The following is a 143,134-nucleotide window of genomic DNA, read 5'->3' as shown; positions in this document are numbered from 1 at the left end:
CAAAGTCACATATCCAGCCCTGGTCTGCATTGTGTTTCATCTTGTCCACAAGTGGGAATTCCCAGAGCTGCAGAGTGGACCACACCTCGAAGGGCAGTTCCTAGCATCTCCCAGAGGCCAGGAGACACCCTCTGAGAGATGGTGCGGTGGTGGTGCTCCCTGGATAGCGACCGGTGGTGCTCCCTTGACAGCAACCTAAGAGCATTGAAGGCTATAGTACTGCAGCTTTATTGACCAGACTAATCAGCAAGAACACATCAGTGGAACCTGTCCAGCCCCAGTGGGGTCCAGCTGCCTAGAGCCGGGTGTGGGGACCTCATCGTTCCCCCTTGAGTGCCCCGAGAACCTAGCCTTATCCCTGCTCCAGGCCCTCGCTCAAGTGAAGGACTGCAGGGGTGAGTTCCCACAGCACCAGGACATGAACGTTCTACCTCACCATTACCCATCCTTCCTAACTTCAAGCAAATGCTAAAACAGTGACACGCAAGTCACACACACACACACACACACACACACACACTCACACACTCACAGCATCATCTTGTCACCCAGGAAATCCCAGAAGCACTACACCTCTAGACAACACCAACCCACACCACACACTCTCCTTTCCCTCCAAACTAACAGGCAGTTGAGAGCTCACCAGCTTCTCAAGGGTGACTGGCCACTATCTGCAGTGTGCTTCAGGGACGGTACTCTGTGGTGGAGCCATCTGCAGCTTTCTTGGTACCCAAGGCTAGAGCTGGGATGGCTCTGGTCTCAAATGGCCAAGACAGGACTGTTGGGCCAAGTCCATGGTCTCTATAAACACCTCTCCTGGTTCTGTTCCCAGCCTCTGGACATTCAGCCCCCAAGTCAGACCCCTATAGCGGGAGGTTGGGGGGCGGCACACTGCCCAGCTATTCCTCCTTCCTCTTCACGTCCTTATCTCTGTCCTTTGAAGGGTCCTCACACCCCACCCAACATTCCCCCATAATTCTTCCTACTTCTATCAAGAAACAAAGGTCTCGGGGCTGGTGAGATGGCTCAGTGGGTAAGAGCACCCGACTGCTCTTCCGAAGGTCCAGAGTTCAAATCCCAGCAACCACATGGTGGCTCACAACCATCCGTAACAAGATCTGACTCCCTCTTCTGGTGTGTCTGAAGACAGCTACAGTGTACTTACATATAATAATAAATAAATCTTTAAAAAAAAAAAAAAAGAAAAGAAACAAAGGTCTCTGGCTTACCAATGCCTACAACCAGATGACTGGAAGAACAGTTGTCTCCCAGGTATTCTAGATATTCTAGTTATTTCCAAAATGTCTCAAATTCCTCATGGAGTTTGAAAGGCTAGGCTCTTTCTCATTTTCATCTTCCTGACTCAGTGGACATCTATTAAAGCCAAGGACAGGTCAAAGGCTCCTGACCTGTCCCTTCTGATGAGAACAGGACCAGCTACTTCACACTGGAGTCAGAGTCCTGGAGTGACTACAGCAGAGGCTGACAGAAGGGACAAAAAGCCACATTCTCTTACCAGCAACTGAATCCAAAGTGACTAGGTCCCTAGAGATGGCCTCAGCAACAAGAACTGTCAGGGTATCAGGTGAGGAGGTTTATGTATAAAGAAAGAGGCTGCAGCTGGGTAGAGCGGTGCATAGTTGTAATTTCAGCACTGGTGAAGCTAAGGCAGGAGGATTTCTGTGAGTTTGAGGCCAGCCTGAGCTACATAGTAAGTCTTTTTTTTTTTTTTTTCAGGAAAAAGAAAAGGAGAGGCAAGAGCTGGGAACGAAGGGCCGCTCTGGCTTCCTCTGTGTGTGCTCCTTCCTGTGCAGAAACAACAGAAGTGCCCCCTCACCCCCTGCCATTGTCTGTACCAAGGTTTTAAGGCTCCTCTATGTCCCCTGGGCTGACCGCCCTGCTGTGTGGCATTCTCTGCCTCCCAGCCATGCTGCTGCTCTGTCCCTTTCCTGTGATGAGACTGTCTCTGACCTTTTGCTCTCAAGACCAACACTTGGGGACTGCACAGTGGAGCATATACCCCACATGTGAGCTGCAGCTTCTTATCCATCGTGGGACAGGATGGCCCGTCGGTCAGAGGGCTGCAGGGGGAGCAGCCACCCTAACGGGTCTTCTCAGTTGGCACAGTCAGTAAGCAAAGTGTGCTGAGGTCAGGAGTATGAAGCTCTGCTCTCTCACAGATTACAAGCCCTGGGTGTCCTGCATCTGAGTCTACAGAAGAAAACCTGAAGCCATCTCCTCTACTCGCTCCCTCCGTCTAATGCGAACCGTCAGTGCTGTCCACCCTGCCTCCCAAGGCATGCCAGGCCTGAGCAGAGCTTGGCCTTCCTCTGCTCGGGCCTAGTCCATCTGTTTCCCAGCAACAGCAACCTGGTGCTTCTCCTTTCTTCCAGTGTTGCTCCCCATAGGTGTGACCCCTCTGACCTACCGTGACCCCTCTCACCTAGGGCCTTTGCATTTGTCTGTGGATTCCCTGCCTGGGCAGCTGTTTCCTCGGAGACAGTCACTTACTGCTATCTTGGAGATGATTCAAGAGTATCCCCAAGGGCAAATATCCTGGGAGGGTCCCCTGTGTGACAGAGTAGGAGGTGGTGGAACCTGCGTATGGTACAGGAAGGTGACTGGGTCTTAGAGGCTATTGCTCTCAGAGGGGTTCGTGTTTCTCTCTCATTCTGAAGGCAGCAAGCTGTCAGAAGGTGAGGCAACCCCAGGCGTGCACTTGGCCCTTCCACGTGCAGTCTCCCCTTCTCCACCACTGCTCCGCAATGTCACAGCCACAGAGTTCCCCACAAGAGGCTGAACAGTGGAGGCCCGCTGATCCTGGGTGGTCGGTCCCTGAAACTGTGAGTTAAATAAATCGTTTTCAATCGGTGTGGTGGGTAAGCCTGAAATCCTAGCTCTTGGGAGGCAAGGCCAAAAGGATCAAGAGTTCAAGGTCATCTGTGGGTCTGTGAGAGTCTGTGGATAGATAGATAGACCTCATTTTTTCCTTAAAGTGCCCTCTCGAGTGTCTGGCCATAGACTAATCTACCAACATGTTCCATTGACATCTTAGTCAAATGCCCATCTCTCAGACCTGAGCCACGCCATCTAGAGGCTGTCACTGTCTGTGGCCCTGGTTTCCCGTTGCTCTCTCTGTCTTACTGTGCTCTGTGCCAGTTTGTGGAAGTGCCAGAAGGCAAGATTTTGACTTGTTCACAATGAATGTCTAGCATCTAGGCCCCAGGACATTTTAAATACTCAATAAATGCTTGTTGAGTAAATAAAGCACTGTGGTTACAGCCAGCGCTTCAATAACAGTGCATTAACCTAAACAAACATAGAATTTAATGGATGTGATTTTTAGTCAGTTCTAAAAACTTAATCTGACCTTTCATAATACTCCTAAAAAAATCCCCCCACAAAATCCTGTGGGTAGAAAGAATGACCTGTGCAATCATGGAGGTCCCTGGCAGGGTTCTGCAAATGCCTTCTTGGGTCTGAGTGTCTCAGACAAGAGAACTCAGGTACAGGAAAGAGAGGGGGATACCTCTCCCCCTCTCCTTCCCCCTCCCCCTCTCCCCTCTCCCCTCTCCCCCCTCTCCTCCCCTCTCCTCCCTCTCCACTCTCCCCTCTCCCTCTCTCCCCCTCCCCTCCCTCTCTCCCTCTCCCTGTCCTTGTCCTTCTCCTTCCCCTCTCTCCTTCCCCTCTCTCCTCCCCTTCCCTCTCCCTCTTCCTCTCTCCCCTCCCTCTTCCCCTCCCCCTCCCCCTCTCTCTCTTCTCCCCCTCTCCCTCTCCCTCTATCCCTCTCCATCCATCTCCCCCTCCCCTCCCTCTCTCCCTCTCCCTGTCCTTGTCCTTCTCCTTCCCCTCTCTCCTTCCCCTCTCTCCTCCCCTTCCCTCTCCCTCTTCCTCTCTCCCCTCCCTCTTCCCCTCCCCCTCCCTCTCTCTCTCTTCTCCCCCTCTCCCTCCCCCTCTATCCCTCTCCATCCATCTCCCCCTCCCTTCTCCTTCTCCCCCCTCCCTCTTCCCACTCTGACTCTTTCCTCAGTTTAGCCAGACTGACTGACCAGCAAGCCCCACAAATCCCCCTGTCTCCACCTCTCCAGCCCTGAGATTACAGGGACCCTCATGCTTGAGAGACAAGCAATTTACCAATTGAGCTGTCCTGCCTAGAATGCACATCTGGAGACACACTCCAGTCTTTGTGTACTAAAACAATAACCCAATGCAGTATTCAAGCAGGAAGGAAGAAATCTATAATTCCGACCTGCTTCCCAAACCTGCTTCCTCATACCTGCCAGCCATGCCTGTAGACATCCTTGTCCTCCTAGCTGTAAACACTTGCAACCTGGCCATTGCTGGGGCTAGAACTGTGCATAGCACCACACTGCCTGGCTGACCCCAATATACCCAACATACCACAGCCTGCAGTAGTCAGCCATAAGAACTGCAAAATTCAGCGACACCAAGAATTCTGTGACTAGCACTGAGCATGTATTTTAAATTTTTATTAGGTCAAAGTACTTGTCATTAAGCACCCAGTGCAAAGCTAACTGCGGCAGGCGTTGCTGCTGGGAGCTGATACACTGATTGCAGGTAGAGTCTGACCAATATTTCTTTGCATAATATTGGAAAATATTTTGTCTTCACTATTATGTGAGATATTTACAATGTCTCCTGCTGTTATAACGATGGCTTATTTACCTGAATAATCTTGCCTATCACACGAGACAAAGATTATAAATTCAGTATAATAAAAGCCATACTGATTTTTAAAGTAAGTCAATGGGGTGGTGTCCACGTTTGTCTCGTGGGTACACTTATTGGATGTTAATTATACCTTATTTGAATTTTTTTTAAATCATTTTATTTTATTTTTTTAGATTTATTTATTATTTATTATATGTAAGTACACTGTAGCTGTCCTCAGACACTCCAGAAGAGGGAGTCAGATCTCATTACGGATGGTTGTGAGCCACCATGTGGTTGCTGGGATTTGAACTCCTGACCTTCGGAAGAGCAGTTGGGTGCTCTTACCCACTGAGCCATCTCACCAGCCCCCTTATTTGAATTTTAAAGAGGAAGTGTTTGGAAGGAGGAAAGGGGCAGAGGAAGGGAAGAGTCTCTAAGGGCAGCCAGGCTCTCAGAGCAGGGGACCCTGCCCACAGTGGAGGGAAGCAGGGGCTGTCGGAAAACAAAGGACACAGGGAAACCACCCCACCTTTCACAGAACCCTGACTTCAAGTAGGACACCATGTCTATTTCTTATCCCAGTGGGTTTTGTAATTTTGTTTTCCCTTTTTTTTTTTCCCTATTCCAAACAAAACCAAGAGCTGCCAAGTAGGTTCTACCACCAAAGAAACACATCGGTTCTACGGTTGAGCAAGAACTAGACCAGCGGTATGGCACAGTCATTTGCCAGCTTGTCATCCCTCAGACATTAGCAGTCCTGATACCTGTGGCAGGCAGGACAGCCTTGAAGGAACCTGAGAGCAGGCAATGACAGGTGAACCATAGCCTGATGGCGCCCTCTGGTGGTGAGGTGGCAGGACTGCGTGTAATTTCAAAGATTCCAATCTGGTTCTCTAGCTAGCACACATATAACATTCAGATTTGCTTTTAAACCAATTTGTTGGGTCCCGCCCCCAGTTTCTAATCTGGGCAGTCTGAGGTAGGCCTGAGAGAATTTCTAAAATAAATTCCTAGGAACAAAAAGAAAAAAGTTCCTAGGAGACTCTGTTGCTGCCATTACTAAAATGACTCTTGGAATCAGTCATCAAATTCAGTGATGTAGACAGGCACTGATGTCTATCCTGGCACCAAACTGCATGTTGGAAAAATCAATGAGCAATCACTTGCTTCACCTCAACAGCGACTTGGAGGCTTCTGGCCTGCTGTGTCTGAGTGTGTCACCCAAACTTTATGTTTTAGGAAGTGGGACCTTTGGTAGCATTCAGGCTATGAGAACTCTACTCGCATGAATAGAATGATACCGTTCTAAAGGGGCTTCCACAGAAAGTTTGGGCTTCCTTTGAGGATACAGATTTCTTCTCTTCTAAAGGATATGATGATCAAAGCACCACCTCAGAGATGGTCTCTGTCGTGGTGATAAACAGAGACAGGACTTCGTCATTATAATAAACCTACCATAGTCGACCGGAGACTTCTGACTTTCAAAATTGTGTAAATTTTGTTCTTCATGAATTATATGGACTCGGGTGTTTTGTTATAGCAAAGGCACAGTCTGCTCCCTGACAGGAAGTTGGGCTTTGGACATCTTTGTCAAGCTGTCCTATCCATGGGACCTAGCTCTTCACTCAGGGCAAGTTCCGCTCATGCATGTGAGCTTCGTCTACAGACACCTCACCATAACCCAGGGGCTCATAACCCTCACAGAACCCTGGGAAACGTGTCAACAGACAGATGCTGACACTGGGTAGCCTGGAAACCCACAGCCTCTCCTTCAAGCAAGGTCCCACAGCTATGGGGCCTCCTGAGACACTATGGAGCCTAGAAACATTTTTTAAATTTATTTGTTTATTTTATGTATATGAGCACACTGTAGCTGTACAGATGGTTGTGAGCCTTCATGTGGTTGTTGGGAATTGAATTTAGGATCTCTGCTAGCTCTGGTCAACCCTGCTCGCTCCGGCCCAAAGATTTATTTATTATTATAAATAAGTACACTGTAGCTATCTTAAGACGCAACAGAAGAGGGTGTCAGATCTCATTACGGGTGGTTGTGAGCCACCATATGGTTGCTGGTATTTGAACTCAGGACCTTCGGAAGAGCAGTCAGTGCTCTTACTCGCTGAGCCATCTCGCCAGCCTACTAGAAACTTTGTGTGTGTGTGTGTGTGTGTGTGTGTGTGTGTGTGTGTGTGTGTGTGTGTGTATTGCACTAGAAACTTTTAACATCTAGATTCTAGTAACATTCATAACTGGGACAATTGATCACAGGTCCCCTGCAAGATCTGAGTCTACAATGCCGTTGACTAGCGTGGTTATGAACAGCCTTGCACTCCCCAGCAATGTACCAGAGTCACCCAGCACCCATGACTTGGAGGCAGATTAGCTCCCAGAAGTCTGTGTCCTGATTCTAGAATCTATGAATATACCCCTTTCCATACAAATCACTCCCTGAGATTTCTGCAGTGTCTAATGTGGTTTGCTCTTCTGCCTCTACTGGGTGTGGACCCTGTTTTACCATTGAGGATCAGGGTGTGAGCCTTTTGACCTCTGACATCACCAGCAAACCTCCAACTACATCCCTAGGGACATGTGGGAAATGTCTTTGAATATTATCAGTGCCAGTTAAATAAACAACTAGAAAAAACTAACTTGACCCTGTGTAGTCAGACTTTTTCAAAAATTTGATGCTGATGAAAGGGAAGGGAGGTTGGTGTTACTGCCTCAGCAGGAGGTAAGGACTCTCTCGGAAGGGTGGCTGTCTTTGTGGAGAAAATCACTTGGAAAATGTGAGATTTGAGAACATAGGTGGCATGTGAATGAGAAATAAGGACATGACTGCTCAGAGATGTGGCTGAAGGGAGATTTATCGTAGATGTGAGGGACTGCACAGCTAGACATCTGGAATGTTCCAGACAGAACAGGGCCAGCACACTGAACCGGGCTATGAGGCAGGTTGGGGGAAGCAAGAGAGAAAGAGAACAGAAAGGGAGCAAAGAGAGACAGGGAAACCAAGAGAACCAAGAGGATGTACAGCCAAGATGGCTGGGTTCTGTCAGAATCAGAGAGCCTGGGGGAAGGGAGGGGAGGGGAGGGGAGGGCAGGGGAGGGGAGGGGAGGGGATATGCCAGCCATGATGATTCTAACAGGTTCTTGTGCTGCCGAGAGCCTGGTGGGCAGTGTCCACGTTGATATGTTTATAGTCACCTCAGTTAGTCATTTGTCCTGGGTTTTTTTGATACCTAAAAGCAGATACCAATGGGTTGTCATGGAAGGGGGCAGTCATCCAACAAAGCTGCCTAAGCTTTCACCTTACTCCAAAGAGATTGGGGTTGAGGACAGGGGAAATTGGGGAGCCAGGGAGGGAAAGACAAGATGTCCAAGGCCAAGAGTCACCCAAGGCAGCCAAGGAAGAAGTGTGAGGTTAATATAGGACACATCTGGCAGTCAACCTGGAGAGCTGAGTTTGCTGGGATGTAAATACCATCACCTGCCTGGGTGGATAAAGGGCAGGCCTGAGTCTCACTCCCTGACCTTGATTAAAGAGTGGTCCACACCCAGAAGCTATGTGAAGGGCAAACCCTGTCAGACGTCAGTAATGATGGGCAGGACTTGGAACCCCTCTGGGCTGGAATGGGAAACCAGGCGGAGTTCATTAAGTCCAAGGGTAGAGACCCACCCAAACCAACACCCACCCACTGAGCTCCTGTTTGCTTGTATTCAAATAGGGAAAGGTCTAATTACTTGAGCCAGTAATTAGTACCTACATCTAAAAGTGACTATTTTATCAGATTCTTTTTGTCTTTTTGAGACAGGGTCTTGTTTAGCCTAAGGTATCAGTTACTTTTCTCGTGGTTGTGACTAAATCCCTTACCACAAGCAGCTTAAAGGAGGAGGGTCTCATTTGACCCACAGTTTGAAGGGGATCAGGGGAGGCATAGCAGCTGGAACAGATATCTGGTCATATTGCAGCCACAATAAGGAAGTGGAGATGGGTGAACATTGGTGCTCAGCTCAAAGTCTCCCCAGGTCTAGAACCCCAGGTCACCCACATTAGCACAGTCTAGATGATCCCTCAAAGAAATGCTAGGTGATTCTAGATCTGGTCAAATTAACAACATTTAACTATCACTGACCAGTTTCAAAAATGGAGACCATGACATCTGATTCTCCTGCCTCTACCTCCTGAGCGCTGACTACAGACATATGCTGCCACACTCAGCTCAATATATGTGTGTGTGTGTGTGTGTGTGTGTGTGTGTGTGTTTTGCATGTGTATACATGTACATATACAGCACCAGTGAGATGGCTAGGACATAAACCAAACCACACTACAGTTCAATTGCCCAGACTAACATGGTGAAGTGGGAAAACCAAGTCCTGTGTGTTGTCCTCTGACCACCACCCCCATCCATTTTCTCTCGCTCTTACACACACATTAATTAGCTAATTAAAATTAATTAATTTTAATTAAAATTTAAATGTATGCAAACAATTATTAGCCAGCCTTCTATTCACCTGACCCCTACACTGTGGACGCATGTTGAAGTCCTCACCCTTTACTCTTAAACATTTCCCTCTGTGGGACCCTTGACTCTCAAATGCCAGAGTCAGCCATCACTGATCTGGGAGCCAGAAGTGACATGTCCTGCATCACTAGCCAGGGTGACAGGCACAGAAAGTAGGAATGGCACGGGAAGCCACTGTGAAGCTACACGCTCTGTTGGCCCCTCCACTAGCGTTGAGCCTGCCATGTCCACCTGGGCTGCCATCTTCCTAACTCCCCAGGTGGCTCTTAGGTCAGCATCCCAGAGTCCCACAGAGAAGGTCGGCCATTCTCAGGGAATCTCAGTTCTCAAAGGGGCTGTTCAAGCTTGTTCTCTTAAACCGTTGCCTCCAGAAGGTCTAAGCACCTTCCCCAGGCCCTGCGGCTGTCACATTTGCTCCTCAAAGCTGCTCTCCCCGAACACTTACTAATACCAAATCCCCTAGAACAGGGTGTCCTCCCCACTGTGCTAAGGTAAGCAGGGCTGCCCTAAACAACCTGAGGTATTTTCCTCGAAAAGAAATAAAATACAAACTCAGTTTCTAACAGAATACCCTGACATATCCGTAATCTTCGATTTAATTTTCAGGCAGAGATAGTGAACATCTTTGTGTACATTAAATCATAATGCATGTTTATTAAATTATCTGCTGGCTTATATCAAACACTGGCTGTAGAGTCATATATCTGAGACTTCATCTAGCACAAACATTATTTTATTATATGTCAAAAATAAGATTAAAGGCTGGAGAGAGGTCTCAGCAATTAAGTGGTGCACAGACACAACATGCAGGCAAAACACCCGTACACATAAATTATCTTAAAATTTTAATTTTAAATGATTTGCTCATCTCTGTAGCTGCAGTGGCTAGGAAAGTGCCTGTCATGTAGTAGGTATTTGCGGTTGTTAAAGGGGAAAATGTACGCTGGAGAGGCGGCTCAGTGGCACAGGCTGCTCTTGCAGAGGCCCTAAGCTCAGTTCCCAGCATCCACAGGAGGTAGTTCACGATCACCTGTAGCTCTAGCTCCAGGAGATCAAAGATCCTCTACTGAAATCGGTGTGCACCTATAGACAGACACACATGCACATACGACATGCACACCCATACACACATATACACACACACACAAAGATAATAATTTCACAAAACTTAAATGTAATAAAATATCTTCTGTGCTATACCCAACAGCTTCCTTGCAGAAATGAGGAAGAGATATAATGCAGCCATTTTGTATCACCTTTGAATATCTAATACATGAATTTTGTCTTACCTTAAATTGATTTAATGTTCCCTTTAAAACAAGGCGGAAGAGTCCTGCAGCATAAAATTTCTTTCCCTGGGATGACAGCATGTCATATTTGCACTAGTAAGTGCTGATCTTGCCACATCCCATTTCCTTGACTGACTCCTACAAACTCCTTCCTTGCATAATCAAAAATAACACCTCACCTTCTTCTATCATGGAATTATTATAAAGATTAAATGGGATCACAGATGATGACAATTTACAACCTCTTATATAATACCATGCAAAACTACGTCCCCCTAAAGATTACATGTATGAATATGTTTTAGTTCGTCTTCTGTTGCTAAGTAGAGAATTAGTCCAGAATGGATGTCTCAACCAATGTAGTGATGCACAGATGTAATCCCAGCACTCGGGAAGCTGAGGCTGGAAGATCACCTCAAATTAAAGGCTAGCCTGGGCTACAGAGTGAGTGAGACCATGCCTCAAAAAAAAAAAAAAAAAAAGCCAAAGCAAAATAACAATAAAAACAAGAATTTCTAGCTCAGTGTTTCATTTGCCACTGCACTCAGGTAGTCAGCGCCTAATGGATATGTTTAGCCTCGCTTAGTATTTTTTCAACACTTATACAGATCAGTAGCTTCAATACTGGTTCTGTATTTTAATTTAATTATAAATCTTTAAGAAAAATATTGTTGTACCAGCATCTCTTCATCCAGATTCCAGTTTCACTGAACTGAAGTGGAAGCCAGGTGCTTTCTTAAAACAACAACACCACCCACCCAGCGTTAAGAACTTTGGGCCATTGCTTCTCAAGCTTGTAGTCCATATTTGAATCTCCTGGAGGTCTTCTGAGAAGGAAAGCAGGTCTGGGCAGAGAGTCTTCCCTGTCTGCATTTCTGGTTCCTGGGATCATTTGCCAGCAGAAGCAGCAACAGCAGCTTATTGAAAAGATACAAACTGGTCCCCATCTCAGACATATTTGATCAGAATCTGTACTTCCATGGACTCCTCGGTTGAATCCAATGCACATCAACAATAATTATGTGATGAATATCCTATTAAATACAATAAATTGGGTTGAAGAGATGGCTCAACAGTTAAGAGCACTGGCTGTTCGTCCAGAGATCCTGAGTTCAATTCCCAGCAACCTCATGGTGGCTCACAACCATCTGTAATGGGATCCAATGCCCTCTTCTGGTGTGTCTAAAGACAGCGACAGGGTACTCAGATACGTAAAATAAATCTTTAAAAATAATACAATAAACTGCAAGCAAGCTTCTTCTCAGGTTTAGCTACCATTATATTCCTGTAATCACTCTGATTTAACACCCTGAGTCAGATTTGTCAATATTTTATTCAAGAAACTTTCCCCAACCTTCAGCGAGATTGATCCATGCACTTGTCTTATGCTCACTTGTTGGGTGTCAGGGGATGACGCCTGGTTATTTCTCCATTCCTGAGCCAGTGTGTGTTTTCACTGTAAAATAAGTCACAAGATTTCATGGTTTGTTAGTCTTTAGTGAGTACTTTCCCTCATTATAGATACCGCTTCCCTATGTATTCCAAAGCCGAGTCACCAAGACATTTAAGCTGCTGGAAATAGTCTGTAACCAACCATTTCGCATAGTTTTAACTATTGTAGCTTTACGAGGGAGTTTAATGCTTTGGGCCAAGAGGTTTCGGTGACTCCACGGAGCACGCTGGAGCTTTTCTTTCTAATGTTCATGTTTCCCCCCAAGGGCACCCGGTAAATGTCAGGAGACAATGATGTCAGTTTGGAAAGGCTTCAGTGTATGCCACTCAGAGGACTGGCAGCTGCTTGCTGTGCAGGTATGCAGGCCTCTAATCTGTCAGACCTGAAACGCATTTACCTTCATAAATGCTTTTACCACATGGTGAGCAGTCCTGAAAAGGAGCCTGGGATTCTGGGATCAGCCCAGCCAAGAACACTCTGTCCCATCTTCTGTCTTAATAACGAACCGCTGACTGCCTGCTAAAAGATGCACAATTTATTTTAAATATATGAATAGGATGATTGTTTAAAAAGAGTTCCAGCTGGTTAAATTTAGGTTTTTGCAATAAAACTCTCCTCCGGCACATTCTCTGGCTTTAGGCCCTGGAGGGCTGCAGGTCCCGTCTGCTGAATCAGAGGCTGTGGTCTCCAGCATTCAGGTTTCCGGTGGTGGTTTTGACAGTCTAAGTTGGGGCGTCAGTAACAGTATTGGCCTCGAGAGGGCTTCCTGCATTACTGGAGCAGTCCACTTCTACACTTCTCTTGCCAGTTAAGGAAAGTTTTATTCAGTAAAATACTTTGAGCGAACCACTGGACAGAAAAGCAGGTGGCCTCTGTCCTTTACCACTGCCACACAGGACGTCTCCCTAACTTCTTTGAACGTGTTTATCAGTTCTTGAATGCCACCTGGCAGAACCTCAAGATGTCACAGCCAGCAGGTGTCAAAATAGGACCCTCCTGGACCACCTTCAACAGTTCTCAGATTCAGTTAACAAGCCTGGCCTGAAGGCGACCCGGCTCTTGCTTTTGTCTCTGTGTTCCCTTTGAAGTCTTGGACCCTTCCCCCCATCAACTTGTCTTCTGCCAGGAATCAACCAGGTCTTGGTAACCCAAAGAAGATGCTCAGAGGTGGTCTGCAGATGGTCCAGGGCATGTTGGAAAGATGTAAGAAGAAGGTAGGTCTGAACCATTCAAAAGCCAGGTGGATGGAATGGGGCAGGAGGGTGTTGGTGGAGTGAGGAGAGAAGCATGAACTCAAAGAATACCACGGAGTTGTGCCTCGCCTGCAGCTTGTGTTGGGGAAGAAGGTGTGACTGGTTAGTCGTCTTTATGAAGTTTAGAACTTTAATGGAGAGAAGGAATCAGAACAGAAATTTACGGGCTGGAGAGATGGCTCAGCAGTTAAGAGCACTGACTACTCTTCTAGAGGTCCTAAATCCAATTCCCAGTAGCCACATGGTGGCTCACAACCATCTGTAATGGGATCTGATGCTCTCTTCTGCTGTCCCAAAGGTACCAGGTCCTTTTTTTTTTTTTTTTTTTTTTCGTGACAGGGTTTCTCTGTGTAGCCCTGGCTGTCCTGGAACTCACTCTGTAGACCAGGCTGGCCTCGAACTCAGAAATCTGCCTGCCTCTGCCTCCCAAGTGCTGGGATTAAAGACATGTGTCACCACTGCTAGGTACCAGTCATTCTTGTGGTTTACATACATACATATATACATACATACATACATACATACATACATGTAAAAATATCACTCATACACATAAAATAAAAACTAATAAATCTAAGAGAATCTTTAAAAGGCGTGCCTGGAGTCGAAGGCTCGTCAGGGACCATGGAGGGAGGTGAGGCTGAAGAATGAACGGGCTGCAGGTGAAGGCCGAGCGCCTTCTCTGCAGAACTGAGGAGAGTGGGATTAATAAAGCAGGCTCTGGGGAGAGACGTGATTTAAGAGGCTTATTAGATAACAGTGTGCAGGATATCTGGAGCCGCATAAAGTCTCCTTGAGTTGATGTGAGGTTTTGTCCCAGTGAAACCATTATAAGTTGAAAAATCTGTTAGAGGCATTTAATGTACCTAACGTATGGAATATCCTATTCTCTAGTGGTGCTCAAAATGCTTCTATCAGTCCACAAATAGGCAAAATCACTGAATACAAAATCCACCTAGTAACAAAGTGTTGCCTATCTCGTGTAACTTACTGCACTGAAAGTGAAAACAGAATGCACACCTTACACAGCCTTATAGAACAAATGATAAGGTGGGTTTATGCAGACAGGGGCACAACAGTGTGAATACCTATCTGTACCTCTCACTGTGGCCATCCAGCGGAACTTAAGAAGAGCTCATGAGTTCCACTGTGTCCTACAGGGTGACAAAGGCAACAGTCTCCAAAGACAGGAATAGTTGCTACCACTCTCACAGGCTCGCCTGCTGGCTGGGGCTCCGTTTTAGTTCTTCAGCAAGTGTCTCTCATTCAGAGACCAGTGACTACTGAGGCGGGGTTGGGAGGAGGGGGTATTCTCCTCATAGAGAATAGGAGAGCTGAGGTGCAGAGGTAGCAGCACATACATACGTGGAGTGATAAACAAGCATGTGGGACACTGTTGTTTCTGCCTTAATTCTATGGGGGCGAATCATATGGCCTGGGATCCACAGAGCAGCTACACTCACCTACTCCAGGGAAGGGCACTTCTGCCACGCAGGTCCTGACTATAAGGTTAGAAGCCATCATTCGATTACCACAAAACCTAACAACTTCAGTCTATAGTTTGAAAGTGGCAAAGTAGTGTGATATGCTTCTATTCTATTAGCCAGGACTGTGTGACACACGGAGTTTTTAGCTAGCTGGCCATGTTAGTAAGAATCAAAATACAGGGCCAGCAACACGGGTCAGTGGGTAAAGGCACTTGCCATCAAGCTCTCTGAGTTCAGCACCTCAGATTCCCATAATGGAAGCAGAAAACACACTTCCTCTCATAAGTTGTCCTCTGGCCCCCACAAGCACGCCATGACATATATGCATGTGCATTACATGAGAGAGAGAGAAAGAGAGAACATGCATGTGCAAAAACACTTAATATAACTAAAAGTATGTTTAATCAGAATACAAAGAGAATTCTGTGGCCTTTCCATTATTTCACAATCTTGCATCTGGGTTCTATTAGTGGAGCAGACACTATTTTGAAATGATAATGGTCTTCAGATATCCAGTTCACTGTCAGAGCTGTGGACCTGGACAGCTCTCCATAGGTCAGCAGTCTCCAGCCACAAACAAGACCCTGCGAGCAGCTGAACAGAGAGGAAGACTATTTGGACGTTCAGAGGCTGACGGGAAGGGACGTGGGTCAAGGTGAAGAACGGGGTAGGGCCGCATAATACTCTAACCCTTTCCCTTTGTATCCTGTCTCTCTATTCTTTGTGTTTCAGAGTCCCAGGACAGCCTGATACATAGAATTCAGATCCTGGGACCCAAGCAGTGCTGAGGGTCCACGATGGGCTCTGGAGTTCCTTCTGACTCATTCAGCAAAGAAGCCAGACTTCTTGATCTACTGCTTGCCAAATTGAGGCTTCTTTCAATATGGAGAAAGGAAAATTCCCCCCAAAGATTTCAAGAACTCTTTTAAAAAGGGAATGACTATCTAATGGCCATAGACCGAGTAGTGCCCATGACAAATGGGCAGAACACTGTCCTAGATAGCTTTACTGTCAACTTGACCCAGCCTAGAGTCACCTGAGAAAGAAATCTCAGTAGAGATTACCCAAATCAGACTGGCCTTTCCACATTCTATGGGGGATTGTCTTGATTGTTAACTGATATAGGAGGGCCTAGCCCACTGTGGGTGGCACCATTCCCTGGACAGGGGTTCTGGTATGCACAAGAAGGCTAACTAAGCATGAGCCCAGGAGAAAGCCAGAAGGATCATTATCCATGGTTTCTGCTTTAAGTTCCTGCTTGAGCTCATTCATGTCCTGACTTCCTTCAATGATGACATTTCTAAAGACTGTGGGACTTTAAAAGTTGTAATGTGCCAGGCGTGGTGTCGCACGCCTTTAATACCAGCATTCGGGAGGCAGAGGCAGGCAGATTTCTGAGTTTGAGGCCAGCCTGGTCTACAAAGTGAGTTCCAGGACAGCCAGGGCTATACAGAGAAACCCTGTCTTGAAAAAAAACAAAAAACAAACAAGCAAACAAGAAAGTTGTATTATGTTTTATATTATGATATTTACATGAGCCCTTAGGGACAGTGAATTGAAAGATTATAGTTTTGTATGGTGTTTTCTGTTTGGTTGGTTGGTTGGTTGGTTGGTTTTTGTTTGGTTTGGGTTGGGTTTGGGGCTTTTTTGTTTTTGTTTGTTTGTATATTTTTTGCTAATCTTTGAGAATTTCATTCAGTATATTTTATCCTAATCTTGCCCCTCCTTCAATTCCTCTGAGATTCTCCCTGCCTCCCTACATACCCAATTTCATGTCCTCCATTGAAAAATAAATAAATAAATAAAACAGGAAAATGAAAAAATAGCCACTAAAAACCATGGAGTGTGATTTGTATTAGCCATCTGCTCCTGAGCGTGGGCCTGTACTGGGGGGTGGTTGATATACCCAGTATCACTCCACTGAAGAACATTGATTTTCTTCTTCCAGAAGGTGTCACTTGTGAATAGCTTCTTGGCTAAGAACAATAAATAGATCAATGTCCCTGACCTGACTTCCCTCAATGATGGACTGAAAGCTACAAGTTGAAATAAAACCTTTCCTCTCTTACACTATTTATACTCCAAGTGTTAGATCACAGCAACGGAGATGAAACCAGGACAATCACTGAAATAAGTGCAGTAGAGGAGACAACAATTCACAGGCTCACTTGGCTCCATGGTGCTTGTAGGGAGACGAAGACCCAAAGTGATGTAGCAACAGGAACATCTGCAAGACCATGACAATCCTATCCATGCCTTTCCCTGGAATGGCCAAAATTGCTAACATTTTTTGGGTTTGTTTGGGGGTTGTCTGTCTGTTTGTCTGTTTGTCTGTTTGGGGATTTTTGATATAGGGTTTCTCCAGAGGATGAATGACTTCATGGATAGACCATCTTAATACATGCACCATTTCTTAAATGAATGTAACCTGTTCCCTGTGGGCTGAGAATGATGACAATCACTCAAGTCAAATAGCTTTCAAGTCAGTCATAGCAGGAAATCTGTATCCAAAAATCATGCCTACAATTCATTCCTTGGTGCAGCAGAACTGTCAGCTCTTAGCTTATATACTATGGAAGTAAAATCCTTTGGTGATGTGAGGGACATTCAAGTACAGCCTTATTACAATGAACTCCAATGTCCAAAAACTATTCTTATTTTGTGTTTGTACTACAGTAAGAGCCAAGATTTTAAGCTCGACTAAAAACAAACAAACAAACAAACAGATAGGGTTTCTCTGTGTAGCCCTGCCTGTTCTGGAACTCACTCTATAGACCAGGCTAGCCTCAAACTCAGAGATCCGCCTGCCTCTGCCTCCTAAGTGCTGGAATTAAAGATGTGCACCACCACTGGCATCAAGGTGTTAAAGTGTTTAATCCAAAATGTCGTGCAAATTCTCTCCTGTCTTTTATATTACATTATAAATAAGATGTATTTATCCAGCAATTACCACATGCCAAGTACTACTCCAAAACTTAATCATCTCACTTACTCCTGGCAGAACTCACATTAGGTGGTTCCTCGGAAGGTTTGGCTTTGTTCTTTGGCAGGGTCCTGCTTGTTACGTGTGTTTTGTGGGGGGTTGGGTGGTGGGTTTTGATTGTTTTGAGGCAGAATTTCACCCTGCAACCCAAGCTGGCCCTGAACTTGCAGTAGGTCTCCCATCCCTGTTTTCCAGTGCTGGTATGATAGGCATGACCTACCATGCCTAGCTGTGAAGTTTTACTATCCTTAACACCATCTTCCAGGGACAGGACCGAGATCACACGCATGCAAGAATTAGAACTCAAATCAGGTTATCTTGGTTGGGATTCCAAACTTTGGTCCTTTTTCAAGACTTTCTCTAGGGACTCAGGACAAATACTTGGGGAGTCTTAAACAAGAGAAAGTGGGGCTGTTTTTCAGGTGTTTGGAGCAGGAAGTAACAGTGAGAAGGAAGGGGACGAAGATACGAAAAGAAGATGCTTTTCTAAACACAGAGTAGAATGAAGAAGCAGCAGAGTCTTCCAGCCCCTGAGGGTGCTCTGCTCTGTGAGCTATGCAGAGTTTGAGTCGAAGCTAAGGTCATTGCGGTCCTACTGTAGCTCCTACCTGGCTAGGCAGGGCCTCACATATCCTGTCGGTTCTGGGACGGTTTGTAATCCATTCCAGACTCATCTCTCACATGGACTGGCCCGAGTGTGGGGCCAGGTGTGGGGCTCGAGCACAGCTGGCTCCCATTTGAGGGGCCTTCCTTCCACCAGCCATTTTATGATGACCTCACCTCACTCCCTTAACTTCCTCACATGCAATTCACAGCCTGTTTCACAGATCCAGGTGAAAATGTATGGGGTTCACTCCTTGTACCACCCTGCCATGTCAGGGCTTTTGCTGGTTTCCAGGATTGATAACTGTTCTGTGAGGGCTTTAGAAAGGTGTCGACTATGAGGGTAATCAAAAAATATTTTCTTCTTTCCATGATTCTGGCTACATTTGGTTTTAGCTAAAGAATTCCTTTCCACCCTCCTGGACCGACCTCCCACAGCTATCTTTGAAAAGCCAGCATATTACATGGGACTGAGAACTAAGTCTCGGCTTTGGAATAACAGATCTGATTGAAACTTGCCTCTGACACTTAACAGCCTTATGACTTTGGGAAAATTAGGGGACAGAACTGAACACTGTATTCTCCAGGAGCAGCAGGGTGTCCTAATCTATGGGAAGGGCCCACACCCTCCATCCTTTCTCAAAGAGGCAGCCTCTTTCCCAGTTTCTGTGTTCTGTTCTACCCTTCCACAGCAGCTAATCTCTGAAAGCCTCTTATGAAAGGAAAATGGAAAGTAGCCAAACCAATCATATTCTCTGAAGATTCCAAATACGGCAAAATAGGGAGTGAATAGCATTGGACCGGGTCCAGTGGAGCCTGGGATGAAGTCTCCAGCTCATCTTTGGTTTTCGTTTGGTTATTGGTTTGGGGTTGTTGTTGTTGTTGTTGTTGTTGTTGTTGTTGTTGCTTTGAGCTGAGTCCCACTCTGCAGCTATGGCTGTCCTGGAACTCAGGATCTTGAATGCTAGAATTAAAGACAAGCACTACCACCGTCTGGCTCCCAGCCCATCTCAGAACAATGACTGGATATCTGGTCCTAGGGCTGCCTTGAATCCAAAGCTCATCCTCAAAAAATGGATATTCTTTTCCAACAGCAAACATGGGGAGGACTGGATTTGTTTCAGTTTACAGCTTGTAGTCTTCTAGGAAAGTCAGAACAGGAAGTCAAGCAAGGCAGGAACCTGGTGGCAGGAAGGCAGGAACGGATGCAGCACCGGCTTTTCTTTCAGAGCAAAACAAAAAGGCCCCCCAGGGATCTGTGTGGAGGAGTGCTGCTTACATACTACTCCCCTGGCTTGCTCAGCCTGCTTTCTTATGCCATCCAGGACCCTCCACTTAAAGGTGGCACTACTCCCTGTGGAGTGTGGTGGGGTGGCCTCACCCGTATCACCCACAATTCAGAATATGCACCATAGCCTTGTCCATTGTCAGTTTAGTGAGGGCATTTTCTCAGTTGATGTTCCTCTTCTTTTTTTTTTTCTTTAAATATTTTTTATTACGTATTTTCCTCAATTACATTTCCAATGCTATCCCAAAAGTCCCCCATACCCACCCCCACTCCCCTACCCACCCATTCCCACTTTTTGGCCCTGGCGTTCCCCTGTACTGGGGCATATAAAGTTTGCATGTCCAATGGGCCTCTCTTTCCAGTGATGGCCGACTAGGCCATCTTCTGATACATATGCAGCTAGAGTCAAGAGCTCCGGGGTACTGGTTAGTTCATATTGTTGTTCCACCTACAGGGTTGCAGATCTCTTTAGCTCCTTGGATACTTTCTCTAGCTCCTCCATTGAGGGCCCTGTGATCCATCCAATAGCTGACTGTGAGCATCCACTTATGTGTTTGCTAGGCCCCGGCCTAGTCTCACAAGAGACAGCTATATCAGGGTCCTTTCAGCAAACGCTTGCTAGTGTATGCAATGGTGTCATGATGTTCCTCTTCTAAAATGACTCTCGCTTGTGTCAAGTTGACAAAATTAATTAATTAATTAAACATTTTTTTTAAAAGCCAGCCAGTACAGGAGTCATTTATTTTTTCAAAAGGCCACCTGCGCCGGGGCCTAGCAAACACAGAAGTGGATGATCACAGTCAACTATTGGATGGATCACAGGGTCCCCAATGGAGGAGCTAGAGAAATTACCCAAGGAGCTAAAGGGAACTGCAACCCTGTAGGTGGAACAACAATATGAACTAACCAGTACCCCGGAGCTCTTGTCTCTAGCTGCATATGTATCAAAAGATGGCCTAGTCAGCCATCACTGCAAAGAGAGGCCCATTGGACTTGCAAACTTCATATGTCCCAGTACAGGGGAACCCCAGGGCCAAAAAGGGGGAGTGGGTGGGTAGGAGATTGGGGGGGTGGGTATGGGGGACTTTGGGGATAGCATTGAAAATGTAAACGAGGAAAATACCTAATAAAGAAATAAATTAAAAAAAAAAAAAAGGCCACCTGCTTTTCCATCTGTGCCCTTTCTCTTCCCTTTTCCCTTTACGTTGAGTACATAGACTTCACTGTCTAAGAGCACTCACCTATGCGACCCATTTGTGTGTTCAGGGTCCACCTGTTAATAATCACTTGCTTGTCTTTCTGTCATTAATCCATATCTTGCCAATCTAAATCCCAAAGAGAAGCTACAAGGGTAGAAGGGAAAGGATTTTTTTCCTCCCCTAGAGTCACAAGTTCTTTTTCTCTTCAAGAACCATCTTCCTCTGAGTGTTGTTGGACTTCATTTCCCAGCTTCCTTTGCTGTTAGGTGCAGCCATGTGATTAAATTCCAGCCAATGGAATATGAGCAATGTACTATGCATGGCTCTTGAAAAATTCCGTGCTCTGTGTGTGTGTGTGTGTGTGTGTGTGTGTGTGTGTGTGTGTGATGTCCGTTTGTCTGAGAGCTTTGAAATTCACACCGATTATATTTGTGATAAATATGTCCTTTCTTAAAGCTGCCCAGGATATTTTGATTTTGCAAAGTACTGGAAGTTGACACCAAGCGCTAAGTTCATGCAGAGAAAAAGCATCAGTCGCTATACCAGCTTACCATACAAGGCGCCATACTGCATCCCCAGTGGGGTTCTAATACCAAGTCGACAAGTTCTAGCACCAGGAAGTTCCTTCCTCCCATCTGAAAGCATAACACTAACAAGGTCTTCAAACCCACAGTGGGAGTGAGCTAACAAGTTTGTCTCTCTGGCTGTTACTACTCTATACCTAGCCTCACAGCAGGATGCCTGTGGCCCTTTTTGATGCTGCCTCTGCTGGAGCACACTCAAGAATTCTTTTAGACTCCTAGGATTCTCTTGTCTCCGGTCACCTCTATGACTGTCCCAAACCCCACATCACCAAGGTGGCCATGCACCAGAACACGTTAGCTTCAGCCAGGCACAACATAGTCCTTTCAACCAAGAGACTTTGGCCAGGGCCTTCTGGATGACTCTGCTGGTCTCCTGGCCCTGGACTCAGGGAGAAGAGGCTGTGGGTCTCCATTGTTTTTTTCCAGGGGGCTGTGAGCTACTTGCTCCAGATCTCTGCTCACCAGGGAGGCTAGCACCTGCTATGCCTGGTCCACACTGACCCTCATCTGGAGAAAAGGAGCTGGCCTTCCTTCTACAGTAAAACAAAGAGGCCACCCAGGGACTCTATGCAGAGCTCAGATCTGCTCCAAGATGTCCTGCTGGCTTGCTCAAAAGAGCAGCTGGGCGCTTTTTCTTCTCTATTAAAAACAATCACTGCAGATTACATTGACTTGAGAGGAATAGATGATGAGCCCCTGGGAAGATATTAATTTCCATTTTGTTACAAAAACATACAAGCAGACTGCTGAGAATCCAGTCCTCTCATTTGCTTGTAAAACATATTTTGCATTAGTGCATTCCTTCTTCTAGAGTGTATTAATTTGCATTTGCTCCTTTTTAGAATTTAGCTAATGGCTTATTAATTTTTTTTTCACTGCCTAGGAGGGAGTTTTCCCTTCTAATGAGCATAATATTAAACCCTACAAGCAGTCAACCCCCAAACACCCTGTGGGTCCAGCCCAAGCAGTGAGTCCACGCTGGTCACCTATAGCCCAGTGCTCTTCTGGCCTGAGAGCAAACAAAACCACGGGCTTGCCTTTTTCTCCATCAGCACAGAATTGTAAAAGGAATTTGACTAAATACTAGAGAGGGGGAAAAAAAAAATCAAGTCAGTGTGGTAATAAAGGACTTGAAAGCTCCCCTGTGAGACTTATTGGGAGGTTTTGCTGTTCTTCCCAAGCTCGGCCCTGCCTTCTCCATCGCTGGGGTGCTGGGGTGCGTTCCTGGGTTTGAGCATTCTATTCTCTCTCCAAATATGACTGAGAAACTGACTGGGACAAAAACTTCAGTCTGAAGTCCACGCCAGTGGGTGGCCACAGGGTCAACAGAAGCCCCATTCTCCAAAGCCATCTGCCCCCAGATATACAAAAGGAAGAACCTGGATGCCTGGCAGACCCTGTCCTCCCACCCCTGTCCCATACTGCCCCGCTCTGCACAAAGGTCACTTCCTCCAGGTGCCTATGATTAAGTTTATCAACTCTCTCTTCCTCCATTTTGTTTAAATTTATTACTTCCTTTTTCTCCTTTCTCTTGGTTTGCAGCTTAAAGGGAACAAGGTTCACCAGGCATGGGCTTGATTTATGGTTTCTCTTTTTTTCCCTCCTTAATGTAAGCCCTGGGAGCAATGAATCTCCTCTAAGTACTGCACTGGCAGCATCCCAGAAGCAGAGATGTGTCACTTTCATGGTTGTGTTCTTAAAATATTCTGTGCAGTCCCGAATGTCTTCCCTAATGAAAGGTTTATTTAAGAAAGGATCCGCTCCGCCCAGTGCAATGAGAAACAGCTGAAGACAAGTCAGGGCCAGAGGAGCAGGAAGGAGATTCCATTTGCTGAGACCAATCTCACTCCGTGAAATGAAAACTTCTTGAGGTAAGCAAGGTGGCACACTCACGTGACCACATTCATTCACAAGGCTGAGGCAGGTGGAGCCTAACTTTGAGGCCAACCAGGGCAACACGGTGAGACATCTCAAGAAAAATAATAATTAAAGTGAATGGACATGTGACAAACATTGATAAATCGGTTGCTTTCCTCTTAGGAGTTCTGAGGAAAATATAAGAAAGGTAGCTCAGTCAGTGCTGGCAGAGCATGAGAAAGCCTGCTTCCCATTCCCAGAACCAAATAAACGGGACAAAATGGCACATACCCACAACCCCAGCACTCAGAAGACTGGGGGATATCAGAAGTTCAAAGTCACCCTCCTATACACGAGACCAGCCTCGGTTACGTGGGACCCTGATTCAAACAAACAAAATCAATGAACTTTTAAGGAAAGTTGTCTAAATAATTCTGAAGTGCATCTGTAAAAACACAATGAGTTGTAATCCACCCTCCTCCTGAGGTCAGGGTATGGGTGCCTGGGAAGAAGGCAGGTAGGGGACAGCCACCACCCAAAGCCTTGTGTTTTCTGAGATGTGACTACAGTCTATTCCAGTCATTCAGGAAGGACTTGCTAGATATGCAGCCTGTAGAAACTACGGCCAGAGCAGCAAAAAGGACAAAGAATCTTCCTCCAGGATAGGAAAGGCAAGTCTTAGACAAATGAACACGTGTGAGTACCAGAGAATACTGTAGGGAGGACTGAAGCACCCTGTAGGAAGGACTAAAGCACCCTGGCAGAACAGAGGAGGGTGCTCCCTGCAGAGACCTAGGTGACAGAGATCACTCAGTCTGGGGAGTGTGGGGTCATTACTGTGAAGGTCAAGAAGAAAGGAGACAGTCAGGGCTGTGCCACACACTAAACACCACCCCCACGCCTGTGCAGATGATCCTCGGGCCTCGGTGACCAGTGAGTCCAGTTGAGTCCAGACAGGCAAGTGACTTTGTGGAAGAATCTAGAAAAACACAGGACTGCATGGAGGGAGCTCTTGAGGAAAGAACGGAGCCCTGTGAGGCAGTGGGGAGCTGGGCTCTAAGGAGCTTGGGTCCAAGGCTGAAAATAAGAGTGGGTGTGCTGAGAAGGGGGATGGGCAAGAGGGGACAGAAAGGAGGCAGATGGGACCGTCCACAGACAGGGATGAGGGACAGAGAAGAGGCAGACGGGACCGTCCACAGTCAGGAATGGACTTTCTGTGAACATCCATCTTTCTCAGACAGTTACCAAATGTCCAACTAAGCAGACTTAGCCAGGACACTGGTTTCCCAAACACCATTTTAGGGAATATCTTTTAAAACACTGTATATTCTTCAACTCTCACTCTGAAAGGTCACTTGAGCCTTCTTCTGACATACTCTTTATGTAACAGTGTTCCAAACATGTAAGGTCTCAAAGAAGAGCCTTTCAGCTGACACAAATTTCTCTTGAGTCCTTTCAAAAGTCATTTTCAGTTTTGCCAACACTTAGAATTTTTCAGATTCTTTTCCAGTTTCTCTGAATGAGCAGCCTGATGGTTTTAGCAAATGTGCAGATGCGCCAGACTCCAGCTCCTGCTAGGACGGAGCTGACGGGCAACATGTAGTTTATGGAATGGTTTTAAAAGAATCTAAAAGCACTTTTGGTTTTGTCTTCGGATGATATTTCAATGGATGCTCACTTTGCCTCTGTTCCACAGCTGGATGGAAGAGAAGAAATGGGATGCAGATCAAGTAGCCCAGAGCACAGAGCTGCAGAAGTGAGTCTGGGGTTCTACTGTTGGCAAGAATGAAGAGGACACTAGGCATTGGGGTCTGTGCACAAGGCTGCCAGGAACAAGTAGAAGTCAGCCCAGGCCCACAAAGAGCAGCGCTGGGGCAGGAGAGATAGCTCAGAGGTTAAACGTGGGACTCACATGGTGGAAGGAGAGAAATAAGTCACAAAGTTGTCCTCTGACCTCTGGCATGTATACACACACCCACACACACACACACACACACACACACACACACACACACACACACACTCAAGTAGGAGGCTAGAGAGATGACTCAGCAGTTAAGAGCATGTACTGCTGTTGCAGAGGACTTGAGTTCAGTTCTCAAAACCCACATCAGACAGTTGACAACTGTTTATAACTCTAGCTCCAGGGGATCTGACACTTACGTGTATATGCCCACAGGTAGATGCACGCATGTACACATAACTAAAAATAATAAAAATGGAGCTCTAAAGTATTCACAAATAAATGTTAGGAAAAAACCACAAGAGCTGCCGGGCATGGTGGCGGACGCCTTTAATCCCAGCCCTTGGGAGACAGAGGCAGGTGGATTTCTGAGTTCGAGGCCAGCCTGGTCTACAAAGTGAGTTGCAGGACAGCCAAGGCTACACAGAGAAACCCTGTCTCGAAAAAAACCAAACCAAACCAAACCAAAACAAAACAAAAACACAAAAGAAGAAAATAGAGTTGCCCTGGAGACACACACACACACACCTCAGGCAGAGCCAGGAGGAGGGACAGAGCCCCAGGCCGTCAAATCCAGGCAGCTCCCCTGTCACAGCATCAATGTCCTCACAACGAACTTCACATGAGCCTTTCTTTCTCAAGACCATGTTGAAGCCAAGAACTCCACGACATGCAGTTAATTTGTTTGTTTGTCTACCAGCTCCAGCAATGGTATGTTGACACTAACTGGGCACTGAGTGTTTCCCATGCTCACAGTTATTTCCTTAAGAAAAATTTGTAGGAACTGGTAATCCAGAGTAAAAGCACCATGTCAAAATGGCTCCCATCTCTGAGGAATAGGAGTTTCTGGACAGATCCTGGGAACGTCTGAGGGGCCAAGGCTCTTCCCTCCATGCTCAGGAGGCATTGCTCCTTCCGTCCCCCCAGGTCAGTGCATTCATCTGTTTTCATCACAGTGTCAATGCAAAAAATGCAGCTCTGGCCCCTGTGATGGTACAGCCTTTAATCCCAGCTCAGAGGCAGAGGCAGTAGAATTCCACCCCGCAGACATCCAAGTTCCCTGTCAGCAGCCTTGTAGATGGTTCGAGGTCGATATCCCTTTTTTCTCTGAGAGCCTCACTTAACTTTTTTTTTTTTTTTTAAATCTTGACACAGCCTAATTTTATAAAGAAAAAATATTTATTCAGCTAATAGTTGTAGATTCTGGAAATCCAAACATCAGGGTTTTTTTTTTTCCAAGAAGTCCCACCCCACACCCCACATCACCTCTGAATACAACAAAACAAGATAGCAGACATATTTGGGTCCTAGTGCCCTTCTCCTCAGTGATCACGGAACTCTCACTAGACTCCCTCCCTCCCTCCCTCCCTTCCTTCCTTCCTTCCTTTCTCTCTCTTTCTTTCTCTCTCTCTCTCTCTTGTTTCTTTCTCTCTCTCTCCCTCCCTCCCTCCCATTCTTTCTTTCTTTCTTTCTTCCTTCCTTTCTTTCTTTCTTTCTTCCTTTCTCTCTTTCTTTCTCTCTCTCTCTCTTCTTTCTCTCTCTCTCTCTCTCCTTCCCTCCCTCCCTCCTTTCCTTCCTTCTTTCCTTCTTTCATGTTTTTAACCTTTTTTTTTTTTTGGTTTTTTGGTTTTCTTTTTTTTTTAAGACAGGGTTTCTCTGTGTAGCCCTGATATCCTTGAACTCACTCTGTAGACCAGGCTGGCCTTGAACTCAGAAATTCACCTGCCTCTGCCTCCCAAGTGCTGGAATTAAAGGCGTGTGCCACCACGCCCAGCTTAACCTTTATTTTTATTTTATGTGTATGCATGTTTGGCCTGCTCATATGTCTCTGCAGTGCCTTCAGAGGACCTGCAGTCTTCAGGCACCACATGGGTGCTAGGAATGAGATCTGGGTCCTCTGGAAGAGCAGTCCATGCTTTTAACTGCTGAGCCATCCCTCCAACACCTGAACTACATTCCTTAAAGGCTCCACTCTGCCTCTATATTGCCATTCTAAGGACCTATCCCCAACACATGAGCCCTGGGCACAGTAGCAGCCATGTGATGCTGAAGTTCTCAAAGATGCTGCAGCTCGAAGACGAATGCTGAATAACACCGATTATGGAGAGTGTTTAATAGTGGCCACTCCTCTGTGATTTCTCCTTTGACAGCCCTCATGCCCTCTGCCCAGCAACCTAAGTTCTAGAGAACGGCTGCACCTAAACGGTTAAGGTGTTAACTACTAAGTAATCATTCTCTAGATTTACAGAACCCAAAACATCAGCACCCACTGATGACGCCAGGATGTGAGTCCTTCAGTTGTATGAGTCAACTAACACAGAACACAGACATTGCTCAAAGGTTTAACTTGAAGTAGTTTGGCAATCTGAAGAACTATGGGAACTACCTACCCCTGAGGTCAAGGTTAACTGGAAACAGCTGGCTGAATGACACAACTCCACCCAGCAAGAGCTCTCTATGTCCAATGCTCCCTGCACCTCCTCCCCTCACTATAAAAACCCTTTCATAGATGGATGTCTTAAGATGTTCTGTGGAGTGGAGCAGATGCACTAACTCCTCCACCTTCCCAGGATACCAGCCCTTGAATAAACCTGGTTATCTTTCTACCACCTCTCATCTTGACTTTTGAGCAAACACTTAGGTCCATCAATAACAGAACATTGCAGGCCCAAAGCCAAAATGGTCTTAGCGTCATAACTGTGATTATCTGCTTCTGCCTCTGGAGCTGGCCTGCCACCCTTGTGACTACTACACAAACCTTGCAGAATATATCACCAAGCGTCACAGACCTCTGCTAACCTCTCAGGAGGCATCACTGAGCTAGCCTTTGCCAACTCCAAAGCAACAAAGTGCCATTGGAACTCCATAAGATCCCCACCTACCACCTACAATTAGAAGCCTCAGGTGGGAGGTGCTTAAGTTTGAGGCTAGCTTGGGCTATATAGCCTGACCCTATCTCAAGAAATAAAGAAGAGGAAAGGGAGGGGAGGGGGGGAATGAAGAAATTGAGGGAGGTTGGGGACAGGAGGAGATGGGGAGGGTGAGAGAGGAGAAGAAGAGAGATTTAGCTGGTTTGCTCTGGTCCACCTACCTGACACCCACCAGTGTTTCTGGTAAATGAATCGGTTTATGACCTTTGTACGGTGGCTATAAAAGTTCCCATAACCTCTTTCCTCACAGAACACGTCCTTCATGCTGGACCCACCAAAGAGAACACAGCTGCCCCCACCCCCACCCCACCCCCATGCCTCTTCTCCCCGGGACCTCACCACCTCACAGAAAAGGAGGCTCAGGAATGGCGCACCTGCATGGACTCTGCCACAACATATCGTCTGTTCTTCTGGCTCATTCCAATTCCAAAGAGAATCATTTCAGTCCCTCTAGCTCATCCAGCTCATTCCAATTCCAAAGAGAATCATTTACAAGATATTATCTCTCTCTGGGGCTCATTCAAATTTCCAGAGAATCATTTACAAGCTAATTTCTGCCTCCTGAGTCTATTCATCTTCCCTAAAATCATTTACTATCCCTCGAAATTACCTACGCTCCCCATCTTCCTCTGCCGTATGAAGAAAGGTATTTAGCCCTACTTGATTATGCGGGGCACCCACTGTCCTGTGATTTTCCCCTAGTGAGTTAAACACATTTGCATGACTTTTCTCCTGTTACTTTGTCTACTTTCAGTTCATATTAGCAGACCCTCTGAGGGACAGTAAATGGGAGACATTCAATAACTTACCTGTTTGATTTTTTTTTTTTAGACAGGGTCTTACTATATAGCATTGGCTAAAACTCAAAGATCCATCCACTTGCCTCTGCCTCCTGAGTGCTGGGACTAAAGATGTACACTACCAAGCCCGCCTGGTTTGATGATTCTGCCATCTCCTTTGGCACCAAAGAGGGGCAGGTGTCTGTGCTACAGGCTTGGTCAACAGGATACAGCTCCCCCAGGGAAGCTGAGGTTCTCTGAAGAAAGAAATTTTTTCATTTATTGACATATTTAAATTTTGTGGGTGTGTATGCAGTGGTGTGTATATGCAGTGGTGTGTGTGAACGCAGAGATGTGGATGCAGAGGCATGTTATGCAGGTATATGTGTATGCATGTGTGTATACATATGTGTGTATATGCATGTATGTGTGTGTGCTGTGTGTGTATGCAGGTGTGTTTGTGATGCACGGATATGTATATACAGGTGTGTGTGTGTGTGTGTGTGTGTGTGTGTGTGTGTTTAGGCATGTGTGGTAGTCAGGACAACGTTCAGGAGCTGTTCCCCTTTTTGCAAGGGTTCCTGAGATCTAATTTGTTGTCAGACCTGAGCAGCATGTGTTCGTACCTGCCAAGCTGTCTTAGTAGGCCTGGCTTTCTCATTTACAGCAGAGTACTCAGGCTGGGGATGTAGCTCAGTTGGCAGAATGCTTCCCTAGCACACACAAAGACTGAGTTTGATCCCTAGTACCATGTAAACTGGGAATACTAGCCCACACCTACAATCCCTGCTCAGGAGGTGGAGGCAGAAGCTCCAGGCTATCCTTGGCTATAATGAGCTCAAGACCAGCCTGTAGACTTCAGACCCTATCTCAAAAACCTAAGCCAGATATGCTGGTGCAAGTGACTGTCCTTAGTCAATAATAAGGGAGTTCAAAAAACCACTTGAAATATATCTAACTAGGTATGCTGGCTCCCACCTATAATCCCAGCATTCAGGAGCCTGAGGGAAGAAAATATTGAGTTGGAGCCAGCTACACAGTGAGGAAAACCAAACAAACAAACAAAACCATCTGTCTAAATCCCCACATTGTTTTCTGCTTTGGAATGTTCTTAATGATTTAATATGGAAATGAAATCAGTTTAGAAAACAGTCTTTATCTGAGCAAGTACCAAAATTATAGGGGTTGATGGTTGCTAAGGGGATGCTAGCTTCAAACCCTGAACTGATAATGAGCGTGTCTGGTGTGTGTGTGTGTGTGTGTGTGTGTGTGTGTGTGTGTGTGTGCGCGCGCACCTGTGTGTGTGATATGTGTGCGTGTGTCTGTTATGTATAAGGTATATGTGTGCTATGCATGTTTGTTCTGTGTGTGTATCTGGTGTATGTGTGTGCACATGTATGTGTGTCCCCATAGGGCAGATGTCACAGTTTTGTTCCTAGTTCTGACGACAACTGAAAAATCTATAGGTACCAAAAGACTGAAGGCCTGGTAGCTCCTGTCTGTAACCCCAGAACCTGGGAATCTGAATTCAAGGGCAGCCTGAAGATCCGGTCTCTGAATAAGCAGACAAATGACCAATGATGGAACAAGGAGGAAAAGAAGCAGCCAAGAGGGCTCTCAGAAGATGCAACAGGGTATCTCAGCCCAGGTTCCTCCCTCCCTCCCTTGAGTTCCACTAATGCCTCCAGGCCTGTGGCTCTCCACATTCCAGACTCTGTCCTACTCTGAAAGGGGAAGGTCTCTTCCCATCCCAGAGTCTCACTTGCCTTCTGCCACAGTAGGGGGCTGGAGGAGTCACTAACAAAGCAGAAGCAAGGCTAGAACAGCTCAGTAACTCAACCCACGCTGGTTGGGTAGCTGGGAGTTTGATGCTGGGATGCAAACAGTCCAGGAGTTCCGAATTCCAGAAAGAAGTGATGCTCTAATTCACTACCCAAACACTCACTGTCTTAGTCAGGGTTCCTATTGCTGTGATGAAACACCTTGACCAAGCAAGTTGGGAAGGAAAAGATTATTTGGCTTATACTTCCATATCACTGTTCATCATCGAAGGAAATCAGGACAGAAACTGAAACAGGGCAGGAACCTGCAGGCAGGAGCTGATGCGGAGGCCATGGAGGGATGCTGCTAATTTGCTTGCTCCCAGGTTTCTTGTAGAACTCAGGACCACCAACTCAAGGATGATCTCCACCCAAAATGGCCTGGGCCCTCCCACATCAATCACTAAGAAAATTCTCTACAAGCTTACCTACAACCCAACCTTATGAAGACGTTTTCTCAGTTGGGGTTTCCTCCTCTCAGATGACTCTAGCCTGAGTCAAGATGACATAAAACTAGCCAACAGACCTACTATGTGCCAGCCACTCTAGGTGTTTATATAAGATCGTAACTTTTTTAAGTTTAATTTATTCATTTTCTGTGTATGAGTGTTTTGCCTACATGTATATGTATGTATACCACGTGTGTTCCTAGTGCCTACAGTGACCAAAAAAGGGCATTAGATACCCTGGTACTGGGTCTTCAGTTGGTGGTGACCCACCATGTAAGCGCTGGAAAACCAACCCAGGTCCTCTGGAAGAGCATCCAGTGCTCTTAACCACTAAGCTATCTTTTCAGCCCCAAGGGCAATTTAATTCTTTAGGACTTATCTCATATCCCAGGCTGACCTCAAATGCCATATTTGGCCAAAGGTGACCTTGAACTTCTGATCTTGCCCCCATCTTCCTAGTGCTATAGGTTCGGATGTGAACTGCCACACCCAATTTATATGATGCTAGGGATCAAACCAAGGAATTGGTGACTCTGAGCAAACACTCTAGCAGCTGAGCTACACTCCCAGACTATAAGTACAAAACCTAGAAAAACAAATAACAAATTCTCCCCTGGAACGGAGAATTCTACAAGTCTATAATTATTGTGGTTTGAGTTCGGAATGTCCCCAAAAGGCTCATGTCTTTGAACAATTGGTACCTGGTTGGTGGCCCTGCTTTAGGAGCCTGTGGAATCTTGGGAGCCTGATTGGGACCACTCTAGAAGTGTGTAGCAGTTAAGTAAGGAGTACCAGTCACAAATTCCAATTGCCATGAGCCTGCCACAGCCATGCCTTCCCATGGTGGATTAAATCCTCTTCAACCATGAGCCAAAATAAAATGAAGAGGAGGAGGAAGAGGAAGAAGAAGAGGAGGAAAAGGAAGAAGAGGAGAAGTAGGAGGAAGAGGAGGAGGAGGGGAGAAGGAGGGAAGAGGAGAGGAGGAGTGAGAGGAGAGAGGGAGGAGAGAGCAAGGCTGGAAGTGATGACTCACACCTTTAATCCTAGCACTTGGGAGACAGAGGAAGGCAGATCTCACAGGAGATGCTATTTCACAAATATATATTCTTAAGTTCTTAAGTTGTCAGTCATTCTGTCACTGTGACAAGAATACGTCTGTCCCATGCCTTAGGGAAAGAAGGTTCAAGCTCATATTCATGTCCCCAGCAACGGAGAAGCAACCCTTCCCTGCAGTGGAGAGGCTTCTGGAGCTCATGTATGCACGTGTCCACATCCCACAAGTCCTGTCTTTGTTTCCACTGTGGGGCCTGAGTGTCATGACTCATGCAGCCAGCCAGAAAGGAAGAGAGGACGCGAGCCCCACCCCAGCATTCGGAGAAGCTGGGATAGCTGGCATGCACTGCTCTGCAGTACCAGCCTCTGTATCTCGGGGCCATAAAAGGAAGCCGAGAACCAGATAATAAACTTTCAGGTATCATTTAGTGACAAAGATGAGAGAGGTTTTTGATGACGGTGTGAAAACGTAAGTAGGGTATTATATCCCTATATAAATTACGATTGAGGCCAGGTTAATTTTTTTCCGGGGTTACATATGGCTGAGGAAAGGGGTGTTTGCATTTTTATGAGGCCGTAGAGTGTCAGAGCTGACTGATGTCTCTGAGTCAGCATCTCAGCACAGAATTTAACCCTCTCCTAGCTGCCTGTTGAGGGGAAAAAACGAGGGGCTAGCCACACAGTAACTGTGTCAAGGCAGTTGCTGAAAACGCACTTGATACTGTAGAGGAAGACTTCTGGATGTGCTATCTGGTGTCGTAGAATGATTGATGATTATCCTACTGGGGGCTGGGGTGCACCTCAGTCACCAGTGTGCCTATGTGAAATGCATGAAACTCTAGGTTAATCTCAAATGCTGCATAGATCAGGGATGATGGCACACACCTATGACCCTAGAACTCAACAGCTAGAGGCAGGAGACCAGTTCAAAATCAACTCAAGTACAAAGTGAGTTTGAAGCCAGCCTAACCTACATGAATACTGTATCTCCTGTGAGAGGCCACATGCCCAGGCCAAACTCCCTACCTTCCTAAGTTCAAACTGACACTCCAGGCCTCATGCCCATAAGCCCTGCTGGAATGGTTAACAACACCCACATGTCATGATGACACACCCTATCAGTTGCAATGAGGCTTTCTCCAAACTCTCCAAGAATACAAAAGCCATGAGGAAAAGACTGATTTCTTAAGAGCTAATCAAGAGAGACTGGAGACAGATTTCAAAGACTAGAGTGGCTCCTGGGGCCTCCTACACTCTGCTGGGTGCTCTGTGAACTGAAGAATATCTCTCAGAAAGGTCACTGACCATGGACCATGACAAATCTGGGAGGGCCTCTGTAGTCCTCGACCCTTGGAGAAAGCTGGCCCAGTATGTGAATCTGTGCTGACTCATGTCATTAGCTGAACATTCATCAGAGGTCCTTGCCCCATTCCAGTCTCCTCCGACAACCTGTTTATGGACTGTTTTACCAAATTCTGGTCAGTCGCAGAAAAAGCAATTCACAGTCTATGAGGCCAGGGCTTCCCCAGTTCCTCTGGCAGCAGCGTTGATGTGCTGATCTCAGGTCCATGTAATACTGGTCTTACAGTGAAAAAGCATGGGGTCAAGGGGGGTTCCAGGTGAGTTTTTCAAAAAATCTGGGAGACCCCATAACACTAGGTTGAAGTCCTTGCAAAATCTCCTGAGGAGGCTATGAATGAAGCTCTGAGGTAATGTCAAAGATGAAATGGAGTCTGCAGCATGTTTGAAGATGCCAGGAATATGCAATTGAGTCACAAAGTGGCCCAAGAGAGAGCCATGTCGGTTATAAATGGCTGCCTATACTACCTGTTGGAGCTGGCCATGACATGTGAACCTAGACATGGAGGAAAAGAAGTCAGTACTGGCTCTCTGGGTCTCAACCACACTCTGGGAGATTTCCATGCTTACCACCCTGTGCTGCTGTAGCTTGGGAATACATGCTTTTTATTTTACAGGGGTTTACAGTGAAGAGTCTGCCTTTACCCTCAGAAGAAACTTAGGATTTGGACAAGGTTAAGACTGGGCAAGGTTGGGACCCATTAAGGTTGGGCCTCTTGAAATATACCAAATGTGTTTGCAGTATGGGATGTTCATGAGTTTGTGGGGGAAGGCAAAGTAGAAAGTTACGGCTTGAATAGATAATGTCCCCATAGGCTTGTGTCTTGAATGCTTGGTCCCCAGATGGTAGAGCCATTGGAGAGGTTCTGAAAATTTTAGAAAGTGCACATAATCGGAAGCAGCGCCAGTAGGACATCTTTGACGGTGATGAACTGAACAAGCTCCAGTCCCTTTGCTCTGCTTGTCTGCCACGAGCAAACAGACTCTTCTTCCACACGATGATCTGCCTCACCACAGGCTCAGAATCAAATGAGCTGAGGAGGAGCTGCAAGCCCTGAAACTAAACAAAACTGATCCCCTCAGTTGTTCTCTCTGGTTATTCTTGTCACCACTGTGAGGAACACAGTGATGACATCACCTTACACCACTATCACACTGAGTGTCTTAGAACCCAGAAGCAGAAGTCTTCCATATGTCTTCTTATTCCCAAGATTGTTTTAGCTGTATTAGGCTCTTTGGTTTTCCAAATGATCTTCATGGTCAGCCTGTCAATGTCTGCATAGAAGACGATCAGAATTCTGGCAGGATTTGTACTGAATCAATAGTTTAGGAATTACCATTATTTTAATAACATTAAACTGTCCCATCAGTGATCAATAGACACCTTTCTACTCATTCAAATCTTTAAAATTTGGCAATATTCTATATATATATATATATATATTATGATTTATAATTCTGTCCCATTTCTTTTTCAAATATTTTTCTTCTTATTTATATTTTAGGTATATGGGTATCTTGCCAGCATATGTTCATGTATCTTACGCATGCAGTATCCATGGAAGCCAAAAGAGGGCATCAGATTCCCCCTGGGACTGGAGTTAGAGGTTATTGTGAGCCACCATTTAGGTGCTGGGAATGAAACTTGGGTCTTCTGGAAAAACAGCCAATGCTTTTCATTGCTGAGCCAACTCTCCAGCCCTTCAGTTTTATTTCTAAGCAATGTGATATTTTATTTTTGAGATGGGGGTCTCATTATGTAGACTAGGCTGAAACTCAAGAATTTTGCTGGTCTCTGCTTCCCAAATGCTGGGATAAAAGACATGTACCACCATACCTAACTCTAAGGACTATAATTTTGTTGTTATATTTCTTAATTTAAGTTTAAATTAAATTAAATTTTAAATTTAAATTCATTTAAATATGTGTAAAATGCAAGTGTATTGAATGTGATCTTATGACAGTTTGAATTTTTTGTTAATACTATAGTATGTCACGGTAGAGTGTTTTGTTTTGTTTTGTTTGACACTACATGGAAACAGGAGAAGGATTATAAAGTTAGAAAAGTGTCCCCAACCATCTACTTCTAAAATTGAACAAAACTGATTTTATATTTTTAAAAATGAGGAATATAAATTCATATCTCATTCTAAATGTCTATAAGATAAAGATCACGGTATCATTTTTTTTTTCAAATCAAGAACAAGAAGGCTGGGGTGTGGCTCAGTGGCGAGCACCTATCTAGCAGGTGCCAGGCTATAGGCTCCATGCCAGTACTACCAAAAATCAGGCTGGGGATATTGCTCAGTGATAGGCCAGTTGCCTAGCATGCATGAGACCTGAGATTCATATTCTAACACTGTAAAAACAAACCATTACCTGACAGACATATAGTTCTAGGCCTTGGGAAGTAGAGAGGCAGGAGGATCAGGAGTCGAAGGTTATCTTTAACTTCATAATAAGTTTGAGACCGACCAGCCTGAGCTAATATGAGAACTTATGTCAAAAAAGGGGGTGTGTGGCTGAGGGCTGAGGGCATATATAGTTCCCTTTAGCCTGTAATCACAGGGCTGAGGGGCACAGGGAAGAGGATCCAAGAGGCTTGTTAGACGCCCAACCTAGCCAACCAGTGAGCTCCAGGTTCAGTGAGAGATCATGTCCCCAAGAAATAAGCTATGGGACGATTGAGGAGGCTCAGTAGGTAAGAGCTCTTACAGCCAAGCCCAACAGCCTGAGTTTGAGACCTGGAATCTACACGATGGCGGGAGAGAATGGATTTCTGCAGGTCATCCTCTGATCTCCACAAGTGCCCCATGGCATGCACACACACACACACACACACACACACACACACACAAATTTCAATAATAATAAATATGTTGTAGAAGCAAATGATAAAGACACCTGAGATCAACCTCTGGCCTCCACACACACACATATGTACATGCACCCACACACATGAGCACAAACACACAAATGTAGGTATGGAGTGTATGCTTGTAATCCCAAGGCAGCTGAGGATAGGTTTCCTGAGGAACACTAGAGGTTGTCGTCTGGTCTCCATATGCACCTCCACACACATGCAGACACAGACACATGGGGAGACTATTACACATTTCTCAGGATCCATTCAGGAGAGAGAAATCACAAAGCAACATGAAAGGGGAAACTTATTGCAATGAATTGCTCACCCTAACGGACTGAAGTGATAGGGAATGGCTAGAAAGAGAAGACCTCTGAAAATTACAGGAAGAGCAGCAGGTAAATGGAGACACCTCTGCATCTGTGGCTGAGACCGAGCCTAAGAAACAGTCTCCGTGCTCCAGGATTAAGACCGACACCTTGAAGCAGACTCAGACCACCACTCATTAGATGGTGAAGTTGGCTGGAGGTTTGCTAAAAGCAGCTCTTCACGTGACATGAGAGGCTAGCTGGCTACCAGGCACAGCCAAAGGGGCATACTGCAGGAACTCTACTTCTATAGCCGCAACTCTCAACCTGAGTGTCGCAACCCATTTGAAGGTTGAACAACCTTTTCACAGGGGTCACCTAAGACCATCAGAAAACACATTTTAAATCGATATTTACATTACGATTCATAACCAAAGCAAAAATACAGTTATGAAATAGCAGTGAAAATAATTTTATGGTTGGGAGTCACCACAACATGAAGAATCGTATTAAAGGGTTGAGGCATTAGGAAGGTTGAAAACCACTGTTATAGAGCAAATCTGTCCATTTCCATGTTCCTACAGCGCCCTCTACTGACACCTGAATATCAGGCCTGCAGGCAAATGACTAGGTCTTGACTGAACAACATACTTGGAGCTATACTGAATATAGTAATGCCTGAGAAAATGACCCAAAATGAGAACATCAAGATATGTTTTAAGAAATTTACTGTGTAGCACTGGGTGAAAATTCTTGAGGAATCAAGAGGAGAAATAGCAAGTATCTTCAAAGTGGATGAGCTCTGGTCTTGAGCAGCGTTGCTTTGCAGCATTAGAAATCAGTGAAGCATGCCTAGGGAGTGTAGTCACTGCTCTGTGTTTTAGATAAACAACGTGACCAAAAGCAAGCTGGGAGAGAAAGGATTTAGGTGGCTTACACTTCAGGTAAGGGAAGTCAGCACAGGAACTCAGAGGAACCGAGGCATGATCCACGGTGTAACATGGCGTACAGGCTTGCTCTCTGGATCACGCTCTTACAGAGCCCAGGACCACCTGCCCAGGGATGGCACTGGCCACAGCAGGCTGGGCCCTCCCACAGATATCACTAGTTCTCCACCGACATGGCCAAGGGACAGTCTGATCTGTGCAGGCATGGTGCCACATGCCTTTAACCCCAGCACTCAGGAGGCAAAGGCAGGTAGACTACACAATCTAGTCTACACAGTGAGTTCCAGGTTGTTCAAAATGACACAATTAAACTGTTTCAAACAATAAATTAATTAATTAAACTAAGACTAATCAATATGGGGAGTTAAATATAAATCAAATAATTGATACCTAGGAAAATGAACTTTCATACAAAGTGCTAACTGTGTCTCAGGACTCAGAATACTGTTTCTGTGAACTCTTCCTGAAGAATGTGTTACAGACAAGCCTCAGCCTCAGCCAAAACCATAGTGACATTAAGTGTTAGAGAACAGTAAACACGCAGGGACCTGCCAAAGAGCGAGGCTTCAAAGGTAAGAACGGGCCAGGAGGGCTGCAACAGGGAACTGCTCTGATGGAGCAGCAGTAGGACTGGTACTCTGTCACCTGAATGTAAATGCACTGTCATTACTACCCTGTGTCTTCAAGAGCAGGATTCTTGACAGAAGAAAAGAAATAGAGATGTAATGTTTAAAGGATTAAAGTAAATGATAGTGTTATTCAGATACGGTGATGCATGCCTCTAATCCCAGCATACAGGAAGCTAAGAAAGATCACCAACCACAGTGTGAGGCTAGCCTAGGCTACAGAGTAAGACTGTCTCAAAAAAAATCCATAATACTAAAATTTGAACTGAAAAATTACAGTGTGAACTCATGAGATGTCTATTACTGTATGTCTGCTTTTTCTTTATTTTAAAATCTTATGTGTATGATGTGTATGCTTATGGAAACGTAGACGTGCATGTAGCATGATACATGTGTGTGCAGAAGTAAGAGACAACCTAGAGTGTGGGCCTCTCATACCCTAGGCTAACTAGTGAGCTTCCTGGGATTCTCCAGTCTCTGCATCCATCTCACCATAGGGGCACTGGGGTGGCAGACATGGCTCTACCTGGGTCCCTGAAATCCAAATTCAGTTCATCATGCTTGCATGCCAGACACATCCACTGGGCCGTATCCCAAGCCTGCAAGTCTGAACAAACAATTCTAAAGGAGCCTAGGATATCTGGGCCTGTATGGCAGGACAGAGCCATCATACCCAACTGGGTCCATGTCCAAATAACTCAGGAGAGAACCCAAAAAACTCCCAGTGGCCCAGCTAGGACAATTTAAGCTTTAACCATAGTAACAATTATAATACATATAAATCCACTAAATAATTTAAATGTATTATACAATTAATTATAACTGTTATTCTAATACAGAAAATGTATGTAGTGAACCAGTTTGCTGTTTTTAAATTGTCCATGGCAAGATGGTTCAGTGGATAAGAGCACTGACTGCTCTTCTGAGGGATCCTAAGTTCAAATCCTAGCAACCACGTGGTGGCTCACAACCACCCGTAATGAGATCTGATGTCCTCTTCTGGTGTGTCTAAAAGACAGCTACAGTGTACTTACATATAATAATAAATAAATCTTTGGGCCTGAGCGAGCGGGGCTGACCGGAATAAGTGGGTTTGACCGGAGCAAGCAGAGGTCCTAGAATTCAATTCCCAACAACCACATGAAGGCTCACAACCATCTGCACAGCTACAGTGTCCTCACAGGACGTGGTTACCCTGCTCCTGCAACACTGCACAAACTCACAGCAGAAGGAAAGGAATATCTACAGATACGGAATTCCAGCAAACTAATGAAAAAGAAACGACAAGACTCAGATGTCATCACTGGCAGTGGCAGCTGAGGTTCCTTCCATTATTTGTAGAAGATCCATGCGGCCTTACTAATGCAACCTAATGCGACGACCATCTGGTCAACACTCTTGGTCTGTTTTCCTGAGGCCCACTGACTCAATGACAAAATCAAGGTGCAATCGAATCTGCAGCATGGAACAATGGAAACCTACTGAGCACCACGTTGCTGCTCTCAACGCTGTGGTGGGCACCAAGGACACCACGAGCACAAGGATAGGCAGCTGGACATCGTGGGTCCCCATGAAGGAAGACACCATCTCCTATAGTCTAATAGAGCTTCTCCATCCGCTGACACTGCGTAGCAAATGCAGACTATAGAGGAGCGGCAGACAACTCAAGAGGGGCAGCCAGCAAATTCCAGTGCAGATAAGTTCTGCAATAGACACGGAAAAAGAAGAACCTGGGCTTTAAAGATGAGGGCTGGAGAGATGGCTAAGAGGTTGAGAACACTAACTGCTCTTCCAAAGGTCCTGAGTTCAATTCCCAGCAATCACATGGTGGCTCACAATCTTCTGTAATGAGATCTGGTGCCCTCTTCTGGTATGCAGGCATATACACAGGTAGAACACTGTGCACATAATAAATAAATAAATAAATAAATAAATAAATAAATAAGGCAGAACATGGCTACCATGGCTAGGAGGTATATTTGGGTGACAAAGCTATGAAGTAGGTATGCTGGCTGGTCTTACATCAACTTGACTCATAAACAAGAGTCCTCTGGCTCTTACTCTCTTGCCTCTTTCCTCTCTGCTGCTTCTTTCCCCCTTGCTCCCCCTCTCTCCACGTGGCCATGGCCGACCTCTACTCCTCTACTCTCTTCTCCTCTCTGCCTTTCTCTGCCTCTACTACTCTCTTAACTCCCCTCCCCATGCCCTAAATAAACTCAATTCTATACCGAAAAAAAAAAAAGAGAAAGTCCTCTGAAGGAGCAAACAACTGAGAAGATGGTTCCAGAAGCTGTAGGACATGCTATTAATTGATGGAGGAGGTCACTGCCCATTGTGGGTGGTCCCATCCCTGGCTGAAGATCCTGGATTCTGTAAGAAAGCAGGCTGAGCAAGGCAGAGGAAGCTAGCCAATAAGCAGGAGGATCTTTGCATCATCTCCTGTCTCCACGTTCCTGCCTTGTTTGAGTTCCTGTCCTAGTTTCCTGCAGCAATGAACAGTGCTACGGAAGTGTAAGCTGAAGAAAAACTCTTTCTTCCCCAAGTTTCTTTGGTTGTGAAGTCTTATCACCGACTAAGACAGCAAGAAGTCACTTAGTACTTAGAAGTACTTGGTATCACCACAGCCCAGCAGGTCATCAGGCCTGTCATGGTACACTAAGTAGTACCAGCAAGTCCCTTGCCAGGAGCTCTGGCCAGGCTGGTAGAGAGCAGATGGGTAAATGGACGTGTGTGAGGAGTCACTCACATCTAGATGAGATAAAAACACAGTCACACACAATGCTCTGCCATCAGTCTGGGGCCATGAGAAGTGATTTCCAGCAAAGGGATCTTGGATACCTCTGTGGATTCATTTCTCTCTCCAGCATGTAGTCTTGGCCTTTCCTTTTTTTTACTCTGTGCGGTCGGGGGGGGGGGAACGACACACATGCACCACTGTGTGCATATGGAGATCAGAGGACACTGTGAGAATTGGTTCTCTCCTTCTATCCTGTGGGTCTCAGGATAGAATTTAGGCTGTCTGAATTGGTAGCAAGTGTTTTGACCTGCTGAGCCACCTCACTGGTCTGTTGACCTTTCAGAGTCATCTCTGTGGGCCTAGCCACATCACAGACTCCTATTTAGAGACATTCTGGATTTCTAAACCCAGGCTCAAGATTTGCCCAGAATACACTGTTAAGCATCCAATTCTAGCCCATGGCATTATGGTATACTTCTGACCTCTGCTGGTCATTTGTAGTACTTAAGATAGTGTTTTTAAAATAACCCTAATGGCAAAATGAGTAAGAGAACAAGTCAACAAGAAAGGCAATGATATATGAAATATGTAAATTTATTTATATATACATATTTTGTATGTGATGTATATGATAGTATTATTTAAATTATATGTATTATTAGATGTGATTAACAAGAGACCCATGTGATTGAAGTGAAACCTCTGCATTATTGGGACACTTGATGCTGGTTAGCTGGAGCTAAGATATTAGCAGTGACTAAGAAGAGGCCAACACTAGTAGTAGTGGTGTACGCCTTTAATCCTCTCACTTAGGGGAGGCAGAGGCAGGTAGATCTCTGTATGTTCAAGGCTAGCCTGGTCTACAGAGGGAGTTCCAGGACAGCCAGGGCTACACAGAGAAACCCTGTCTCAAAAAACCAAAAAAAGAAAGAAAGGGAAAAAAAAAACATCCAAAAAACTTAAAGGACAACAAAGGGGAAAACCCAAGAGGAGCTGTGCTGAAAAAGGAAGGGGGTGTGTATGCATGTGTGTGTGTGTGTGTGAGTGTGTGTGTGTATGACTTGACAATCTTGGGGAGTCCCAGGGCCTTCAGCTGCAGCTCAAGACTGAGTTTCCAGCACAGGACAGTGAAATGCAATCACCTGGTCGTAAGACCCAGAGGGTCTGGGAAGAAAAATGAGAAGGGGCTGGATTCAGGGCGGCTCAGATGCAAAGCACTGACTTGGCTTCTGCAAGGCCCTAGTGCCACAGTAGTAGGAGAAGGGGGCCGGGGTGGGGGCAGTTTTTTCCTGGTGTGTTAAGCAACAGTGATTGACTTTCCTGTCAATCCTGGAGCTATGTTAACTCAAGGCTCTCTCTACATGCTCCTGGCTGTCCTGGAGCTCCCTGTGTAGATCAGAATGGCCTTGAACTTACAGAGCTCCTCCTGCTTCTGCCACGTGCTGGGATGACAGTGTGCCACCATACCTGATCAGTGTTGTACAGAGAACAACTTTAGTTAGCCTGGACAACGGGTGGTAGATACTACCCACTGTTTCCAGATGCCATGGATCTGAATGCCAAGGGACAATCATGTGGTCATTTCTTAGTAGGGGTCCCTTCTTCTTCTCTATCCTTTTTTGAGATAGGATTTGATAGCCCAGGCTATCTTTGCCCTTGCTAGGTAGCCTAGGCTAGCTTTGCCCTTGTGATCTACCTCCTGTGTGCTGAGATCACATGCATGTTCCAGCATTCCTAGATAGCTGATTGGTTCTGGTATGCTTTGAGTGACAATGACAAAGTGCCCTCACCTTGTCTATCACTCAGTCCCACCACAAGAATCTCCCAGTTCGGGTGGAAAGTTCCCGTCTGAGAAGCCTTCCTGCCCCTCATCTCCTAAGGAGTATCTGCTAGGGGTAAGTAAGGGCTTTGGTTGGTGAGATCAAAACTTCTTACCAGGAGATCCCATCTTTGCTGGGCAGGAATGGAACTGGACAAGAGGGTGCTTCACTGATGCTGGCGGGACTGTGCATGGTAGATGAAATGCCTTGCTGTGATCGTTGAGGGCTGTGTCTGCATCCACAGGTAGCTTGGAGCTCTGGAGGCTGCCTGGGATTCAAGTCATTGAGATGAAATCTTCTGGGAAGTTTCTTTGGTGTCAGTGCACAGAAGCTTTGTTCCAGTGGCAGCCAAGGTTGTACTTGAGCTGGCCACCAAACCCAGATGGTAATCGTTTTGAAGGCATAAAGAGGTCATGGAGAGCAGCTGAGGCTTGGCATCAGGAGAGGCCAGAAAAGTCACTGGTGAAGATGGTGCCTCAGTAGCATTTTCTTAGTGATTGATATGGGAGTATCCAGTCTACTGTGAGTGGGGCCATCCCTAGACAGGTGGTCCTGGGTTCTATAAGAAGGCTGGGCAAGCCATGAGGAGCAAGCCTGTAAACAACAACATCCTCCAAAGCCTCTGCTTCAGCTCCTGCCTCCAGGTTCCTGCCCTGCCTTCCTTTGGTGTGATGTGGAAGTGTAGGCCAAATAAACTCTTTCCTCTCCCAAGCTGCTTTCCATCATGGTGTCTAATCACAGCCACATAGGAGATTTTATGTCTATTTATTTATTTTAATTATATGTGTATGTGTGTGGGTTTCTGCACAGGAATGCAGTGCCCTTGGAGGCCGGTAGAGGGCATCAACCCCCTGGAGTTACAGGCAGTTGCAGCTGCCTGACAGGTGCTGAGAACTGAACTGGGATCCTCTCCAAGAGCAGAATGCACTCCTAACTGCCATCTCTATGGTCCCTAAACTCAGCAGTCACTGGGTTTAGCACATATCCAGGGAGAAAAACTGGGCTCCTGGCTTCAGCTTTTGGGGGAGTGCCCAAACATTTGCAGACAATTTTAAACTAAAACATGGAAACATGTTCACAACATGTTAAGAGAAGGAAGAGACATATGAAGAGCCTGGTTGACAACTCCTTAGCTTGTCTATACTCAAGGCCTTGACCCCACCATTGACAGTTTCCCAGAGGCTCAACACAGAACTTCAAATCATGCTTGGTCCAGGGAGTGGCACTATTAGGAGGTGTGGTCTTGTTGGGATAGGTGTGTCACTGTGGGCATGGGCTTTAATACCCTCATCCTAGCTGCCCGGAAGCCGTCTTCTGCTAGCTGCCTTTGGAACAAGAGGTGGGACTCTCAGCTCCTCCTGCACCATGCCAGCCTGGATGCAGCCATGCTCCTGCCTTGATGATAACGGACTGAACCTCTGAACCTGTAAACCAACCCCAATTAAATGGTGTCCTTTATAAGAGTTCCTTGGTCATGGTGTCCGTTCAAAGCTGTAAAACTCTAGTTAAGATACCTGGGTATAAGTCCAGCTTCCCCATGCTGTGCACAACATTTTGTGTTCTCATTAGTAAGCAGACATTGTAACACTCCTCACCCGAGCACTGAAATGCAGCTCAATACTGCTCAGTGAGCATTCACATACTTGGTTGGTTGACTGAGAAAGCTGAAGTGGTACTGCTCACTCACTGCGAGATGAGACCCTGGTGAATGTTTTCTGGCAAAGGCAAGCGGTTCTGGCAGTTACTTTAATCCCTGGTAAAGCTATACCCTAAAACTCCAGGGAACCTCAGAAGCCACCTGCACCCACCCTGGCCACACTGCTCAGATTCAGGAAAGCCCTGTGTGTCAAGTGCCTCACTGGCTACTGCTGATACAGACAGACACAGGGTGCTGTGGACATAGGTGCTGTGGACATAGATACAGGGTGCTATGGATATAGATATAGGGTGCTGTGGATATAGATACAGGGTACTGAGGACATAAACAGAGAACACAGTGTGCTTTCCAAGAACCACACTCTGCAGGGGGACAAGTGTGTCCCAAGAGGGTTATGCAGATAACAGGAGCATAGCAAGGTGCAGAGACGGATTCTCCTCAGCAAGGCCAGCTTTGTGAATGAGTGCTTACCAGGGAAGCCAGGAAGGACAAGCCAGGCAGAGCAAAGTACACCAAAGCAAAGCATCTTCCAGAAGACACAGTGAAACAGGGAGAAAGGATTCTTTGTAATATCATTAGTCACCGACCAAGGCTGGGGCTCATTTTGTCAGAAGCATGTCAAGACCACCACTTTGACTGGGAAGGCCTTTGGTGTTTTTACTGAAAGACAACGTCCATTGGATTCAAATACATTGAGATTTTATCATCTCAAGGAAGCATCCTTAAGTTTAGGATGTGTCATAAGAGACGTTTGCCTAGCTTCCTATAACTGTTTTCATTTATATCCATGAACAAGTTGGGGTTATTATCGAGGGTGCATAAGCAATGTGTCTGCACAACGCAGACATCAGAGGACAATGTTATGGGGCCGATTCTCTCCTTCCACATTATGTGTGGGATTAAACTCAGGTTACCAAGGCCTTCATAGTAAGTGCATTTACTTGCTGACCCATCCTGCTGCCCAATGAACATGGGTATCTCTAAGAAAAAGCACTCTTGCTGGATTTTGGTAATAACACTCACTTAGGAACTTTAAATTTTTTGTAAAATCACCTAGTCAGCTAAGGATGCAAGGCAATCACTAAACTCTTGGTGATAAATGAACATGAGGCATAAATGAACTCTGAGATGGCTCTGCGGTTAAGAGCACTATCTGTTCTTCCGGAAGTCCTGAGCTCTTTTTTTTTTTTCCCCAATTTTTTATTAGATATTTTCTTCATTTACATTTCAAATGCTATCCTGAAAGTTTCCTGTACCCTCCCCCCACCCTGCTCCCCTACCCACCCACTCTCACTTCTTGGCCCTGGTGTTCCCCTGTACCGGGGCATATAAAGTTTGCAAGACCAAGGGGTCTCTCTTTCCGGCTAGGCCATCTTCTGCTACATATGCAGCTAGAGACATAAGATCTGGGGGTACTGGTTAGTTCATAATGTTGTTCCACCTATAGGGTTGCAGACCCCTTCAGCTCCTTGGGTACTTTCTCTAGCTCCTCCATTGGGGGCCCTGTGTTCCATCCAATAGATGAACATCCACTTCTGTATTTGCCAGGCACAGGCATAGCCTCACATGAGAGACAGCTATATTAGGGTCCTTTCAGCAAAATCTTGCTGGCATGTACAATAGTGTCTGAGTTTGGTGGCTGATTATGGGATGGATCCCCGGGTGGGGTAGTCTCTGGATGGCCCATCCTTTCCTCAATTCCCAGCAACTACATGGTGGTTTATAACCACCTATAATAAGATCTGGTGCCCTCTTCTGGTCCACAGGCAGAATGCTGCATATATAATAAATCTTTTTAAAAATTTTAAAAATGTTTAAAAATAAATGAGCAGGACTCCAGAGGCTTCGTGAAGGTGAACCTTCTATGGTTTTTGTTTTTATTGTTTGGGTTTGCACTGTCAGACAGCTACTTCCCTGCCCTGTCATTCATCATCATAATCACAATTTCGGTTGAGGGGTGTTAAAATGTCTGCTTGTATGTAGGCCAGACTGGGATTGAACTCAGAGACCCACTGGCCTTCCAAGTGCTGGAATTAGAGATGTGTGCCACTAAGCCTGGCTCTTTTTTTTTTTTTAATGTACACTTTAGTGTGTGCGTGTGCCCAAGTGTGGGCCTGCAGGCCATGGGGTGCTCCTGTTAGCCAGAAAACAATTTGAAGAAGTCAGTAGCGTACATACGTCCAGGACAGAACTCAGGTCATCTGGCTTGACCACGAGCAGCCTTCCCAATCTTTAATTTCTTGATTACCTTGTCTCATGAATAAATTATGATCATCCATTTCTTTCCAGCAAACTGTTGTCAATTTAAATTGCCATTTAAACTAATGATCCTAAGCTCTTGTGGTCCTCTCTGCTCATTTGTCTTTCATTGGTTTGATGGGTATTTTCCCTTTTCCTTTTGTATACTTAAAAAAGCTTGAGAGCCGGGCGTGGTGGCACACACCTTTAGTCCCAGCACTCAGGAGGCAGAGGCAGGTGGATTTCTAAGTTCGAGGCCAGCCTGGTCTACAAAGTGAGTTCCAGGACAGACAGCCAGAGCTATGCAGAGAAACCCTGTCTCGAAAAACAAAACAAAACAAAACAAACAAACAAACAAAAAGCTTGGATTTGTAATTTTGACTAGGCAGTTTACTTCTACTCATCTCTAATTTCTTTCCATCTATCCTGTTGTTTTGAGGACTCTCACACTTGTAGCCCAAGCTGGCCTGGAGCTCATTATGTAAACTAGGCTAGTCCTAGGCTAGTCTCCTGCATCACTTTGAGTGCAGGGATTACAAGCATCAGTTGGCTTCCCTCTCCTGTAATCTTATATGTTCTGACCTCTGGCTGCATTCCTAGCACACAAGTAAACCCAGTAAGGATGCTGATGAGCAGTTTTCAAGTTCCTGGAGTGGCAAGGGAGGTAGGAAAAGGATTGGTTCTAACAAGAAAGATATGGTTGAATCAAAACTTCAAATTCTCAGTTAGGTAAAGACTATTATGAACTGTATTGTGCCTACATTCATTTTGAAGGCCTCCACCCTTTTTGAGTGTATTTTAGAATGGGACCTTTGAAGAGGAAAGAGTGAAATGAGATCATGAAGGAAGAACTTGATCTGTAAACAGAGAAAAGGTCCTGTGAGGACAGAGAAGACATGAGGACAACCGTCTGCACACAAAGGACGCAGGCCTCTGGAGAAATTGATCTTGCCAACACAATGACCTTGGACTCGCAGCCTCCAGAACTGTGAGAAAATTGATTCTGTTGTTAAAGACACATGGCCTGAGGTGTTTTATTATGGCAACCACAAGAAACTTGGATGAGTAACTTCACTTATTGACAACACATGGGGAAATGGCCAGCTGGCTGTGCTTCTCACAGTGAACAACCACAGATGGAGAGCTGGGTGTTAGAGGTGAGCCACACAACCTATGGAGGGCATGTACAAGCAAAGAAGGGTCACAGTGGACCCCCAGCAAGCACAGACACTGGAGTCTGTGTTAGAGTCGGAATCTGCCATGTGCTCTCCTCCCTGAAGGCTTGTGGTTTGGTCCAGGGCAGTGGAGATGATATGGGATGGAGCCTGGCTGGAGGGGAGATATATCTTGTCCCAGGTCCTTCCTTTCATTTTCTTCACAGCTGCCTAAAAATAAGCAGTTCAGCTCCACCATGATGCTCTGCCCCGCCACGGCCCAGATACAATGGAGGCCAGGGACCATTGACTGAAGCTTCCCGTTTTCTCAAGTTATTTCTGTCATAGCAACAGAAAGCAACCTAACACATCCCTGGAGAACTTTTAAGGCTGGCGGAGAAACACAGGAAAGGCCTGGGGGCATCAGTGCCATGAAAGCTGAGAGAACACTCAGCAGTGCAAGCCGGTCAGAAAGCTGGAGGTCAATGGTCTCCTTGATGAAAAAGAAAAAGCAGCTGGGGGGGGGGGGGGGGGCGAAGGCAGGAGGAGGAAGCAGAGAGAGAAAAGGCAGGCAAGTGTCAAGAAGCCTGCTTGTTAAAAACAGAAAAAGCTGATGGTTAGAAAGAGACATTGGAACCAGAAAGGATCTCCCTGGGATATAAAATTCTTTGTCACATACAGGCACTGGAGATGGAAGATGTAGAATAAGAAATGGTGGGGTGGAGAAAAATTGGTCCAGGGAGCAAAACTGAACTCATCACAGTAAGAACAATGGAGGCAAGATATAGCTGTGTTTTCCTGGCCGATGCTCTCAGGTGGATCTCTGGGTTCAAGGACAGCCTGGTCTAGAGTGAATTCCAGGACAGCTGGGGTTACACAGAGAAACCCTCCCTGCCTTGGAAAAAATTAAATTAAATTAAAAAATAAATTGCATTTCAAAATTACCTTGCCAGTTGGGAAAAAGATGAACAGTAACTTGCTCACAGTGTGTTCCTGTCTGGGGTCTAGAGAGAGTAGTGGGAATATCTATGAGGCTGGGAGGTGTTCTACACTCTTAGGGTTTTTTTTTTTTTTTTTTTTTTTTTGAGAAGAACTTGTTTACCAAAACTTACCCAAAACGTATCCCATTAGAAAGATCAATACCCACAAAGACCTAGTAGTGAGATCAATGTGGGCATGGGCTTCATCCCAGAGATGCCTCCCAAGACCTCATTAATGAACTTCAGTGAGGATATGGAATGCAGGGAGGGAGTGCCACATTTATTTAATAACAGAGCCCCTCTTCCACAGAGCATGTGATTAGGGAGTGATCAAACACATTTTGGGAATCAAACTTAACCTACAGTTAGGTATAGTGCTATCTGGGCATATGGACCAGCAAATAAGGAACACAGGAATACTTTAACACTGGATCAACCCACTTTTTAACCATGCCACTAAAATAGCATCACATTTCTCTGAACAACCCAAATTACTGCCCTCCAAACCCACCAGCTGTACAACCCCATACTCCACAGTCGCATATGTCAAATCTACACTTTTCTTTTTTCTTTTTTTTTTTTTCCTAAAATGTACTTTTTAAAACTTAATTAGGTTTAAATCAGTACAGGGTCTCCATCTCCCCTTAGGAAACAAAATACACACACACATACACACACACACCCCTCCATACCCCCAAGCCCTCCACACATACACATACCCTATCCCACCCCCATATAATCCTCCACACCTACACACACACCCTCCAACCAAGTGAGACATCCCCGGCGATTGGACTATAACAAATATTGACACAAAAGGAGAAAAAAGCATGTTGAAATGTATTAGAATCAACCTGTACAAAAAAAAAAAATTAAAATATAACCTGAAACTGTTCAAGTTCAGAAAGTCTAGTCAAGTCCTTTTCTCTGGCCAGGAGTGGAGTATGATGTCATCAGAGGGCTCTGGGTCGCCAGACAAGGAGGGAGAAAGAAGCAGCAATGGTCCTTCACCAGTCTGAGGGGCTTGGGCACCACCACTCCTACCCCAGGGGCAGCCAGGAGGCATGAAAGATCTTGGGAGAGCAATTGTTGGCAGACAATCCCAGTGGGTAGCTGGGTCGAAATGCCAAATCAAGGCTGTGCAGTCAGAGACAGCAGCAAGAGTAGCCAGCAGAGGACACCAAGCTAGGAGAAACACCTTCTGCTGCCCCCAGACCCAAGCACCCTCCACTGGTGTCAGACACCAGGGGTTAGTCAGCCCAGTGCCCCAACTTGATGAGAGATCCTGGCTGGGCTTAAGAGGCTGAAAACCCAAAGGTTTAGTAAACATAGCCCAGCACCACATCCCTCCATGGCCTCAACTGGCACTGCCAACAGGGGTAAGGCAGGAGAGGGGACATGTGGCTACCTGGCTAGAGACACTTGCACCATTGTGGATACTGTGGTACATGGGGCTGGAGAAGCAAGGCCCCCTCTTCACTCAGAGAGGAGCCACCTCCACAGTCATCCCTTGGGGCTGGGTAAACTGCCTCCAGCTTAGGACCAGCCTGACAAAATGACAGAGAGCAAAGAACAACTGGGAGGGAGGTAGCCCATCACAGAGACAAGGACCCCTGCAGGGAAGCCGGGCAGTGCTGGACCCTGTTACGATGGCATCCATTGAGCCCCTGAGTCTGAAGGGAACAACTAGGGAAGGAGGCAAGGGAGGAGCAATCATTTTCCGCAATGGTACCAATGGATGGGGAGGTACTGGTGAGGGGTGGGCAGATCTGGAACTCACTGCAGTTAGAGAGGGACGGAAATAGGCCCTGGGTGTCCCCTCCCGACCTGACCCAGGCCTGCTGAGTGCCAGCTGCCCCAGCCGGCCCTAGTGGCGGCTGGAGACCAGACCTTTCACTTTGGACATCTTCTTAGTGGGTTGCCTCTGCTCAGTATGGGGGGGACACTCCCGTTCAGCCAGCTGCTGCTCCATTTCCTGAGCTGAGGAGGATGCTGTTGCTTTGAGTGTCTTCTTAATGTTGCTAACCTGGAGGGAGAAACAAAACTTGTGTTCATCCCTGAAACTCACTGAGTCCTGTTCTAAGTATAAGGACCACCCAGAGAAGCGGCCCAAATCCTCTGCAACAAAATCTGAAATCATATTCAAAAACCTAGAGGAAGACAAAGCAGGCTGCTCATGGATAAATGGAAATGAGTTCACCAAAGCATGGAACTAGGAGCTGGAAAAATGGCTCCAGAGGCCAGAGGAGAGCATTGGTTCCCTGGAGCTTCAGTTATAGATAGTTATGAGCCACCCAGGGTGCCGTGAACTGAGTCTGAGTCCTCTGGAAGAGCAGTGAGCTCTCTTGCCTGCTGATGAGCCATCTCCCCAGCCATGTGTTTATAGTCTAAGTAGTGTGTTGGTACTAGTTTAAACAGCCTACTATTTACCACTGCATGCTGTGGAAGCATCTTTAATTGTGTGGGATCTGCTCTTTGAGAGAGATTTCCAGATCAAAATGATGCATATTTTATACTAAATCAGTATCATTACGTAGACTGACCATCCAGTATCTTAAATGACTTGAACCTGCAATGTTTCAGTGTTTTTCAGGATTTTGTGATAGATTTGGGGATAGATTTTACTGGTGTTCAAAAGTTTCTTCAGATTAGAACTGAAGAGACAGGTCAGTTAAGAGTACATTTTCAGCTGGGAGAGGTGGCACACGCCTTTAATCCCAGCACTCGGTAGGCAGAGGCAGGCGGATTTCTGAGTTTGAGGCCAGCCTGGTCTACAGAGTGAGTTTCAGGACAGCCAGAGCTACACAGAGAAACCCTGTCTCGAAAAAACTCAAAAAAAAAAAAAAAGAGTACATTTTGATCTTGCAGAGGAACCCAGTTCAGTTCCCAGCACCCACATCTGGCAACTCACAACTTCCCATAGTTGGAAGGGATCTGACATCCTCTTCTGGACTCCTCAGGCACCCAAATACATATGGCATAGATTCATACAGACATACAATATACACATAAATAAAGAAAGCCAGGCATGCCTTTAATTCCAGTACTTGGAAGGCAGAGGCTGGTGGATCTCTGAGTCTGAGGCCAGTCTAGGCTGCAGATCAAGTTCAAGGACACCCAACACAACAGAAAAACCCTGTCTGGAAAAAACAAAAGTAAAAAAAAGTTTAAAAAAAAAATCTCTTTTTTAAATGTCTTTGACCAGCCATAGTGGCACATACTTTTTATCCTAATACTGGGAGACAGGGGCAGGAAGCTCTCTGTGAGTTCAAGGCCAGCCTGGTCTACACAGTGAGTTCCAGGCTAGCCAGAACAACATAGTGAGACCATACTTCATAAATAAATAAATAGCCTTTTAATAAAAACCAGAACTCTGCTTTTTAAAAAAATCATCTGCCGGGCGTGGTGGTGCACGCCTTTAATCCCAGCACTTGGGAGGCAGAGGCAGGAGGATTTCTGAGTTCGAGGCCAGCCTGGTCTACAAAGTGAGTTCCAGGACAGCCAAGGCTGTACAGAGAAACCCTGACTTGAAAAACAAAAACAAAACAAAACAAAACAAAACAAAACAAAACAAAACAAAAAAACAAAGCAAAAATCATCTAGTAGGCTAAGCAAATAGCACAGCCAGCAAAGTGGTTACCACGCAAGCACAAGGACTCGAATTTGATCTTCATCCACAATGCCAAGCATGGAACACACTTCTACTCCCAGTGTTTAGTGACACACAGGCAGCTCCCTGGGCTTCACTGACCAGCCTACTCGGAGAGGTCCAGGCCAATGAGAGACCCAGTTTCAAAAAACGTAGAGTCTGCAAGGAATGATACCTGAGGCAGCTCTCTGGCATCTATGAGCCTACAGACCTATGCACCTGGACACAAAATACACACACACTGAGGGCGGCAGACAACAGACAGAAAGACAGACAATGACAACTAGTGCTTTGCCAGGCAGTACAGGATTGAGGGTGGATACATCCAGGACTCAGGCTGCCCACCCAAACCAGTCAAACCTACTTTAGCCTCAAAGATTTGAAGGTATCTAGTGCCCCTCTCCCCCCCCCCAATTTGATAACAAGTACTCCCACAAATGTATCTTCACATAAATCTGACCAGGGTCCTTCTGACTTCCTTCCTCAGAGGACTGGCTTATAGACCATCTCTGCCCCACCTCCTTCACCCAAATAAGCTAGGGTTTGTAGAGCTTTTCAAAGCACAGGGCCCAGGAGCATTCCAGTGGGCTACACCTGTTCACAAAACTGTAACCTGACAATGTTCGAGACCCTAAAGACGAGCGAGAAACAAGAGCTCCCCGGCGCAGAAAGGTGCCTTTGGGGAAGAGACAGGGAAGAAGACAGGGCAGGTGTGGGAGACAAACAGGTAAGATAGTCCCAGAACTCCAGAGGCTGAGTGAGGGTGGAGGGTAGAAAGCCTTGAAGCCTGCCTGGGCCCGGGCTGATTTTTGAAAAGTAAGCAAAAGCAAAGAAAGCAAACAGAAGCCAAGACCACAGGAAATGCTACAGAGACGTGAGAGATGATGAGAACTGCTCTCTAAGAGGTACCCAGGAGACACAGTTTTAACACACTGTAACAACTCCTGAGGGATTTTCTACACACACACACACACACACACACACACACACAGACACACACACAAACACACAAAACCAAACCACTTACTCTTGTTCTATTACCTAAGTTGGGTGGAACACAGCCTATTTTGTGAACATGTAACAACAGCTAGATATTAATATCCCACAAAACACCAGACATAGGCACATTCAAATATAAAGAAAAATAGATTCCAAAAGCAAATGCAATGAAAGGGGCTTTGTGGTGCTGCAAGCCATCGTTCCTTTCCCTCCAGAGTAGCTGCTCGGAGACACTGCAAAGCCCGGGAATGCTACTGTTGCATTATGTCTCCCCAGGTACACTGAATATACTTAATAATGGTTTTTGATAAAAGGCTAATACAAGAGAATTCTCAGGCAGTTTGTCATAGGGCTGACTGAACTCAGAGGGGGGCTTTGGAAGGCACAACTCTCCAGAAAATTGTTGTTCTAAAGACTTGGAAGGAAAACATCTAGTTTCTCCCCTCTGGGAACAACAATGTAGTTTAAAGACAAATGGGGAAAAAATGTATCTCACCTATTCAATTGAGAAAATGGTTATAATGTGGGCCAAGCGTAACAGAAGAAGAACACAGGAGCATATGACATAATTACCTCTGTAGAGATGTGCTGTGTTCAGGTGAGCATACAGTAAGCCCTCAAGTATGGCTCAGCCAGATGAGCTCATGGTTCCAGGCAATGAACAAAGCCCTGAGTCCTGCCCTCACTGTTCACATCAGTCTGTCTAACTTCTAGAAGGCCAGTAGGTAATGTATTATTTTAACTGGTATGGCAGAGGTAACCTGGCCTCTTCCTCACATTTATTTCAAAGTTTAGTAGTTTTTGATATTTTATTCATGTGCATGTGCGTGTGCATGAATGTACATCTGTGTACATGTGCATGTAAGAGCCCATGGAGGCCAGAAGGCGGCACTGCAGACCCAGAACTAGAGTTTTGGGTGGTTGTGAGCTGCTGTGTGAGTGGTGAGAGCCAAACCTAAGTCCTCGGTAAAAGCAGTAAGTCCACGTAACCACTTAGCCATCTCTCACACAGCACAACATTTCTTCTCCTCAGTAGCTGCAACATCATATGTACAGTGCAGATGTATGCATTCTACACTCTAAACCTGCTCACTCCCTGCTAACTCCCTATATCCCAGTACTAAGCCCAAGGCGTGTTTACTGGCTATTTGTTATACTCACACCAAAGTAATGACAACATGAAGGCACTGCAAACTAATTCCTAGGCACACCCCAAGGAAAGGAAAAAATGCCCTGGTTTTCTTTACCTCGGCTTCCACCTGCTGCTGAGTCCGGTGGTGGTTCTCTTTGTACTGGTTGGCTCTCAGAACCTGCTGCTCAATGCCCAAGAGAACTGCCTCACAGCCGTCACACCTGCAATGGGAAAAGCCAGCCCTGAGCTGCAGTGAAGCCCAGGCAGTCTCCTCCCTCCAAACCCTTCCAGCACTTTACAGGACTTTCTTTAGCAGGGGGCTGCCAGGTGGTTGTGTTGGTCCCCTCCCTCCTTCCCAACAAGGTCATCTAAATATGTAACACAGGCCAAGGGCACAGCGGAGGCTTTTGGGCAGCTTCTTGGACTACAGCTCTAATTTCCAGTCCTCGCAGCCCATAAGAAACAGTTTTATAGACTAAGACTGAAAGAGGGACAAAGTACAAGTGACACTGACTGATCCCTTTCTACAAAAGAAAAAAAAATAAATGTTGTATTTTAGAGATTGCCTTTTTCCTTAGAATTTGAAGTTATTTCCTAGTTAACAATCACTTCTCCCTTCTCACTTGGTAACACATGCCTTTAATCTCAGCATTCAGGAAGCAGAGGCAGAAGCAGGCAGACCTCTGATTTTACGGTTAGCCTGGTTGATACCAGCCAGGTCTACAAAATGAGATCTTGTCTTATAAAATAAAAAACGTTTTGAAAAGCAATATAATGAAAATTCACATACTGTTTACTACTATGCAAAATGTCCAACATTCTGCCATGTTTTTACCTTCTCAGGACAATAATTCTATTTCCAGCCCACCTGTAACATATAAATAGGAGCTCTGAGAATCTCTTCTGGTGGCTGAAGAGATGACTCAGTGGTTAGGACAATTGCTGCTCTTACACAGGATCAAAGTTCAGTTTCCAACACCCACACACTAGCTCATGATCATGCACAACTCCGGTTCCAGGGAATCTGACGCCCTCTTCTGACCTCTATGTACTAGATAAACACACAGTGCACTTCTATACATGTAAGCAAGATGCCTATTTTATATATATAATAAAATTAAAACATCTGGGTGTGGTGGCACTTGGGAGGCAGTCAGACAAATCTGACTTTAAGGCAAACCTGGAATGCATAGTTATAGTTAGTTCCAGGCAAGCCTGGGCTAGAGAACAAGGCCTGTTTTGATAAAACAAAAACAAAAGCAAGTTTCCCTATCTCTCAGCACAAAGCTGCCCACTCTGCCTAGTGACATACAACATGCCACACGCCTATGTGGGGACAATCTCTCCACTCTCAATAATGCTCTCTTCCTCAAAACTTCCTCACACTTCCCAAAAATGCTCTGGTTTCATAATCTCCAAATCACTTAAATAAATAGCTCATAACAAATATAAATCGTGTAATCACTTTTGCAAGCATCCAATTCTACTAAAATAAGAATATACTCAAAAGTCTCAGTTCTTTTTACTAAATTCCTTTTATTCATTGGAGGGGAGAATAAAGAGATACATTCTCCAACTCACAATCCTTCTGCCTTGGCATCCTAAGTGCTAGGATTGGGGTTACAGGAATGTACCACCACACCCAGCTGCCTTGACTGTCAAATATTGTATGCATCGGTGTTCCAGATCACAAAGGCCTATTCACAGTTGTCTTCCCCACAATGCTTCACTAGCACTACTAGCTCAACATGTCACTGGCAAACACTAACTTCCTGCTCTTGGTGTATGTTTATAAGGTGCAGATTTAGTGCTGCACAGTCAGAACGCAGAGACTCTACCTGTAACTCCACATGAATATTTTATAGCCCACTGTTAAACAGCCCAGCTGCATTTAAAATCAATTTTATAAGCCAGGCACCAGGAATCTTTCCAAGCTTCCTAATGCCACACAGCTGTAATCACAAATGCAGTCCCACTCTCTGTTTCAGTGTCCAAAGACCCCAGCTTTGGCTTCCTCAAGCTCACTTCTGAAAGTCACAGTGCTGCAGAGAGAGGCACAAAGGACCTACTAGATTCTCCCTCCATCTCCCAGCCTCACCACTCATGCAAGGTCTTGACAATGTTATTGATATCTTTCTTCCGGATGTCACGGCCAATGCAGAAATCCACTTCCAGGAGCTGATTTCGCTGGTCCAGTTTGCCCTGGATGATGTCAGTGTAGACAGCCTCAATGATAAGGTCTTCTAGTTCCCTGAGATTCCTCATCTCCAGGTCTTTCAGCAGCACAGAGTAGGGGATACACTGTGGATAGGTCATATGACAGTCGGCAAGCATTGAAAAAAATTTCAAGCATTACCCACACAGGTAATAATGGAGACTCTGTTTATACGATGCAGGGCAGTGGTAATCACCAAAATCTGAGATAGTGAGAGATTATTATTACTGTGGAACCTATGGCACTCAACAACATCCTGTAGCACCCAAGGAGGTACCTTTCCAGTTCTCTATGTCCTAGACTTCACCCAGCTCTCAGCTGCCACATCCACACTCTCATGATGCAGAACCCCCCTTCCACAGGAAAGAGAAATAGCTTAGCATGTGCTACACTGCCACCTTCTGGAAGCTTGCAGACTTTGCATAAAATGCTGAATGATTGCAAGCCACAAACACTGACATTGCATAGTTTACCCAGAAGAGGCATGGCAAAACGAAACGGAACACACACAACAACAACAACAACAAAAAACCAATCACAGGTTATTCTGAAGTGTGTGCTTGTTTCTGCAACCAATATCAAATCTCCAACAACAGCCCCGTACCAATGACCAAAAAGAACAGAACAGGGCTGAGAAATGGCTCAGCAGTTAAGAGCACAGACTGCTCTTCCATTAGTCCTGAGTTCAATTCCCAGCAACCACATGGTGGCTCACAACTATCTGTAATGGGATCCAATGCCCTCTTCTGGTGTGTATGAAGACAGCTGCAGTGTACTCATAAAATAAATAAAGTTTGAAAAAAGAAAGAAAAAGGGTTTAAAAAAAGAAGAGCAGAATATCTAATAACCTATATTCTACAATCCCTGAGCTGTTAGTACTAATTTAGAAATAAACCATGTAAGCAAAATCAGACAAGAGGAGATGAGGACAGAGGTGAGCAGAGAGGTGAGCCTCTTTGTTAAAAGGTGAAAGCTATTGGCTGCGGGCTTCTTCCAAATCAGCTGGGCAGAGAACTTCAAGTGCGCCATGGAATCTTACAGGTTAGAGCCTAGTGTTAGCATATGAAAATTAATAAAAACAAAGTGAGCAGATGAGGCAGAAAATGCTATTAACAGCCGGGCAGTGGTGGCCCACGCCTTTAATCCCAGCACTCTGGAGGCAGAGGCAGGCGGATTTCTGAGTTCAAGGCCAGCCTGGTCTACAGAGGGACGACAGCCAGGGCTACAGAGAGAAACCCTGTCTTGAAAAACCAAAAAAAAAAAAAAAAAAAAAAAAAAAAAGTTATTTCCCTAACATGCTAACATGCACAAGCCTGGAGTTCATTTCCCGGTATCATAAACTAAAAGTCCACTCTGCCCAACACAGCACGTCTTTCCTCCTGCATGAGTATGATTACCTGTGCACTAGGAGACTCAGGAAGTTGCTAACTAGCTGAAAGAAGCCTTACTTCTTACAGGTGTGGTGTGACACACCTGTCACCCTCATGTGGGAGGCTGAGGTAGGACAGCCATGACTGTGAGGTTTCAACCTATGCTACAGTCACAGTGAGTAGAGAATAGCCTGTGAATACATAGTGAGTCTATATTACCATAACAAAAACAGTCAAAGAGACACCTGCTATATGAAGATGTAGGAACTTACTCTGTAGACCAGGCTAGCCTCGAATTTATAGGTGTCCACCTGCCTCTGCCTCTCTGCCTCTCTGCCTCTTTCTCTGCCTCTGCCTCTCTGCCTCTCTGCCTCTGCCTCTCTGCCTCTCTCTCTGCCTCTCCGCCTCTCTGCCTCTCTCTGCCTCTCTGCCTCTGCCTCTGCCTCTCTCTCTCTGCCTCTCTCTGCCTCTCTGCCTCTGCCTCTCTCTCTCCGCCTCTCTGCCTCTCTCTGCCTCTCTGCCTCTGCCTCTGCCTCCGAGTGCTGGGATGAAAGGTGTGCGCCACCACCACCCAGGTAAAAAGATTCATCTTTTAAAAGCATTTAAATAGCAGGCCCCTCTTAATATGACAAAGTGCTTTCTCTGCATCAAGTTCCACAGCATGCCAGAACAGAGAGAGACCTGCTCAACCAATCAGTCACTGCTGGGCTTGCTTTTCCAAAACAGAACAGGGAGTGACTGTCCACATGTTTTAATTATCTTTTTATCTGCCAAGTACACGCCAAGCATTTAGGATAAAACTAGCAAGTTCTTCCATTGATGCCAACGGGAGAGCTGAGCTGGGGTTCAGATGAAGACAAGCATGGTTTGCGACAGTACCTTCATTCTTGATGCCAAGCTCACGATGGTAAGATGCTTCAGCTTGTTCTGCTGAGCCACACTCAGTTCTGGCAGGCTCTCCTTGTTGGCTGTTCAGTCCCACCCACCACAAAAATCAAGACACAAAATAAAATTAGGATTTATTTTTAGGATAAACTCATCAACTCCCCCACAAAACCTACTACTAGATGGCTGTCGTGACTGCGCATTTGCTCACTTGCTCACTCAGCAACCCTCCATCAGCAGCCTCTACCTTCTCTGGAAGAGCACGTGCTTCTTCCAGAAAGCAAAGACTCAGGAGTTTAATATCAAAACAAGGCATGAACAAACAAAACACCAGAGCCAACTCTCTTAATGGAATACTGCTGCTGCCCTTGTGAAGCTCAGTTAAGTTCAACATGCCTTCATTGAGCATGGCATGTGCAGTGAACACGTCGTACAGGGAATCTGGGCTTTGACGGGGCTGTACCACACAGCTCCAAGTGCACTCACTATGTGGAGTGACACAACTGAATAACCCCAGACCTGTCATCAGCGTTAGTTTGGTTTAAATAATTGTTTCTAAAGGGGTGACACAGGGTGACACTGGACTCCTCATCCACCTGCTTTAAGCTAGAATTATAGGTGTGACCCACCATGCCCAGCCTCAGTCTTACAATCAGATACTGCAATAGCTATAAATGCAAAGGAACCAGAACAGACAGGCAGAGGACAAGGAAGACAAAAAGAAAAGGCTAAAGGAAGAGAAGAAGAAAAGGGGACAGAAGGACAAAGTGAACAAATTCAATCTCAGTTGGGAGAATCAAAAAACAAAAAAGGTTTCATGGGAGAAGTGTTGGAGACGAACCTTGAGGCTGAGCAGAACTTTTAGTACTGACATTGACGATCAAAGCAGTAGCTGCATATACCAACACAGCCAGATGCTCTCACACGCACACGTGCACACACACGCACACGCACGCGCGCACACACACACACACAAGCGCACGCACACACACACACACGCACGCACACACACGCACGCACACACAGCTCACTCCCAGCCACTCGCCAGACAGATTTCAAATGTCCTCAACCTCGTAACCATAATTCTGGATTCCAAAAACTGAATTTTTCTGTTTGTTTGTTGTTCAAGACAGGGGTTTTTTTGAGTAGCCCTGGCTGTCCTGGAACTCACTCTATAGATCAGAAAGGCCTTGAACTCAGAGGTCCACCTGAGTGTGGTGGCACTTGGCAAGCAGAGTGGGGCAGATCAGAACTTCGGAACTTAAGGCAAACAAGCTAGCGACCTTGTCCCAAAACAAACAAAGCAAGTTTCCCTATCGCTCAGCACAAAGCTGCCCACTCTGCCTAAGGACATACAGCGTGCCAAAAGCCTGTGTGCCACGCCTGCTTCTCCTGGGGTTAAAGGCATGCACCACTTATGCCCAGCTGAGTCCTTTCTCCTAAGCATTGTGTTGAAATGCATCAAGTAGCAACTCCTACCGTGAACTGAGGGTGGTTTTGTTTTTAATCCTACTTGTGAGTATTCACTTGTTTTGTGGAAAAATTATATATATGTTTAACTTCAACTATTGCCTATATCCCATGAGACTTACATAAAAGGTACATATACCACATTACCTTTCTTTAAAAATATTATTTTCAATTCTGTGCGTATGTCTGTGTGTGGGTATCTGCACATGTGTAGAGGTACACTCAGAGGCCAGAAGCATTAGACCCCAGGAACTGGAGTTGTAGATGTCAATACAACTGCCTGATGCTACTGTTCTGGGGCCTGAACTCCAGTCCTTACAAAAGCAGCATGGACTCTTAACTCCAGCCCCATGTTACCTTTTTAAGTCCTCAAAATTCTAAATCCTGGAAATATTTAGCCTAAAGAAAGACTTCTATAATTACTCTTATTTTACGGATAAGAAAACTGAGGTATGCATAATCATTTAATCCACTAAGAGGTACAACTAGTAGAAGCAGAGCTAGCCTCTAATGCAGGCAGTCTCCTCCAGAGTCCCTGCATCGCTGCCTCAGACAGTACAACAAAGAGCAGGGCAAAGAAACGTCACGTACTCGGGTACCCGGAAGTGGAAAACTGTTCACTGTGACAGCAACCCAGAATGTATGAGATAGAAAGAAATGCCAAAGAACAGAGGAGGGAGCCCTGAGGACCAGCCCACTTTTATACTATCAAAGAAGAGAGAGAAGAGAAGAAAAGGAAAATGAAACTAAGACAGACCGAAATAATGAACTAGAAAGAAAGGTAACATTTGGATATGCAAATCCCTCACTCCTGATTCTTGTTTCTGAATATTTACTATATTTGCGCAGGTGTAGACAATGTGAGCTTGAGCACACATGCTGTACTGTGCATGTGGATGTGGAGGTCAGAGAACAACAAAGTCAGGTCTTCTTTTCCACTCTGGGTTCTGGGGACCGAGCAGAGGCAATGCTACTCTCTGCTGACCCACCGTGCTAGCCCACCCCCGATTTCAGATTATCATCTAAAGCCATTCAATGTCCTCATCAGAGGAGCTTCTTGCAGGAGATGGTAATTAACACAGAGAGCCACAACAGGACAATGTACAAAGGAAAGACTTTGGAGCACCCAGCCCTAAAGAGTATGTCTTCATCAAACACCTTCCTTCGGGGTTCAGGGATCTATGCAGAAGAAGAGGTGGAGAGACTTTTAAAGTTTTCGAGACAGGGTTTCTCTGTGGAGTCCTGGCTATCCTAGAACTCACCCTGTAGACCAGGCTGAAACTCAAACTTGGAGATCCGCCTGCCTCTGCCTCCTGAGTGCTGGGACTAAAGGTGTGTACCCCCACCGACAGCAAGGTGGAAAGATTTTAAGAGCCAGAAGTGGTAGGTGACTCCAAGGAAACAGTATCATTCAGATTTAACAGGACGGATGCAGACTGAACTTAAGAGACTATGACAGCACCCACGAAACCTGTACAGGTTCAAACCAGGCAAAATTCAAACATGGAGATGGGAAATAGACACAAGGTTGTGTCCCTAACCAAGAAACTACTTGTAACTGATACCTGCTGGAAAAGGGACAATGAGTTTTCTCCAATGGAGCGTCACTGGCTCTAGTCTATCAACCATCCTCCAGGACAGGCTCCGTGCCCAGGAGAAGCACAGCAACATAGAATGGACTCTCTGGTTTTTGTGAGCATTTTGCTTTGTTTTGGTTTCAGTTTTCACTTTGTTTTTGATTTTCATTGTTTTCTTTTTGAGAAAGAGAAAAAACATGAAGTTAGGTGTGTAGGGAGGTGGGAAGGATCTGGGAGAAGATGAAGGAAAGAAAAGAATATGATTAAAATATACTGTATGAAAAACTAACAAAAAAATAAGAGAGTACAGCTATGGTAGCACATAACTATAAGACGAGAAACTGGAAGGCAGAGATAGGAGGATCCAGAGATTGAAGTCAGCCTAAGGCAACACAGCAAGACTCTGACTTAAAAATAAATAAATTTGGAAAATATGGATTGGAAATATTTTCTGGCCTGGAAAAGGCAACGTATGAATTGCATACTCATCTAATTACATCTATATCACACAAAACATGAGCATCAGGGAAAAATAGCTAGTGTCAAGTCTAACAATAACAACATGGTCTATGTTCCATTCTTTTCCAATTTTCTTCAACATGGCAATCTTATTTAGGTAACACTCAAGTTGGGCATTGTGGGTCATCCTTATAATCTCAGCACTCAAAAGAATGAAGCAGGAAGTTTTGACTTCAAGACAAGCCTGTTCTATACATAACCTGGTCAACAAAGCAAAGCAAAACAATAAAAAAAGAAAAGTGTGTGCGCGTGTGCACTCACTCGCATAACATGCTGTGCATTGCAGAGCTCAGGGTACACCCTGCAGGAGTCAGTCCTCTCTCTACACCATGTGGGTCCCAGGGATTGAACTCAAGCTGTCAAGAGAGGCTTCATTCCTTACCTGCTGAGGCATCTCACCACCACCCCTCAAAAACATAAAAATTCTGATAACATTTAAAACACTGAACTGACAGGTGTGGTGAAGCATGCCTTTATTTCCAGCACTTAGGAGGCAGAGGTATGTGAATTCAAAGCCAGCCTGTTTTGTATACTGAGTTCCATGCTAGCCAGGGCTATATATATAGTAAAACCTGTCTCAATTAAAAAAAAAAAAAAATCACATTACTTTGCTAGTTGAATGCTCTACAAACACTAGTTCTCAAGGCACTAATCTGGGAACTAAACAAGGGCTCTGTTCATAGATGCACACACACACACTCCCCATCTTACACCTAGGAAGTTAAACAGTTATCAGGGAAATCCTTTTATAAAGTTGCCTTCAGAGCACAGAAGATGGAGATATAGTCAAGTCAACACCCTGCTACCCTGCCCACACTCGCATTATAACCCAAATCTCGACCACCCTAGAAACAGCTCCAACAGTTAAGACAAGCCTTCTAAAGGGTCTCAGCCAACTCACCTATGTAATCCGGGTATGTACCATAGGCAAACAGGTTCAGCAACTGCAAATACGCAGCATTAGCTCCTTCTGCAAGCTGAGGAAAGAAAGGTTCAGTTCACCACACAACAAATTTCCACCAACCATGACAATATTCTAATGGAGGACACATGACCAAATGCCAAACATGTCATGGCCATTTGTTCTGTACTACTTGATTGGTAGTCTCTAAGGTCCTTTCCAACTCTGATTCTTGGATAAAAACTAAACAAGATTACTTAAGTTCAAAAGTGAATCTTCCTTCCTCAGAAAGACATTTTGCACAACATATAAGATGCTCAAGTAGTTTCCTCCTTCCCTCCCTCCCTGCCCCTTTGCTTGAGTTTACTCCACCGCAAAGATCTATGCACAGGAGGCAGTTTGCCGAGTTTTCCTCAGATCTCCCCTCCTTAGAACAAATCCTGATGGCTGGGAGACTCTGCCTAGCCTGCACTTGCAGCTAGGTTCAGTGCCAGCACTGCATAAACTGGGCATGGTGGCTCATGCCTGTAATTCCTCAGGTGAATACAAGAGGATCAAGAGTTCAAAATCATATTTGTTTTATTGTTGCAGGATGTGTATATGATGTGAATGTGTGCTCATATATGCATTGCACATGTGTAAAGTCAGACAACTTTGTGAAGTCCATTTTCTTTTCTTTTTTTTTTTTCCAAGACAGGGTTTCTCTGTGTAGCCCTGGCTGTCCTGGAACTTACTTTGTAGACCAGGCTGGCCTCAAACTCAGAAATCCGCCTGCCTCTGCCTCCCAAGTGCTGGGATTAAAGGCGTGCGCCACCACGCCCAGCATGAAGTCCATTTTCTTCTCCCACCTTTATGAAGGTTCTCAGAAGATCAAACTCTGGTCATCAAGCTTATACGGCACCTTTAGCCACTAAGGCATCTTGCCAGCCCCAAACTTAATATATATTGGCACCTACTATCAATCACATCTGAGCAAACTGTATGGCTAGTTCCAAGTTTTGATACTATATATGAATTATAAACACTGGAAATATTAGCACAATGTAAGGTGTGACAGAAAAGCTATACTGTAACAGAATTATCAGCCTGAGCCAAATAAAAATGTCCATTAAATTACTTCTTTGAAGCTGGGTGGTAGTGGTGTATGCCTTTAATCCCAGCACTTGGAAGGTAGAGGCAGGCGGATTTCTGAGTTCGAGGCCAGCCTGGTCTACAAAGTAAGTTCCAGGACAGCCAGGGCTGTACAACCCTGTCTCAAAAACAAAAACAAAACATTGCTTCTTTGATGCTGATGGCAAAAGACATCAACAGGAAAAATGCAAAGAACAACTGAGTCACGTTACACAGGCCAGTAATCCGAAGGGAATCACTAGCTCAAGTCTAGTCTGAGCTACAGAAGAAGCACAAAGCCAGCTTGGGAAACTTAGAAAGACCCTGTCTCAAAATAAAAGTAAAAAGAGGGCTTGGACATAGTTCAGCAGCATAGCACCTGCTTAGCATGCAGAAGACTGTGGGTTCAATCCTCAGTAACTCATACACACAGCATATCATCCAACTTACCAAACTCCATAAAGCAAGACAGGAACAACACTGTTCAATTTTAGCTATCTTTAAAAAAAAGTTCCAATAATTGCATCCATAATTTCAGAACAGTGAAAAGCCATTAGCTTATTCCTGACTCAAAACAGGAAATCCATAAACCGTACACAGATAAAGGTGATTTGCTAAGCACCAGTAAGTACCAATGTGAGTGTGTTAGCATCCTCAAGCTTCCCTCTCAAGTTATCAACTTCCTCAAGTCCCAGGATCAGAGTGAAAGAGATTCAGTAAAGACCACTGAATCCAGCCCCTACTTTTCACACAGATAACTACAGAGTTAGCTGGAGTAGAACATTTTCTCTAGGGCAAACACTCCAAGAGTTCTTTGGCTGCCTAAGTCAATAAGGTCTTGCCAGCTTGCTTTTTCCTCTTAGCCAATTTTCAACAAGCACAAAAACAATTACTTGGCATGATCATTCAGGTTTTTCTCGAACCTGAAGAAACACTGATCATCTTTTCTGCTGGAAAATGAGCCTAACCCAAACAGTGGCACACTCCTATAATCCCAGCAGATGGTAGATGGCAGCAGGAGGAACAGTATCAAGGCCAACCTAGGAAACATGAGACTCAATCCCCCCAAAAATAAGCCTAATTCACGAATCTTCAGCCATGTGTGAGGTGGTCATAAGCACTCTAGATTCCCAATCAAGAGAAATAAGTAGACATACATACTGAACCAAATAGCCTGGACCCACAGCTCAGGTTAAAATTGGCTCTGAGATTGCTGATGGCAATCGTGTCATTGTGGCCATGAAGTTAAACTACCTAACAGATGCCAACCACATCCTATATGCAGACCACCACCACCAAGAACACCAGGGCCACCCTCAGCAGCATCCTACAAATGATTAACAAGAAGTACCTGGGCCTAGATCAGTAGACAGTGGTGAAGCACACAGCCAGTGCCATCCTACATAGGCAGAAGCCTGAGGTGGCAAAGGGAAGAGAGCCTGCCCCACCAACACACGGAATCACCTGAGAACTCCCTTCAGTGCTTACATATGCCTGCAATTTTCTCAAAGCAAAGAAAACTCAAGCATCTAAAGTGACAAGTGGAGGTTGAGAAGCATAAATTGCTTTGCATCTCTTTGTTCCACCTGGCTACTAATATACAATGACGAAAAACTCTGACTGTAACAATCAAACACTTAGAATATTACTTTATGTCAAGATTGGACTTTCCTACTATCTTTCAGATAGCTAACAACTCAATCTAATTGATCCAAGTTCAAGGGGAACACTGACTAAAAGAACTCTAAGACATTATCCTTGATCTCCACCCCTGGCCCACCAATCCCCATCTTTCCACTAACAGGATACCAAACAAATCTACAAGACTTCAGTGTTGAAATTCGCTGGAAACCTGGAGAATCAAAAAAAGCATAGCATAGAGGAGATAGAGAAACTGTCTGAAAACTATTCTTACCTCCTGAACATTGGCCAACTCCAGCAGTTCTCCAAAAACATAAACTCCAGGAGCCTCTAGCACCTGGCTTATGAGAGTGGTGAGGGCTGAGCCACTGGTACCTTTGGCTAATAAAATGAACTGCTCCAAGAGGTTACTTGAGGGTTTCTGTTCACCTGCCATTCTCTGGTCTTGAGATCTGTCCAAAAGGAAAATGGGTCAGTCATCCACTACCTTCTCCTTTCCAAAGTGTGAATTTAAGCTGGTTTAGACACAAGGATACTCTAACTTCAAAATCTCCACAAAAACAACTCCTGAATTGAGATACAATAGCCACTTTGTGAGATGAACAGAATTCAGCCTGGAGTTAAAGATATTCTGTCCTCAATTCTAAAGTACACTTCCCTATCTGTTACCTCAGTAGTATTACCTTTTAAGTCCATAAAGCTGACCAGGACACAAAGGAGTTTATTTATGAATATTGTGTATCTACCTCACTTGCAGGTTTGGGCTAAGAGACAAAGAATGCTACCCATGCACAGAGGCAAATTTTGTGTCATTAGAATCCCACCTGCAGGCAGGCACACGTCAGAAACAGAGTGAAGGCAAGAGCCACACTTCATTTAATCAAAAACTCCACAATGTGATGCTTAGCATATCATACAAGGCACTAGGTTGTAATGTGCCCAGTAATGAAATAAAGCATCATTTAAGCAAAGACTATGGGAAAACTATTTACAAACTTAAGCAGTGACAATTCAAATCTAGAAAATACATTCTGTTTAAGTAGGGAAATACATCTTTGACCTCCTGATGATTCAGACATTTTAACAAACATGACTCCAGAATTTGTACAAAATCTTTGTAACAGGATATAAGGAAAACAGTGCAGATATTGTTTTATAATTAATTTATTTTCTCTATGAGAGCATTTTGACTGCATGTATGAGGGGTGAACATGTGGCCTAAGGAAGCCAGAGAGGGCATCAGATCCCCAGAGACTGGAGTTACAGATGCTTGGAGCCATCATGTGGGTGCCCATGCTCTTAACTGAAGAACCATCTCTCCAATGCAGATACTGTACTGTCATCTTGGAGAATGTTAGGTACAGAAGAGTTCCTCAATTGTATAATATGAATAAAAACTGAGTGTGTATGGACTCTAAAGGAATCCCACGTAAGACCTGTCTTCCAGAAATGATACACACTGAAAGAGTGTGACAAAAATGAAAAAGGGGTGTGTCAGTGAATAAAGAAAAAAAAAAAACATGTCAAAACATGTTTGGTGCAAAAGATACTGTTTTCCTGTGGAGTTATGCACAGCCCCTTCAGGATATTAGGAAAAGAAAGTAGATTGCCTCACTTGGGGTTACTTAAGGAGGTCCTGTCAGAAAAAGAAAAAGTGAAGTACTAGAAAACAAAGAGTTCTGGGAGGGGAGAGGGGGGAGGATAAAGCTGAAGAATGGAAGAAGGAGGGAGAGGAAGAGAAGGAAGAGAAGGAGGAGGAGGAGGAGAGGAGGGGGAGTAGAGGGGGAAGAAAAAAGGAGAAAAAGTCAAGTGAGGAGAAGACAGGAGAGAAGATTAAGTTAGAAAAGGAGGAACAAAGCCGGGTCCCCACCCCAAGCAGACACAACTAAAAAGAATAGATGTGACTCTCAGTCAAGATACTAAGCAGAAGTAGGGTGGGAAGGAGATGTGGATGGGATGGGGAGAAGATCTCAACTTCAAGAGCAAAGCAAGTGGGGATTGAGAGTGGATAGAATAAGATGATCAACGTTTTCTCCTGAAATGGGAGGCTCCTCAAGAAGGCGGATAGGGACAGAGTAGAGATGAATTCCCATCTCGAGAGGACGCTATTCTGATGGATCAAAAAGAGTCAAAGAAGACAGCCTCTACCGGAAGGGGCAGACCGAAGGCAGCCACCGCGTGGAATGTGAGGATCGCCAACTAGAGTGGACGTCAGGACTGGCGGTCTTGCTCGTAGCCACCAGCACAGAGTAAGGAGCCTCCAGGCGTCCTGCAACGGGGGCGGGGCGGTGTGGCCATCGGCTTTCTTGGGAACGCCTGCCTGAGCGAAGCTGGAAGTCCAGCCTAGACTAGCACAGCCTGCCCTCGTGCCCTCCCCTACCTGTCCCCGCCGACTCTCTGTTCTCTTCGCCGATGTCTCGGCCTCCCAGAGCCTGCCTGCAGGTTGTCAAGCTTCCATGATCGGCCCGGCGTCCAGCACTTTTCTGTCTCCGCCGACCCGTCACCGGTGCTGTTCCCCCGGAAGCCTCCCACTGCTGCACTCGAGTTCCGCCTACACAATGTTCCCGCTCTGCTTTCGCCACCTCCCACCTAGATTGAGGCTGAGGAAGGAGAAGAGGGTCCCCTCAGGGTTGCAGCTCCGGAAACGGGAGGCAAAGCAAGTAAAACATGAGGCTTGAGGAGAGGAGTGTGCCCTTGGTGATTCTAGGGTCCAAGTAGTAGCCGTCACCATCACTATCCTGGGCCAAAAACCCACCCCTTTGGCTGAACTTTCCCTACAAGTGTGCCCTCAGGCAACAGCGGCTCCCCTGGGGTTCCGAAAAACAATAAGCCTAATGGCAACACTACTTAGTGAACTATTCTATGTGACCGTTGTCCATATTTATTTTGTCAGGTTCTTATAAAACTATGACCTGTATAAAATATTATCATTTTCCGAGTATGCTAACAACTAAGGCTAACAGTCTAAGTCAGTAAATGGCAATGTTGTAATCCAGGCTCTCTGAAGGCAAAGACGATGTTTTTTGTTTTGTTTTGTTTTTCGAGACAGGGTTTCTCTGTATAGCTCTGGCTGTCCTGGAACTCACTTTGTAGACCAGGCTGGCCTCGAACTCAGAAATCCTCCTGCCTCTGACTCCCGAGTGCTGGGATTGAAGGCGTGCAGCACCACGTCCGGCAGATGAAGGGTTTTTTAAGACTATTATAGTACATTGAAATTAATCATTTCTGGCCAGACAGTAGTGGTGCTCACCTTTGAATCCAGCACTCAGGAGGCAGAGACAGACAGATATGAGTTCAAGGCCAGCCTAGTCTGCAGAGTGAGTTCCAGAACAGCCAAGGCTACACAGGGAAACTCTGTCTCAAAAAAAAAAAAAAAAAAACCTAAAAAAAATAAATTTTTAAAAAATAAAATGGAACTAGAAAGATGGTGCAGCAGTTAAGTAGAACACCTGGGTTCAGTTCCCAGCACACACATAGCAGTTTACAACCCTCCATAACTCCAATTCCAAGGTATCAGACATGGTATTCTTCTGACATCCAAGAAAACCAAGCACACATAAGATGCACATACTCACATGCAAGCTTAACATTCATGCACATAAAATTAAATAAATAAATCTAAACTTTTTTTAATCTGTACTGGGGATGGGAGTAGTGGTGTGGTAAAGCTCTTGCCTAGTCAGCCATAGGAAAGGTTCTGGGTTCAATTCCTAACACAGATACAACAAATAGATTAATTTACATATCAAAAGACACAAGTAGGAGATGAAGACCTACCACACCCTTGGAAAAGATATTTGCAAAGTATGTGTCAGAAAAAGGAATCAGTAAGACTACATAAAGAACTGCAAATCAGGGGACTGGAGAGATGATGGCTCAGTGGTTAAGAGCACTGACTATTCTTCCAAAGGTCCTGAGTTCAATTCCCAGCAACTACATGGTGGCTCACAACCATCTGTAATGAAATCCAATGCCCTCTTCTGGTATGTCTGAAGACATTGACAGTGTAGTCACATATATAAAATAAATAAAATTTTTAAAAATAATTACAGCCGGGCGTGGTGGCGCACGCCTTTAATCCCAGCACTCCAGAGGCAGAGGCAGGCGGATTTCTGAGTTCCAGGACAGTCAGGGCTACACAGAGAAACCCTGTCTCAGAAAAACCAAAAAAAAAAATTACAAATCAGTAGGAAGACAAATGCCTAATTTCAAAAAGTAGGCAAAAGCCTTAAAAAGTCACATTGACACAAAGACCATTCAAGGTTAAGGTGGACAGCATCAGAAAAATAGAAATGCATACTTTAACGAAATACCGTGTTTAGCCAGAATGACTAAAATTATAAAGACTTATGATAAATATGCAGGGTTAACAAGAATGAGCAACAACTAGAACTTTCCAACACAGCAGGCAAAAGCCTCAGTTCCATGATCACTTTGAAAAACTAGCACTATCTACTATCACTGACCATGCATATGTTCTACAAGGCTAACAACTCTTTTCCTAAAATCTGCGCAAAGTGTCCACAAAGGAAGCATACAAGAATGCCCAGTTCAGCCGGGCGCACGCCTTTAATCCCAGCACTTGGGAGGCAGAGGCAGGCGGATTTCTGAGTCCGAGGCCAGCTTGGTCTACAGAGTGAGTTCCAGGACAGCCAGGGCTACACAGAGAAACCCTGTCTTTAAAAACCAAAAAAGAAAAAAGAAAGAAAGAAAAAGAGAAAGAGGAAGAATACCCAACCCAATTCATAACATATCTCATAAGATAAAACTCAGATCCCCATCAACTCTCTCAGAGATGAACTGTGACTATACATACAACTTGCCATTGGAAAAAATGCTACAAACACATGTCAGCTATATGCCGCACATACTGCATAATCACGTATAAGTGAAATCCACATACAAATTCAAATACACATAAAATATCCACATAGCCATAAAGCCAGGAAACAAGTTGATTGCCTGCAGATATGCGGATGTATTATGGTGGAAAAGGGCATACGTGGTAGCTGCTGGGAAGGCTCTGCTTCTTGATTTGGGTGATACTTATGGGTGTGTATATCTTCTCTCACCCAATGTATGGCACATCTCATTAACAAAGATAATTCAGGATTAAAAAAAAAAATTAACATGAGGGGAAAATCCTCAACCTCTGAGTAAGAGGTTCTCAGCCTTCCTAACGCAGAGACCCTTTAATACAGTTCCTCATGCCGGGCGTGGTGGCGCACACCTTTAAGCCCAGCACTCGGGAGGCAGAGGCAGGCGGATTTCTGAGTTCGAGGCCAGCCTGGTCTACAGAGTGAGTTCCAGGACAGCCAGGACTACACAGAGAAAAACCCTGTCTCCCCCCCCCCCCAAAAAAAAAACAACAAAAAACCAATTCCTCATGCTGTGGTGACCCCCATCCCTAAAATAATTTTCATTGCTACTTCAGAACTGTAATGTTTCTACTGTATGGATCATAATGTAAACATTTTTGGAGATAGCGGTTTGCCAAAGGGATTTTTGACCCACAGTTTGAGAACCACTGCTTTAAGTTCAAATGTCATTTCCACCATGAAGTTTTGCCAGCTGTTAAAGGCACGTCACCAGAACCTCTAAGGCATTCTCCACTTGATCTTGACTAAAAGGCCAACAAGTAATCCTCTGTGGCATTCTGATATCTTTTCTTTTATGCCACTTGTCAACTCCATCTTGAATCTCCTTATCTCCCTAATCAGTTATGTATCTTCTGAATAACAGTGGCCTATCTTTTACTTAATTCAGTACCCAACCAAAACCAAAAACCAAAACAAGGTTTGTTGAGTTACTTGGAAGAAAAACAAACAAAATGGGTGGGTGATCAAATGGGTGGAGTGGGAACAAGAACAGGAAAGAAGGCCAGAGGAAGGACACAGGCGTCTCCAAGGAAACAGAGGGTTAAACCAACTTTATCTACTTTCTGGGGGAAAAACAATCATTAAATGTCAACTTGAATGTCAAAAAAGCAAATAAAAATAGCAAGACCTATCTAGTCTGAGGATAAAGGACTGTCACACCAGCTCCTTTCAGGAAATCCATGAAATAAATGCTTTCCTATTTTCTGGGTGTTTCAACACTAGTTCAGAAACTGTTCATTAAGGAGAAAAACAATCACATTGCCATGCTTCTAAAAATATTACCTCCCTAGTGTAGTGTAGATACTAGATGACAGGTCAGTAGATGTAAAGCCAGATTTTAACTGTGTCAATTTGCTGTGCTCTCTGGCCAGTCTCTGCCTCACCGGGTCTCTATTTCCTCATATTTAAAAACAAAAGATAAAGAGATTGGATTGGCAAAATCTTTTAAGTCTTCCTGTACTAACATTGAGTATAAACAATCTTTAGCTCACCCAGTCCAAAGCAGAAATATAACATAAACCCTGCAAAACAAGTAAAAATGAACTCCAGACTAATAAACTAACACTATTTGAGGAGGTCATTTTGTTCTGTTATCTCTCGTGGCTTAATATGTGGTTTTGTTGGTGGTTTGCAGTCTTACCATGGTTTGCAGACTCCTGAGTTCCATGTAAACAGAAGTTAACTGTCGGTGGGTTGTCACGTCTCCGGGGTAAAAGAAGACCTTCCTGCTGGGTTTCAAGTAACAGGATTCAGAAACCAACCCCATAGGAGGATTTCAAATATGTGCACACTGCTCGGCACACTGGAACCCAAGTTAAAAAGATGGAGCGCATAGTATGCTGGGACTTGTAGTCCCTGGCCTCTAATGGTGCGCTGGGATCGCCTGTGCTCTCTGGGATGCTGGGAAATGTAGTTTCTGCCACCTTGTACAGTGCAGCCTGCCATAGTCTCAGACCACTAGTGTGCCCGGCAACAAGAGCAGGCATCTCAAACGCCTCTGAAGATTTCAAGCCATCGCTCCTCTGGGACAAACTCTAGGCAACAACACGAAAGAAAATTCTGTCCTCCGGGACTCTCCAAGAGGGCCTTTCCCACTGACGCTCTCCGTCCCCGAGCGAAGCCGCTGAGCGTTGCTATTGGCTACTCAAGATGCCAATCGCCAAGGCTGGCTTGTCATTGGTTTCAAGGCGGGAGCTCCACGACTAGAGGGAAGGAGAAGGGATCAGGAGCGGGAGCTGAGGGGAGGGAGAGGCCGGTTCGGGTCTGGCCGCCACCGCTGTTCACCTGAGGTGTCCGGCCGGGCTGCGGCTGTCCTCGGTTCCTGGGTACCGTCTGCGAGGCCCCGCGGAGCCAGCGTGGGAGGGCCGCGGGCGGCAGGCGCCGCATCATGTCAGCCAAGGACGAGCGGGCCAGGGATATCCTGAGAGGCTTCAAACTGTATCCGCCCGGGAGCAGGGGCGGGGCTGGGAGGAGGCCGTGGCTCTAAGGAGCCAGGCTTTGGCAGGGGCGTCAGGTGGGCACCGGGGAAGAAGGGCTACGAGAAGGGGCAGGAAAGGAACTGTGTGCCGGGCCCCCGGGAGGGACCGCGAACGGGAGGCAGGCACAGGGGCACCCTGAGGGAGAAAGGGGACGTTGATGGAGCCTGGGGGGGGGGGGGGGCGGGGGGGAGGATGGAGGTGGAGGAGCCCCGGGACCTGGCTACTGCGAGAAGAGTTCCCATTTGAAATTAGGGTCCTGAAGGCCGGGAGGCCAGAAGGGGGCTGCAGTCCCCACGCAGAGGCTGAGGGAGTGCAGCAAGCTGGCCTCCTAGCCTGCCTAGGAGCGACTTTGGCGGGAAGCCCAGGGTGGGAGCAGGAGAAAGTGACTCCAAGCAAGTGACCTTGTATGTGGGGGATAATGTACCCCATCCCACCCCACCACACACACATCCGTCTTGTTTTCACAACTTTTCTTCCTCACTTGTGGCTTCTTATAGGGCTGGAGTAGTGGAGAGGTGGGGAAAGAGAAATTAAAGACGGACCCCATCTTAACACTTTGTTGGCCTTTGGAGCATTAACATCTCAAGTTCTCTTTCCAGCGAGATGAGAAATAGGAGGTGTGTGAGATGCATGAGGTACTTTGGTTTTGAACCGACTCCCGGCAAAATTATCTTTGGCATTGCTGAGGTTAACGCTTTATTATGGTGAAGCTGTTCACAATTACTTGATTGTGTTGAGGACACCATATGATATCAGAATTCGTTGTTTCGGTGGACTTGGTGTTGAATGCCTGTGATCCCAGTACTTGGGAGATGGAAGCAGGGGGATCCAGAATTCAGGTCATCCTCAGAGTTTCATAGAGTTCAAGACCAGCCTTAGTTATAGGAGACCCTGCTTCAAAAAGGAAGAAAGTGAGAAGCCAGAGGAGGAAAAGAAACCATTGCTTCAGGCCTGTTGTAGCTACACTGTGACTTTTGCAACCTCTTTATATAGAGAGAGAAAACTTCGAAGCGTTTGTTTTATTTTGGAGACAGGGTCATACAGTGTAGCTCTGGCTGACCCAGAACTTGATGTGTAGACCAGGCTGTCTACCTGTCTCTGCCTCCTGAGTGCTGGAACTGTTAGAACTCAGGGTGTGGCCAGCACCTTCAGCTAGAAGCTGTGTGTTTTGATGGACTATTTGTCACCATAAAATGCAGATGAAATATATTCCAGTTTTACATTCTGTTGACCTTAATCTCTGCTGTACAATATGGAATATTCCTAAGTGCCTCCCTTTGTGGGATGTAACCATCATTTACCCAGCTCCTGCCTCTGGAGGTTTAGGCTTCCCTAAACTGGTTCTCTGAACAACCTGTTGCATTGTCTCAAGACCTGTTTCACATCTTCCAATATCTAATTGCTTGGCTATGGTTAGAAACTAAGGTGAACGTAAATTCTAGAATTCATACAAGGCATGATTAAATCATGGTTATAACCCCAGCACTTGGTGACTGAAGCAAGAGATTGTCATGTGTTCAAGACCAATCTAGGCTGACTCCAAAAAAAGAATGAATCAAAAACAACACCACAAGAACCACGTACCACTGTGTGAACAGTGGTGAACGGATAGACTGGAAGCATAAACGGGGTCATGGGTTTCTGTGGCCCCAAGGGGAAAAACCAACCCAGGAAGTTTTGGGTGCAAAAGGAAAACCCTTCAAGTAAAAACTATACCGAGGTTTTGTGGGGTTTGTTTTTGAGTGTGAGCAAGTAGGGTGCGTTGAGAAGTGAAGAAACAGCTCTCTGCAACTGGCAGGGATTGGAAAGTGAGTCGCCCTGCTGTGCTTTGTAAACACAGAAGGCTGTATCTCCTTACACACTGACATTCAGGATAAACCCTCAGTGGCTTTCCATAGTGAAGTTTAGTAACAGACTCTTCTGTAGTTCCCTGTCTGCTTGGGATAAACGAATATAGCAGGAAACTGTGGATTTTGTCACTTTTACTCTTGACATGAACCTGTTGAGATAAAGGCTAATGGACAAATATAGAAAACACTATAAAGCTAGATGTGGTGGCACACACCTTTAGTCCCAGCACTCAGGAAGCAGAGGCAGATGGATCTCTGTGAGTCTGAGGCCAGCCTGGTCTGCAAATCGAGTTCCAGGACAACCAGGGCACACAGAAAAACCCTGTCTCAAAAACCAAAAAGAAAGAGAGAGTGTGTGTGAATCAGCCACTTAAGTAATGATGTGAGTGCTTCAGGAAACAGGCTTTCAGGGAAAGCTTGACCGGAGCTGATTAAATTATAAAGCAAAGGGAAATAGCCACATAGCAGTTAGCACAGGAGGAATAGAGTGCTCATCCTCCGGTGTCCTTTGTTGACATCTGAAAATGAAAAGACGGAAAATGGGGCTGGAGATACAGCTCAGTAGTTAAAAACTTAAGGATGTGAATTGCTCCTGTAGAGGGCCTGGGTTTGATCCCCAGCACCCACAGGCAGTTGGTTAACTGAATTCCAAGGATCTAACACCCTCTTGCACCTGCCCATATGTGGCACATATAAACTCATGTAAGCACACACACACACACACACACACATATATATATATACACACACACACATATAAGTAATAAGTTTTTAAAAGAGAAAGAAAACAGGAACTAGATGGCTTTTCATTCCCATTTTTTAAAAAAGATAATTTTATGTTAGAAACAACTTGATCATTCACCACTTTTGGTTGGATAATTTTTCTCTGAACTGTTTTCAGATTGTTTCTTTAAAAAAATTGTATTTACTATTTCCTTAATTACTTTCTGTTGCTATGATGAGACACTGTGACCAAGGGAGGAACTTAGAGAAAAAGGGGGCTTATGGTTTCAGAGGGTTAGCGGCTGTGACCGCCATGATGGGGAGCCTGGCAACAGGTAGGCAGACATGGTACTGGACCTTATATCTAATCCACAAATACTAGGCTCAAACTGCTAACTGAAACCTTGAGGGTTTTTGAAAGCCCAAAGGCCAATTCCCAATGACACACCTCCTCCAACAAGGCCACACCTCTTTGCCTCTTTTTTTTTTAAGATTTATTTATTGTTTTATTTAAGTACACTATAACTGTCTTCAGACACAAGGGAAGAGGGCATCAGATCTCATTACAGATGGTTGTGAGCTATCATGTGGTTGCTAGGAATTGAACTCAGGACCTCTGGAAGAGCAGTCAGTGCTCTTAACCACTGAGCCATCTCTCCAGCCAAAGGCCACACCTCTTAATCCTCCCCAAACTGTTCCACAAACTGGGGAGTAACCAAACATTCAAATATATGAACTTCTGCAAACCATGCTCATTCAAAATAACACATTACTATTAAAGAAAAAAGCACCATTATATTCTCCCATCAACAATACTCAATTTTGCATGTCGACTTTTTTTATTTTTGAAAATCTTATTTCATTGAAAAGAAAATGATAAATTTTAATTTGTATTTCTGCATCTTCTACTCTCTGGAGAAATAATAAAGCATAGTTATATGTTATTTTATATACATAGCACAGTTAGAACATAGTTAATGCTAAACTAGCTAGGTGTTGGAGGCACTTGCCTTTTAACTCCCGTGCTTAGGAGATGGAGACAGACAGATCTGAGTTCAAAGCCAGCTTAGCTTACCTGGTTTATATAGCAAGTTCTAGACATTCCAGGGCTACGTGGTGAGGGCTGTCTCAGAAAGAGAAGAGGAAACTGTATTGAAGTGAGGAGCTACACTAACTGCCTTGCATGCTAGTCCTGTGTTCCTGAAGCAGTTCCTCTAAACCTCTGCCTCAGTCTTCTTAGGGAGAAAATAGAACTAACAGCACCTGTCTTAAAGGTCTTTTGAAACATGAAATGAATTGGTCTCTAAACCTTTGGAAAAGCACCTGATAACCAGTGAGTCTTATGTCTTGGCAGTTGCAAATTTCATTTTTCTCAATTTTCTTCTCTGAATTGTTTTTTTTTTTTTTTTTTTTTTTTAAAAACACTTGCTAACCTAGGCTCCATTGCCTTAAACTTTTTTTTTTTTTTAAAGATTTATTTATTATATGTAAGTACACTGTAGCTGTCTTCAGACACACCAGAAGGGGGAGTCAGATCTTGTTACGGATGGTTGTGAGCCACCATGTGGTTGCTGGGATTTGAACTCTGGACCTTCGGAAGAGCAGTCGGGTGCTCTTACCCACTGAGCCATCTCACCAGCCCCTTCTCTGAATTGTTAATGTTTACCCATTTTACTATTTTTTTTCATATTAGCCCCTTGCCTAACATGTCTAATGTGTCTGTTTTGTCATAGTATACTGTTTAAAGCTTTTTCTGTAGTTTTGGCTTGGGCTTTTTTGGGCTTTTTTGGTTTTGTTAACACTAGAGATTGAAGCTAGGCACAGATCACTTGCTAGGCAAACAGTCTGCCCAGCTGAATCCTCAGCTTTCCTTTTACCTGTTTGTTTGTTTGTTTGTTTGTTTATCCTCTGGCAAATTCCTGCATGAATATAATACATTCCAGTCACACTCGTTCCTTTCTCTCTTCTCCCTGCTGTCCCCATCAAGTATCCACACCACTATCATGTCTTTTTGTTTTACTTTCCATTTTTTGTGACTTATTCACTGAGTTTAACCAGGGCTGCCCAGTGGGCATGCTTGAGTTACTCACACCAGAGGAGGGCTGCACATCAGTGGCTACACCACTGAAGACAGCGACTTCGTTCCCAAAAGCTCATCGTATCTCTTTCAATCATTTTTACAATTTATACTTTGAGACAGAGTCACACTGAGTAACCCAGACCGACCTTGAACTCGCTCTGTAACCTCAGCAAGCCTTGAACTAGTGGTCTTTGTTCTTCAGCCTCCCAGGAAGCTAGAATTTTTTTTTTTTTTGATTGAACAGAATTCTTTTTTAACTTTTTTTTTTAATATATATCATCTATAGCTTCCATTTGGCTTTTGCATTTTTGTCTTATTTAAGAAAATCTTGGGGCTGGAGAGATGGCTTAGTGGTTAAAGGTACTAACTGCTCTTCCAAAAGACCCAGGTTCAAATCCCAGCACCTACATGGCAGCTCACAACTGTCTGTAACACCAAGATCTAACACTCTCACATAGACATACATGCAGACAAAACACTAGTACACATAAAATAAAGGGAAATATATTTTTTAAAAAATACTTCAAGGAAGATCTCCCTAATATATTCTGGTTCAGCTTGTATAAATACTTTACCTATTTTGAGTCTTAATCCAATTTTGGGGGCTTTACAGAAGCAGAGGGTATTGTGGCTGTTGTTGTTGTTGTTGTTGTTGTTTAAGGAGCTGGTGATCTCTCTTATCCTGAGATTAATCAAATAGCCTGCTTCTTATTTTCAGTACTTAACCCTTTAATCCTCTGAAATGTATTTATACTTATAGTGTGTGGTAGGAATAAGCTGTTAGGAAAGTCAGTTACCCCAGGAACATTTACTAGCTACTTAAACCACCCTACTTCCATTGTTTTGGAATATTGTCTTTGTCATGTAACAATTTCCATAAGACATGAGTTTCTTTTAGGATATTGTTTCATTTATTTCTTGCTCATGCCTGTGCATGCTTAAGGGTAATCACCTAGTTTCACAGTGTGGTTTAATACAGTGTCAAAGTGATTGCCATGACATGAGTATGGATCTCTAAAGTCATAAAGTCCCAAGTAAATATTTGTGTCCCTTCTACTCAAAGGAAGCTTTTCCCCTATGTCCATTATAGCTATCCAATAAGCATGAATAATATTGCAAAACTTAGATTTTGTTTGTTTGTTTGTTTGATTTTGTTTTTCGAGACAGGGTTTCTCTGTGTAGCCCTGGCTATCCTGGAACTCACTCTGTAGACCAGGCTGGCCTCGAACTCAGAAATCCACCTGCCTCTGCCTCCCAGAGTGCTGGGCTTAAAGGTGTGCGCCACCACGCCCGGCTGCAAAACTTAGATTTAACTAAGAGAATTCATATAAAGCTTTGAATTTGTTATATTCCTTCAAAACAGGATGTTGTTCTCTTAGCATCTCCACCCCCATCTCTTCTTACCTGTTTTCAGCTCATACACATTAAGAGTCTTCTATTTCTTTGTTAAAAGAATGACATTTCCGCCGGGCATTGGTGGTGCACACCTGATATATTGTAAATCCATGTTCCCCATTTATTTCTTTTAACAAAGGTCTTTTGGGTGGCGATTATGTTCAGGGTATTCTGCACTGGAAGTCTACAAAATTAATGAACAGTCGTGCCCCCCACCCCTTAATTCTGCTTAGAATGAATGTCTTTAGCATGATGTTACTAGCTAGGTCTGGTGGTTCAGGCCTGTAATCCCAGCTAAATCCAAGGCCTTCTGGGGCAACTTGGTCTCAGAGTAAGCATGTAAAATAAAATACAAAGAGGCTAGTAAAGAGCAGTCACCTAGGTTCCATCTTTATTACTAAAGTACTTTAAATGGTGTCTTGTTTTGCTGTTAAATTTTATTACAGTATTTTAATGTTTTTAGTGTAGTTTGCTAATTTAGCTAATATCTACAGTTACTTGCTTTTATAAATCTTAGAGAATTGTTTTAAAATATTTTTACTTAGCTTATCATGTTCATAATTTCCAAAGATAGGTACTGTTGATTACTTTCAATGATATACATTTATCATAGTACTTTTTGTCTGAGACTGGGTCTTTGTTTTCCAGGCTAGTGTCAAATTCCTAAACATAAGACATCCTTCCCACTTAAGCATCCCAAATGCCTGAGACTACAGCCTAGTTCACCATAGAACTCTCATAGTGACAGGCTTCTCATATAGCTCTGACTAGATTATTTTACCTCCTTGGGTAATTTTTCATTGGTATAAATGTGAACCTTAATAAGTTAATATGGGGGCAGTGAGATGGCTCAGTGCTGCCAACCCAGAGCTAGCCCCAGGACCCACTTGGTAGAAAGAAATGAGCCTGCATAAATTTTCCACTGACTTCCATGTATGTGTACATGTGCACACACAAACACACATATAAACTTAAGTAAGTAAAAAAAAAAAAACAAATAAAACAGACTGTCAGAGATGATGTTTTAAGATCTCATTATCTTTAATTCACTGGAAAATTGCTGTGGTAGAATCTATGTATATATGGTTTTGCTTTTGTTTTTGTTTTGAGTCAGGATTTTTCTACATAGCTGTAGCTGTCTTAAAACTCACTATGTAGACCAGGCTGGCCTTGAACTCACAGAGAGCCTCTTGCATCTGCCTCATAAGTGCAGGAATTAACGGGCCATGCCCAATAGGTTGTTGTTGTTGTTACTTAATTATCTCCATTTACTTATATTTTAGAACTTAATATAATGTTCAGATAGAATATAAATTAAAATAAACATTTGACTTAAGAAAAAGATATATTGAATACTTCTAAAGGAAAGACCAATGAATAAATGAAGGCATATTCAGCCTTATTAAAACTGTCTTCTTATTGAACAGTAACTTGTTTTCAACCACTTTAGAGGGAGAGGAACACTAACTTCCTCTCTTATGTGTGTATGTGGAGCCTCTATAGAAAGTACTTGATATCTATCAAAATTTTGTGTGTAACGGCTGTAGCAAGTAGAACAGGCTGTACGACTGTAGATTCAGACTTGCTACCTGCAGCCTTATGACCTTCAACACAACACTCACTCACTGTGCCCCAGTTTCCATAACTCATATCCCCAAAGGATTGTTACAAGAATTAAATGAAATTTCAGCCAGTAGTGGTGGCACAGGCCTATAATCCCAACACTTGGGAGGCAGAGACAGGTGGATCTTTGTAAGTTCAAGACCAGCCTGGTCTACAGAGTAAGATCCAGGATAGCTAAAACTACACAGAGAAACCCTGACTTGGGGAAAAGAAAATAGGAAGAAAATAAAAAAGGCACAACTGCTGATAGGGATTATCTTAGGGTCTTGGTCCAAGAATTAGATGAAATTAAAGTTTAACACAGTACTCAGCATGCATAAGTAATAACTGCAGTTATTCAGTCTATTCATAATTATGAATAATAATAGTAGTGAACCAGGGATATAGCTCAGCTAATTGAGTGCTTGCCTAGTGTGTGTGTGGAGCCCTGACTTGATTTTCCAGTACATATAAGCCATATCAAGGTCCCAGCACCTAGGAGGCAAAGGCAGGAGGATCCAAAGTTCTAGGTCATCTTAGCTGTATATTGAATTCAAGGTCACCATGGATTGCAGGAAACCCTATCTCAAAAAACAGTAACACTAGTGCTAATATCCTCTAGAACATAAGGTAATGTCTTTAGGTGCGCACGTCTGTGAATACAGGTAGCAGCCAGAGGTCAGTCTAAAGAGTTGATTCTCAAGCACCAATATCAAGTGGTCCACCTTGTCTGAGACAGGATCTAGAACTCGCCAGTTGGCCTAGGGGAGGTGGTCAGGAGCCCCCTGTTTCCTTCCTTCCAATACTTGTATTGCAAGCCTGTGCCACCATGCCTTGCTCTTTTGTGTGGGTTCCAAGATCAGAACATGCTTGCTTCTTACATGCTTGCCTGGCAAGCACTTTACCAGCTGAGCTATTTTCCCAGCCATAAGAATTCCTTCTGTTTTTACAATTATTTATATTTATGTATATGTGTGAGTGCCTACATGTGTGTATTCCCACTTGTGTATCTGGTACCCTCAGTGTCCAGAAGAGGGTGTCTAATCCCCTGAAACTGGAGTTAGGTAGTTGTGAGCCACTTGATATTGGTGCTAGGAACCAAGCCTGGGTCCTCTAGAAGAGCAGCAGTGTTGTTAACCACTGAGCCATCTCTTCAGCCCCCACTCATATTTCATTTGAGAATTATTCTTTTCTGTTGTACTTACATCCTCTATGTTTTTATTTTTTCCTCATCTCTTAAATTCAGGGGCAGCCTGGGATAAGAAAGGTAATTTTAACAACTAGTCACCTAGAAGGGGAAAGATACTTCTTGGGAAGTATTTAAATTGCAAATGGCTATCTACTTTTTAATATTATATTTCATTGTATGTATCTGCCTGGATGTGTATTAAAGTATTCCTACATTAGCCTCTGGAGGTCAGAATAGTGTGTCAGATCCCCTGGAACTAGAGCTACAGGCAGCTGATAGTTACCATATGGGTGCTGGGAGTTGAAGCCTGGTCCTCTGAAGAGTAGTAAGCACTCTTAGCTACCGAGCCATCTCTCTAGCACCAAATAGGTATATTCTTGATTTCACTTTTTTTGTTTCCATTTTAAACATAGACTGTAGTAAAGAAAAGGCTAATCACAGGAATACAGTTAGCGACTTTGATCATGATCATATAGAAGAGCTTGTTACTCAGAGCTAATAAGCACAACATTATGGGCCATTAGGTTTTTACAGCAAAATTACTCACAGAACGTATCCATCTTCAAATGAGCAGCCCAGACTGCCTTATAAATGAGAAAGAAGTGAGAATGCCTCACACAATCCCTTAGACCACAGCACACATAAATGAGTGTGTAGTGGTAGTATTGAGAAGACTAATGTCAGTAGGTCCAGTTATTTCCACTTCCCTCTGGAATCTTGTCCTTAAACATGTGAAAAGTATCAGATAAAAACTATATGTGGACCAAGCAGAGGTGGCACATGCCTTTAGTCTCAGCTCTCAGGAGGCAGAGACAAATGGATCTCTGAATTAAGAGGACTGCTCCACAGAGTGAGTTCCAGGACAGCCAGGGCTATACAGACAAACCCTACCTCAAGCAGCAGCAGGAGGAGGAGGGGGAGGGGGAGGAGGGGGGAGGAGGAGGGAGGAGGAGGGAGGAGGAGGAGGAGGAGGAGTCTTGAGGCAAAGTGGCACAACCCTTTGATCCCAGGATTTCGGAGGCAGAGGCAGGTAGATTTCTGTGAGTTCAAGGCCAGCCTGGTTTACGTAGAGAATTCCAGGACAGCCAGGGCTACATGGAAAAATCCTGCCTGAAAAAAATAAGATGAAGTAATTGAAAATAGAATTAAAACCAATCTCTGACCTCCTCAAGACTTGTATAAGAGAGATGGGAAGAATAACAGCACAGCATGGTAAGTGCACAGCATTATCCTAAGTGCAGTAGAAATGCAGAGTGATTGCTGCTGGGGGCGTTCTGGAAGGCTTCAGAGTTGTCATCTAAATAGAGTCTTGAAAGATGAGTAGGTGTTAAGGAGTCTAATCTTTAGATACTGGGGAGTAGCAGCAACACGATGGCAGGCACAGTGCAGAGGAGCATTTCGGGCATGAGCTGGAGCCAAGCAAAGGAGCCTAGAGATCAAAAGTCCTTAGAGGATTGGAGTGGGAATTTCAGTCCGTGAATATGAGACACTATACTGAGAGTCTATGACAGTTTACACATTAGTACTGATCTTAAGAGTAATATCTAAGGAAACAAGATGAACTATGATCTGTCAATATTAGAGGATTGATAGAGGAATTAAAGTCAGCAAATATATTATTCAAGAAATCTGGTGACAAAACCAAGTTTAGGAGGTAGCTTGAGTTAAGGTTATGACTGGTGGGTGTGTGGGTGGGTGTGAATTTCAGTGGTCAAGCTCTAGCCTAGCTTGCATGAGGCCAGAGATTACCCCCACCCCACCCCCAGCACTGAAGAAATCAAGAGGAGTTCAGTTAAACAGTAAGAGTCACTTTCTCAGTTGTCTAACTGTATTGCATCATTTATTATCTGTAAGCACAGATTATGGTTGCTCCAGTTGACTCGGAAGGATATTATGAAATTACACCATCCCACTTTAAACACCGTAGCTCTTCAAATGTATTTGTGCTTGTTGTTGTTATTACAGTCATTTATTTAACTTCAGTCTAAAGCTTAAAATTGCTTTTGCAAATTTATACATTTCATGTTTCAGGATGCCAAAAAGGCCAGAGACTCATTGATTTTCCTTTATACTGTCTTACACCTCTAAAAGCGTCTGTTCGTCAGGCTGGGACGTAGTTGTCATGCAGTGAAAACAGAACTGTAGAACCATCTTTCGCTTTCCATTTCCTATTTATTTATTTATTTATTTATTTATTTATTTATTTATTTGAGGGGCAAGATGAGGCTCCCAAGTGTGGATTACAACTTGTGAGCTCAGACCTCTTGGTTTTTTATTTATTTGTTTGGTATTTGTGGAACAGGAGTTTTTTGTGTAGTCCTGGCTGTCCTGGAACTTGCTCTGTAGACCAGACTGGCCTTGAACTCACAGAGAGCCATCTGCCTCTACTTCCTATATACTGAGATTAAAGGTGTATCTCACTACTGATCAGCCTTTTTACCTTTTTTAAGGGTTATAATATAAGGAAATTGATGCCCTTCTCAGAACTATAGCTCTTTTTTTTTTTAAGTTAGGTAAAGTTCAAGAATCACTGGATATAGATTTTGGTGACATTCAAGAACACAATTCTTTGCCTTCAAATAAGGTGAAAGAATTAATCTTTGGGGAACATGCCCCTGAAAGGGGGCATATGTTATCTCTTCTATCTGGAAGTGCTGGGATACAAGCAAGGCAAAGCTAGTCGGTAAGAGTCTTTCAGATGTGTCTCTTCTGGCTTGTCTGATGCCAGTTTCAGGTGCTTAACTGTAGGTCAGTACAGTCGTTGACTCTAGAAAAAGAAATGTTTGTTTCATTGTCTGACTTGGCTAATGAGAAGACTGTGTTATGTTTCAAGTGGTGATCTCTTTCTCATTACTAAGTTACTTGCCTGCACTGTTCCCAGGCCAGTCTGGATTTAGATTGTCTCTTTTCCAAGCACAGCAGCATTGCCAAAGCAAGAGTATTATTTCACAGTGATACCACCATTTGTTACAGCATATTAAGTTCCAAGGATGCTGAGGCCTGCGTTCTCAGGGACACATTTATATTTTCTCTCCATGTCTCCTATAAGTGGGAACATTGCTGGGAAATTATTGAGTAGAGAAGTTGGTTTCATTATATGTCAATTAGAATTGGCTTTCAAGAATGTACTAAAACAGCAAGATTTCACAGTAATTTAAGGCACTTGCTACCAAGCCTAGCCATCTGAGCTTGGTCCCCCAGGATCCCCAAAAAGGAAGGAAATAACTGAGTCTTACAAGTTGTCCTCTAACTCTACCTATGTGTACATGTGTATTTGTGTACACACATACATATGCACACAGGATAAATGAAGGAACTCTGAAAGTTTTTCATAAGTGGGGCTGGGGCCTGGAGAGATGGCTTAGTGGTTAAGATCACTGGCTGCTTTGCTAGAGGACATGGGTTCACAGCTCCCACACATGGCCTTACAGCTGTCTGTACCTCCAGTTCCAGATCATCTGACCCTTTTTCTGCTTTCAGGAACTATACCAGGAATGTACACAGTATATAGACATATGTGCAATCAAAATACCAATATACATAGAATAAAATAATAATTAAAAAAAATAAAATAAATCTTAAAAGAATGCCCTAAAGGATCTGTCCTATGTAGCAAACCTAGGGCAGAAACCGCATGAGGTACTGACAGAGTAGGTATACAAGCAAGGAGGTTCAGGTAGAGAAGAAAGCATCACAACCAGAAAGTGGAAGTGCAGAGCAAAGGACAGTTTTGCTGTGATGAAATGCTCAGGATGCCACCAAATAGAAACCTCCTTTGTTCACTGCCAGGCACTGTAGCTACTTCCACCCCAAAAGAATGAGCAGAAAGCTTTTCTTTATGCCAGTGACCTTGGTATGGAAGCTTTGCCTCGTACTGCTTTGGTCTGCAGTGGTAGACATTAGCATATGTCATTATATGCCTAGTCAGCCATTTTGAAAAAAAAAAATCTACTTACCTTGAAATTACTCAGAGCCACATGCCCATATATAATTTACAAGTACTCTGCCAAGTCATGAATTCAGGCCTAATGCAGAAAAGGCTTTTAAGTTCTGATGTGTTTTACCTACAAATCAGCTGATGGATTTAGCTGTTCTTCATAAAGACAGTGGGTGGTCAAGGTTTTTTGAGTTTGTTTTTAGATTTTTTTTAAGATTTATTTATTATATGTAAATACACTGTAGCTGTCTTCAGACACACCAGAAGAGGGCATCAGATCTCATTACGGATGGTTGTGAGCCACCATGTGGTTGCTGGGATTTGAACTCAGGACCTTTGGAAGAGCAGTTAGTGCTCTTAACCACTGAGCCATCTCTCCAGCCCCCTTTAGATTTTTTTTAAGTGTATGTGTCTGTGTGTGTCTGTGTGTGTGTGTGCATGTGCATGCAGGAACTCACAAAGGCCAGATGCTCCTTAGAGCTAGATTTATAGGCAGTTGTGTGTCTGATGTGTGTGCTGGGAATTGAACTCTGGTTCTCTGCAAAGCAGTATTCACTCTTAACTGCTAAGGCATCTCTCACACCCCCCTGGTTAGTTATTTTACAGGGCACTGGTCTGATTTCCTCTTCTACAACCTGCTGATCCCCGAAGCAGCTCCCCTGGTCTGCTTCTTAGACACTCTTGAATAACCCTTGCTTTCTGGTTGTTAACCTGAAGGAGAGTTCCCATCAACCTTCTGACTTGCTCTGTGATGTTCTCTTGTGTTTCAGCACATATTTGAGTCTCTTGTGTTGAGTGCTAAGATAAGATGATCAATAAACCTGGGTGGAATTTGATTTACAAACTCACACTGTGTATACATACACGTTCTACAGTGCAGGGTCAGTGGGGCACTGAAGCAGACATCACTCTAGAGAATGGAGTGTGTGGCTGAGCCTAACTAAGCCCAGCAGCTTTCTCTGGTAAGCCTTCATTTTTCAGCCTGACTTTTTGTTTTGTTTTGTTTTGTTTTGTTTTGTTTTGTTTTGTTTTGTTTTTTTCGAGACAGGGTTTCTCTGTATAGCCCTGGCTGTCCTGGAACTCACTCTGTAGACCAAGCTGGCCTCGAACTCAGAAATCCACCTGCCTCTGCCTCCCGAGTGCTGGGATTAAATGCCCGGCTCAGCCTGACTTTTAAAGCAGCTTGTTAACCTGCTAACCTGTTGCCTGTGATTTTTCTGTCCCCTGCCAAACTGTCATCTTTTTTACAATACTTCCTATTGTATTATCTCTTCTGTTGTCTTTTTAACTAGTTTTTTTTTTTTAATAAATTCTGGCATGGTGGCACATGCCTTTAATCCCAGCACTTGGGAAGCAGAGATAGGCAATTTCTATAAGGTTGAATACAGCCTGGTCTACATAGGAGGTTCCAGGACAGCCAGGATTATATAGAGAAACTTGTCTCATAAAAATAAAATTCTCTTTTAGGATTTGCATGATAGGTTAACAGGTAAAGGTGTCTGCTGCCAGGTCTGGCAACCTGAGTTCAATCCCTGGGCCCTGCATAGTGGATGGAGAGAACTCACTTTTATAGATTGTCCTCCAACTTCCCCACATATGTGCACATGCCTGTGTGTGTGTGCGTGCGCACACACAAAATAAATAATCTTAATTAATATGCCCTTGACCTACTTATAAAACCTGAACTATATGTGTTCCGTAGATAGGAGACAGACCTTGTCAAGAGCAGAAAAGAAAAAGAAGAATATGCTGTCTGTTAACTTCTTATCCTTCACCATAAGCATGGTTAGTACTGACCAGGCAGGCCAGAGGTGGATACATAGACTTGGAAATGACTGAGAGGGTGAAGACTGCAGACTGCTGTGCCACAGGAACCTCCTCACTCTTACCACCCCACTGACTCTCTTAGCAAGACAGATAGAGTCAGTCTATCCCTGAATATATTCTTAAGAAACAGTTTTGGTCTTTAGTACTTTTAGTGCTTATCTGAGCTAGCTCTCTAGAGCAGACCTATGTCTGACCAGGCTTGGTTTCAGGTACTGAGCCCCTACTGGAGCCAGTGTAAGATGACCCATTCTGCCAGATGCTTTCCTCCTGAGATTTCCTGATCTCCTCTTTATCTTCTCGTAACATTATCCAAAGAAGGTAAGAGGTCTTTTTTACCAAAATCTTTGTTACAAACAAACTTCCATATCAACTAAGGTAGTTTCAGGTTGTTTTACAAAATTAAATTTCCAGTTTAAAAAATGAAATTGTAAGTTCTTGAATACCCCTGAAATAATGTAAGCTTGTGGTCTCATTCAAGGTATAGAAAAGCAAGAAAGCTACTTTTAAATCATCAAACACAATAGTACTCAAAGAAGATCATTATTTGGAAATATTTAAGCTCAAGTATTTAAATATAGCTTATAATAAGGAAGTTTTGTTGTCGTGAGTAGAATTTTTGTTACCTGTATGAATCTCTATAGTTTCAGTAGTTTCGTGTTCTCTACTAATCATTTCACAAGAGAATGATTTTAGAAAGGAACAGAGGGCCATTCCCATCTAGGAGTCTGCTTGCATTTCTCACCTTCAGTTTTCCTACCCTTGATGGCTTGTCTTCACCAAGGGACCCAGGACCCTGCAGCTGCACTCTCTTCCCTGGGGAATTCAGTGTAGACAGACTTGTTTATCTAGATGCCACCTGTGCTGTTTCTTAGCTGCAGTAGATTCTGTACTATAGTTTCTCTCTCTGGGACAAATGGCATGCAGGAAGCTGGAAGTGTCATAGATGCTAAGAGCATAGCCATTGGAATCAGTCAGTGGAAAGCCAATTTTAGAACTAAGCTCTTAGGTTAGTTAATGAAGTATTTATCTAACATGAATGAAACCCTAGGTTCAGTCTACAGCACCATCTAAAACAGGGTCTAGTGGTTTATGCCCGTAATCCAAGCACTTGGGAGGTAGAGACAGAAGGATCAGAAATTCAAGACCACTCTAAGCTACAGAAAACCCTGCCACCAAAAAATAAGTAAGGCTTTACCACTCACTGGTTTTGAAACCAGTAAGTTTGAAACTTTCATCTTGGAGCTGAAAGTTGCTCATCAAATAGGGATCATAATTATGCCTATTTCAGAGGATTATGAGGAGGAGTCTGATAAACATGGATAAAAGCTTATAGCTCACTAGCTGGCACTCCGCACCTATTAGCCATCATTTATACAGTAAATAGGAACTTGAAAGATGTCCGTTTCTGCCAGGGACTCTTATCATCTTGTATAGGATGATCACCTGATAACAGAATTCCTTCTCATTTCAGTCTCTCCTGTTCATTTAAACAAATCTTTTTGATACATGTGATAACCATGTTATGTAATTTCTCTGGATATTTTTTCAGAAAAGTTTTAATTGTTTTAAGAATTAGAGAAATATAAATACCTTCTGGTTAATTTGTGACCATTTTTATACTATTTGTTGTTCTATATGTTATGCATTTGTAATTTCCATGGAAAAGCCCAGGCAGTAGGCAGTTTTCTTCTTTAGTTTGTTACAGTCTGGTGCAGTACATCTAGAAGGTTAGAAAGTCACAGAAAAGTTGCCTGGAAGCTGCCAAGGGCCCCCACATCTAAGCTTCTGGGTGTTCTCTCTGCACACAGAAGAGAGGCATCCAGGCAGGTGGTTCAGTTTGTTGTTAGTTCCCAAGCACTGCCAGGGGAGACTTAACCCCCTGAGTCTCTCGTGTCCTCAGGAGGGCGTGATGGCTGGTAGTCTAGCCCATCTTCAGTGTAGTAACTGGACTGGTTCCCAGATGCATTTCTGACATGGAAGAGATTCCTGCAGGCCTCCTGCTAGCATTTCTGTATGCCTTGCTAGCTCTATAGCCAAGGGCTTGCTTTTTCTGTTTTTAAACATTTGATCATTTCTCTCACTGCCCATCTCTCTTCTCTGCCGGGCCAGCTTGCCCTTCTGTGTACATACACTGCAAAAACCACAGTGACTGCTCTCCACTCTCCCTCAAAAAAACACGCCATTCCAAACGTTTCTGATCCCTGAAACCTCCCTTCCTAGAGACGTGTTTTGTTAACGGTCCCTCCCACTTGTTCATCATCAAGGCCTCCCTATCTAGTGCTGTAGTGTATGGACTTCAGTGATGGGAATGCTTTTCTTTCTGTTCTTTAAGATAATTTTCCTTCCAGAATCACAGGGCTACTCAGAATTTGGCTTCTGGGTATTCGCTTTGGCCTCACTTGGGAACTGGTTAGAAATATAGAATGACAGTTTGTAGCTCAGACCCACTGAAGTTTGTGGTTCATGAGAGTTTAAGGAAGCCAGGCCTAATTGAGCATGCTAGCACACTTATAACTGCTTAGAAGGTTGAGGCAAGCTTAGGCCATTTTGGAAAACTTAGGGAGATCCCTGTCTTGTCTTAAACTAGACTAGAAAATGGATAAGGGTGCTAGCTCAGTGATAGAATGCCTGTCTGGCATGCTGGAGACCCTGCAGTCAATCCCCAGTACTTGGAGTACTTGTCAATTAGTAGACCCCAGCCTGGCTTTTAGTACAATCACATGGGGAATCATATAAAAAAAAATATATACACACACACATATATATATATATATATATATATATATATATATATATATATGAATGAATGAGGGAGAGTGTGTGTGTGTGAATTAGTTTGGAGCTTGGTTTTGGTTTTTTGTTTTGTTTTCCAAGACAGAGTTTCTCTGTGTAGCACTGGCTATGTCTTGGAACTCACTCTGTAGACCAGACTGCAGGCTGTGCCACTACCTCCCAGCTAATATTTATGTTTATTGTATGTATATGTGCCAGAATATGTATGTGTGTGTATATATATATATATATATATATATTTTTTTTTACAGAGACCACACAAGTGCATGAGCCTGTTGAGGTCAGAAGAGGCATTAACCAAGGTCCTCTTCTAGAGCAGTAAGTGCTCTTAACCACTGAGCATCTCTCCAGCCCCTGTACGGTGAATCCTGAAAACCAGTGATGCCTGAGCTCCACCTCCAGAGATTGTAATTTGATTGGCTTGAGTGGGGAGTTTGCAAGCTCTGATTTTAACAGGCAGCCAAAGTTGAACCATTGGTATTTATCAAATTTTTTTAAAAAGTGTCATGTGGCCCAGACAGGCCTCAGATTTGCTGTGTAACCAAGGATGTCCTTGCACTCCTGATTTCCTGCATCACCTGCAGGGGTTGTAGGCATGCTCTGCCACGTGCAGCAAAGGTTCACTTTGGAGGATTTTGTTTTGTTTGCTATTTGCAGTACTGGGGATTGAATGTAGGGCTTCATACACCCTCGGCAAGTGCTGTAGCCCAGGAATTGTTAATGGCCTTTAGATATCACCTGTGTACCACTGAAGGGAATTGTGTTTCTAATTTTCCCTTTTAAATCCTTAGTTTAGTTGGAATTGTGTTCAAGACAATTCTGAGTCTTACATAGAAAGCTAGAAAATTCCAAGCAGAACATCTTGAAAACCTTGACAGTCTGTGGTTGGTTGAGCTGCATGGTGATCCAAGGTCATCAAAGCCACTGGGGAGCAGCTCATCGACAGAGTGCTTGCCTGGCGTGCGGAGGGCTCTGGCACTGAGAAAAAGAAAAAGTAAGGGTACCCTCTTTGGCAAACCTTTGGAAGTAAGTGCCAACCTTAAAAGCCGAGATCTACTGCTAGATGAGGTGGCCACACCTTGAGAAGAAGGGTGGTCTCTGAGTTTGGGGCTAGCCTGAAGCAAAAGTTGAGTTCTAGGACATACAGGGCTACACAAAGAAACCCTGTCTTAAAAAGCCAGGAGGAAGAGGAGGAAGAAGAAAAGGAAACAATGATCTACTTAAAGTCATTCTGAGGTGGGCATGTAGCTCACTGGTAGAGTATGTATAAGGCCCTGGTTCCACCCTCCAGAACTACAAACTTCTCAGAAATGTACAGTTCCAGAAAATTTTTATTTTATTGTGTGTGCTCAAGGGCTCATTACGTGCACTGTGAGAGTGTGCCACAGACAGCACACCTGTGACAATCAGTTCCCTCCACCTGTCCACATAGGTTCATGGGATTAGACTCAGGCCATCAGACTTATGCAGCAATCATCTTTACCCACTGGGCGGTCTCACCAGCCCTCCTGCCCTAGCCTCCTGAGGGCATGGTTCACCACACCTGGCAACTGGCTTGATCAGGGGGTTGGAGAAAAGTGTGAAAGTGGGTTTGAACCTGGTCTCACTATGTAGCTCAGCCGACCTGAACTCATTATCCATGTGAGCCTTAAATTCACAGCAGCCCTCTTGCCTCAGGCTCAAACATGAGCCACCATGCCTGGCTGCTCCTCTTCCTTCTCCTCCTCTTCCCTTTTTTTTTTTTTTAAAGAAAGATCTTATATCCCAATGCAGAAAGACTTCTGGAGCTGTCCCAATAGTATATAGTATGGACAAGATGTGAGCTTCCTTGAGTGGTTTTAGTCTGAGTTTGTCTTTACCTGAAACTGTAGCCCTATCAGTTTGGCTATCTTGTCCAGGTATGCAAATGAGGAAGAAAGGAGACACCTGGGTATGGCCGAAGACTGAAAGGAGATACAGGTTAGTCAGCATGTGTTAGACACTGATAGATATCTTATCTCACAAGGCCTCCTCAGGGTGGAGCCAACTATGGCACTTTGTACTAACCTCTCTTACAGATCAGGCTTCTCACAGTGCAGTGTAATTCTCCTACCTGGTAGTTTCTCTACCTGGAGGAGACTCTGAGAACCACAGCAGAGCCTGAACCCAACATTCACGACCATTTAGCAAATGCTAGATGAATGAAATGCCCAATTAACCTTGTTATAATACAACATGGTTTGGTCAGTTTCAAATCTGAATTAATCCTACCTTTTTTAATATCAATCATAGTTTTATACCAGTAAGTTTAAACTGTAAAATAGATAAGTACACTGGAGTTTAAGAGGAAAAATGGAAGAAAACTATTGTGGACTTGTAAAATTCTATCAAAGCTTTAAGATTCAATTTTTACTTTTATTTATTTATTTATTTTTTTATTTTATTTTTGAGACGAGGTTTCTCTCTGTATCCCTGACTGCCCTGAAATTCCATTTGTAGATCAATCAGGCTGATCTCAAACTCCAAGATCTGCCTGCCTCTGCCTCCCCAGAGCCGGGATTAAAAGGTGTGCAGCTCATGGCCCTGCTTATAGTTTGTCTGTCTTTTTTTTTTTTTTTTTTTTTCTTTTCTAAACGGGTCTTGCAAGGGATGGAGGCACAGGCCTTTCTTTTTGACTGTATTAGGAGGGTCAGATTTCAACTAAAACATGTTAAGAGGTTTAGCTAAGAGACCATGTTTTTTTTAATTTTTTTCAAAGTTTGGAAATTGTAGGTGCCTAAACTAGGTGTGATGGTATGTGCCTTTCATCTCAACACTGAGGAGGCAGAAGCAGGCAGATTTCTGTAAAGTCAAGGCCACTCTGCTGTTACACAAGGTGAGCTCCAAGCCAGCCCAGCCATAGTTAAGACCCTGTCATAGATAAGCTGGATGATTGGATAGACAGGCAGGCAGGCAGGCAGGCATGCATGCATGCTTATAAATATATATCTGTATATTCCTAGATGTTGCTTTCTGACTGGAAATCAGTTTATTAACATAGATATATTATCAATAAGCTTAATTTCATGTTCATTTCAAGAAGAATCTTAGATACCTGTAGTATCTGTACATTGTAGTATAGTACATTGTCTGCACCCAGCTCAGGTCACGAACACACAGAGTAAAGCCTGTCCATCCCATGCCCTTTAACATTTGTCTTCCCAGTTCTTGAGGTTTGTTCTTTTAAACTTTTTAACTTTGGGGAGAGCTGGACTCTCCCCATCTGTCCTCAGGAGGTGTGGTTCTAACAAGAGCTTATCCCTTGTGCCTCGGAAAACTGAAAGGATAAAGAGCTTTGTGCTGATAGAAACTTGGGTTTCATTCTTGACCCTGATCTTTCTTGGAACAAAGCACAGGTTTCCAGAATGCTTTCTTTCTGAAAGTCAGAGGCTAGTGGCATTCCCTGGAGGAAAACCTGAGTTCTGGTGTCTAGGGAGCGATGTTGGAGCTGGTGACGGTGCTTGGCTCTCCCTGGGGATACCTTAGAAGGGAAGAACAAAAGAACTGGCCTATTAGGATTGTCTGATGCTGATTCATAGAAACCCTAGGACACTTTCAATCTTAAAAATAAATCAGCCCAAAGTACCACCTTCATCTTTGTTCCTCAAATTATGAGATTTTTAATAGTAAAGTTTTAATATCTCAAAACTTAGTTTTCTCATCCAGAATGTAAAGGTAGAGGTAATAAGACCCAGCAGAGTTCTGTTTTTGTAATTCAGCTAATGCAACATTTGAGACAGCATCTGTTAATGAGGTAAAGCATAAAGTATGGGGAAACAAGAGCTGGATTCTAATGCTAAATTTTTAAATATAGGAGAAAATAACTGTACAAGCCAGTTAGAAAGGCTTTGTAAGCCGGGCGGTGGTGGCACACCTTTGATCCCAGCACTTGGGAGGCAGAGGCAGGCGGATTTCTGAGTTTGAGGCCAGCAGAGTGAGTTCCAGGACAGCCAGGGCTATACAGAGAAACCCTGTCTTGAAAAAAAAGAAAGAGAGAGAGAGAGAAAGAGAGAGAGAGAGAGAGAGAGAGAGAAAGAGGGGAGGAAGGAAGAAAGAGTGAGAAAGAAAGGCTTTGTGTCAGTACAACGTGAGTGAGTGTTTTTGTGCCCTGGGTTCTCTTACTAGTTTTGTTTTGTGCAGTACAGTCCTGGGGCTGAACCAGAGGCCCAGCACATCCTGAGCAGGTGCTCTGCTACTGTGCGGCCTGCATCCCCAGGCTCTCATTAGCTTTACTACATTGAACTTTGTTTAATGTTTGCAAAAGTCATGTAAGTGTTATGTTTTAGAGTTTAGGAAAACGGCACTAAGAAGTTAAGGAACTGGAGAGGAGGCTTAGTGGTTAAGTGCACTCGATGCTCTTGCAGAAAACCTGGGTTTGGTTCTCAGCACCCATATGGTGGCACACAACCATCCCTAACTCCAGTTCCAGGATATCTGATGAGTTTTCTCATCAGACGCACGTGTGGCACAGACTCCTACTGGCAAAACAATCATACCCGTAAAATCGGTTTTAAAATTTTTGTTTTAACAAGTCCTGGAGCACGTGCTCAGGATGTGCTGGGCCTCAGGGTTCCGCCCCACGACTGGACAAAACAAAACAAAACTAGTAAGACACTCAGTGGTTAAAGACGCTTTCCAAAAAAACCTGGCAACCCAAGTTTAATCCCTATAACCCTCACAAAAGTGGGAGGAGAAAACTCTGTAAAGTGTCCTCTTGTCTCCCCAGGAACTCACCCACACAGTAATAATTTTCCAAAACAGGGTTTCTCTATATAGCCCTGGCTGTCCTGGAACTACTCTGTAGAGCAGGCTGTCCTGGAACTCAGAAATCCACCTGCCTCTGCCTCCCAAGTGCTGGGATTAAAGGCGTGCTCCACCACTTCCCCACAATAATTTTAATTGTTAAATGAAGTTAACTATTAAATGCCTGAGCCATTATTGTACACCTAGCCAAAGACTCCACATTTTGTTCCAGCTGGTGGAAGAGAGGAAGTGGAGCTGAACACAGTGGAACACTGGAATACAAATTAATAAAGAGACAGAAAGGGTGAAAAATGCCCAGTAGAAAGTATGAAAAGACTAGGAACATGGAGAGAAAGAGATACTGGTCAGTTGTTACCCTCTTTAGCTAAAACAGATGGTTTTCAAGATGAGGTAGAAACAGCCTTGTGGAGGGTGTTGATCTCTGAGTCTACTAGACCTGATCTAGAGAAAGGGGGAGGGGGTGCACCGAAAGGTTCTGAACCGGGAACTAGCATTCAGTAAGTGAGAGTTAAGAAAGACTATTCTAATGGCACTGGGTTGACATGTAGAGGGGAAAGGATGAAGGAACAAAAGCAGTTACTTTCTTGCCAAACCCCAGAGATGATATGGAAATGTCACCACCTTTCAGTGGCAGAAATATCAGGACCTGGTGTACTGTCCAGGAAGGAAGGTCACAGGGAGGGTGTGCAACAGCCAGACAGAAAGACTTGAAGAGCAAGTTCTGCACCAAAATAATCTTACTCTCATAGCAGACTAGACACCGTGAGAACAGTTTATAAATGGTCATAACTACTCCAGCCAAAAGCTTCCTGTACTCCCAAATGCCAGCTTCTCCAGGCCACAGTTATGTACCAGATATTACACAGATACATGCTCCTTGGAAAAGTTTAGGGTTTTTTTTTTCCATGTGTATGGGTCTTTTGCCTGTGTGTGTATGTGACTATGCACCACATGTGTGTCTGGTGCCCATGGAGGCCAGAAGACAGTGTCAGTCCCTCAGAACTGGAGTTACAGGTGGTTGTGGGTCACCATGTACGGGTCCTGGGAGCCAAACCTGGGTCATTTAAGAGGATAGCAGTGCTCTTAACCTCTTAGCTCTCTTCTCCAGATAGAAAATTCTTTCTTGTTGTTTGGTTAGTTTGATTATTTTTTAGAGACACAGTCTCACTATGTCACCCTGACTGTCCTGGAACTTGATATGTAAACCAGGCTGGCCTCAAAACTCAGAGAGATCCAACTGTACCTCCTGAACATTAGGAGTAAAGGCATTTCCCACCATGCCTGGCATAACTTTTAAAATTACATTTGTATGTGTGCGTGTGTACATGCACATGTGCACCAACAGGACGTACTTGTAGAGATCTGAGGACCAATTTGTGGAGTTGGATCTCCCCTCCCACATTTCTGTGAATTCTGGCACCAAACTTGGCACACCAGCCTTTCATAGAACCATTACCCACTGAGCCATCTCTCCAGCCAGCCTTTGTCTTTTTTAAGACACAATCTCTTTATGTAACTCAAGCTAGCTTAGAACATGTAATCCTTCGGCCTCCTAGTCTCCTCAGCTGAGATTTATAGGTTATGTGCTACAACATCCAGCAACTTTCTCTACCATTTCATTTTTAAATTATGTCAGACTTAAAGGAAGTTGCAGAAATAATAGTTTATTCACATGTACGCTTCAAGTGTGAAGTGTTCCTTATTGGTCATGTCTCACATCACCATAGAGTATGATCAGAACCAGGTAGTCAACAGAGGCACAGTAGGGCTGTTAACTATTGTTTTAGGGCTAGGAAGTAGCCTAGTGGCAGAGTTTTAGCAAAGTACTTATACGGCCGAAGAACCAGGCTTGGCTACCATAGGATCTTTTAAGTGAACGTGTTAAGTGAGGGGGGAGAGGGTTAGAAGTTGAATGAGGGTTAGAAGATAAGTGTGAGAAGAACGTGGTAGACTTCCTTGCCAAGCCAGATCTACAGAATGTCCTTCCCTTTATCTGAGTGATCCTTCCACATTTGCCAAGTAGCAACCACAGGATTCAGGGCGTGTCATATTACTTGGGTTACTCTGCTATTTGGCTTGCTCTGTTTCCAGGGGAAGAGCAGGGGAGGGAATCCACGGCCTCTGCTGTTGTTACCAATCAAAAGCAACCAGCTCCGTAGGCCTCCCCTGTGACTCTGACTTAAGGCAGGGGAAAATAATAGTGACAAATTGACAGAGGCCACCTTTGCCAGCTATCATTAAGTTACCATAGAACTGGAGATTCTCTTGGTCACACAGTTAGTGTTATACTGGAAATGGTTTTAGATACGGATTGTTTATCTTGCTACAAGAGGAGATACTGAAAGTAAGAAAGTGCTTATCATAAAGGGTGCTCTGTAAGCAATGACACAATTTAGATTCTGCTGCTTTAAAAGGATAAAATGCAACTCAGTGAAGAAATCAGATGGAAAGGGGCTTTAAGTGTGGAGGAGTGAAAAGGCCAGGTAGTGGTGGCAGCACACACCTTTAATCCCAGCACTCGGGAGGCAGAGGCAGGCTGATCTGAGTCCGAGGCCAGCCTGGTTTACAGAGTTCCAGAACAGCCAGAGATACACAGAGAAACCCTGTCTTAAAAAAACACAGAAGTGTGGAAGGAAACGGTATTTGTAAAGGTTATTTGTACTGAGGATTTCAGTATCTATGCTACTTATTTCTAAACTGCTAACAATCAACTCCAGGACCTGTCCAGGTATCTCAGGATGACTCTTGCTGTGATAAAGCACCATGACCAAAGCAACTTGCAGAGGAAAAGGTTTATTTAACCTACAGTTCCACATCACAGTTTATCATTGAAGAAAGGCAGAGGAGGAACTCAAGACGGCAAAAACCTGGAGTCAGGAGCTGATGCAGAGCCCATGTAGAGGCACTGCTTACTGGCTTGCTCCTCACAGCATGCCCAGCCTGCTTCTTATAGAACCTAAGACCACCTGCTCAGTTGTGGGCCCTCCGCTCCCACATCAGTCACTAATTAAGAAAATGTCCTACAGGAGCTGTAGAATTGCCTCAGTGGTTAAAAGGTTGAGAGCACTTGTTGCTCTTACAGAGGGCCTGGATTCAATTCCAAGCACCCACATGGTCATTCACAACTCTCTGATCCAGGGGATCTGAGACCTTCTTCTGATCTCTGAGGTACCAGGCACACATATGGTACATATACATACATGCAGGCAAAACACTGGTGCACATTAGGAGGAGGAAAATGCCGTACAGTTTCCCTATAGTCCCATCTTTTGGAGGCATTTCTGAACTGGGGTTCCTCCATCCAGGTGCCTCTAGCTTGGGTCAAGTTAAAGTAAAAACTAGCCCAGTTGACCCTTGTCAGCTTGACACACAAACATCACTTATTAAGTGAAGTTTCCTTTCTTGTCCCCAAGATCTCACGTTAATGTTACCATTACCACAATATAAGACATTCCAACCTTTTAAAAATTCAAACACTTAAAGAGACTTTGTATTTTTAGAGAGATTTTTGAATATTAAAAAAAAAAAGCTGGACGTTTAAGTGTTTGAAGAGTTCAAAATCTTTCAACTGTGGACTCATGTTAAACCAAAAAATATTTAAATGACCGGGCGTGGTGGCACACACCTTTGATCCCAGCACACGGAAGGCAGAGGCAGGCAGATTTCTGAGTTTGAGGCCAGCCTGGTCTACAAAGTGAGTTCCAGGACAGCCAGGGCCACACAGAAAAACCCTGTCTCAAAAAACAAAAACAAACAAAAAATACTTCTTTATTCCAAGAGAGAACCAGGGCACAGTCTGAACAAAGCAAAACCAGTTTTAGCAGTGTAAATAATTGCAGTGTATGTGATTCACTCACTATCTTTTGGGCTCCTCCAAAGGGCCTGGGTCACTTCTCTGGCTCTACTCTGCAGCACACACAGCTCGTCTTCTAGGCTCTGGCTGGCTCCACTCCACTGCTGCAGCTGTTCTTGGTGGTCGTCCCGTGGTGCTGGCATCTCCAAAATACTGGGGTCTTCTGCTGCACTTTCACCAGTAGTCTCTCCTAGGCTTCATAGCCACGATTCAAGTTCTTTTTGACTGCTTCTAAGGCTGCACTTTCTCCAATGGCCTCTCAGTGCCAAGCTTCAGCAGCTCTTCATGGCCTCTTCAGACCTTCCAAACCAGCATCATTCTTACACATTACTAAGTTCAGCTGACAGTACAAGGTTCAACATCATAGCTTGTGTGTGTTGACCCTGAGGCAACAATTCCCAGATTTCACCTGAGTGATGCTGACCTTAAACACGGCTAGTTTCTCAACACCAGCTGACCAGCATCAGTTGTCCCAGTAAAGCTAAAGTTTCACATCAGTGGTGCTGGTCTCCTGTTGATCACAGCCGATTCTTCATTTCCCATTAGTCAGAACCTAGCAAATGGCCTGTTAAAGAGTCTCTACGAGACTCTCAAACTGCCCTCTGAAACTCCGCAAGCCAGCCCTTGTTTTCATTTCTCTCAACATTCTTTCTTCCAAGCTCCTACAGAACACCCCGCTGAGCTCTTCAATACTCAGTGACTTTTCTAGCCCAATTTTCCAAAGTCTTCCACAACCCTCCCAAAAACAACATGGTCAGGTCTGTCCCAACAATAGCTCATAATCCTGGCACTGATTTCTGGTTTCAGATTACTATTGCTGTGATGAAGCACCATAACCAGAAGCAACTTGGGAAGGAAGGATTTATTTAGCTTACACTTCCACATGACACACAGTTCTTTATTGAAAGAAGGCAGAGCAGGGAGGGCAGGGACCGGAGGCAGGAGCTGACACAGAGGCCATGAAGAAGGAAGTGCTGCTTACTAGCTTGCACTTATGGCTTCAGCCTTTCTTATAGAACCCAGGACCACTGGCCAGGGTTGGGCTGAGCCCTTCCCAATCAATCACTAATTAAGAAAATGGCCTACAGCCCTGTCTCATGGAGGCATCTTAGTTGAGGCTGTTCCTCTCAGATGCCTCTAGCTTGTTGAAATTGACATAAAACTAGTCACACAGAGGAAAGTACACTGATAAGTGAGCTACATCACCAGTCGGGTTTTCTGAAACATAACATATAGAAAACAGACCAACCTTGAATTTGATATGTAACTCAGGCTGGCCCTAAACAAACAGCCCTGCCTCAGCCTCCCAAATGCTGAGCCACCACACCTGGCTCAGAATAATACTTCTTACTAGGGCATAATTGGGACACCAAGATGGCTCAGTGGGTAAAGGCACTTGCTATCAAGCCTGACCAGAATTCAATCCCCAGAAACCACATTGTAGAACAAGAGAACCAACTTCCACAAGTCATCATTGGACTCCACTTGAGTACCCACACACATACACAAATCAAATAAATGTAATTTAAATGTTTGAAATAGGGCATAAGTTTTAGAAGTTATGACCTAGGAGCTGGAGAGACAGCTCAACAGTTAAGGCAGATACTGATCTTGAAGAGAATTTGAGTTCGGTTCTAGCACTCATGTCAAGCACCTGACAGCCTCCTATAGCTTTGCCTCCAGGGAATCCTATGCTGTCTTTTGGCCAACATAATAGGACAGAACTAATACCCATGACATGACATGCACACACACCACAAAAGTGGAAAAAAAAAGCAGTTAAGGTGTACTGGGAATGTTTTGTACATTCAGGCTACTATAATGAAGTACACACACAAAAAAAATTGTTTTTAGACATGGTACTAGAAAAATGGCTCATCAGTTAAGAACATTTGCTACTTTTGCAGAAGAACCAGGTTTGGCAACTCCTAACCACCTATAACTGCAGTTCCAGGGGGAATCTGATGATCCTTTCTTGGGCACCAGTATGAGCCTACAAACACTCAGGTGCGTGTGAGCGCGCGAGCGAGAGCGCACGCACAAATAAATTGATAGGAGGGTTGGGGCAGATAAGGTGGCTCAGTGAGTGAAGGCGCTTGCTGCCAAACCTGATGACCTGAGTTCAGTCTAGTTTCTGGAACTCACATGTCAGGAAGGGGAGAACTAAGACTCCGCCCATCAGTTGTCCTCTGGCTTCCTCACATGCAGCATAACACTCACATATAAACGCACAGAATAGACAAATAAAATGAGAAAGCTTTTAGAGATGTGTGTGTTCAGATACATGCATATTGGAGAACAACTTTGAGTTCCCCAAGGCCAACATAATAGGACAAAACTGATACACGTGACATGACATGCATACCCACACACAAAAATGAGGGGAAAAAAGCAGCTAAGGTGTACTGGGAATATTTTGTACATTCAGGCTAATATAATGAAGTACAACAGATAGGGTGTCTTATACACAACAGAAATGCCTGGTGTTCTGGAAGCCAGAGCTCTGAGACAGTACCAGAATAGTTGATTTCTTCTGGATTATGGGTCTTCACAGAGTGGAAGTACAGGGAGAGTTCTCTGAAGTCCCTTTATAAAGACCAAAACCCACTCCTGGGTGCACCACTCTCATGACCTAATCGTTCTCTTCTGTCCTGGCCTGTCTCCATTCTGAGCTATAGACGGGCATTGCTAGATGCATCTTCCCACACCCCCACTCCTTCCATTGCATCTTTCTTGTTCCCTATGTGTGTGTCTCATTTCTTTTCTCTTTCCCTTCTCTGACCTCCCCACTTTCTCTTGTTCTCTTCCCTTTTCCTGGTTTCTCTCATTCTTTCCTCTTCAACCGGCCAATGAGGTTCTGGCATGTTCAGTCAACCTGTTCATTATATAGAAATTTATGTGACTGTTTCCATTTAAAACTAAGACTCCTAGAACCCATGTGTTCATCCCAAAACACCTGCGAGAAGATATTTAAAGCTCTTATAGCTTATTTCCTTCATTCACATCTCTCAAACAGACCCGGTCTCCATTCCTCTAACTCAGTGTTTCTCAACCTCCCTAAAGCTGCAACCCTTTAATACAGTGCCTCCTGTTGTCATGACCCCCAGCCCTAGTTATTTTCATTGATACTTCATAACTGTCACTTAGCTACTGTTATGAATCATAATGTAAATATCTGATATGCAGGATATCTGATATGTGACCCCAGTGAAAGGGTCAATCAACCTCAAAGGGGTCCCTACCCACAGGTTGAGAAGTGCTGTGCTAATTGCTTTCTCACAGACCCTAAGTTTTCCCTTGGGGCTTGGCTACCTTCCTCCACCACTGCCTTCTGTATTTCCCTTCCTTCTGGCTCCAGCTCCTGGATTAGCTCCTCTAAACTCTTTCATTCCTCGCTTGCTTGCTTGCTTGCTTGCTTGCTTGCTTGCTTGCTTGATGCATGAGTGCTATCTCTGCAAGTATGTATGTGGACCACATGTCCAGGTGCCTGTGAAGGCCTAAAGAGCGCTAAAGTGAGCTAAGAGCCTCCCATTCTTTTTTTATTATTATTATTATATGTAAGTACACTGTAGTTGTCTTCAGACACTCCAGAAGAGGGAGTCAGATCTCATTACGGATGGTTGCTGGGATTTGAACTTCGGACCTTCAGAAGAGCAGTTGGGTGCTCTTACCCACTGAGCCATCTCACCAGCCCCGAGCCTCCCATTCTTTCATGTTCTTTGCTTCCTTGTTTATCTTTCTGGAAACTCGATACTTTGCAAGCTTTGACTTTGCTCTGAAACATATTATTTTATCCTGAAACTTATTTTTTTATTATTTTATTTAGTGTGTGTGTGTGTGTGTGTGTGTGTGTTGGGGGGAAACATGTGACTACCACAGCTTACATGTGACAGCCAGAGGAAAACTCATGGAAATTGCTTCTCTCTTTCCATTTGGATACCAGGGATGGGTTGTCAAGTTTGGTGGCAAACACCTCCACCAGCCCTGAAGCTTATTTTTAAAGCTGTTGGTACTTTTGCGTGTGAGGGCATTTTACTTGGTCTGTCCCTAATGCAGGAGTCCTAATACCAAGAAGTGCTGGCCTCCAAGGGGAGCCTCTCTCTGTTCATCCTCCTCACAGCACCAGGAAGTCTTTGCAAGGAGATGACCTGGCTGACCCAGAGAGTGCTGTTTATAAATAGTGTCCCGCACCCCTCCTTTAAAGCCTGCTGGCCTAATCCTCACTCTAAATTGGAATTGACTTGACCTTTGAGCCTCAAAACTCAGGTCTCTTTTTCCTCTGGAAATCCTGCTTAACAAAAAGCTACTAAAGCAAAATGTTTTTGGTTTGGTTTGGTTTGGTTTGGTTTGGTTTTGTTTTGTTTTGTTTTGTTTTTGAGACAAGATCTCTCAATCAATCGTGCTTCAGCCTCCCCCATGCTAAGATTGCAGGCCTGTCAGTTGCTTGTTGGGGTAGTTCCATCCCCGTCTGTCTGTCTGTCTGTCTGTCTGTCCCTCTTCCCAGTTCCTCCCTCGATTCTTAGAATGAACCCAGAGACCCCAGGACATTGAGAAGCCAGCGAAGCACTGAGCCCCAGCCTCATCTGTCACTCCTAAAGCTACAGAACCTGAAGGAGCCTTAGTCACTTCCACTCTACTGCCCTCAGATGGAACACTCGTGTTTATCTGCTTTCATGTCATTTTTAGTAGATAAAGTCTGACAAGTCCCTATCACTGTGGAATGAAACACTAGATCTACACAATGGCAGTTTTCAGATTAGGGTACATTAAAGAACTGGAAGTTGTTGTGATAACCAAGATACTTTTTTTATGCCTTTGCGTGTTTGCCTTCATGTATGTATGTGCACATGTATGTATGTGCACATGTATGTATGTGCACAGTGTGTGTGCAGTGCCTGTCGAGGCCAGAAAAGGGTTCCAGATTCCCTGGGACTGGAGCTACAGGCAGTTGTGAGCCCCCTGTATGTCCAGTTCTGTGACATTCAGTGCGGTCTTTTGACTTCTCTGGGCACCTGCACTCGTATACACAGGCCCACACAAAACCACACACACATACACCTAATTAAAAACAAGGGGTGGGGAGATCGCTCAGAGCTTAAGAGCACAGGTCACATCAGGCAGCTCACCTTTAGCTCTGGCCCCATCAGAGAGACCTTAGGCTTCCATGGATACCCACATACATACACATTATTTTAATTCTTGGCATTATAATTACACCATTCTCCCTCCCGTTCTTCCAACCCCTCCATGTGCTTCCCCTCTCCAGCTGCTCTCTTGCAACTCATTACCTCTTTTTTCTTAATTGTTGGGAGATACACATAGCTTTAAAGTAATAGAAATCTTTTGCATCCCAGAGTTTTCTTGCTGACCAGGGCCGGGGGCATTTTCTCATCCAGATGCAGCTTGAGCTAAGACTATTTCTTTAAGGCTTTTTCGAGCTGTAGCTTTTTGCTAAGAATGCCTTGGCTGCCTGTGAGTCAGAGGTTGTAGAAATAATTGCATTTGTATTTGGTCTTTTCTTTTAACTTACAGTCTGATGTGAACGTTGCTGCAGTGGACACATGGGACACTACTGTGAGGTATTGAGAGGCCTTTGCAGAGTAGGCCAAGCAAGGACAATGTCTTCTAAAAATCTGGAGCTTAAGGTATCTGGGCCAAATCTGAGCTCAGAGTCGGTTGACAGGGCAACAGTGTCAGCTGTTCTCTATCTAAGATGGAGAAGCTCTACCTTACATATGCAAGGATAGGTAGGCAGATTTTTAGTACTTAAAATCATGTGCTGAGACCTAAGTAGAAGTTTATACGTGGAAGTTACATTTAAATTCAGTTACTTAAAATAAAAGGTAGGAGTTTAACTCAGTTGTAGAGTTTCACTTAGCATGTGAAAAGCCCTGGATTCTATCCCCAGAACAATAGATTAGTTAACTGATTTGAAATGTAGAGCAGAGGAAGTGAACGGAATAGGTTAAGAAGAACTCAGTGGCCCAGGGCATGGTCAAGCACTTCGGAGAACTGGTTAGGACCCACATACCCAGAGGAAAAAGGCATTCGGAACTCTGGCTCCTGACCTAATCACTCGAAAAACCTAGCCTGCCGGACTGCCCAGGCTTATCTTGTGTATCTTCTGTGTAACAGAAAAATGTAGACCTTCTCTGGGTGAATGTCATCCTGTCACCCATGTAGCTGTGCTATGCAGGGGCCCCAGCTGTCCTCGAGTGAAACAGTGGAAGAGTGTGACAAAGATAATGCCAGGAAGGTAGAGGGCCAGGGCCTGCACCAAAAGGCCACACAGCAGGAATGGGCAAGTTCAGATGTCTGTGCAAACTCACACAGAAAGCTCTGCCTCAAATGCATGTGCAAAGCCAGTTCAGGACCCCAGAACTAAGGTCTCCATTGTCCAAGCCTACGCCATGTGCTCGCCTCAGCTGTACATGGGAGAAGAGAGATCCACACCTCCTAACTGCTGAGGGGCAGCACAGCCCATGCCTCTCAGAGGAGTGGGTGACATGGCCTTTGTTGTCAAACAGAAAAAAGGCACAGATAAGCTTCCTCAACTGCTCAGCCACTTCACAGAATATTCCTTTACATCTTTTACAGACAACTTTTTTGCTTATTTGCTTATTTGCTTATAGCAATAATTTTCTTTGTCAATCATTTTTAAAAAGAAAAAAGCTTTTTCATTGAATTATTGTGTTGTTTTGGGGGAGGGGGGAATAAAGGTCAGTCTAGCCTCTAACTCACAATGTAGTGCAAGCTGTCCTCACACTCAGTAGGTAGACAGTGTAAAGTTGAACACCTGATTTCCCTTAAAAGCACCTGCTTTGGGCGTGGTGGTGCACGCCTTTAATCCCAGCACTCAGGAGGCAGAGGCAGGTCGATTTCTGAGTTCGAGGCCAGCCTGGTCTACAAAGTGAGTTCCAGGACAGCCAGGGCTACACAGAGAAACCCTGTCTCGAAAAACCAAAAAAAGCACCGGCTTTCCAGGTCTGTACCACCATATCTGGCTTCTGTTCTGTTAATTCCTGTTTTTGAATCTTAGGCCTCATAGACTATTCTCTAATTCTCATATCTTTTTAACTCCATTTATTTATGTATTATGTCTGTGGGACTGGGCATGCACTTGCGCCACAGCCAGATGGGGAAATCAAGAGGACAGCTTGCAGGAGTCAGCTCTCTGCTTCTACATGTGTTCCAAGGGTTGAACTCAAGCCATTAGGCAGCAGGCCCTTTTACCCACTGAGCCATCTCTCCACATCCCTTTCTGTGTCTTTACTCACCTGTTTTCTAGCCTTTACCCTTTGTTTATTTCTTTCTTTTTAATTTTTGCTAAGAGCTTTCTTCAATTTTTCTTCCAGCCTTTGCATTAGATTTCTTGACTCTGGTCCCAAAACTTGTTTTTTCTAGAAGTCTTTCTTGTTCTCTGGATGTGTTATTACTATCTTATTTATTGTATCAAACACAGAACATAGAAAATAAAAATATATAAGTTAGAAGCCATTTTTGACTAAAACAGATATTCAGTTGATTATCCCATAAATTGTAGCAGCCATGAACCACAAAAAAAAATAATCAACTAAAATATAGAAATTCTGTGATATAGAACACCTGGCAGTTGTGTTATAGCATGTCTTTCTCATTTTTAAAGATTGCTTCTGTGTGTGCTACTTATGTTGCATGTCTGTGTGTGTCTGTGTGTGTCGGGGGGGGGGGGGGCAGAAGAGAGCATTAGATCACCTGGAGCTGAAGATATTGGCAGTTGTGAGCCGCCCCATATGGGTTCTGTAAGCTGAACTCTGGACCCCTGACAAAAGGTACAACAGACTTTAACCACTGAGCCATCTCTCCAGTGATATCTTTTTATTATTTTTTAATATTCTTTTTTAAAATTTTGCATCTTGATCTGTATTTTTTCTCTTATTTTTTCTTTGTTTTCATAGTAAATGTCTTGATTTCTGATGATTCTTGGCTGACTGGGTTGCGTGTGTATGCCTGTGTGTCTCTCTCCATGTGTACATATGCCACAGTACTTTTGTGGAGGTCAGAGAGGTCAGAGGACATCTACTGGGCATCTGTTCTGCACTTCCACCGTGAGATCTAGAGGTCAAGCTGTCTCCTAACACTTAAAAGGTCTGGGAGAGCTGTGCAGTAGTGAGGGAGGCTCATGAACTGTAACTGTATGGCTTAGTCCTTTGGTGGTACCCTGAGATCTGACCTGTTATATTTTTACCATTTTTTGGCTGATGAGACTCCTCTGACATATTTAGATTTTTTTCACTATTCTTTCTTCTAGCCCTTGCTACCAGTTCTAGTTGCTATCTTTGAGTTCTTTCCTTTCTCTCAATGCTGAGATTTGAAGAAGGGCCTTGAAACTACTAAGCAAGCTCCCCACCACTGAGCTATATCCCAGTTCATGTCTCAGATGTTATGTAACATGGTGTAGATTAAAAACCTCTGGAGTCAGCTGGGCTTGGTGGCGCATGCCTTTAATCCCAGCACTCAGGAGGCAGAGGCAGGCCGATTTCTGAGTTCCAGGCCAGCCTGGTCTACAAAGTGAGTTCCAGGACAGGGATTGTTCTCAGAGCCTCAGTCTCCTTAATCATACTTGATCAGAAATTGGATGAACCTTCGGGATGCCGAAACAGGGAAGATACTCTGGCAAGGAACAGAAGACCTGTCTGTCCCTGGTGTGGAACATGAAGGTACTTTGCAGCCCCTTGAGTGTACAAACTATGCCCACTGCCAGAACAGACCCTGGCATCAAGGAGCTAAGTAAGCACGCAGCTACTAGACAGGTGAGCCCTGCAGGTGAACCGAGAGAACACTTCTTGTTCCATTTTTACATTTCCTTCTCTCACTTCCCAAATCCACCTTAGCTCTGGACCATCCCCAGATCTGGATGTGATGGCATGTTCCTGTAATCCCAGCACTTTGCAGATTGAGACAGAAAGATCAGGAGTTCAAGGCCAGCCTCAGCTATATAGTTAATTTAAAGCCAATCTGGACCACATGAAACCTTGTCTCAAAAAGGAAAGAAAAGGGAAGTTATAATATTTCAACTTTTTCCAGAAGAAAATTTTCATTTTTATCTTTCTGGAGGAAAAAAGGAAAGGTAAATCATTTCAAGAAATCAGAGCATAAAGCAGGCTCTGACAGCTGCACAGAGAGAGGATGTTCATCACAGCCAAAAGCATGGTGAGGCCTGTGGAGACACCTAATCTGGTGTTCCTTGACGACGAGTCTCCTGTGCTGACCAATTAGATCCCTCTGCCTTTAGCTGGAACATAATGCAGTTACCAAGGCGTTTAATGAAAGCTAATTATCCAAACAAATTCTCTAAGGCAGCCAAAGGAACTCCCAGGATCCTGAAGTGTTGTATCTGTGGTTCTCATTTAGAATAGTACCAATCTCTCTCTCTCTCTCTCTCTCTCTCTCTCTCTCTCATCAGCCCGTGTGCCCAAGAAAATCCTCAAGTGCAAGGCAGTGTCTCGAGAATTGAACTTTTCTTCAGCAGAACAAATGGAAAAATTCCGCCTGGAACAAAAAGTTTACTTCAAAGGACAATGCCTAGAAGGTATTCTGCCCCATGTGTGTCTGGAGCTGGGGGGGGGCAGCAGGCAGGCAGTGCTCTGAAAGCACTGACCTTATCACTAATGGACTCTACATTCTACAGCACTGGGAAACCCCAGTGAATACGAACCAAAACAAGACTGGACACCAAGTAAAGTGGGCTTTGAGTTCTCTGATATGAGAAGCCTGGGTGCCCGTACCTGTGCCTGTGCCTGTGCCTGATGTGGTGTTGTTACAATGTGATCTTGGAAGAAGCAGTTTATGATGAAGTGTAGTATAGGGTTGTGTCTATACATCATAAGCTGTGACTGGGAAGGACTCTGAACTGAGTACTCAAAATATCAGAGAACACGTAGACACTGGAGTGCTGCCTACCTCTGATTTACTGCAGAGCTTGCTGCTCCTAAGAAAATGCTGCTTCTAATGTCTCCTTCCCGATCCTTGTCTATTAAACCCATAAGGAACAGCCCAGTGTCCCTGAGTGTAGTCGTGTACGCCTTTAATACGAGCACTCAGGAAGTAGAAGCAGGTGGACCTCTTGTGAGTTTGAGGCCAGCCTGGTCTACAAGTGAGTTCCAGGATAGCCAGAGCTACACAGAGATACCCTGTCTTGAAAAACCAAAAAAGAAAAAAGAAATAAAAGAGAAAAAAAGCCAGCCTGTGGCACAAATCAGAAGAGAGTCTGTGAGTGTCCCTGTGTCCTTTCGTGTAACTCTCTGATTTAGGAGGTATCTGATAGGTTTCTTTTGTGGTTCTGGATAGGGAAAACCCACTCTAAAGGAGAGGGACACAGCCTATAGTTCCCCATGCCCATAAGTAGCACCTGCTCACTGGCTTTTCCTTCTTCCTTCAGAGTGGTTCTTCGAGTTTGGCTTTGTGATCCCTAACTCCACAAACACCTGGCAGTCCTTGATAGAAGCAGCGCCTGAGTCCCAGATGATGCCCGCCAGCGTCCTAACGTGAGTGAGGGCCCAGTAGACTTCAAAATGTATCTTAGAACAGGCATTCAGGCAGGCGGGACTCCAGGTCCTACTCACAGGCAGAAAAGTAGAAAGAACAAACAGGCCGGGCAGTGGTGGCCCACACCTTCAATCCCAGCACTCGGGAGGCAGAGACAGGTGGATTTCTGAGTTCAAAAACAGCCTGGTCTACAAAGTGAGTTCCAGGACAGCCAGGGCTATACAAAAAACCCTGTCTCAAAAAAACAAAAACAAAAAAATTTAAAAATAAAAATAAAAACATTGTCAGTAACTGCCACCTAACCTTTTTCTCTTGGGACAAGATAGAGTCTTTCAAATATTTCAGTAGGCCCGGGGTTGTATTTCAGTGGTAGAGAGCTTGCTTAACATAGGTGAATTCTATGATCTTCACTGCCAAAAGAAAGTCTCAGTATTAGTGTTGCCTAAAAAGTTAAGACCTACATATAATTGTGCCACACTAGTTCATCTGGCAGGAGATACTCCCTGAAAGCCACAGCAAGTGGATAAAAGAGCTATAAAAGGGGCTAGAGAGGTGGCTCTCCAGCTAAGAGTACTGGATGCTCTTCCAGAGGATCCAAGTTTGAGTCCCAGCATTCACAGGCAATTCTCAGCTCTCTGTGGCTCCAGTTCCATGGAACATGAAACCCTCCTCTGGCCTCCACGGGCACCAGGCACATGTGTGTTGCACACAGGCAAAACATCCATACACATAACAATACTTTTTATTCTTAATTTTTTTTGAGACAAGATCTCTATGTAGTCCTGACTATCCTGGAACTCACTCTGTAGACCAGGCTGGCCTCAAACTCAGAGATTTGCCTGTCTCTGCCTTTATCTTCCAAGTCTTGGCATCTTCCACAACACCCAGCCTTAAAATAATTATTTTTTTAAATAAAATATTTTTTAAACCCTCAAAGGGATTTGATATGGCAACAGTATTCCGTTTTATAGATGGGAGCATTCATGGCTCAGTGGGAGTGTTCTTGCCTGAATGCACAGGGTCCTAGGCTCAGTTTCTGGCACAGCCACGGAGATAACCATCTAACCAGAAAAGTAAATGCCATCACTCACTGGACAGGTGCCTCGTGTAAGGCTCTTTGGTTACAAACAACAGAATCAAATCCTGGTGAACAGAACTGAGTTAGACCAAGCAGACGCCTGGGCAGCTTGGAAGGGACAAGGCCAAGAATCTTCCTCAAGGAGTAGCTGAGGAAGGGTGCTTTGGTGGGGAGAGGGGGCATCTGGTTGGCATGAATAGAATGCTGTAACTCCTGGGGGGGAAGGTGCGGGGGGGGATGTCACTCAGCTGACCCAGACACTAGAAGAGGGATTGTTCACAAAGGATGGTGCCACTACCCAAAATCAGGAGAGTACTGCGAGGCAGGCCACACCCTAGCTGTCTGCTTTACTCAGTATTGTAGAAAAAGCTGCCTTCCTGAGGTCTGCCCAGGATCTGCAGCCATCCATTAGGAACCAAGCCAGAGGTATCCATGAGACCTGTATGCAGAGCACTCTGCAAAGACATCAGTGCGCCAAGACGAAGGGCATGCTCTTATTCCTGACTTTTTCAGTTGAGAACAAACTGGTCACACGTGAGACTAGTTAACCCTGTGAGGCTAGCCCATATAGACACACTTGAATTGTATTTGTAGTTAACCCTGCAGACTCTAGCCCATATAGACACACTTTAACTGTATGTGCCTTGCCTTGTTTTTGTTCTGAGACAGGGTCTAACTTTGCAGCCCTGGCTGGCCTGGAACTCATATAGATCAGGTTGACCTGGAATCACAGAGATCTACCTGCCTCTTCCTCCCGAGTGCTGAGACTGAAGGTGCGCACCGCTATGCCTGGCTTTGTTCTCCTTTTGAAATGGAACTTCACTATAGTCCAGAGTAACCGTGAACTCAGATCCTCCTGCATTGGCCTTGTGGACACTGGGGTTATGTGCACCACCACACCAAGCTCTGGACAAGGACTGTAATGGCCCAAGCTCTAGGTGTCCACGTGCCAAGCCCAGAGCACCCAAATGGACACCATCTGTAGACAGGGCACCTTGGCCTGTGGCACTCTCTTTACCCTCTTGGTTCTTTCCCACAGGGGCAATGTCATCATAGAGACAAAGTTCTTTGACGATGATCTTCTTGTCAGCACATCCAAAGTGAGGCTTTTCTATGTTTGAGAGAATTTGTGTGCACTTCTAAGAATTTGGCCGGGGGCAGGAGGAAGCTGAACTTGTTCTCTGCACACCTGACTGGGATACTCCAGCTGACTCACTCCTTCAACACAGAACCCACCTGTGCACCAGGAAACCAGCTCTGAATAGACGGCCAGTGGCTTTTCTCCCAAAACCTCCATCTTCACTGACAAGACTAAACTCCCAACCCCAGCCAAAGGCAGGGATAAGCCTCGACTCCTTCCTGGCGCAAACATGGGAACAAACCCTCCCAGGAGCCACGCTGCGCCTGTCACCTGCCTGCCTCCTCCTTGGGCCCCACAGGCTTTCTTTAGCCTCTGGTTTTGAAAAAATTTTACCTTTCTGACCCATTTAGGTTTTTCCTACCACTTGTATTTCATACATTCTCATACCTTTAACTTGTAAAATAGACTATGATATTATTATTACATAATGTAATTAAGGCATTAAAATATTCCTACAGTCTTTAGCATGCCGATGCTTCCATCTCCTTTATGTCTGGACTGTGACTCTATCTTCATGAAGGAAGATATTTATCTCTCACATCACAGGATTATAGCTACGGTTCCCTCCAGAACTAGACTGATAGTTTTCATTCCCAAAAGCCTCCACTGCTGCTTCTGGACATCAGAAGAGAGCAATGGTGAGGAGGCTGGGGGAGCACCGCCCTTGTGCAGTGCTCCTTTGTTTGTCTGACTCAGAAAACCACAAGGAGTGCTTTGATAAGGGCTCACCTCTGGGCCACAGAGTCAGTTCACTGTCCTTCACAAAATAACAGCAATTTCAAGTTATCTGGCAACCAGAATGGTAGGCCTGGCCCTTTGGTATAGCCTGGCTCCCCAGTTCCCACTCTCCTTCTGAGTCCATTGTGTCCCTGACCATGTCTCTGGGTAAGAAGATACTATACATTCTGAGTATCCCAGCATCAATTTTCTGTGAAAATTCTCTTTGTCATGTTATCTTGGGAAGTTTATTTTCTTCTTTTTAGGCAAGGTCTCATGAGGCCCAGGCTGGCCTCATGCTGGCTATAGCTTCGATGGTGACCTTGAACTTCTGATCCTATTTCTACCTTCTCAGTACTTGAATGACAGGTGTGGCTTTGTTCTCCTTTTGAGATAGAACTTCACTATAGTCCAGAGTAACTGTGAACTCAGATCCTCCTGCCTTGGCCTTGTGGACACTGGGATCCAAATCCAGGGCTTTGGGCATTCGAGAAAAGCACTGTATCAACCCAGCTACATACCTACCATAGAAACCTCTTTAATAGTCAAAACTAAATTTAGGAAAACCAGGGTGAGGGGCTAGGAATGTAGCAGGGTGTAGTGACACATACCTGTAATCCCAGCACTGCAGAGGAGAGACTGCCCAGGTCATGAGACCTGCTCTCTCACATGCTCGAGCCCACACACACACTCACACAAAGGTGAAAAAAAAATGGATAAAGGTTTCCTTTTGTCTTCTTGAAACCATATCTCTTCTCCATGTAGACTATATTCCGTTTTCCTGAACTATATAGGATCCTCAGAATTCTTTCAGGCAGCGCGTACCAGTGCTGGACACATGGCTGTGGAGAAAGCATTATCTTGGAAAATGCTTCCCTGGAGCAGGCATGATGGCTCACCTAGCATCTGCGAGATGAAGGCAAGAAGAGCAGTTCAAGGCGGGCAGTGGTGGCGCACGCCTTTAATCCCAGCACTAGGGAGGCAGAGGCAGGCCGATTTCTGAGTTCGAGGCCAGCCTGGTCTACAAAGTGAGTTCCAGGACAGCCAGGGCTATACAGAGAAACCCTGTCTCGAAAAACCAAATAAACAAAAAGAAGAAGAAGAAGAAACACATAGACAAAGCCTGGCACAGTGTGTGGCCATTGGTTTTCAAAAATTGTTAGGTACTCGCTCGGGTCCCCGGAGATTCTGATTCCAGAAGTATGATACCCTACACACACACATGAGCACCTCAGGCTGGGGCTATGCTCAGTGGTAGAGTCCAAGGCTTCAATGCCAAACACTGCAGGAAAAGGAAAACACCCTGGGGACCCGGGTCCAGTCTATAGGCTACACTGGGACATGCTAATGCGGCCATCAAACTGCTGGAGACATGAGAGTGTAATAAAGACAGCCCCAGGCAAACCCAGGTCTCTTAGCAGTGTGCTAGGGGCAGAGGCAGACACATTTCAATCCTGTGCAAACTGAAGGAATGAATTAGCTTGGATCACTAAAGAGAGGAGGGAATCCCAGGCCACACAGCCTTGGGCAGATTTGGGTGAGCGAACCGATTTCTTTGGAGAAAATTTGGCCCAGGTTTGCCAAATACCCTCTCATCTTTCTCCCCATTGTGTTACTTGCCAATATCTTGAGCCCTTTTAAAAACGGGGGGTGGGGGGTGGCAGGGGGCAGGGAGTTGGGGGAAGTGAGGGGACAGGCAGGCAGATCTCTGAGTCCAAGGCCAGCCTAGTATACAAAGTGAGTTCCAGAAGAGTCAGGATTACACAGAGAAACTCTGTGTGTGTGTGGGGGGGGGGGGGGGATCTCACTATGTAGACTAGGCTAGCCTCAAACATCACCCTCTAGACTCTGCTTCTGTCTGTCTAGGTTTGACCAACCATACCCACTGGGCATTGTTCTTTTTAAGTTTTTTTTTTTTTTTTTTGGTTTTGGTTTTTTTTGTTTGTTTTGTTTTGTTTTGTTTTGTTTTTTGAGACAGGGTTTCTCTGTGTAGCCCTGGCTGTCCTGGAACTCACTTTGTAGACCAGGCTGGCCTCGAACTCAGAAATCACCTTGCCTCTGCCTCCGGAGTGCTGGGATCAAAGGCGTGTGCCACCACACCCGGCTCTTATTAAGTTTTAAATATTTATATTGTGTGTGTGCACCAGGGTGGAGACCAGAAGATAACTTGAGTGGACTGGATATTGCCATCCACTAGCTGGGTTGAGGGATTGAACTTAGGTTGTGAGGGTTGGCAGCAAGCACCTTAACCTGACAAATCACCTAAGGGCCCTACATGTTCCTCTGTGGTGGGGGAATATATCTGACACTGCGTTTGCCTTACATGGGAATGTCACATTCAGGCCACACTGGGAGTCCATATGTATCCATAAGAGGCTGTGCTCATGGTTCTGTCTTGACTAAACCCCATCAGTGGAAGGAGGATGGAACAAATGGTTTTCATAAGCTGGGGACTGTAGGAAAAGATGTTCCTAAGGACAAACAAAATAAAGCAAGCCTTTTCTGTGCCCCTGAGTCGGTCCAGCACATGGTTTGGAAGGTTGGTATGGTTTTTAAGGTGCTAGGGATGAGCCTTAGACATGCTAAGCATGTGTTCTAACATTGAGCAACAGCCTCAGCCCTAAATGTATTTTTGAAAATAAGAGGTTTGGAAAGATGGCTTAGCAGTTAAAATAGAGGAATGCCCTTGCAGAGGAGCCCCTATTCTGTCACCAGCACCAGCCCTGGCCTCCTCACAACTGCCTATAATTCAGCTCAGGGTATCTGATGGCTCTGGACCTCCACGGGTACCCACACCCACAAACACAACATTTAAAAACTAAAGGCGGGGCTGGAGAGATGGCTCAGCAGTTAAGAGCACTGACTGCTCTTCCGAAGGTCCTGAGTTCAAATCCCAGCAACCACATGGTGGCTCACAACCATCCATAATGAGATCTGGCGCCCTCTTCTGGAGTGTCTGAAGACAGCTACGGTGTACTTAAAGCATACAATAAATAAATCTTAAAAAAAAAAAAAAAAAAAAAACTAGGCACTGGCCTGGCGTGGTGGCGCACGCCTTTGATCCCAGCACTCCGGAGGCAGAGGCAGGCGGATTTCTGAGTTCGAGGCCAGCCTGGTCTACAAGGTGAGTTCTAGGACAGCCAGGGCTATAGAGAAGCCCTGTCTCGAAAAAACCAACAAAACAAAACAGACAAACAAAACAAACAAAAACCTAAAGACACTGCAGAGCTGGCTTGGTAGTTAGGAGCACTGACTGCTCTTGTAGAACCTCAGTTCACTTCCCAGCACCCACATGGCCACTATGGTTAGTGTCTCTAACTCCGGTTCTAGGAGATCCTCTTCTGACCTCCACGAGCACCAGGCACAGACATGGCGAACATACATATACGCAGGCAAGCATTCACACATGTTAGAATAAATCAATCTAAAAATAAGCAAGAAGGGGGCTGGTGAGATGGCTCAGTGGGTAAGAGCACCCGACTGCTCTTCCGAAGGTCCGGAGTTCAAATCCCAGCAACCACATGGTGGCTCACAACCATCCGTAACGAGATCTGACGCCCTCTTCTGGAGTGTCTGAAGACAGCTACAGTGTACTTACATATAATAAATAAATCTTTAAAAAAAAAAAAAAAATAAGCAAGAAAATAAGCAAGCTGGAGAGATGGCTCAGAAGCTAAGATTCAGTTCCCATCATCCACATGACAACTCACAACCATCTGCAATTCCCAACTTCTGGCCTCCACAAGTATTAGCCCTGCATGTGGAGCCTACACATACAGAAGAAATACATATCTACATATACACACATACACATATATACACACACACATATTGATAAACAATAGCTTAAAAAAAACTGGGTCTTCGAAAAACCAAAAATAAACAAAAAAATAAAAACAAAAAACAAACTGGGTCAAGGGAACAGGAAGAAAATAAAGACGTGTGTGTGTGTGTGTGTGTGTGTGTGTGTGTGTATGCGTGCATACACATGAACATGCATGCGTGTATAAAATTGTCAAATAGCTAAATCATCGAAGGAAAAAAAAGACTATCTAGGAGCTAGGAGCAGTGCACTGAGACAGCGGTTCTTGGAACATAAGAATTTCCAGGGAAGGCAGATGCAGCCTAGAAGCAAGACACCTGGGAGGTGCCACCAGAGGGAGACAGAGGGGAGGTAGCAGCTTTGGAGGGAGGAGGGCAAGGAGGGGTGAGCATGACACTTTCAGGAAACCTGAAATATAGAGGGACAGGAGTGGAAGGTGATGCAAGGCTATCTTAGTCTACAGAGTGAGTTCCAGGACAGCCAGGGCTACACTGCAAAACCCTGTCTGGGGAAGAAACAAAAAACAAAACAAAAAAACAGTCAAAAAAAAACCAAAAAAACAAAAAACCCTATTTGTATTGGGGCTCAGCAGTTAAGAGCACATGTTGCTTGCTCAGAGGATTTGAATTTGATTTGTAGCATCTCCATGTGGGTTCACAGACCCCCTAACTCAAGCTCTAGGGGATCGATCACATCTTTGTCTAGTTTCTGCAGGCACCCAGGTATGCATGTAGTGTGCGCGTACACACATTCAGGCAAAAGACACACATAAAATAAATCTAAAAAAAAAAAAAAAATCAAAACAAGTTTATGTGTAATCCTAGAAAGAAGGGTGCATGCCTCATCCTGACAGTGTCTTTCCAGGCATTATGACACATGCCTAAAATCCCAGCTCTGGGGAGATAAGAGCAGGAGGGTCAGGAGTTCAAGACCACCTTTGGCTATATGATAAGTTCAAACCCAGCCTGGACTACACAAGACACTGTCTCAAAAAACAACAACCACCCAAGGTTGAAGGAATGGCACCAGCAATTAGGAGCACTGGCTGCTCTCCAAAAGAACTCTGGTTCATTCTTAGCACCTACGTGGTGGCTCACAGTCTTGTGTAACTCCAGTTCTAGAGGATCAATCTCCTTCTTCTGGCCTCTGGGCACTGCATGCACATGGTGCCCAAACATACCTGGCAGGAAAAGCATTGGTACACATAAAAGGAAAAGAGAAAAAAAACAACAACAAAAAAGCCAGCCAATGCCAGGCAGTAGTGGCGCATGCCTTTAATTAACCCCAGCACTCAGGAGGCAGAGGCAGGCAGATTTCTGAGTTCAAGGCCAGCCTGGTCTACAGAGTGAGTTCCAGGACAGCCGGGGCTACATAGACAAACCCTGTCTCAAAAAAAATCAAACAAACAAAAAAGAGAGTTCCCAGTGTTGTTTCTGGACTGAACCAGGGTTGAGGTCATTCAAAGCAATCTTTCAATGTTCTTGGCAAACACTCTTCTACTGTAGGCTGCACAGTTCAGCATATAGCCTTTTTTAAGGTGCTGACTCTGAAGAATAATGTTGTCATGGACATCTTTAAGTCTAGTGCCCACCCCAACAGTTCTGCTGTGCTAACATGGTTTCCCAGTAATGCAATTTCTTGGTAAAGAATATGTCTGTGGGCCGGAGTAGGTAAAGGTGCTTGCTGCCAGGCCTGACAACCCAAGTTCGATCCATAGGACCAACTTCCACAAGTTTTCCTCTGACCTACGTATGTATTCCTTGGCACACACACCTCCATGTGTGCACCCAAGTGCATGCCCGCACACAACTAATTAGATAAAATACATTTAAGAATATGTTGGTGGCTGGAGAGATGGCTCAGTGGTTAAGAACACTGACTGCTCTCCCAGAGGTCCTGAGTTCAATACCCAGCTACCAATGTGGCTCACAACCATCTTTAATTGGATCTGGTGCCCTCTTCTGGTGTGTCTGAAGACAGCCATAGTGTTCTAATATATATAAATTTTTTTTTTTTTGGTTTTTTTTTTTTGTTTGTTTGTTTTGTTTTGAGACAGGGTTTCTCTGCATAGCCCTGGCTGTCCTGGAACTCATTTTGTAGATCAGGCTGGCCTCGAACTCAGAAATCCACCTGCCTCTGCCTCTGCCTCCCGAGTGCTGGGATTAAAGGCGGCGTGCACTACCACACCCAGCTATAAATAAATTTTTTAAAAAATTATGTGAAGTTCTTTTTTGGGTGGTGTTTTATTTTTATATTATGGTAGGAAATACCATATAGGCCAGGACTGCCTGAAACTCATAACAATCCTCCTGCCTCAGCCTCCTGAGTGTGGGATTACAGACCTGAACCACTCTGCCCATTATATTTCTTGAACCTTATATAGATGGTCAGAATGCTTCCCAGGTAGGGCTCTACCAGTTTTCAGCCTTTGCTGTCTCCCCAACCTGCTGGTGCCAATCACACCCCTAGTCAAGGGCACATGGGCTCCTCTCTGTGCTAAGCACAATCCGGACTGCCTGTGACCAAAATCTGCAGCCTAAAAAGGCTCTGAACTGACTGTAGAACCAATTCCCCAAGGAATCCACCTCCTGCCTTGTTCAGCACATACTCCCTGAGCCCTGGAGAGGGTCTGTGTCTTGCAAGATCAGCTTTTTTGGGACACCAATGTCCTTTGGTATGTTAATAGACTCTATTGTAAAAAATCCAGGTCAAATAAATTTAGAGAGCTACCTGTTACGGCTTGGAGACTCAGCACTTTGGGTAGTTAAAGCCCAGTTGGTCCCTTACAAGAAAAAAAAATTCTCCTGTCTCTTCAAAAAACAGGACAGCTCTCCTCTACTGTTTCTCAGGTGTCCCTTCTTCAGGCAAAGACCTCAAGCTTCCTGACCATGGTGAGGGAATTCTCTCTTACCCGGGATCCTCTCCAAGCAACTGAGTTAGTTAAGTGATGAGAGTACACTCAACAAAGCAAAAGAATAATAACTCTGCGGAATCAGAAGCCAGAAGCTTAAGGAAGGAAAGAAGCTTGAGACAGAGGCTACAAGGTAGGCCAGGATGGGCTTAGGCCATGCCCCATCTGTTGGGAGGGATTTGACAGGGACCAGAATCCTGCTAAGACATGGCCTTTGAAGGTCAGAGAGATGGTTAAGAGCAACTGTTATTCTCACAGAGAACCTGGGTTCAGTTCCCAAGACCCACCCAGATATGGTGGCTCACAACCATCTATAACTCCAGTTTCAGGGATTCAACACCCTCTTCTGACCTCTGTGGGCACCAGGCATAAACATAAGTGTACAGGCAGACAGACAGACATGCATATCAAAAAGACAAAACAGCCGGGCTTGGTGGCTCACGCCTTTAATCCCAGCACTCGGGAGGCAGAGGCAGGCGGATTTCTGAGTTCCAGGCCAGCCAGGTCTACAAAGTGAGTTCCAGGACAGCCAGGGCTATACAGAAAAACCCTGTCTCGAAAACAAACAAACAAACAAACAAACAAAAACAAAAAAGACAAAACAAAAATAGAACCAGGTGAACTTCTATGAATTTCAGGCCAGCCAGGGCCACATAGACAGAGAAACCTTGTTTCAAAGGAAGGGAATATGATGTAGAGAGATGGCTCAGTGGTTTTTAAAGAATGAATGTTCTGTCTACATGTAGACCTGCATGCCAGAGGAGGACATCGGATCCCTTTATATATGGTCATGAGTCACCATGTAGGTTCTGGGAATTGAACTCGGGACCTTTGGAAAAGCAGTCAGCGCTTTTAATCACTGAACCATCTCACCAGCCCCAATAAATAAATCTAAAAAATAAAAAATAAAAATAAAAAGGTATGCCTGTTTACTGTTTAGAGCTGGCTAGGTCACTCAGTGATGAAGGCCAAACCTGTAGCCCTGAGTTCATTCCAGAAGCCACATGGTAGAAGGGCAGAACAGAGTTCTGACCCCCATCTGAGCACACCTTGGAGCAGTAATCTCTTGTGAGACTGGCCGTACCTGTCTATGCTCCCCAAGCCTGAAAGCCATGTCATCCAGAAAAGAGGTGACCACCAGCCAGAGAAAATGTCCTCTACCTTACCTTGTGTTGCCTTTCTCAAGCAGCCTTTGTCTGTCTTTTTTGATATTGTTGCTTGTTTTTCTTTCTTTCTTTTTTTTTTTTTTTTTTCGAGACAGGGTTTCTCTGTGTAGCCCTGGCTGTCCTGGAACTCACTCTGTAGACCAGGCTGGCCTCAAACTCAGAAATCCACCTGCCTCTGCCTCCCAAGTGCTGGGATTAAAGGCGTGTGCCACCACCGCCTGGCTGTTGTTTGTTTTTCAAGACAGGGTTTCCTCTGTGTAGCTCTGGCTGTCCTGGAAGTCACTCTGTAGTCCAGGCTGGCCTAGAAATCAGTATTCCACTTTCTCTGCCTCCATAGTTCTGGGATTAAAGGCAGTAGCCCAGCTTTTTTAAAAGGAAAAAAAAAAAAATCGGGAGGCAGAGGCAGGCAGATTTCTGAGTTTGAGGCCAGCCTGGTCTACAAAGTGAGTTCCAGGGCAGCCAGGACTACACAGAGAAACCCTGTCTCGAAAAAAAAAAAAACAAAAAACAAAACAAAAAACAAACAAACAAACAAACAAAAACAAAAAAACCCAATATTTTTGAAGAAAGAATAAAATAAAAATAACTGCTTAAAAATGAATACATTAGGGCTGGTGAGATGGCTCAGTGGGTAAGAGCACCCGACTGGTCTTCTGAAGGTCCTGAGTTCAAATCCCAGCAACCACATGGTGGCTCACAACCATCCGTAATGAGATCTGACTCCCTCTTCTGGAGTGTCTGATAGCTGCAATGTACTTACATATAATAAATAAATAAATCTTAAAAAAAAACAACTCTTAAAAAAATGAATACATTAGGTCTGAAGAGATGGCTCAGTACTTAAGAGCACTGGCTGCTGCTTTTCCAGAGGGCTGGGATTCTCAGCACCCACACTTCTGCTCACAACCATCTGTAACTCCAGTTCTGGGATAATCTAATGCCCTCTTCTGGCCTCTAGAGGTACTACAGACAAATATACAGGCAAAACATCTGTATATATACCAGGGCTCCCTCCGTGTCTTGGGTCATGTGCCAACATTGAATCACTCAGTCCAGACAGGACCAAGTCTAAGTCTAAAGTCTAATGTTCTACCTCTATCTGGCCTGACAGTTATAGGAGGAACCTTCTCCAGGAGGGAAAGCAAACACTATTTCAGGCGGTTCTCACCGAAAGGATGGAGTGTCTCAAGTGACCAGCTGGCATTCCTTGTTACTATGGGAGCAGTTCTGACGAAGAGCCTCTGGGCACGCATGCTCCAAGCTGGATCTCTTATGCTAAGAACTTCATGGGATCCATACCAGCCACCAGCTGGCAGCATTCTCCGGGTAATGTACTTGCATACTATTCACCCAGTACATGAGCACAGTGGATCAGATGGCCTTAACCCCTTTCAGCTATTTCCCAAGCTACACATCTATAATTCCTACAATGCAGCCAAGACTAAGGTATCCTGAGAGGAGGGTCTCAGGTGACAGCCTTGCACCCTTCCCTGGCTGTCCCTATTCTTGTGGTGAAGACAAGCTGGCCTTGGTGCAAAACTGGAATACACTGTATCAGGACTTGGCTGCTATATACATTTGTCAGAGGAGACCAGGCCTGTGAGACCAGACCAGACTGAGAGAAGCCGCAAATAAAACTGGGCACGGGGGTTGGAAAGATGGCTCAACGGTCAAGAGCACTGACTGCTCTTCCAAAGGTCCTGAGTTCAAATCCCAGCAACCACATGGTGGCTCACAACCATCCGTAATAAGATCTGATGCCTTCTTCTGGGGTAGCTGAAGACATATTTACATATAATAAATAAAAAAACCTAAAAAACAAAAACAAAACAAAAAACCAAACTAAACAAAAAACAAAAAACTGGGCACAGGGCTTCTATCTCCATGAGAAAAAAATTCCACCAGGAGGGGACCACAGAGAGGTGAAGCAGGCAAGGCTGGCCCATTTCTAGGACATAGGTATTGACAATCCAGATAAAGTTGGGGTGACCCCAGGAGGGCAATGTACACACATGTACACTGCTGGCAACATGGCATGTAATTGCGATGTTGGTCCCCTGTGGTCCCCGAGGGCCGCTCAGGACCCATAATACTAGAGGTACCTCTTGGGACTTCAGCTTTACGTCTGGGGAAAGTCTCCCCTCCAGAAAAATAAAGGACCAGGTCCTTGGGGTTGGCTGTCCTGAGGAGATAGCATAGGAAATGACACTAACTCCACAGCAACAGAGGCTCCTCCCCTGGACCCAGCCCTTTGAAGGGCTCTTTCCTAAGCCTAACAAATCTTGTGTCTCTACAGCCCTGTAACCACCAGAGGGCGCCCATCGCTCACGAATCTTCCAGAGTCCCTTTCTGGGTATCGGCAAAGCCAGCAGTAGAATCTTGGTGACCCTAAACAATTTGGAAATGTCCCCAAGCAGTTAATTGTGTGCTAGGCTAAGGACCGGGTGAAAGTATACTCCGATAAGGGTGGTAGTTCCCAGAGCTAATCGTTAGAGAAATAAGGACTCAACAGCTTGAATAGGATGTAGGCTCAGGATCTGGGTGTCTGACTCAGGATACTAGGAAGTCAACAGTCATTCATGCTATTGTCCCCATTCTCCAGAAGATTAAGGCTCAACAAGATTCACTCACTGGCTGCCTATTTACATGGCTACCAAGTCTATATTGTCCACAGGGCTGCAGCCTCAGAAAACAGGATTAGCCGCGACTAGCTCCATGCACAGCTGTTACAAGTGGAGCTCACAGCCCCTCCCCGGCTTTAGAGACCGCCCACTCCTAGACCCAGGTGTTTCTGGGAACATACCAAGGTTGACCCCAAGGTTGACCGACTGTCCGGGGATGAGCCAGCACAGAGATGATTAGGCCCAGATTTCTACTGAAGCCCCAGACTTTGATCCGGGAGTTTGAACAGCCCGGGCAATATGCAGAGCTAAGTTACAACCACAGCACACTAAGTCCTCTCTGCACCAAGGAGGGAAGACGAGGAAAGGTCGGGGCTTCCAGGTATAAGGGGGTAGACAACAGGGGCAGGTCCTTGTATATGAACCCATTTCTCTCCCACCCTTCTCCAGCCTTTGCTCTCCCTGTGCACTGCGTCAACTCCACATTTCCCCATCTCCCTTCCCAGGGAAGGTTCCACTTCTTTCCCGTCTTTAGTGGGATCCAGGGTCTGAGATTGTGTTTGGTTGTTTTTTGAGGCAGGTTTCTGTATAGCATTAGTTGTTCTAGAACTCGGAACTGTAGACCAAGCTCACCTCAAAATGCATCCTACCTCTGCCCCCCAGTTAAAGATATGCAATGCCATGCTAAATTTTAAATGCTCACTAGTTTCTACTCCTAGGTATAATCTTTGTGGTCCTGGGAACTCAGCCCAGACTGCCTGTGTAACTCAGTACTCATCAAAAAACTGTGGCCAACGTTCTTCAGTCTCCATTCCCTGCAGTTCACCCACCCACCAATACCTGAAATTCCTGGGCATGAGCAAACTAGGAAAACCCATTCTCCATAAATTCAGCCAGCCCAGTCTGTAAACTCTCCCCAACCTTTAGATTCAGTAGCTAAAGCGATTCACATTCAAGGACTCACATTCTTGGACTCCAACCCCTCAAGGTAGCAAAGCACCCCTACAGGATGCTCTTCTTACTCTTCTAAAGAACAAGTCGCCCACCCTCCTGCAGTGCCTGTAAGGGACTTGAACAGTCACTGTAAAGCTAGAGCTTGCCCAGGTTAGTCATGGGCATAGACCCTTCAGGACCTACAGGCTTGGCAGGCGAGCTAACACTAGGAGCCACTAAACAGTATACTAATTACATGGACAGCAGCCAGAAGACTCACAACTTGGAACAAGATGACTTGGCCTGTGCCACCAAGGGCTCTGTGTACAGCACATCTCTCCAGTTTATGCCTGGGACTAGTGGCCTAAGTCTCAGGAAGAAATGTTGGTGTCACAACAGTAAAGAACCTCTCCCAATGCCCCATGATTAACTGCAGCTTTGTCCTGACCTTCCCCGTAGAACTTTAAAAATGCCATCCAATTCCAGGACTACCCTCTCCCCAGAAAAACGGGTGTTGTGGCACATAACCACTCACTCAGGACGTTCTGGGTATAGAAAAGACCCCATCCCAAACAAAGTACACACAGAAAAACCAGGCTTTGAGACACCATTGTTAGAACAACTCAGCAAAATAAAATTCCGGTTTATTGTTGGACATTGTTTCACACATACATCAAACAGGCCAAAAAAAAATAAACAGCAACTTCATAGACAGAAAGAAAAGGAAAAAAAAAATCTTTTTATCTTTGGCCTTTTTAACCATCTCATACAAACCAACTACTTATAGTACAGCTAGGTACATACACAAAAGTTACTGGAATGCTCGGAATAAGATTGTTTTTTTGTTGTTGTTTTTGCTTTTTTTTACAAGGTTTTTTTTTTCTCCTTTGAGATTATAATGAACATGGTCACACCACAAGTAAAGTCTGAAGTAGGACAGAAAACGCTCTGAAGGCTGGTTTGGTCACCCGTTATCATTAAAAATGGCTGACCCCTAACAATATGTACAAAAATATAAAATGTAAATAAAAAATACAAACAAATTTTCCTTTTAAAGTATTTTTAAGAAAAAAAGTAGGGCCTGGGAAGTTCTGGTTCTTTTTTCCTCCCATGTTGCCAATTCATGTTGTAGTTTTGGAGGGGTGGTGGAGAGCGCATGTCATATCTGTGGGTGGCATTGCCCGCTGTGGGCGGGCGGGGCCTGCTTCTCTACTCGAAGGTGACCACGTTTAAATTCTGAGACGGGAAGTGGAGGGTGAATAGGTCACGGTGCGTAAGGTTATTTTTCCTTTTGCTGTCTAGTCATCCTCCTCGGTCTTCTGCTTCTTGGTGTCCACATCGTCATCCTGTAGAGAACATCAGGCCTGTGACTACACATAAGCTCCCTAGGCCTTGGCCCACAACTCCCAGAGAGCAAAGCTGGGATGGGGTCCACTAAGAACCCTTCACCATTTGCCAGAAACCCCCAAAGCTTTTAGTGCCCCAGGAAAGGAACCTCACACATACCTCATCATCCTCAGCTACCCGCTTGCCCGTAGGAGCCTCAGCTTCCTCATCTTCATCTCCATCCTCCTCCTCACCTGGAGAATCAATCAAGGCCCACATAAACCACTATCCTCCCAGCTGCAGATCAAGAACGGCCCCAATAGGAGGGTGGAGTACACTGCAGTTCAAAGTGGTCCAACTGCCCAGAAACCCAACCTCTCCCTTCTGGCAGTAAAAGCCAAGGAAGGAACCTGAGAAAACAAGACTACTCACCGTCACCTTCTTCCTCCTCCTCCTCTTCCTCCCCACCTTCTTCCTCTTCTTCATCTACCTCATTGTCAGCCTCCTGCTCCCCATTTTCCTCATTTTGCTTTAACAGAAAACACATCTGCCATTAGCCAGCTCTGAAGCAGGCCTGTATATCTAGTGCACCTTGCCCCTCCCCACACCATACAGCTACCACACCACCTCCCAAACAAAAATCAGACAAGTTCCCTTGTCTGGTCCAACATCCTGAACTAAGCTGAAAATTTAAAAAAGTATAAACTGGGAACACAAGCCCCAGCTACTTGGACACTCACAGCGTTCCCATTGGCAGGTGCATCTCTTCCATTCTCTGCCTCCTCCACAACTTCCTTCTTCTCCTTCAAGTCCTTTAGAAGGAAGAGGAAACCCGTTAGTCTTCAGAACAATAGAGGGCCACCCATCAGCCAAAGTGCTGAAAACTAGACAAAGCTGGTCCACAGGACCAATCTGAGTCACTGGCTACTTGGCCACCCTAGGGTAATGTCAGCATGGACCATAGTAGGTACTCAAGGCCTGTAGTCCAAATCCTATGCTTTCCATCTTCTAGATACATTGAAAACAAGGCAGACTCATGTGTCGACTCAACGCACTCCTCTACCATATGGCATCATAGCCACAAACCCGCCAGGCCAGGCAGACAAGCTCGGGAACTGTAGCCCTTACCTGCACGCCCTTTGCCGCCGGTTTCCAGCTAGAGGGAGCTCCACCCCTCAGAAACCCTTCTTGGAAGGCAGTGGCTGTGTGCCTTAAATAAATAAGGTAGAAGGGAGGAGCCAGTCGACGGTCATTCGCTCAGGAATGGATGGGAGAGTCTGGATGGGGATCGGAAAGCGCCTGGGCATGCAGAAACACCCCCTTCAAGTCACACCAGCCATGCTTGGTACTAGGGACCTCCTGGCCTCCACAGCCCAAAGGAAATAAACTAGCACTCTGGGCCCTGCGGCTTCGGGGCCGGACCACTGGGTAACTTTTCCCACTACGACGGCTGAACGGTCGGCTCGGTCGGGGCCCAGGAACATGGTCCAGCTAATTCCGCCGGTGCACCGCTGGGTTACCTGCCGGCAATGGTGGGTTCGCGCCCACCGGAGGCCTGCCTAGGACCCCACTGCACCCGCTTCCGCCCCCTGGCGGCCGAAGCCCGGGGGAGTGAGTGGGGGCGGGGTGGCAGCGGTGCGCAGGCGCATAGCTCACCCAGCGAACTACGCGCGCGAGCCTCTTGCACGCACCGCGCGCAAAGAGCACGTGGCCCGGGGCGCCAAGTGCGCCCTGTGCCCTGGAGACCCGAGGTCCGCTTTCATCCAGGGGAGCGGAGTCACCCACTGGAGAAAGCCCGCTCCGTGCTGCCCCCTGGGGTCCTGCCTGTGAGGGGCAACACGCGGCTTCCGGCTCCGATTTTGGCGCCAAGCTCTCGCGGTAGGTCACCAGGGACTCGGAGCTCCTCGGCTCCGACCCTCGAGACCTTCGGGGGGGGCGCTCCCTAGGAGCGCTGGACCTCGCGGGAATTCACCTGAGACTCCCGCCGAGGGCGGAGGTGGGACCATGCTTGCTACAAAGTGTTACAGCGGTGGCGGGCATCGCTCCAGAGCGCGCTCTGCACGGGGTCGCACCAGCCGAGGGAGATGGCGAGCCACGGGAGTTTAAAGAAACAAGGCGACTGGGACTGAGTCCCCACTGCGGGACAAGCGGGGTGCGAACATCGAGGTGTTTGAAAGCAACGAGTCCGAACCGAACACGGCTGAGGGTGGAGAAGACTCCACCGGGAGGGCGAGCCCCTGCCTCAGGACCCCAGCCAGGACCGCGGTGCTGCGCGGGCTTCTAGACCGCCACGGCACCACCGCAGCTGGGGAGCCGTGGGGGGGCGTCCAGCCGCTCCGCAGCTTCACTTTCTATTTCCTCCCCCTCTCGCGTGGGCTCGCCGCCCGGGCCCAACCCCGTCAGCAATGACTGACCCTGCGACGAGGTCCGCCGCCGCGGGGACAAACACGACCACCCGCGTTCACCCGTGGCTGCGGACCAGACCCTTAGGTGTCGCGGTCAGAATCCCCCCAGCGCAGCACGCCGCCCCATCCGCGTCATCCCGGATAACCGGTGGCCGGCCCGCTATAGGGCGCGAACCCGGGCGCCTAACAAAGAGCGACTCGGCCGCGGGCGCCCTCAGCTCGCCGGCGCCGCACACGCGCCCCCCACACTTCCGACTGCGGACGCGCCGGAGTTTCAAAGTTATTTCCGTGCGCCGCGGCCCCGCGACCCCGGCCCCGAGAGCGCTCAAACCATTCGCAAACAAGTTTCGAGAATCCGCGTCTCGGCCCTCCCCGTTTGCGTCCGAGTTCCGAGGCGACCCCAGGCCATCGGCCAGCTCCCGACGGCGGCACCAATGCCCGCGCCGCTTCGCGCCCCCTCCCCCGCACACAAAGAGTGTTGCCCGGGGCCATCGCGCCGCTGGAGGGTGGCGGGGTCGCCTGGAAAAGCGTTTGCGTGATGCTTTCCTGAAAGCCCGCAACCACGCGCCCCAACGCCGCCCGGGCGACGGCGCGCAGACCCCGAGGGGGCGGGCGGCGTCCAGCCTCACCTTGGTGGTGATCTCGGAGCTGGTATCCACTGCCGCGTCTGACATGGTGGGGCACGCCGGTGGTCCGATGCCGCGAGTGAGGGAATTAAAAGTCGAGTTCGAGGACTCTGGCGAGAGAGCTGCCGGAGTCCGCGCTGGAGGAGGCGGTGGGCGGCGAAGGTGGCTGCAGCGAGCGCGGAGCACGACCCAGGAACAATGCAAAGATGGCTTTTCGGAGCAGCCAGTGGGGGACTCACGCGGCGCCAGAAGCTTTAATATAGATTAGTGGGCGGTGCTCAGCCACCCTAGTCCCGGCGCTATTGGCTGAGCGCAGGGAGCGGGCGTCCTCTCATTGGCTCGATTCCGAACAATGGGCAAGTGAGCTTAAAGCGGCAGTGCCTCGGCTTGGCGCGCGCTGCGCAGTCCCCCGCCGCACTGTCATTCAGAGTGTTGAATTTTGTTGGGTCTCGCCACGCCGGAGGGGGGTCGCGCGCGTGCGCGCTCCCGCAGCTGTTTTGCTAAGGCCTCTGACGCAGAAAGCTAAAGCGCGGCAAAGCTGCCCGCCCAGCCCCGGTCCTCCCCCTCCCTCGCGACTGCTCGGAAGAAGGAGGGGGAGGGAGGGAGGAGGGGGAGCGGGAGCACTGCCCGCCAGGGGGAGGGGGAGGGGAAGGCGAGCGATGGGCGGCGCTTGCCCCGGGCGGTGTCCCGCGTGGTTCCCGCGCCCGGGACCTGCCCGCACCGAAGAGCAAGTTGTCCCAGTTCAAGTGAACATCAGTCCACACAACGGGGTGACTGTGACTCGCACCTTCCGCCCCGTCCTCCTTTCCCTCCGCCTCGATGACACTAGTGATCCCCACCGCCCACCACTGTCCCGCCGTCCAGGGTCAGCTCCGGAGTGGGCCTCGCGCCCTGCACACTTGGGGGGACTCATGCGAAAGTCCCGGTGTCCTCGAGCGAGACAGGCCTGGGGCCTCACGCCACAAGGCGGTGTCGCGCCTCAGGGCTCTCTGGTCAGCGTCTGCTGTAAGAGGTCACTGCCGTCGCGACAGCTCTTAACATCATCCAGAGCCCCGCCCGGCCATCGAGTTTACCCCTCTCCCCTAACATTTTGCAGGCTCCAGTGGGCATATGAACAGTGTGCAACTGGGAGAAACTTGTCTCCCCGGCCATTAGGACTAGTCCTTGAAGGGGTTCCTTCAAACTTGAGCCATTTACGGTACCACGCGGAGCCTGAGAAAAGAAAAACCATAAAGACGCCACACTCAAGATGGCGTTGGACTCGGCAAGCGTGGCGTGACGTGGCGACTCGGCTCACGCGAACAACTTCAAAATACTATATTACTCCATTTTTAGCGCTGTCTCACTTGGCTGTCGAACTAAGGAATTTGCCCTGTGAGAAGAGCGACCAGAATGGCTATAAACGGGTTCGGAGAAACGACTTCGCCACACTCAAGATGGCGGCAGATAGCGTCCGACTGTGTGTCGCCAGGAGGGGGCGCCCGACACGGAAGGCGGGACTTGGGAGAAACCCGCACACACTGGCTGAGAGTGGCGGGCGAACACAAAGTTGACGCTTTGCGCCCTGCCATTGGTCATTCCTGCTGTCTGTCTCCTGGGGGCCGTGGAATCGGGAGTGAGGAAAACCCGGAGTCTTGAATCGGGGAGGGTGAATGGGTGCCAAGTCCCTTAGAGCTTTGAGGTCGAGGCGAGGAGACTGAACTGCCCTTATGGCTCACCCCCGGCGTTTGGGCCCATCCTCACCCGGAGGCCCCTATGCGGAGCTTGAGGAGAGGAGAGGAACGTGCAGTGTCGGGAAACTGTTGCAGTTGGACCCAGGGTCGGCCCGCGAGCCGCACGTGGCCGGCCCGCATCCCCGCGCGCACGTGCCAGTCCCGCCACCAGCCGCTTGGGCCTGTGTGAGCTTTTCCTTTAAGGAGAAAGCCTTGCCGCCGCCCTTTGGCCTGCGCTCACTCCCGTTGTCCAGCGGTTGCTCCTGTCCTGGCAGCCCCTGGCAAGGGAGGGTGTGAAGGCCCCCGGGGTCTCGCTCTTCTCGGAGCACACTAATGGCCGGAGACGGTTATCGCGCCCCAGCGCCCTAGGTTGCACAAACTGCCTGAGTCCGAACTGCCCCACCCCCGCCAGCGGGCTTTACTGTGATGAGGATATGGAGCTTAAACAGGGAAGGGCCTTTGAGCTGCAGCTGCCCAGACCCCTTTTTTGTAGATAGGGAGGGACGGTGCTTCAATATAAACAGAAAGGAGGATGCTTTCTACCTGGTGCTTATCCATTAAGCTCCCGTTATTCTCTAGAGGATTGTTCCATCTACAAAACCCAGATGCACAAAGAGCTTGGCCTATACCACCCACATCTTAGTTGTGGTTTCTGAGTTCTGGATTGGGAGAGCTGAGGGAGGCAAGGTGGCAATCAGTGAGAAGCTGGATAAGTATGAACTTCCCTCGAAGAAGAACTGCTTTATCTAGTCTTGTGCATGCCCGTGCCTCTACCATAAGGGAGGAAGGCCCACGCATCTGGTTGTAGAAGCACTATCTATGTTCAAGCTAAGCTTACGGACCTCCTGCTGTATTCATGACAGTGTTTGGCTCATACAAAGAAAAAAAAATCCATAGGTTCTAGAAAGGAAGTTAGAGTTATCAAATAAGCCATGGTCAGAGCTCCCGCTATCCTAGTATGTTTGAGAAGACCAGGAACAGAAGTCTCCTCTGGGCCTTTTGTCTGGCCACAGGAGTCTTAAGAGCCAGGAACTGCTGTAGTTGCTGGGACTATGAAGAGTCCCTTTCTTTCCTTAACAGGTTGTTCTACCTCTTCAGCTGTTTGTGAGAGGGCTGGTCTTACTGTCTGTACTTCCACTCATCCATGTATCTTAGGCCTTAGGCTGCTCCAGAGGCCGGAAGTGAAGTACTTCCATGGTGTTACCCAAGTCTCTCCAAACAAGCTAGTGAGTCCTAACAGGCCACATCCCTTCCCCTGGGTCGGTTCAAACAGGTCTAGGGTGTTCTGGGCCTGCCTTAAAGCTATGTTCAGTGCAGGTGGTCCAGATGGCCTTAGGGCAGCCTGGAATGGTGGCACAGGCCTTTCTCGGGAGGCAGAGGCAGGTAAATTTATGAATTTGAGGCCAGCCTACATAGACAAAACCTGTCTCAAAAAACAAACAAAGACAAAAAAAAAAAAAAAAAAAAAAAACCAACAACCACCATGGCCTCAGGGCAAGTTCATTTTTAGGGAATTTTCCTGGGCACCTGTCTTGTTGCTTTACACATTCCCCAGCAGGCCTGACTTGTTTATTTAACCAACCTGGCTCTATGGGTGCTCAGCCTGCAGCCTAGGATGGCTCCTAAGTCATTTCCAGCATATGTGGTGCCCAAGATGAAGGTGCTGCCAGGCCTGAGGATCTGAGCTCAGTCTCTGGGGTCTACACGGTAGGAGAGAGTCATTCCCACAAGACGTCTGCTGACCTCCACACGTGTGACCTCCTCCCCACATAAACAGATACCTGTCATTTTTGTTTGATTGCTTTAATTTCTCAAGACAAGGTTTCTCTGTGTAGCCCTAGCTGACCTGGAACTCTCTCTGTGTAGACCAGGCTAGCCTTGAATTCAGAAATCCGCCTGCCTCTGCCTCCCCTTACTGGGATTAAAGGCTTGTGCCACCATGCCCAGCCATATACACGGAATTTTCTTTTTTAATTAAAGTATATATTTGGGATCTGGGCAGTGTGTGTGTGTGTGTGTGTGTGTGTGTGTGTGTGTAATGGATTATATGGTATAACTATGTAATCATTATATATAATCCATACATGTATTAAAGCTGTGCCTGGATTCAGCCTGGGCCATGCTGTTTCCTGTTTGTGTATAATTGTGTGATCCTCTTTCTCACCTCTAAAAACCAGACATGGCATAACAGTGAACTGAAGAACTAGATATCCAAAAAGGGCCAATAACAGTCCCTCACAGTAAGGGAAGCGTGCCCTTAGGCTGCCGCCTTCCAGTGGCCATCTGTATGTAAGTGTGTTGATGTAAGGATGTCTGCAGGACTCTGGCAAAAGGAATACCGTCCTCAGCAGATTTTTCTCATGTTCGATGGCAAATGAGGACGATGGCTTCAGAGTTTCTGAAGCCTGTGATTCAGTGCCCAGCAGGGTTGGCAGGGACCTCGGCTTCTGAGGAGTGACAGAGTCTGGGAGGTAGCCGCAGTGGAACAGGCCTCAAAACCTCCTGCCTTCTCTCTGGAGCCTCAGAATTCTGAACCCCTGGAGTTTCGGGCTGTGGTTTCCTTGCTCAGGCGGCAGGGCCTGGGGAGCTGCCAGCTGCCTTTCAACCCTCCCGCCTTGCCTGGGGCAGGATTGTGTAAGAGCACACACACACACACACACACACACACACACACACACCCATGGCTGCTCTCTCCAGCAAGCCTGGGCCTGCCCGCCCTTGCTGTCCTCCCTGGGGAGCTGGGGTAGAAGCCTGACTCTTGGTACTCACACAGGTCTGGCCACCCTGGGAGTCTCCTAAGCAGCAGGGAGAGGGGGTGGAATGCCTCTTGACATCTGAGGCATGCTCTCAAAACCAGTGCTGAAGCCTGCAGAGCCAGGGTGCTGGCAGGAACCAAGTGAGGTAAGGATGCTGGAGGAGGTGAGCATGCAGAGGCAGTAGCCATAACCCCTAGGTGTAAGAGCGCTATCCTGCCAGTCTTCCCATGCACGTGCCTGCTGCAGAGACTCCAGGAATCTCTGCCTGCCTGTAACTTCTCCTGGCCACTTTCCCTGCATCCCAGTGCCTGGTGCACCTATTTGCATATCTGACTTTGTGGGTGTTTTTTTGCTTAAGCTCTGGTTACATTGGTGAGTGGGTGGGCCCAGCCTCACCTCGAGATGGCACAGGAAGGTGCTGGTTGCAGGAGCTCGTGAGCTGGCACACACCTGGGTAACCACTTTCAACGACCTGTGAGTTCCTGCATCTGACAAGAAGGTAGGTTCCTGTGGGATCCTAAATTCAGCAGAGACTCTCCACACTTCTGCCTTTCTGCTATACCCACCCAACTTGGGAACACAGCAGGAGCCCCAATGAGGGGCTATTGAGGTCACACAAAAGTGCTAGGGTCTTAGAGACAGGATGTTCCCACACTTTCCCACACCGCAAGGTCCTCTGAGCAGGTCCCAGCAGATCAGTCGCTTCTAGCTGATCTGAGTTTGCCATCTTCTGGAGAGAAAACTGTCAGGTAATTGTCACTGTCTCTGTCTCTGTCCTTGTAGGAAAATCAGGAAACCAGACCCGGCCTCACCGAACTTAAACCTGGCTAGGGAGAGCAAGACCTGGTAGATGCCTTTTTATAGAAGTGTGTGTACCATGCATGGGAAGTCCAAGGAGAGAGCTGCCCTCACATTTGAGCCTGACTCTGCCATCCCTCAGCGACCATTTATTTACTGACCTCGCTTTGGTTGTAGTGTTCTCCATTAAGGAGGTACAGAAGGTTATCTACAATCCTTTCCCAAGCACATGGCTTCAGGAAAACTCATGGAATCTATACTTTGGTAAACAGAAGAATATGGCCTACTTCCTAGGGAGAGAGCACTATGGCTGTCCCAGCCCTGGTGACTGCACACAGAACCACACTGCTGAGACACAAAATCTTTGACCAACATATATTTTTGAGATCCCTAAAGTATTAAAAGTCAACCTCCTCACTTAAAATTTTCAGGATGGGTCAGGTGTGGTGTTACACACCTTTAATCTCAGCCCTCGAGGCAGAAGGATCCCTCTGAGTTTGAAGCAGGAACTCATAGTGAGACACTGCCTCAAAAAAAAAAAAAAAAAAAAAAAAAAAAAAAAAGGACCAGGTGTGGTGGCACACGCCTTTGATCCCAGCACTTGGGAGGCAGAGGTAGGCAGATTTCTGAGTTCAAGGCCAGCCTGGTCTACAAAGTGAGTTCCAGGACAGTCAGGGCTACACAGAGAAACCCTGTCTCCAAAAAACAAAACAAAAAGCTAAAAGAAAGAGGGGCTAAGGAGATAGGTCAGTGAGTAAGTTGCCTGTTGTGGAAGCATGGAGAATTTAAATACAGATTTCCAGGACCCACCAAGAAGCTGGGGAGAGGCGGTATCCGACAGAGACAGGCAGCCTGGCCTAATCAGTGACTTCCAAAGTCAGTGGAAGGCCAATCTCATAAAGTGGAGAGTTATCAGAGAAGATGCTCAGTGTCAACGTCTGGCCTCAGCCTCCCAGCAGACACATTCACACACATACAGAAAGACGCAGTACACCACAGAGGTGGGGGGCTAGTCTTAGATAAGTTTAGGTCACTTAGTGCTTTCGGATCCTTGGAAAACTCAGGGCTGTCCTGGCCAGGCCTCACCTCTCTCTTGTGCCTCCATTCTGGGCCAGCAGGGGGACTGGAGGACACCTTTACAGGCTCGATGGACAAAGGTTCCAAACAGCTCTCTGCCCTTTGACACCTGGTTCCCAGCTGAACCGAGAGGGGATTCCTGGTGCTGACAGCCCCTCTGTTGATCCAGCCCCACTGCGTGGAAACAGCACGGGTCTGGTTGTGTTCCCCACTTGGTGTAGTCCTTTGCTTAACACTCCAGCTAAAGTTTCATGAGGAAATTAAGTTTTCTCAAACTGGAGAGGTTCAGTGGACAAAGTGCTTGCTTTATAAACCTGAGGACCAGGGTTAGATTTCCAGCACCCTTGTAAACAAATGTTGGGTAGGAGTGGCTGCCTGCCTACAGTCCCAGCACAAGACAAGCAGAGACAGGAGATCCCTGGAGCAGGGATCTGCTAGCTAGACCAGCAGGAGATCCTGCCTCCTAAAGTGATTGAGAAAGATACCTGATAGCAACCTCTGGCCTCCACACATGTGTACACATGTGCACTTGTACACCTGGGAACACATCCAAAAAATAAAAGGAAGCAGTTATTTAGACTTAAGATTATTCAGACTCAGTGGGAAGAGCATCCCTCTAGCAAGCATAAAGCCTTGGGTCCGATATCCAGGACCATCCTCAGCACAAGAAGTTCTGGCCTAGCACGGAAGCTCACGCCTATATTGTAGCACTGAGGAAGCTGAGGTGAGAGGACTATCAGTGTTTCTACGCCAGCATGAGCAGCGAAGGGAATTCCAGGGTTCCAGGAGAATCTGGGCTGTAGGATGGGATTGTCTCCAAAACACTGGGGAAAGAAAAAGTAAGTCACTCTAGTACACTGAATGAAAGGGAATTGGTTGGGCTTGAGGTTTCACTAAATCCCCTTCCCAGGGTACTATGGAGCAGTGTAAGAAAAGAAAAAACCGGAAGAGGGAAAATATGTGGCCTTGAAGATGGCTCTACAGGTGAGGCCTTTGTCACCAAACCTGACAAGGTGAGTCTAATCCCTGGAACAACACAGGGTGGAAGGAGAGGAGAGACACCTGCAGAGTACCCTCTGCTCACACAGCCACTGTTTAAACATGAGATGAACCTGAGATGAAAAGAAAAATGAGTAAAATCCTACAACCCTACAGGGAACCTCTACAGGTAAAGCAAATGGGAAAGAGTTGCTGGGTCAAGAGTAGGGGCCTCGGAAGTATGGCAGCACACCATCTATAATCCTAACACTGTGGAGACAGAAAAAGGAGGCTTACCACAAGTTCAAGGCCAGCCAGGGCTACATGGTAAGGAGGAGTGGGGAAAGGAAGAGCTGCAGACTGGAAGGGCAAGCCAGGTCAGAAACAGATATAGCAGATCCCCGTACCTTTAACACAATGACTAGGACTGTGCCTGACACCAGCTGTGAAAACTCAAGAGGCCAAAGCAGACCTAAGATGGCCAGGAGTGCTTCCCAGCACACACACACAAGGCTTAGCCAAACCCTGAAGGCAGGGTAAGACGTGAGGGGAGAGAGCAACAGGAAAGACATCCAGGGTATCTTTCCATGGTGCTACAGGGTCTAGCTCTGGCCTATCGAAGGCACAGAAAACAGGTAAGCGAACAGTGCTTCCTTGCTGACCCAACTTGGGGCAAGGACACTTAACTCCAGACTCTTTTAAAACTTTTTGTTTTTTAAGCTAAAGGTCCAGTCCACTCTCCAGGGAGCCTGTTCAGAAATCAGGAGGTTATAGAGCTAGGAGATGAGTTCTTCCCAGCTCTCCTTTGAGGTGTGTGTGTGTGTGTGTTGTGCATAAAAACAAAAATCAGAAAAAAACTTTTTTGTCCTTTTTGAGACAGGGTTTTTCTATGTAGCCCTGGCTATCCTGTACCTTGCTCTGTAGACCAGGATAGCCTCAAAAATCACAGAGATCCGCCTGCTTCTGCCTCCAAAGCACTGGGATTAAAGGCGTGCACCAATAACCGCCTAGCCTAGACAGTACTTCCAGTACCCCTTCCTCCAGGAGCAAACTCAGTCTTCCCTGCCTGCCAAGCCATCTCTCCAGACACAGACATGTTTATTCTTTTCAATTTTCATCCTAAGAGAGGGAAGCTAAAGCACAGGTGTTGCTCAAATCCTTCCTGGAAGTAGATGGCAGAACTGGGGTTTGAATTCTGGGCAGCCTGGCTCCAGAGCTCCAAACTACCTGTGGGTGCAGACATGGCCCTCAACTATCACAGCAAGGCACTTCATCTACCATGCACAGTCCCGCCAGCATCAGGGTGAAGCACCCTCCTTTCCAGTTCCATTCCTGCCCAGCAAAGATGGGATCTCCTGGTAAGAAGTTTTGATCTCACCAACCAAAGCCCTTGCCCCTAGCAGATACTCCTTAGGAGATGAGGGGCAGGAAGGCTTCTCAGACGGGAACTTTCCACCTGAACTGGGAGATTCTTGTGGTGGGACTGAGTGATAGACAAGGTGAGGGCACTTTGTCATTGTCACCCAAAGTATACCAGAACCAATCAGCTATCTAGGAATGCTGGCACATGTATGTGATCTCAGCACACAGGAGGTAAGTGTCATAGGATCACAAGTGTAAAGCTAGCCTAGGCTACCTAGCTAGGGCAGCCTGTCTCAAAAAGGATAGAGAAGGAAGCCTACTGTGGTGGCTATTTCTGGTTGTCAACTTGACTATATCTGGAATGAACTACAATCCAGAACTGGAGGGCACACCTGTTGTCTGGATCTTGAGACTAGGAGATACAAGTTTCTGACCTGAATCTTCACATGGAGATCTTAGGCCCAGGCAAGGTAGTACATGCCTTTAATCCCAGGACACTAAGGCAAGAAGCTCTTGAGTTCAAGGTCAGCCTGGGACAAAGCAAGTCCTAGATCCATGTGTGGTCGTACATACCTTTAATCTGGGCCACACCTTCTACTGGAGGCCTACATAAGGACATTGAAGAAGGAAGACTCACTCTTTGCTTGCATTTACTTGCCAGCAGATCTGTTGGAACCTAATTTTAGAGAAAACCACGAGAAACAACCAGCCCCATGGGACTGAGCAACTACTAGATTCTTGGACTTCCCATCCACAGCTGCCCATTGTTGGGTTATTTGGACTATAGACTATAAGTCATCACAACAAACCCCCTTAATATATAGTGACATTCCATAAGTTCTGTGACGCTAGAGAACCCTAATATACCTACTAAGAAATAAATGAACACATGATTGTCCGTTGGGACATTCCATGGCATCCAGAAACAGTGGGTAGCATCTGCCACCAGTTGTCCAGGCTAACTAAAGCTGTTCTCTGTACAACACTGATCAGGTGTGGTGGCACACTGTCATCCCAGCACGTGGAGGGCAGAAGCAGGAGGAGCTCTGTGAGTTCAAGGCCATTCTGATCTACACAGGGAGCTCCAGGACAACCAGGAGCATGACACTGTCTTGAAGGAAACTTAAAAGCCCATCTTCATGAACCTCAGTTTATTCTTGAGCAAATGAGAGTTAATCATAGCCCTAAAGGGTGAAGGGAAAGAGAGTCCCAGTCATGGATGCTTAATATTCCAGGAAAAAACAAATTCATTCTCCCTCCCTCCCCCCCTCCTTCTCTCCTCCCATCACTGTGGCACTGGAGCCTTGCAGAAGCCAGGTCAGTGCTTTGCATCTGAGCTGCCCTGAATCCAGCCCCTTCTCATTTTTCTTCCCAGACCCTCTGGGTCTTACGACCAGGTGATTGCATTTCACTGTCCTGTACCAGAAACTCAGTCTTGAGCTGCAGCTGAAGGCCCTGGGACACCCCAAGGTTGACACATCATACACACACGATCACACGCGTGCACAAACACATACCCTATCCTGCCCTCCTCAGTCCATCTTCTCTAGGGGTTTTTCCTCTGTTGTCCTTTTTTTTATAAATTTTTATAAATATTAGCGTCTAGGCCTAAGTTAATAATGAAAGTGGTCATTAACTCACACACTGGAGCCCTTTCTCCCTGAGCACTTTCACACAGGTTAGAACATTCTGGCTTCACACCAGTCCGGAGAGGTGTTCCCGTTTCACAAAAGAGGAGATGTGGCTTCCAGGGGACACTTGTAGGGTGAAGATGGGTCATCCCATGCCCCTCAGCCACCCAGCACCTAAACTGGTTGTCCCATTCTCACTGTCCTTCCTAGCATTCCCCTGCCTGAGGGCAGTTTGGAGCATCTAGCCCTTTCTTCCTTCTGTCCTATCCCCTTCTATCCACCTCCACTTCTCCCCTCCCCTCCTCTCTCCCCAACCCCCTTCCCTGTTTGGTATATGTGTGTACATGTGTATGCTAAGCCCAGCCCAGGATTGTTACACGTGAAGTAAGCATTCTATCGCTAAGCTGTGCTCCAGCCCCCACTTCCTGGTTACAATTCTCTTGCCCTCCGGGGGACTTTCCAAGAAACCGTAAAGTACATTATTTAGGAGTGAGCAAAAAATCAGAAGTCAGGCATGTTGGCTCAAGCCTATAATCACAGCACTGTGGAGACTGAGGCAGAAGGAATGCCAAACTTTTGAGGCCAGACTAGACATAGTGAGTTTCAGGTCATTGCAGAGTGAGAATATGTCCCATACACATTTATACCAAACAGCTGAGCTGTGGTGGCTCAGAAGACAGAAGCAGAAGGAGGATTTCTGAGAGTTTGAGGCCAGCTACTCTACCCACATAATGAATTCTGGACCAGTGAAGTTTCCCCAGTCTTTTTTTTTTTTTTTTTTTCTGATTTTTCGAGACAGGGTTTCTCTGTATAGCCCTGGCTGTCCTGGAACTCACTTTGTAGACCAGGCTGGCCTTGAACTCAGAAATCTACCTGCCTCTGCCTCCCGAGTGCTGGGATTTAAAGGTGTGGGCCAAGACTTTAGGTTCCCCAGTCTTCAACTGTCAACAAGCCACAGAAGCTTGGGGACACCGGGGCATCCAGTAGTCCCTGTGGCCATTTCCTGGGGGTGGGGATATCAACCTGAATAGTCAACAGCTAGACCCAGGCAACCCTTCAGAGGACCCAAAAGTAGTAGGCAGAGGCAGGAGGATGAAAAGTTCAAGGCCATCTTCAGCTGCCTATCAAGTTCACAGCCCACCTAGGATATATAAAGCCCTACCTAAAAAATAAGAATAAGTAAAAAAGCAGGCAAAGTGGCTCAGTGTGCAAAAGTGAAGCAGGATGATCTGAGTTCGAGTCCCGCTGGAACCCATGACGGAAGGAGAACACAAACTCCCCAAAGCTGTCTTCTGACCTGCACACACACACACACACACACACACACACACACACACACACACCTTGTTGTGGCATACCAGAGGCCTCACACACACACACACAAACTAACAAACAGATAACCAATTAGTCAGTCAGCTACCCTTTGCTCCTAGAACAGGCTCCCTGGAGTAGGATCTAGACCCTGGCAGAGATCACACATTCTGCAGTGCAATGCAGAAGACACACACAACCATTTTGAAGGCCAGCTGCCTTTGGAAGCCTTTCTGTGCAGCTAAGCCCCTGAAGGTGGGTGCACCAGCTGGGTCCAGGTGAGCAGGAGCTTAGACAGGATGGGAGGGGACAAACCTGCTCTACAGAACGGAGGAGGACGCCTGCTTGGCTTCTCCCCGCAAGCCCATCACATCTGACTAACTAAGCACCTTAATGAATAACTCAGTGATAATGACCACTGTTGATATTCAAGTCTCAGGACTGTTGTGGGGAATCATTCATTCATTCATTCATTCATTATAATATTATACTGATGTTTTGTTTTGTTGACATAGGGTCTCATTCTGTTAGCTAGGCTGGTCTTGAACTCATGGCAATCCTTGCCTCTGCCTTCTGAGCACTTAGGTTGCAGGCATGCCCAGCCTTTTTCAAGAAACTGTGGCCTTGTGGTTTGGTGCTCTTGTAACTCTGCCCTGGTGCTTCTGGCCCTGCCTTAGGTCCCCTCCCAGGGGCCTTCAGTCAGCTCTGGACCCTGAGACAGGCTTCATCAGATCCTGGACATGTTGACCTCCTCAGCTTTCTCCCCAAATTCCCATCCAAAACAATCTAAGAACACTTCATGCAGGGCAGTGGTGGCGCACACCTTTAATCCCAGCACTTGGGAGGCAGAGGAAGGCAGATTTCTGAGTTCGAGGCCAGCCTGGTCTACAGAGTGAGTTCCAGGACAGCCAGGGCTACACAGAGAAACCCTGTCTTTAAAAAAAAAAAAAAAAAAAGAGTATCAGCTGTTTGTGAGGTTCAGGCCTGGTATGGGCCCAGAAAGCTCAGACAGGGTAGGCACTCAGGGCCCCACCTGGCCTAGCTCCCCAGCTCTTCTCTCGAGTTGGCTGCCCTCTGGGTTCCCATCGCAGTCTGAACTGTGAACGTGCAGCTACTACACCCATGCTCTACCCTCAGCCATCTTCCAGCCCTCTTCCTTCTTTCTTTTTTGAGACATAGTCTCACTATGTAGACCAGTCTCATGGTCGGGCACTCAGAGGTCCCCTGCCTCTGCCTACTGAGTGCGGGTAGTAAAGGTCTGCACCAGCAAACTTAACTGCACCAGCAATCAGCACTTAAGGAAAGTGGAAGGAGTGCAGGCTTGTCCCACTGACAGCTTAAAGTGAGACTAGGAGGTGAAGAGAGGTAGCAAGGGATAGTGGGGGTGAGGGTTGCAAAATGGGGGCAGGGAGGCCCAGAAGCTTCTGTTGCCTAAACTAGATCCTCAGAGAAGGGGCTCTGTCTTAGTCAGGGTTTCTTTTTTCTTTTCCTTTTTTTCTTTTTTTTTTCCAGACAGGGTTTCTCTGTGTAGCCCTGACTGTCCTGGAACTCACTCTGTAGACCAGGCTGGCCTCGAACTCAGAAATCCGCCTGCTTCTGCCTCCCAAGTGCTGGGATTAAAGGTGTGCGCCTCCATGCCCGGCTTAGTCAGGGTTTCTATTCCTGCACAAACATCATAACCAAGAAGCAAGCTGGAGAGGAAAGGATTTATTCAGCTTACGCTTCCACGTTGTTGTTCATCACCAAAGGAAGTCAGGACTGGAACTCAAGCAGGTCGGGAAGCAGGAGCTGATGCAGAGGCCATGGAGGGATGTTCCTTACTGGCTTGCTTAGCTTGCTTCTTTCTTATAGAACCCAGTACTACCAGCCCAGGGATGGCACCACCCACAATGGGCCCTTCCCCCTTGATCACTAATTGAGAAAATGCCTTACAGCTGGATCTCATGGAGGCATTTCCTCAAGGGAGGCTCCTTTCTCTGTGATAACTCCAGCTGGTGTCAAGTTGACACACAAAACCAGCCAGTACAGGCACAAAGAGACCTTTAAGCCCAATTCACCTAGAACCTTAAGCCCTTGTGCCCCAAAGATGAGTCATTCTGTTCAGAACAGTGACCTCATCGCCTTGGTCACTTTGCAAAGGGTACTTCCTCCTGGAAGCCCCCCAGTGGCTCAGCCCCAGCTCAGTCCCAGAGGTGCCCCTTGATACACAGTGTGGTACTTTGGAGCAACTTCTACCTCTCCTACTGGATGAGTATGGCACAGGGAGTCTGCATATGCACATGCAAGGTTATTTTGAAAAGTTAAAAAATATATATATAGCCGGGCGTGGTGGCACACGCCTTTAAACTCGGGAGGCAGAGGCAGGCGGATTTCTGAGTTTGAGGCTAGCCTGGTCTACAAAGTGAGCTCCAGGACAGCCAGGGCTATACAGAGAAACCCTGTCTCAAAAAACCAAAAAAAAAAAAAAATATATATATATATATATATATATTAGAAGATC

At 45.7% G+C, this 143,134-nt stretch overlaps 3 protein-coding genes and 1 long non-coding RNA gene across 15 annotated transcripts; 1 reads left to right on the top strand and 3 right to left on the bottom strand.

Annotated features, from left to right (window-relative positions):
- Window positions 1–11,719: 11,719 nt before the first annotated feature.
- Window positions 11,720–28,895, bottom strand: Gm41908. The gene is made up of 3 exons (XR_878337.1): window positions 28,464–28,895; window positions 12,340–12,461; window positions 11,720–11,945 (listed from the first exon to the last, which is right to left on the bottom strand). It is a non-coding gene; the product is annotated as a predicted gene, 41908 (long non-coding RNA).
- Window positions 28,896–49,134: 20,239 nt separating this feature from the next.
- Cops7b (COP9 signalosome subunit 7B) lies at window positions 49,135–73,317 on the bottom strand. Of its 5 annotated transcripts, NM_172974.3 has the most exons (8): window positions 72,867–73,042; window positions 68,728–68,947; window positions 66,622–66,799; window positions 63,597–63,672; window positions 59,124–59,212; window positions 56,758–56,960; window positions 54,775–54,880; window positions 49,135–50,905 (listed from the first exon to the last, which is right to left on the bottom strand). In NM_172974.3, exons 3-8 carry the CDS (start codon window positions 66,781–66,783, stop codon window positions 50,747–50,749), a joined length of 795 nt encoding a protein of 264 aa, NP_766562.1. In that variant the 5' UTR covers window positions 66,784–66,799; window positions 68,728–68,947; window positions 72,867–73,042; the 3' UTR covers window positions 49,135–50,746. The 5 variants fall into 5 exon arrangements, with proteins under 5 accessions (NP_766562.1, NP_001347817.1, NP_001347816.1 ...); NM_001360888.1 differs by lacking the exon at window positions 59,124–59,212; NM_001360887.1 differs by lacking the exon at window positions 68,728–68,947.
- Window positions 73,178–112,951, top strand: Pde6d (phosphodiesterase 6D, cGMP-specific, rod, delta). Of its 4 annotated transcripts, none has more exons than NM_008801.3 (5): window positions 73,178–73,663; window positions 108,346–108,434; window positions 109,181–109,306; window positions 110,156–110,261; window positions 112,380–112,951. In NM_008801.3, exons 1-5 carry the CDS (start codon window positions 73,614–73,616, stop codon window positions 112,459–112,461), a joined length of 453 nt encoding a protein of 150 aa, NP_032827.1. In that variant the 5' UTR covers window positions 73,178–73,613; the 3' UTR covers window positions 112,462–112,951. The 4 variants fall into 4 exon arrangements, with proteins under 4 accessions (NP_032827.1, NP_001347746.1, NP_001347745.1 ...); NM_001360817.1 differs by having other exon boundaries at window positions 108,346–108,527; NM_001360816.1 differs by lacking the exon at window positions 110,156–110,261.
- Window positions 112,952–125,250: 12,299 nt separating this feature from the next.
- Window positions 125,251–129,406, bottom strand: Ptma (prothymosin alpha). 5 transcript variants are annotated; one of them, NR_153834.1, is made up of 5 exons: window positions 129,013–129,406; window positions 126,719–126,790; window positions 126,411–126,507; window positions 126,159–126,224; window positions 125,251–125,998 (listed from the first exon to the last, which is right to left on the bottom strand). NR_153834.1 is itself a non-coding variant. In NM_001360830.1 (5 exons), exons 1-4 carry the CDS (start codon window positions 129,055–129,057, stop codon window positions 126,173–126,175), a joined length of 273 nt encoding a protein of 90 aa, NP_001347759.1. In that variant the 5' UTR covers window positions 129,058–129,406; the 3' UTR covers window positions 125,251–125,998; window positions 126,159–126,172. The 5 variants fall into 5 exon arrangements, 3 of the variants coding, with proteins under 3 accessions (NP_001347759.1, NP_032998.1, NP_001347760.1); NM_001360830.1 differs by having other exon boundaries at window positions 126,159–126,227; window positions 126,407–126,507; NM_008972.3 differs by having other exon boundaries at window positions 126,159–126,232.
- Between the last annotated feature and the right edge of the window lie 13,728 nt (window positions 129,407–143,134).

The sequence above is a fragment of the Mus musculus genome, chromosome 1 (genome assembly GCF_000001635.26).
Source record: "Mus musculus strain C57BL/6J chromosome 1, GRCm38.p6 C57BL/6J".
NCBI lineage: Eukaryota > Metazoa > Chordata > Mammalia > Rodentia > Muridae > Mus > Mus musculus.
Note: the sequence above shows the minus strand (reverse complement) of the source record. Positions and strands in the feature narration are given on the sequence as shown.

Coding starts and splice junctions, on each gene's coding strand:
- Cops7b (NM_172974.3), bottom strand. CDS start 66,783: ATGGCAGGTGAACAGAAACCCTCAAGTAACCTCTTGGAGCAGTTCATT. Junction 59,213..63,596: donor TACATACCCGGATTACATAG/GTGAGTTGGCTG, acceptor GGGACTGAACAG/CCAACAAGGAGAGCCTGCCA. Junction 54,881..56,757: donor GTCAAGACCTTGCATGAGTG/GTGAGGCTGGGA, acceptor TTCCCATTGCAG/GTGTGACGGCTGTGAGGCAG.
- Ptma (NM_008972.3), bottom strand. CDS start 129,057: ATGTCAGACGCGGCAGTGGATACCAGCTCCGAGATCACCACCAAG. Junction 126,508..126,718: donor CACCTGCCAATGGGAACGCT/GTGAGTGTCCAA, acceptor TTTCTGTTAAAG/CAAAATGAGGAAAATGGGGA. Junction 125,999..126,158: donor GGGTAGCTGAGGATGATGAG/GTATGTGTGAGG, acceptor TGTTCTCTACAG/GATGACGATGTGGACACCAA.
- Pde6d (NM_008801.3), top strand. CDS start 73,614: ATGTCAGCCAAGGACGAGCGGGCCAGGGATATCCTGAGAGGCTTCAAA. Junction 73,664..108,345: donor ATCCTGAGAGGCTTCAAACT/GTATCCGCCCGG, acceptor ATACTTGATCAG/AAATTGGATGAACCTTCGGG. Junction 109,307..110,155: donor CAAAGGACAATGCCTAGAAG/GTATTCTGCCCC, acceptor TTCTTCCTTCAG/AGTGGTTCTTCGAGTTTGGC.